Raw genomic sequence first — 123378 nt, 5'->3', positions numbered from 1 at the left:
CAATTCGAGTAGTGTGATTATACGCTAATTATGGGCATTGTTTTTTGACTTGTAATTTTTAATTTTTTCTTGTTTGATTGTGAATATTTTCAAACCTCCTACAAATGCCCATATTAAGAGAAAATTTGAGCCCTTAATCTTGTTAAATATGTAAATATGTGTGTTTTCTTCCAAACTAAATTTGATTTTTGCTAAAAATGGTCATAAAATCTAGAAAACACTTCCAAGTGCGAGTAAGTAAATTTTCATAAATTTCATGAGTCAACTTTGTGGTTTTCTTATTGATCATCAAATATTTTTCTTGTTTTCTTCAATAAAAGTTTAATAAATAAATAAGCAATAATGCCAAAATAAAATATGACTTCAAACACCAAATATCCAAACTCAATGGAATGGATGACAAAAGTTCGGATTGATTTTGAGAACATTTTCAAATGGCCTATTTGGCCTCAATCCGGAGATACAAAAAAAGACCTACCTGTCAGAATCCAATTTTTTAATATCTAAGGGTATGTTACATGAGCTAATGAAGCTATTGGTGGGTAAGTTAGTATCCGGGGGCATACGAAAGTACAAGGTACCAATAGAGCCATTTTTATGAGCTTTTATGCATGACACATTGCTTTTTACTCACTCATGAGGGTTGAATGGGCAACAAACCAACACTAAGTCAAATTGGAGGCTTCGAGCACTTAGGAAGCACACTAGGAATCATGGGAAGAAACCAAGACAATAAATAAAGTTTAATAGGCTAAGGGAACTATGTGTGGCAGGAAGGGGACAAAAATATTATTTTTTGACAAGTTTACTATTAGGCGTGCTTCATATGACAGTCTACATTTTTTGCACAAAAAGCTTCTCACATTACTTGTACATGCTTTTTCACTTGTATTATGCTCATTGCCCACACAACACCTTCATTGACAGTCACAAACATACCAAAGATAGCCAAAACCCCTCTAAAGAGCCAAAAAGGTGTACACAGTGACCCTAACCAATCACATGGGGGTTATCTTACATGAGAGACCATGCTAGAACCTCAAGGAATCATAGCCACTAGATGGAACCAAAAAGTTCAAGATTTGGCATACCTAGTTGTTAGGTGCACCTAATAGCAAGGTAAAATTGGGGATCTTGCATCGCAACTCTTTGTGGCAAGTTTATACATCTTGTTTTGAAAACCCATGGCAAGTTGCAACTTGAATGGCCATGCACACATCAAGTTATTACACAACTAGCCAAATAGCAAAACAAATAGACATGTTTTTGAGCTTAACCTCCACATTTGTGATCCAAACCCAACCAGACTTCACCCGAGCCATCTACAATACCTAAGTAACCATCCTAGATGACAACCACAAGTATTGAGCCAAATTCACACCTTTCACTATGCATGGCTCCTAATAGTCATTTGACAAAATCTTGATTTTTTTGGCTTGATTCCACTGTGGATGCTTTCGTATTAGTTTATTATAAGTTAAATTAACCTGGAATGATGGTGAAAGCTCTTAAAAGCATGACTTGGACGTCCAACTTTGGTCATGATAACATGTGCTATGTCTTCAACTTAGAGCACCCCAAAGAAGAAGTCCCTCAAGGAGAAGCTGACAAACTTACCACCCTACCAATTTGAAGGACAATATCTCAGGGAGGCAAATATTACCTACCTAAGCAAAGAACAGCTAGAAGCCCAGATAGGTTGGTTCTATTCAAGAGTGTAGAAGGTGGAAAAGTGGAAGTACACATGCTTCCGAAGGAGTCTACAAATCTTGCCAAGGAAACCATAGTAAAACCCCTACTAGAGAAGGTTGGATTAAAATAATATATAGAGCTCCAACCATGTGAAGTAGACTACTAGAGAGCCTATGAGTTGGTAGTGCACCCATCAAGGAAGATGGCCTACAAACCATCTTGGATCTAAACAATAATCTAATTGAAGTAAACATTTCAAAGGAAACTATGGCAAAGGCTTGGAAACTCGCAAGGGAGGGCCATATGACAAGGCATTGGGAGATGATAATCACAAAATCCTTCACCAACCCGTCAGCCTCTTTCAGTAATTTGAAGCAAAAGGAGGTAGAGAATGCTCTCCACCTCTACCACCAACACTTTCACTTCATCTCCAAGAAACCTCCTATGTATAAATGCCCGAATCATGCAGTAACCTCTACCTCTACATAAGCATGGAGAAATCAAGGGGCATTTCTAGTTAACCATGCCCAATACATCCATACTATTCTAAACAAGATGAAAAAGCCAGGAATTATCACCTTTTTGGGGCACTAGAGGTGTTGGCATAGAGAGGCATTATCACTCCATCGGGCAAGCGGTTCATCTACCGCCTACTCTAGGATATAATGATCGCCCACTTAAGAAAGAAGAAGATGATGAGCTCCACGAGTACCTCCAATTTCAACATGGATACGGGGAATATTGGTGAGAGTACACCAACTAGAGAAAAAGAAGTGGTTGCTCAACAAGAGGCCACTACAAAACATAGTTCAAGAGCAAATAGACCAAGAGGAGGAGAGAAGGAGTCTAAGGGAAAAGAGAAGGTAATAGAAAGAAGTACCAAAAGATATCCCGCCCCACCACCTATCAGAATCGAGGAACCATCTCAAAGGGTGTCATGCTTAGAAAGCAAAAAAGAAGTCTTTGAGCTTGAAAGAGGAGGTGTGGGGGATTTTGAAGAGTTTTGGCAACTCCAACCCCAAGAAAATTTGCACAAAAAATCCTATGTGCAAGAAGCAAGACGATCCGCTGGTTGGTCTATAACCACTATACAAAGAAGAAGAGAAAGCTTGAATGCAAAAGAAAGGATTTGAAGGAAAAGAAGCTCAAATCAAGGTTAAATACACTAAAAAAAGAGAGTAGGAAGTGGATGAAACATTTGATGAACGTACACCAGAAGAAACTACCCCTCTCAACCAACATTAACACCACTTAAAGCTCAACAATGGCATCTAGAATTTTCTATAGAATATGCTACACTGTCACCAATAAGGGAAGAAGACCAAGAAGATATGCAGCCTAAGGAAAAGGATACACACAAGGATTTCCTGAGCAACAAGAAGAAAAGATAGACGATCAGAAACTAGCAAAGGAGAAGAACACAGCCAGGTCGAGGTAGAGGATATAACCAAGCATGAAGAAGACTTCTTGGGAAGCTCCACTAGAAGTTATCGAAGAGTATGCTGAGTACGTACATCGAATTGTAGAGAAGATGAAAGAGGATGTCTATGCCAAGTAGAGCAGGATCCATACTCTCCAACAAACACTCAGGCTCGCTACAACAAGGCTAGATGTAGCCAATGTCTTCAATGAAGATTATAGCTAAGTCGATGAAAAATCTTAGAAGGAGTTCCAAGACTAGAAATAATTCAGCCAAAGCTAACTCTAGGAAATTTCAAGTTTAGTTGAAATTTTGAACCAATTGTTTACACCAAGTGAACAACAAGAGCAACAACTTAAGGAAGTGACTACTGCCTTGCACAACACTAGTGCACATGCTCACAAACTCCAGGTATAGCTTGATGTTTTTAATACACAACTAGCACTAGCAGAGTCAAGAAATGGAGAGCAGTCTCAACTGGTAAACCAACCCCAGATTACCCCGTCGGTGCTCACTCTACAAGGTACATATGAAGCATATAAAGCATTGGAAAAAAAGAGCAAAGACCTTGAAATAGAGTTAAAGTTGGTGCAAATGCAGAGAAAAGATCCATTCATGAGTTTCATGTAGAAGGAAGAGGCATATCAACAAGAGATAGAGAGACTAAAGGAAGATTTGAAGAAAACACAAGAAGCGAACAAGGGCAAGCAACTAGAATCAGAGGACGAATAAGTAGAGAAACTCTTGCGGGCCTCTTAAGCCCTGCAATTTCAACATTGTTTTGAGGAGCCCCTAGGTACATCAACCTCACTACTAGAGATTGCACCACTTGAAGTTGAAGCCGGGACCCTCTAGAGTCTATAACACAAGAAAGAGTGTAGAAGCAACAAAGGAACTCAAATCAAACATCATAAAAGAGACAAAGAAAATGGAATGGGAGGAAAGGATTTTCCATTCTATCAATTTGACCAGTTGATATTGAAAAAGATTCAAGAAGAGCGGCATTAGCAATCATTTCCCTTTCCCTTCATCAGATTTGAGTTGCAGATCCAAAAAAGACTACTAAAGGAACAAGCAGAAGTTCAACACATGCACACATGGCACACCAAAGAATCTGGTTGTTATGGCATCCAAGACACTTAATATTATAAGTGAATGTCCTTGCAAAGATCGAGAAAGATCTACACAGTGCCTGGTACCTAGAGTCAAGAGTTGGTCTAGCCGTCTCTTGCTAAAGCAAAAGCCTCCTACATGGCTTAATTACCCGCCCCTATCACCACCCAAGGATACATGGTAATGAAAGAATACATGGTGTAAACTTCCTTGGTAGAAGCCATGAACATGTTTTGACGCATACCACACATGGTTTGCATTATATTATAAAGATTGCTAGAATGATCCTCACGTGCTTGGAGACCTTCCATAGAGCAGAGCAAACTGACACTGCATGGATGTGATTCTTAGAGGGCAACTAAGGAATCTGCTATGGCTTGTCAGAGCAGCCCACATACGACATTCTATATGGATTTTATGCATGCCTGATGTTCCTACCCTTATTTTACATGCAAACTTTCGAGGAGGCATTCTACACAAGACTTTTCACTCACATGTGAAAGATATTTGGCCTTGTCATTGCAAACCTCCGTGCAAGGTTCGTGGGATACTCAACCATCGAAGACAAAAATCGGATTACATTGCCAATAAAGAGCTTGGAATCAAGTACCACCAAGGCTTGGAGCAATTCTAGAAATGCAATGTTGCATGCCAACCTGCACACTACTTAGCCAATAAGGAGTTGTGTCATGGAGGACACATGTATCTCAGTTATTAATTGAAAATTTTGCCAAACTCCAATGTTGTTATATCAAATCATTTGTTCGAATGTGTAAAATATGTAAATGGGGCCAAGAGCATCTTTTTGTAATAACATTTGATTGGATACAATTATTAGCCCCATTTCACCCACATTTTGAGTCAGGAGCCCTTATTTTGAAACCTTGGATAAGATATGAAAGCCAGTTTTGAAAAAAAAGGGCCTAAGTTTTGGATAATGAAATTAAACGTGTGACTGGTTTGACTATAGAGTCTTCTCTCTTGCATCTCTTGCTTGTATTTCTCTCATATAGTGAGGCATTTAAGCTCTAAGACTTGCCACATATTCTCAAGCGAAAGCTCTTTTGTTTAATGTAAGTTTCTCGCGATAACATCATGGTCTAAGTGTGCCTATCAACAAGTTGTTTATGCTCATATTGCACAAAACACGCACAATCAATTTTTGAGCATAGTAGGGGATAAAGCCTGCTTAGATAGAGGAAGCCATCAAATGCTTCTAGCATTTCTATCGACTTGCTAAAAAAAAGCTATTGCTATTAAGCGCAATTTTATCCTAGTGCCACAACTGATAATTGAAGTCATAAGGACCTCTAGTATGGCATAGCCTATTCATGTAGTAAGTTTGACTACATTCACAGTCCTGTAACTACCCCAAAATATCACTTAAAACTTGCGGTAAAGTAAACTAGCTTTTAGTGTCTGACATGCACTTGACGTTAGCACTTCAAATTAACAAGGTAGACTAGTTTTTTCGAGAGGATAGCAACCTCTTGTAACTTCCATGCACTAGTTGGGTCAGCTACATCTTACATATAGACATATTAGTGTCGTTGGTTTTCACTTTGCTACCACTGATATGGCGAGCCTTGGTAGTCGGCCGACAGAAATTGACGATCAATATGATTTGATGTGGGTGGCCTAAAACTTGGTATGAAGACCTTGGGTAGTGTTTGGTACGAATTGGAAGTGATTGTGGGAAAAATAAGTGGTGTGAACTTTGTAATTAATGGCCTATGATAACGATTTTGATGGGGAGTGCAAATGTTGTGTGTATATTTTTTGCAAGGCATTGAGGACTTGACTTGAACCTCTAGTTATCACAATAATGCTTTAGTCAAAGAAACTTCGATTTAAACATAGAAATCATTGTAGTCTGGATGCAACATATGAATAAACATAGGAAAATATATGATACAAAGGTTCACGACCAACAAATGAGTTGAAAAGTCATTGAGTGTGTGTGTGTGTGTGTGAGAGAGAGAGAGAGAGAGAGAGAGAGAGAGAGAGAGACATCTGTGGTTTCATCAAATCAAGTCCTGTATCTCCCCGTGTGAGTCCCGACTCCCATAGTTCAACAATAGTAGCTGCTTCTATCAATTAGGAGGTCCACATGAGCTACATAGCACAAAGTTGATCGGAAGAATAAGGCACCCACATCGTGGAGAGGCTTCTGGGATAGTCCTTCCGCCAAAATTGAAACCAAGCCACAACTTGGGGTTTCTTGAAGCCTTAGGCTAGCGATGGTGGGTAAGTACGAGATAGGAGGGAGAGCGTACATCAAGGCCATACTGCACTCTGTCAAATACAACACATGCGCCGTAAACGGATTACTTATTGGTAGAATTCAAGGCGATGGAGCTGACGATTTCTGTTTGCAGATCCTCGAATCTGTGCCCCTCTTTCATAACCACCAGGCCCTTTTGCCTATGCTCGAGCTCGCATTACTGCAGGTATCGTTTTTTTCTGTTCTGAAGAGAGGACCTTAATTAGGGTGTTGACTCGAAAGGCTTTCTGGCTCGTCTCTCCCTTTCTGTGTGTAGCCTGTTAGTAACTCAAGCTTTTGTTGGCTTCGACCATAGGCTGTCCTTTGGGAGTCTCGTACATCTAAGCATGATGTGTTACTTCAATCAACAATCAATTTTAGGCTAAGTATTTTGGGGTGCTCTTTTGTGAATCTCCATCTAGTCCATGGCTTGTGCTTCTGACTTTTTTTTTTTCAGCTTGGTTTACATGTTTTAAGCGAAAGTTGATTGTTGTCATTTAAGAGGATCTATTGCTTCATATCGTGTAGTTTTTCTTTGCCCTTTTTGATTCGTAGGTTTAATCCTTTTTATATTGTTTCATGACTATCTTATGGAGGTTTTCATGTCTCATCTTCTATAGTCCTCTTTGGATCTTCAAAGGTAGGGTGCATGATACGATGCGTTGTGCCCTGTGCATGTGTCCGGAAGGTTACATTCTTAGCTAATTCTTTACTTACTATCACGCAATTGTTAGGGATGTTGGAATGTTAACACTAGAATGGTAACAGGACACTTTTGTGTCCTGTTAAGAGACCATTTTGCTTGAATTATTTGAACAGTATGAAAATGAATTTCTAGGTGCTATATATCCACAAAGTTGCCTTATGAGCTGAAAAAAACTTAGCATTTTTTTTGGAGTATCGATCTCACCATTAACCTTACTCTTGCACAACATTTTTGAACCTAAACTGTGTGAAAAAAAGGGGTCTTGTTTTTGGTTTTTTTTCGATTTTTGGCAACTATAGCACTCTAAACTTCATGTGTGAGGTTTAGATGGCTAGAGGTTAGGCCTTCATAGTTCTCAACATGTTTTGATGCTTGTAGGGAGACATGTTTTGATGCTTGTAGAGAGAGCTAAGTGTTAAAATTGAAAGTTATGACCAATTTACAAGAATTCCATAATTTTGTTTTTTTGTCAAAATTAGCACTTTTATGGTTTTTTTGGTGGCTTTCTTGATATCCAAATTCAATTTTGATTGTGTAAGTGTAATGGATAACATAAAGCTAATCTTTCTTGAGTTTTGGGGGACCTAATATGCTATATAGCATAGTATATAATGATGGTTGAGTTTTTTGATTGTTGAAGAATACGATACATTTTAGAGTATCAAGTATAACTTTCTCAATATTGCTAGTTTCTTAGGCCAATTGTGTGTATTTTGTAGGTAGTAACCATATATAATCATACACTACAAACTTGGTTGGATATTGAGTAGTTTCTATGGGTTTCTAGAGGTCATAATGTTAAACCCATTTTTTTCACGTTTGCTGTATTTAACACTTTATCATTGTCCCCAAGGTTCCAATTCTAAGAGATCCATTATCCTTTTGACATGCTCCATGGCTCCTTTTGAATCCAAAGGTCCAAAGGGAACCAAGAAAACATGTATATAGTATCTGTATTGAGCGTGACTATAGAAACTTTGATGATAGGTCCGCAGAATGGCAAAAATGCAACTTTTTTGTACCTATTTTTTTTGCCAAAAAACAAATTAGTGAGGTAAAAGCAACCATATGTTCTGGTCACCAACCAATTGAAGTTAACGGGGCATTTTATCTCATGTCCTACAAAAATGCCCACTCTTATTTATATGGAATTAACCCGTAAGAAATTGCTGTTTTGGGCAAAATGCTCTGGTCCATCAACTTTGGAGGCTTGTAGTGACCAAGTGATGAGAAAAATTACAAGTTTCTCATTTTTTCCATATGTAGTAGTTATTGAACTATAAGCTCATGGAAGGATTTTTCAAAATGAGTGGATCTACTATGGTTTTGGAAAATTTTCCCAAAACTTTGAAAGGACACTTTTATGTCTTGTTAGGTTACCATTCTAGTGTTAAGTTGCGACCATATGTAATGAAGTCGTGGTTTAAAGACTCGGGGATGACTAGCATGAGTGTGCCACTTGCAATTTCATTAAAGTGTCATATACACATTGCTTGGGTTCATATAGGTCTATGTTTAGGTCGTAAGGCAAAGGAGGTGTTACGAGGACGTGGTAGTTATTAACCATGTCACAGAGATGTGGCAACTTTGGTTGTTGGTTTCTTTCCAATGGGGTTTATTTTATTTGTTTTGAGACCCTCTTTTTGAAGTAGCAAACGGTCGGACATTGTATGGCCAATGTGGACGGTAGATTCACCCGCAGACGGGAAGTGGTCGGCACTGGAATTCGTATGGTAAGAGGATGTCTAGGCTCAGAGCAAGATCATATAGGTCCCCCCGTCGCACTTAGCAAGTTGGTGGATGCTAGGAAGTGAACTCAATTAAGGCGTAAAGTCAAGGTGGGACTTCCAACAAAAAGTATCCGACAGTTGGGCCACATTGCACTTTTGGATGCGGTCCCAATGAGGATAGATGGTCAGAAGACCAGTGGGAGCCCAACGAAAGCATCTCCTAAAATTTAGGGAACTGCTATTTTGGGCCGTGAAATGTGTTCGCGTCATTACTTCCGGTATGACTAGGGGAACATTTTATAACTCTGCCACGAAGTCAACTGGGCAACCGGTCAGGATATTTTTAAGCGGCAAACCCGAAACGGGAAAATGCTTGAAAATGCGCCAAGTGTCACATTTTGGTGAACTTTCCTCTTGCAGAAAAATGGGCGCTGATTTTTAAGCTGGGAGAAGCCTCATTTGCAACCTATCACAGATTAAGAGCTATGGAGTGCTTTCTTTCCCTCTCATGTACAGTGTGGTGCTAGGAGTGATGCCCTGCACACTACACACTGCTCTCTCTCTCCCCTACGTGCAGTTATGTGATGCCCCACAAGAGGGCTACTCATTTGACTAATGTACAGTTGTGTGGGTTCATGCTTTTGTGCTGAGGCAAGAGCCTCCTTGAGCAGGAACAGGGGTAGCTAACTGCTGCTCCAAAGCAGGCACCGGTGAGGGTCATAACCTCACCGTACAGGTGCAAAATCAGCGCTGTGTATGGCTGTAAATTCACTGTTTTTCAGCCATACGGACGCCAGGATCATTGGGAATCGTGCCCCACTGGCAAAGGACAGTTAGGGGACTGTTTGGGGCTGAAAACAGGGCAAAAACCAGTAAATACAGCGTGCTGAATTTACTGTTTTTCGACAGGAATCAGAGGGTATACGACAGTACAAGCGAGTTCCAGCAGGGGAATTGGTTTCGCGCAAGTTTTGGGGCTGTTATGCTGCCGAAATTTGGCCAAATCAAATGGTATCTAGGTGGATACACGTGAAGGATTCCCAGGACCTTACCTTGTAATTTACCCTCCTAAAGAATAAAGAAATACCGAAAGGGGCGCCAATTTTGGGGCCTACAGGTTGTCGGCGTCTGCTCGGAGCATTCTAGCTTCCGAGCTGTGTGTGTGATTAAGTGTTAATTCCCATTACAGGTTCTTTTTGCAAAGTGCTATGTGTGTGTGTATAAAGTAAAGAATTTCGGGTGAAAGCCAACGCCTACCGCCCTACGGGCCGGTTACATGGTTCCATTGCCGGGATATCAATCACTTTTTCCTCAAAGAGTGAGCCTGGATTGTTCAGGGTAAAGACACACAGTGCAAGAACGCGGGGATTACACTATGGCCGACAAGGGGAAGGGAATTATGGAAGAGGGTTCCTCTCCAAAGGACAGGCAGGAGATTCCTATGGTTTTTGAGATTGGCGAGAGCTCACGGCCACGTCAGTCTGTACCTCCTGTCAACGTGAATGTCCCTCCAGTAGTACAGGGCTTTATGACAGGGCAACTGGAGGATGATGCGTTTAAGACTCAGTTAGTTGCCGCGGTGAATGTCTTTTCGCAGCTGGTGCAGAATCCGAGGTTTATGGAATTCTTGCAAGTGCCACCAGTGCAACATCAAAATAGGCAACCTACGCCGCGTACAGAGCTTGTTGAAGCTCAAGCCCAGGTACTTCATGAGGCGCAGGAGGAAAGGGAACACTCGCATGTTGCGGAGTCGGGGGCTCCAAAGCAGGTTCCTCCCGTGCTTGAACAGGTGGCTGGAACGCCTATTCCACAGGTTATGCCAGTTCAGCCCGCCACCTTTCAGAGCCAGCATGCTGTCTTGAATGGACAGGGAGCTGGATACCAGGCTATGCACTCAGTTTTTCCACCACCCACGGTACATCCTGGGTATTTCGGGGGTGGATCAGTGTTCCAAAGTATGGCTGGTTATGCGTCTGGAAGTCAGCCGTACATGCCAGGAACAGTGTTCGGGGGTATGCAAGGCATCATGCCAAACCCCATGTATGGTACTATCGGCATGCAGCAAGGTTTCCACGGCAACCAGGGCCAGTTTGGGGTGCCACAGGGTCATTTTGGCATGGCTGGTTTTTCTGGACAGCAGCCAGATATCGCACCTCTTACGCAAAATGTGAATGGCCAAGGCGTGCTGATCATGCCTAGTACAGTGCCCATGTTGCAAACCATTCAGTATGACAACTTGGGGGCACTAGAGAAGCCGAAGGCTTACAAAGAAGGTGGTGCAGCGGTAAAGTTCAGTACCTTCAGTGGTTTCGAGGACAAGACCAAGGCACTCACTTTCCTCCAGCAGTTTGATACAGCTTATGCGGGAGGGAATTTTACAGAGGCCTCGAAGGTCAGGAAAGCTGCCACTTTCTTAAAGGACAATGCGCTTACATGGTGGACGACATTGTTAATGCAAGGACAGGCACCCGCCACTTGGGTTTACTTCAAGCAAATGTTTGCATCTGCTTGGCTATCAAATGAATTTGAAGCCGATGTCCTGACAGATTGGCACCAGCTTACGGCAGCTTCGTGCAAGAGCTTGCTGGAGTACAATAGGAGGTTTTGTAAAGCATTACTCTCAGTGACCTCCTACAGATTTGTGCCATTGACAGAGCAGATAGAGAAGTATTGTTGTGGGCTGCCTAAAGGGCTTCGCGATTACTGTACAAAGAATAGAGTGGCTACCCTTACTCAGCTTATGGAAGTTGCGAACATTGGTCTTGCCTTGTTGAAAGGAGAGGACAGTGGATTTCCGAGCAGTGATAAAGGAGGGCAGCAAAAGATAAATTCAGCGAAGAAGCCCTTTGTGAAAACGACTCCTGATGCGTCACAGGGGTCAGAACAGGCCACCAAAGATAAGGATTCAGCTGGGACTTCTGGAGCGCAGGCAAAGAAACAGAAAAGGAAGCCTTTTGTGCACAAGTCGCTCGAGGAAAAGAAGGTCCTAATGGCTGAGAACAAATGCTTTATATGCGGCCTGGTCATATTTCTATCAATTGTCCACAAAGGAAAAGGCCAGCTGACTCAGAGGATAAAGAAGACCAGAAAGGCAAGAAGCCTAAACCCACGGCAGGTTTAGTGCCAGACATGGTGGGTGACAGGCCCAACACAGATGCCAGTGAGTTATGCAGGGCATGGGGTAAAGTTAGAGATCAGACGGCACTCATCTTCTTTGATCCAGGTGCCAAAGCCAACTTTATCTCACCAGAGTTAGCTATGAAGCTCGGCATCAAAGCTGAAGAAATGGGGTACACAGCAGAGGCAGGGTTGGCATGTCCTTGCCACTTAGAGTGTGTTACTCCCATCATTGGAAAACTGCGTCTGCATATTCAGTCGTATGTGGGCACTGAAGAGTTTTACATCATGCCGCTGGAAGGTTGTGACGCCTTGTTGGGGATCCCGTGGATGTTCCGAGTGCATGGAGTCTTGGATGCCTACAACAAAAAGATCACTGTACAGCATAGGGGCAAAACTCACATCTTGGATGTAAAGCTTAAAGGAGAGTCAGTCCCTATTGTATCTGCTTCTGCTATCACTTCTGTAATAAAGAATCATCTTTCTGTGTACTTGATTTTTGCACGTGATGTCTCAGATAGTGATCAGTCAAATTTATCTGTGTTAGATAAAGAAAGGTCAGCATTTTTGCAAAAGTTTAGTGACTGTTTTTCTGATTCATTACCGTCGCAATTGCCGCCAGAGAGACCTGAGGACCATCGGATAGATTTGGTGCCAGGGTGTAGCCCACCAAATAGACCTCCCTACAGGGTTAGTGCGGCACAGCAGAAAGAGATTATGGGCCAGGTTGAGGAGTTATTAGAGAAGGGGCTGATTCAGCCTAGTTCTTCACCCTTTTGCTCCCCAGTGCTCCTAGTGCAGAAGAAGGATGGCTCATGGCGCATGTGTATTGATTACCGTGCGTTGAATAAGAATATCATCAAGAATAGGTTTCCTATTCCTCGCATTGATGATATTCTCGATCGTTTAGAGGGTGCTGCAATTTTCAGCAGGATAGACCTGAAGAGTGGGTACCATCAGATTCGTATAAGCCCAGAGGATGTGCACAAGACTGCGTTTAGAACGACATTTGGTCTTTATGAGTTTCTAGTGATGCCGTTTGGGCTAACAAATGCTCCAGCCACGTTCAACAGAATGATGGACCGGATTTTCCGCTCGCATCAACAGTTTGTTGAAACATTCTTCGATGACATGATTGTGTATTTGAAGAATGAAGAGGAGCATAGGCGTCACTTGACCATTGTGTTCGAAGAGCTGCGCAGTCACAGGTTACTTGTCAATCCTAAGAAAAGTGAGTTCTTCCTCGAAGAGATCCACTTTCTGGGCCACATAGTCTCAAAGGATGGTGTTAGAATGGATCCCGCAAAGGTCGAAGCTATCAAGACATGGCCAGACTTGAAGGCTGTGCAAGCAGAGATAGCATCGCCTCTTCACGCATTGCAAAAGAAAGAGGTCACTTTCAGATGGACCCAAAAAGAGATTTCAGCTTTTAGTCTCTTAAAGGAAAAGTTGACTTCAGATCCAGTTATTGTTTTGCCAGATCTCAGGAAGTCATTTGTGGTCCAGTGTGACGCGTGTGGCAGTAGCATCGGAGCAGTGCTAATGCAAGATAGACGGGTAGTAGCCTATGAAAGCCGAATTTTGCAAGGGCCAGAGAGGACTATGCAAGTCTATGAGAAAGAGCTCTTGGCTGTGATTCATGCGCTTTCTAGCTGGAAGCACTACCTCTTAGGTGCTGATTTTGTTGTCCAAACAGATCATCAGACCTTGCGATACTTCTTGACACAGTCAAAGTTATCCGAAAAGCATATGCGATGGGCAAACATTCTTTCCATGTTCCACTTCCAGATTATGCATGTGGAAGGCAAGAAGAATGTTGTGGCTGATGCGTTATCAAGAAAGCCACAAATTTCAGCTGTGTCAATTCCTTATCATCATGAGTTAGATGACATGAAGGAACAGTATACTGCTGATGAAGATTTTGCAAGGATCTTTGAACAATTACAAGAGGGGCAACATCACGAGCACTACCTCCTCAGAGATGGTTTTATGATGATGCATGGCAGACTTTGTGTCACTAGGCCATTGCGACATAAGGTCATGGAAGAGAGTCATGTCCCACCGTATGCAGGGCATCGTGGCATTGATGCAACAGTTAAAGCGGTAGAGACGTTCTTCTATTGGCCTACCTTGAGGAGAGATGTGGATGCCTTTGTGCGAGCATGCATAGTTTGCCAAAAGGTCAAGTTTGACAGGCAAAAGGCACCAGGGTTGTTACAACCACTGCCGATTCCGGATAAGCCATGGGAAAGCATTGCTATGGACTTTATCTTTGATCTTCTAAGGACGCCAACAGGGAATGATGGTATATGGACCATTATCTGCAGGTTCAGCAAGCAGGCCCATTTTATCCCTGTCAGGAAGAAGATAAAATCTGATCAGATGGCACGCTTGTTCATGTACAATGTGTTTAAGTACCATGGTATGCCACAATCGATTATCAGTGATCGTGATCCTCGCATGACCAGTTTGTTCTGGAGAGGATTGTTTGAGAACATGGGTACTACGCTCAAGTTCTCGTCTTCGTTTCATCCACAAACTGATGGACAGTCAGAAGAGGCCAATTCTACTGTCTTAGATTTGCTGAAATGCTATGTGTCAGATAATAAGGGCAAGTGGGAACAGTATTTGCCTATGCGTACAATAATACGGTGCATTCATCTACTGGCAAAGCACCTTTTGAGATTGTTGAAGGCGGCAAAAAGGTTCCTCCCATTTTGCACACCAAGGACAGGATCTTTGAGGCAGATCGATATGTTGAGAACATGGATGAGATGTATAAGAAGATTAAAGTTGCCTTGGAGAAAACTCAGGCAAAACAGAAAAAGGCTGCTGATCGTCACCGTCGTGAATTGTTACTATCACCTGGTGATTGGGTTCTCTTAAGGTTCGAAAAGGCAAGGTTAAAGAAGATGAAGGGCAAGGAACGGCTGTTTCCTAAGCTCAGCATGCGTTACTATGGGCCTTTTCAAGTGCTTGACAAGATCAGCGATGTGGCTTACAGGCTGAAATTGCCTGATGCGTGGAAGATTCATAATGCGTTTCACGTGAGTCTTCTAAGACCCTTCGTGGGTGATGTGCCAGAAGATATGCCAGTTGAGGATCAGCCAGAAGTTGAGGAACTTGATGAGATCCTGGTACCTGAGCAAGTTTTGGCACATAAGGACAGAAAAGTTAAGGGACAAGTTGCAAGACGCTATTTGGTGAAGTTCAAGAACTATCCGCCTATGGATGCAAAGTGGATGGAAGAGCATGAACTGTCAGAGTCACCAAATGTATTGCAACTTTAGCTTGAAGCCTTTGGGTTACAGCCTACTTATGCCCCAACCCAACGTGTGCAAAGGAGGGGTAATGATAGAGCTAGTACATCAAATGTACATATAAATTCAGTGCCATAGATGGAAATGGCAAAAGTATGAAGGCCTCATTAAGTCATTTGTATCTATGTATGTTACGACCTTTCTTGCGGATACATGCGATGATAAAAGAGTGTTAATAGCACAAGATCATCAGTGGCGTGTATTTATGGTATGCAATCGAGGACGTTTGCGATTTCAAGAGGGGGGTATGTCACGAGGACGTGGCAGTTATTAACCATGTCACAGAGATGTGGCAACTTTGGTTGTTGGTTTCTTTCCAATGGGGTTTATTTTATTTGTTTTGAGACCCTCTTTTTGAAGTAGCAAACGGTCGGACATTGTATGGCCAATGTGAACGGTAGATTCACCCGCAGACGGGAAGTGGTCGGCACTGGAATTCGTATGGTAAGAGGATGTCTAGGCTCAGAGCAAGATCATATAGGTCCCCCCGTCGCACTTAGCAAGTTGGTGGATGCTAGGAAGTGAACTCAATTAAGGCGTAAAGTCAAGGTGGGATTTCCAACAAAAAGTATCCGACAGTTGGGCCACATTGCACTTTTGGATGCGGTCCCAATGAGGATAGATGGTCAGAAGACCAGTGGGAGCCCAACGAAAGCATCTCCTAAAATTTAGGGAACTGCTATTTTGGGCCGTGAAATGTGTTCGCGTCATTACTTCCGGTATGACTAGGGGAACATTTTATAACTCTGCCACGAAGTCAACTGGGCAACCGGTCAGGATATTTTTAAGCGGCAAACCCGAAACGGGAAAATGCTTGAAAATGCGCCAAGTGTCACATTTTGGTGAACTTTCCTCTTGCAGAAAAATGGGCGCTGATTTTTAGGCTGGGAGAAGCCTCATTTGCAACCTGTCACAGGTTAAGAGCTATGGAGTGCTTTCTTTCCCTCTCATGTACAGTGTGGTGCTAGGAGTGATGCCTTGCACACTACACACTGCTCTCTCTCTCCCCTACGTGCAGTTATGTGATGCCCCACAAGAGGGCTACTCATTTGACTAATGTACAGTTGTGTGGGTTCATGCTTTTGTGCTGAGGCAAGAGCCCCCTTGAGCAGGAACAGGGGTAGCTAACTGCTGCTCCAAAGCAGGCACCGGTGAGGGTCATAACCTCACCGTACAGGTGAAAAATCAGCGCTGTGTATGCGCTGTAAATTCACTGTTTTTCAGCCATACGGACGCCAGGATCATTGGGAATCGTGCTCCACTGGCAAAGGACAGTTAGGGGACTGTTTGGGGCTGAAAACAGGGCAAAAACCAGTAAATACATCGTGCTGAATTTACTGTTTTTGGACAGGAATCAGAGGGTATACGACAGTACAAGCGAGTTCCAGCAGGGGAATTGGATTCGCGCAAGTTTTGGGGCTGTTATGCTGCCGAAATTTGGCCAAATCAAATGGTATCTAGGTGGATACACGTGAAGGATTCCCAGGACCTTACCTTGTAATTTACCCTCCTAAAGAATAAAGAAATACCGAAAGGGGCGCCAATTTTGGGGCCTACAGGTTGTCGGCGTCTGCTCGGAGCATTCTAGCTTCCGAGCTGTGTGTGTGATTAAGTGTTAATTCCCATTACAGGTTCTTTTTGCAAAGTGCTCTGTGTGTGTGTATAAAGTAAAGAATTTCGGGTGAAAGCCAACGCCTACCGCCCTACGGGCTGGTTACAAGAGGTCTTGTTTCCAAACTATTATTACATAAAGCAAAAGCCAAAGATGATTACTTTTGATTAAGTCAATACATGAGACATGAAACTTGAGAAAGGATGACGATAGTATGTGAAAGAGGTACATCTTACCGGCTTCCTTATCAAGCACGGTGATCCCTTTGATATGCTCCATAACCTCTAGTAGCTCCCTCCATGCCTTTGATTTGATTTTATAATGTCATTTTTAAGAAACTCTTCAATTACTTGTCACATCAACAAAAGATACAGACAGTGGTGACCATGAACCCCGGCCAACCTCAAACACTGGAGGAAGTTAGGAATAGCCTATCTGTCCTATGAAGAGGAACCCTCTTTCCTGGTGTCATTCGTCTTGTCAGCCATACAAGTTCTTATACTTTGTATCTTCGCCAAAAACCAACTAAGGCTGAAACTGGCCCGTAGGGTAGTAGACTTTGGCTTTCACCCGAAACTTTACTTTAAACTTTAGGACACAGAGAAACTTTGCAAATAAAAACCTGTAACGGGAATTGGCACTTCAAACACCCACGACTCGGAAGCTTGAGCGCTCCGAGTAGACGCCGACACCCAGTATGTCCCAAAGATTGGCGCCCCTTGTAGTATTTCTTTATTGTATTCAAAGAGGGAATAAAACCTGCGATTTCCTAAGAGCTGTCCTACATAATCCAAACTGAAAATGACATGTTTTTGCCTGATTTCGGCATCATAACTATATTAGGACGCTTCACAGACAGTGTCCCTACGCAATAAGTGACTTTCCCTGCGCATACGGACACCTTGCAAAACCTGGCGAGAATCTGCAGCACGCTGAATTCTCTGTTTTCTGCCTTGAAATTGTGCCAGATCACCCGTACAATGATCCTCTCGCGTCCCCGGACTTCTTGGGGGTATTAGGGACCGTTTAGGGGCCAAAACCCTAAACCTGTAAAAATACACAGCATTTCCCTATTTCGGGCTCCGTTTCGCGAGCTGGTCGCATTCGTAGCAAGTCCTCGAGCTCTCGCATATGTAGGGCTACTTGCTTTGTGAATCAGACTAGATTTCTCACTTGAAATCTCTCCGAATTCACCTGTATCTGTGGGGGATTAGCAACTAGCTAATCCAATACCTGTGCAAGAGGCTCTTGCCTCGGCAATCGTGCATGAACCCACACAACGATACATATAGATGAAAAGACCTCAAGTGGGGCATCACGTTTCTGTATTCAAAAGGGGAGAGAGATACACGAGAGCAGGATCATCGCGCTACATAGTGCAAGGGAGAAGGTAATTTTCCATTAAAGCTTCAATATCTGCACCAACTACTCACACACACACACACACTGTAAGTCACAGTGAGAAGAAGAGAGTTTTAACGCCGTAGGAAACTATCCCAAGAGAGAGAGAGGCAACCCCAAATTGCCTTTTGCGCCAATTCTTGGCTGAGGTGGCTGAGTTTGACTCTCTGAAGCCTTTGGTGAAACTCTTGGCCATTGGCTGTTTCACACTGGCCACGCAATGTCCGGCCATTTGTGACTTCAACAAGAGGGTCCCAAAAATTAAATGAAATCATCGGAAAGAAACCAACAACTAAGGTTAGCAATTGTCACGTCCTCGTGACAATAATTAGCAATTGCCACGTTCTCGTGACATACCCCCCTCTTGAAATCCCAAACGTCCTCGATTGCATGCCATATATACATGCCATTGATGATCTTGTGTTATTAGCACGCTTTTATCATCGCATGTACCCGCAAGAAAGATCATAACACATAGATACAAACGACTTAATGAAACCTTCATACTTTTGTCATTTCCATCTATGATAGAAGTGAGCATAATACCTTTAACACAATGATGCACACTTCTATTGCAGTGAATCCATATGTACATTTGATGTGGTAGCTCCATCATTACCCCTCCTTTACACACGTTGGATTGGGGCATATGTAGGCTGTAACCCAAAGGCCTCAAAGTAAAGCTGCAATACATTTGGTGACTCTGACAGTTCATGCTCTTCCATCCACTCTGCATCCATAGGTGGATAGTTTTTGAACTTCACCAAATAGCGTTTTGCAACTCGTCTCTTTACTTTTCTTTCTTTATGTGCCAAAATCTGCTCAAGTATCAAGATCTCATCAAGTTCATTATCTTCTGGCTGATCTTCGTGTGGCATATCTACTGGCCCATCACCACCCACAAAGAGTCTTAGAAGACTCACGTGTAACGCATTATGAATCTTCCAAGTGTCAGGCAATTTCAGCCTATAAGCAGCATCGTTATCTTATCAAGCACTTGAAAAGGCCCATAGTAACTCATGCTGAGCTTCGAACAACCTTTCCTTGCCCTTGATCTTCTTTAACCTTGTCTTTTCAAGTATCCAATCACCAAGTGAAATCAATAATTCATGAAGGTGACGATCAACAACCCTTTTCTGCTTTGCTTTAGCCTTCTCCAAGGCAAACTTAATCTTCTTATACATTTCATCCATGTTCTCAACATATCGATCTGTCTCAAAAAACTTGTCCTTTGTATGCAAAATGGGAGGAACCTTTTTGCCACCTTCAACAATCTTGAAAGGTGCCGTGCCTGTGGACGAATGCACCGTATTGTTGTACGCATACTCAAGCATAGGCAAATACTGTTCCCACTTGCTCTTATTATCTGACACATAACATTCAACAGATCCAAGACAATAGAATTAGCCTCTTTTGATTGTCCGTTAGTTTGTGGATGAAATGAGGATGAAAACTTGAGTGTAGTGCCCATGTTTTCAAACAAGCCTCTCCAAAACAGGCTCGTCATACAATGATCTCGATCACTGACAATTGATTGTGGCATACCGTGGTACTTAAACACATTGTACATGAACAATTGTGCCATCTGATCAGATTTTAAACTTCTTCCTGACAGGAATGAAATGGCCCTGTTTGCTGAACCTGCAAATAATGGTCCATATACCATCATTCCCTGTCGGCGTTCCTGGAAGATCAAAGATAAAGTCCATAGCAATGCTTTCCATGGCTTATCCGGAATGGGCAGTGGTTGTAATAACCTTAGTGCCTTTTGCCTGTCAAACTTTTGACCTTTTGGCAAATTACGCATGCTCGCACAAAGGCATCCACATCTCTTCTCAAAGAACGTCTCTAGCGCTTTCACTGCTACATCAATTCCATGATCCCCTGCATACGGTGGGACATGACTTTCTACCATGACCTTATGTTGCAATGGCCTAGTGACACAAAGTCTGCCATGCATCATCATAAAACTGTCCCTGAGGAGGTAGTGCTCATGATGTCGCCCATCTTGCAACTATTCATAGATCCTTGCAAAATCTTCATTAGTAGCATACTGTTCCTTCATGTCATCAAGCTCATGATGATAAGGAATTGACACAGCTGAAATTTGTGGTGTTCTTGATAACGCATTAGCCACAACATTCTTCTTGCCTTCCACATGCATAATCTGGAAGTGGAACATAGAAAGAATGTTTGTCCATCGCGTATGCGTTTTGGATAGCTTTGACCTTGTCAAGAAGTATCGCAAGGTCTAATGATTTGACTGGACAACAAAATCAGCGTCACAAAATGGTGACGTGGCATAACCACCGGTGGGTAGAAACTGTACGGGCATGTGTTGATGTGGCAGTACGGATAGCAGTACGGATCTCCGTATATCTCGCCGACATGTTGACGTGGTTGTTGTACGGATTTTCGCAAATTGCACTGATGCTTTTTTTGGGCAGATTTTTGGGATCAATTACTTTTAATACAAATTCCTTTAGGGACTATTTGCTTTTGAGTTTAATTGCTTTTGGGGCTCTGCTCTTGGCATCCCTTGTAAGAATAAAAGAGTCCTAAGTGCCTCACTCATCAGAGCATCTAGACGTAGAGTCTGAGATCGAAAGACCCTACGGGAGTTGTACTTTGCTCAAAGAGTAATATAAAAGAAATACCGAAAGGGACGCCAGTCTTTGGGGCCAATCTCTCTAGGCACGGAACTATGCCGGGCCGTGTTGACCAAATTGAACTGTGATATTAAAGTTGTGAAGTATTTTAAGTGATCCTCTCTCGTATCGCGAGGCGACGGAACCTAGACTTGGGGTGTCCAAGTTTGTTGCAATGGTATTAGAGCACGACCGATTTCTCTTCTACCGGAAAATCCGATCTTTTTCTCGCGACACTTATGGATTCCAACAAAGATCAGTCGACTTCTTTTGCCTTTGCCAATGCGGGAGGAGATCACGAAGAAGATTCTCATGAGCAAATAGAGGAAGAGTACGGCCCACCTTGGCCTACTTAGTTCGAGATTGAAGGGATGGAACGTCGACAACTCGTTGAGGAGGCAACGAAGCAGATGATTAAATTTGCTAAGTATCCCCAATTTACAAAATTTTTGACCCAACAGGCGATGAGTGAATTGCATACTCAGTGGGAGAAAACCACCAAGCCGCCAATCAAACTGGCGATCAAGAATCCTCCTACTTCGAGAATGTTTACTGAAGAAGAACTCCATGATGCGGTCCAAGCCCAAATCAATCAGCTTCTCACAAAGCCGATTGAAAAGCAACTGAAGCAACGTAACAAGGGAACTAATTCCCCATGTAACTTGGGTCAAAAATCCACTTTTGAAAATGCTAGAAAGCAGAAGAAGCGTGTACGCTTCGAAGGATTGCCTAGTTCGTCCTCATCTTCTGATAGCTTGGACACCTCATCTTCTTTTGATTCAAGTGATGACGATAGGAAGGGCAAGAAACGACGGAAAGATCCACATGTTTTATGCAAAAAGAAAGCATTTTTACAGAGACAATCAATATGATTTCCTCGACAATAAGGGCAAAAAGCCCAAAGAATTGAAAGAGGGAGGACAAGCAGTAAAGTTTGAGCACTTTTTAGGGTTTCGAGATGCTCCCAAGGCTTAGCCTTTGTTCAACAGTTTGAGACAGCATTTTCTGGAGGCCTCTATACAGAGGACTCCAAGATCAGACGGGCGGTATCCTTTCTGAAAGGCAATGCACGGACATGGTGGTCCACTCTGTTGTTAAGGAGACAAGCGCCGACAAAGGGGTTGAGATTTAAGAAACTCTTTATTTCTTCATGGCTCACACAAGAATATAATCGAGACTTCATTACTGACTGGAACCATGTCGGATATCCGGTCAAGACAGAATCTTTGGATTCTTATTGTGAAAGTTTGGGAAATTTTTCTACCTGTTTCATCCTTTAAGAAGATCAAATTTAAGAAGCAGATTGAACGGTTTTGTTGTGGGCTTCCCAAAGAAATTCGAGACTATTGTCTCGAAAGGAAGTCCGAGTCTATACAACAGTTGATGGGACACGCGAAGCGGGGATTTGCTATACATTTGGGTAAATTGACTTACCCATCATATGAACCTTCAACAAGTCATAGCAGAAACAATCGGCGAAGAGATAGACGACCTTCTCTCACAGAAGACCAAAGAGATGAATATTTTAAAGCAAGAAAGTGTTTTGAATATGGAGAACAAGGACATATCGCTACACGGTGCCCCAAAAGGACACACGAATCAGAATGACTTGCAGGTTGAAAGAATAACAGGACGAGGCGATACTCGAACAGATTTTTGAATTAGCAATATTTTGCTTTATGAATTTATGAAAGAAGATTTTTTGGAAGATGATTTTAATTTTTGAATAAAACTAATCTTTTATGAAAGAATCTGTTAGTTCTGGAAAAAGAATAGAATTAAGAATGAGATGGAGTAGTGATAGCTCCTGAATGAACGTGATAACAAATCATGAATCACGATTGATTCAATGGAATGAATGACTGGACCACTCTATTCAGTTTGAACTTAGTGATAAACTAGGATCCCTAGAGATGATTCTCGCACACGACAGTGCTTGAGGCGACAGATTCTCGCACATGACAGTGCTTGAGGTGAAAGATTTCTCGCACACGACAGTGCTTGAGGCGAATGACTACTTGCACGCGATAGTGCTTGAGTCGAAAAATAAAAAATAAAAAAAATCTCTATAAACATGATCGCAGTATGGGATTAGTTAACCCGACATCAATGAAGTGCGAAATGGATCTAGAGGTGGTTACTAAATACGTTGCTCGCAGTCATTGTCTTAGATTTGGAAAGAATGTTTCTGTGATTGATTGTCATGTGATCTCCTGTGATGTCACGTGCAGTGATGTGACTGTCGTCTTTGTACATGTGCTAGATGTGTCGTGTCTAGTGCGTCGGTACTAAGAGTCAGTGTCTACTAAGAAAGTTTATGGCCTCTGTCTGTTTTGTTCAACAAGTCATAGAGAAACAAGCGACGAAGAGATAGACGACCTTCTCTCACAGAAGACCAAAGAGATGAATATTTCAAAGCAGGAAAGTGTTTTGAATGTGGCGAACAAGGACATATCGCTACACGGTGCCCCAAAAGGGCACAAGAATCAGAATGACTTGCAGATTGAAAGAATAACAGGACGAGGCGATACTCGAACAGATTTTTGAATTAGCATTATTTTGCTTTATGAATTTATGAAACAAGACTTTTTGGAAGATGATTTTAATTTTTGAATAAAACTAATGTTTTATGAAAGAATCTATTAATTCTGGAAAAAGAACAGAATTAAGAATGAGATGGAGCAGTGACAACTCCCGAATGAACCTGATAACAAATCATGAATCACGATTGATTCAATGGAATGAATGACTGGACCACTCTATTCAGTATGAACTTAGTGATAAACTGGGATCCCTGGAGATGATTCTCGCACGCGACAGTGCTTGAGGCGACAGATTCTCGCACACGATAGTGCTTGAGGTAAAAGATTTCTCGCACACGACAGTGCTTGAGGTGAATGACTACTTGCACGCGATAGTGCTTGAGTCGAAAAACAAAAAATAAGAAAAATCTCTATAGACATATCGCAATATGGGATTAGTTAACCCGACATCAATGAAGTCGGAATGGATCTAGATGTGGTTACTAATTACGTTGCTGGCAGTCATTGTCTGAGATTTGGAAAGAATGTTCCTGTGATTGATTGTCATGTGATCTTTTGTGATGTCACGTGCAGTGATGTGACTGTCGTCTTTATACATGTGCTAGATGTGTTGTGTCTAGTGCGTCGGTACTAAGAGTCAGTGTCTACTAAGAAAGTTTATGGCTTTTGTCTGTTTTGCAAGCGTAATCAAGGGCGATTACAATTTTTCAAGGGGAGGGTATGTCACAAAATGGTGACGTGGCATAACCACCCGTGGGTAGAAACTGTATGGGCAAGTGCTGACATGGCAGTACGAACAGGTGTTGACGTGGCAATACAAACAAGTGCTGACGTGGCAGTATGGACAGTAATACGAATCTCTGCATATTGCAGTGACATGCTGACGTGGCTATTGTACGGATTTTCGCAAATTGCGTTGATGCTTTTTCTGGGTAGATTTTTGGGATCAATTGCTTTTGGTACAAATTGCTTTAGGAACTATTTGCTTTTGAGTTTAATTGCTTTTGGGGCTCTGCTTTTGGCATCCCTTGTAAGAATAAAAGAGCCCTAAGGGCCTCACTCTTGAGAGCATTTGGACGCAGAGTCTGAGAGCGGAGGACCCTGCGGGAGTTGTACTTTGCTCAAAGATTAATATAAAAGAAATACCGCAAGGGGCGCCAGTCTCTGGGGCCAATCTCTCTCTGCATGGAACTACACCGGGCGGTGTCGACCAAATTGAACTGTGATATTAAAGTTGTGAAGTATTTTAAGTGATTCTCTTGTGTCGTGACAGAGCCTAGACTTGGGGTGCCCAAGTTTGTTACAATCAACACCTAATAGGTAGTGCTTCCAGCTAGGGAGCGCATGAATGACGGCAGTAGCTCTTTCTCATAGATTTGCATAGTCTTTTCTGGCCCTTGCAAGATTGCTCTCGTAAGCTACTACTCGACCATCTTGCATTAGCACTGCTTCGATCAGTGCTAATGATGCTATTGCCAATTTGCCACACGCGTCACACTGGACCGCAAATGACTTCCTAAGATCTTGTAAAACAATCACGAGATCTGAATCAACTTTTTCTTTAAGAGACTAAAAGCTGAAATCTCCTTTTGGGTCCATCTGAAAGTGACCTCTTTCTTTTGCAAAGCGTGAAGAGGTGAAGCTAGCTCTGCAAAATTCTTGATAAACCTTCTATAGTATGAGCACATTTCGAAGAAGCTTTGGATCGTGCACAGTCTTCAAGTCTGGCCATGTATTAATAGCTTCAACCTTTGTGGGATCCATTTGGACACCATCCGTTGATACTATGTGGCCAAGAAAGTGGATCTCTTCCAAGAAGAATTCACTTTTCTTAGAATTGACAAGTAACCCGTGTTTGCGCAGCTCTTCGAACACAATGGTCAAGTGACGTCTATGCTCTTCTTCGTTCTTCGACTAGACTATCATGTCATCAGAGAATGTGCCAACAAATTTTTGATGCGAGCGGAAAATCCGGTCCTCATCCTATCGAACGTATCAGGAGCATTTGCAAGACCAAATGGCATCATAAAAAACTCATAGAGACCAAATGTCGTCCTAAACGCAGTCTTGTGCACTCCTCTGTAACCAGCTTGTTTAATCCAAAAAGGGCGGTAGACCTTAGACCTAAACCTTATTTGCTTTCACCCATTTAATTTGTCGCCCACTTTACCTGTACTTTCAAGACACAACAAAGGGGAAAGGGATACAGGTTGCTAGATTGCACCTGTATGAGAAGACCGACACCAGATTGGCCCCTAACTTAGGCGCCCCTTTCGGTATTTCTTTATTGTTTAAAAGAGGGAATAAACGCTGTGGTTCCCTACAAGCTGCCCCGCACAAGCTTGGCTGAATTTCAATTGTTCTGGCCTGATTTCGGCAGCATATGTCACAAACGGGAGCGCATAACAATATAAAATATACTCAGATAAATAGAATTTATCTCTTATTATTGAAGCCAAAGGATATAGAGAGAAATAGATAGAGAGAGAGAGAGAGAGAGAGTGAGAAGATCGACACAGTTCTGGGGACCAAAAGATGGGCTGGTCCCCCTCTTAAAGAGAATTCTTTATTAGGGAGAATCTTTTTACAAGCACAAGAACCGGAGAAAACCCCTCCGTTCTAAATCTCTGACTCGATGGTCGTTCCTTCTTGTAAGGGAAATCTGAGAGACAAGCTCTCAATCCTTTTTCCGTCTGTACTTGGAGTTGAGACTTCGCATACAATTTCTGAATTCTGTTTCCGGAATTCCCAAGCGTAGGCCTTCTCGCTTCTCCTTCGCGATGAAGTACCTGCAAACACACATGCAAACACACGACAACAATCGTATGGCGAATCCACAATAGGTACCTGTCGCTCTTGCGCGAGAAAAGCGACTTCCGTGCTTCGTAGTCTCGCGATCTCTCGCGTCTTCTGGCGGCAGAGTCTTCTCTTGCTGGCGTTGGCAACCTCCCTTCAGTGAGGGCATGTGGTGCTTTTATAGCTCCTTCACCACGGCATGAATAGCTGCTCGCGGAGAGATCGCGGCCGTTTTTTTTTTTTCCCCCCTGTTCTACCCGAAATAGGGAGAGAGAATTCGCTGGCTGGTTTTGTTGCTTTATTTTTCTAAGTGGTTGCCTACTTGTTAAGTGGACGGCCGGCATATTTTTAAAATTGGTATGAACCTGCCCAAAAACTCAATAAAACCTTATAAGTTAAAATCAATGCTTTCACAGCACTTCCCAGGCGTCCCTGCATGCAACCACATGCACGAATGCAATGCAAACATAGATTCCTCGCGGGAAAGCGTTTGCTCTTCCCGGAAAACTCGTTCAAATTTCCGCTTTTTAAGAAAAGCTTCTCAGAACCCATCTTTATTCTTGTGCTTGCGTCTTTACTCGTATTCCTCTTTTCCAGTTTGGATTTCCTCTAGACTATGGATATCCCCTTTTCGATGCACCCGTCACCCACCTTGTGACGCATCAAGAATACCCATCACCTAGTCCTTTCCTACCGAACTTACGGTACAATCCCCTTCACGATGCTCTATGTCACCCATCCTATGACGCATCAGAGATGTCCGTTCCCGGATGGTCGGATACTTCTTCCCGATGCTCCCTGTCACCCATCCGATGTGACACATCAGAAGTACCCGTCCTTGGTGGCCTTACACATATTCCCGTTCACAGTGCTCCCGTCATTACTCTGAATGACGCACTAGGAATATTCTGTACTCGGATGTCTCCAGTGAGAAAAACCCTCTCACTTAAAATTCCAATAATTCATTTAGAATTATTTTTCCTTGGTGTTCCAAGCGAGAAAACCTTCTCACTTATAAATCCAATAATTCATTTAGAATTATTTTTCTGTTAGATAAAGCCAATTTAGCAACAGCATAACTGTACTAGGACCCTTCACAGTCAGTATTCCCACGCATTGAATGGCTTTCCCGACGCATACGAGCACTTTGCAAAACCTGGCGAGAATCTGCAGCACGCTGAATTCTTTGTTTCCAGCCCCGAAAATGCGCCAGATCACCTGTACAACGGTCCCCTCGCGTCCCCGAACCTCCTGGGGGTATTAGGGTCCGTTTAGGGCCAAAACCCTAAACCTGCAAATATACACAGCAGGCTGTAATTCACTGTTTCGGACTCCTTTTCGCGTGCCGGTCGCATCTGTAGCAAGTCCTTGAGCTCCCGCACCTGTAGGGCTACTTGCCATTTGAATCGGACGAGATTTCGCACGTGAAACCTCTCCGAACTTACATGTACCTGCGGGGGATTAGCTGCTAGCTAATCCAGTACCTGTGCAAGAGGCTCTTGCCTTGACAATCGCGCATGAACCCACATAACTGTACATTGGTCAAATGAAAAGCCCACTAGAGGGGCATAACATACTGCCATAGGGGAGAGAGAGGGCAGTGCGTAGCGTGCAGGGCATCACTCTTGGCACCGCACTGTACACTGCAGCCACATCAAAAACTAAAATGTAGCCTATGTAGCAAAGGATTCTACCCTGGCTAGTCAATGACCCCACTTTGGCTAACCATAGTCCTTGTCCAACCTTAGTGCTCTCTTGCCCTTAGGCCCGGACTCCCTCTGGACAGTTTCACACTAGCTATGCAATGCACGGCAATTAGATTTCCCGAGGGGTGTTTCCAAAAAGTGAAAGTAAATAAATAATAAGAAAGAAATCAAATAAAAGGATAGATAGTAGTCACACGCTGGTGACAAACCCCCCTCTTGAAATCTCAAACGTCCTCGTTTGCATCTATGTCGTACATGCTCACAGTCAACAGTGATGTATTCAACACCTGTCGACACATGTACGACACATACATGCTCATTGTCAACCGTGGTGTGTTCAACACCTTGTCGACACATGTATTGCTTGCGTGTGAATCCTGTCTAAATGACATAGTGGTAGCTTCGCACTGTGCCATTGCTTTGAGTCAGTAACTTTCCAATGACAAAATGGTAGCTACATATTTTGCCACTGTCTTATAGTACACGTTGGGCCCAGTAACACTTTCGATCATACCCAAACCGACAGTTTAAGAATGCAGGTACACATGTACCCTTTAATAGAAGCAATTACTGTATCCTTGACAAACTGACAAGAAATACTCACTTCTATAGCACTAACCAAACTTTTGGACATTCCATAGGAGCAATTGCCAAACTGACAATCTGTACGACTCTTAACATTCATGTCACATGTACTTGATTTGAGCTCACTATAAATACCATGTACATCATTTGTTTCAGAAGCCATTGTTACACTGACAATCCATGTAGCTTTGAAACTCAACGGGTCAAGGTAGGTTGCAAATCGAAGGCTTCAAGGTAAAGTGATAACACAGTTGGTGACTCTGCAAGTTCATCTTCTTCCATCCACTTAGCATCTATTGGTGGATAGTTTCTGAACTTTACCAACTAACGCCTAGCAACCTTGCCTTCACTTATCTTTCTTTATGTGCCAAAATCTGTTCCGAGATCCAGATCTCGTTAAGTTCCTCGACTTCCGGCTGATCTGCAGCTGGCATATCTTCTGGCACATCACCCACAAAGGGTCTGAGAAGACTCACATGAAACGCATTGTGAATCTTCCAACTCTCAGGTAATTTCAGCCTCTATGTAACATCATTGATTATGTCGCATACTTGAAAAGGCCCATAGTAACGCATGCTGAGCTTTGGAAACAGTCTTTCCTTGGCCTTCATCTTCTTTAACCTTGCCTTTTCAAAGCGTAGCAGCACCCAATCACCATGTGAAAATTCCACTTCATGACGGTGACGATCAGCTGCTTTCTTTTGCTTTGCTTGAGTCTTTTCCAAGGCCACTTTGACCTTCTTGTACATTTCATCCATGTCCTGAACATACTTATCTGCTTCAAACATCTTGTCCTTTGTATGCAGTATGGGAGGAACTTTCTTGCCATCTTCAACTATGTCAAAAGGTGCCTTGCCAGTTGATGAATGCACTGTATTATTGTATGCATACTCCACCAATGGCAAATACTGCTCCCACTTTCCTTTATGCTTAGACACATAGCACTTCAGCACATCTAGGACAATAGAATTTGCCTCTTCTGACTGCCCATCTGTTTGAAGATGAAATGACGAAGAGAATTTGAGCGTGGTGCCCATATTCTCAAACAAGCCTCTCCAGAACAAACTTGTAATACGTGGATCACGGTCGCTAACAATCGACTGTGGCATGCCATGATACTTGAAAATATTGCTCATAAACAAGCCTGCCATTTGATCTGGCTTTATCATCTTCTTGACAGGAATAAAATGAGCCTGCTTGCTGAATCTGCAAATGATGGTCCAAATACCATCGTTTCCTGTCTGCGTTCTCGGAAGATCAAAGATAAAATCCATAGCAATACTTTCCCATGGTTTATCTGGAATAGGTAGTGGTTGCAATAACCTTGGTGCCTTGTGCCTGTCAAACTTGACCTTATGGCATATTAGGCATTTTCGCACAAAGGCATCCACATCTCTTCTCAATGTAGGCCAGTAGAAGAATGTCTTAACCGCTTTAATTGTAGCATCGATACCACGATGCCCTGCATACTGTGGGACATGACTCTCTTCCCTAACTTTGCGTCGCAATGGCTTTGTGACACACAATCTGCCATGCATCATCATGAACCCATCTTTGAGAAGATAGTGTTCATGACGTTGTCCATCTATTAGTTGCTCGAAGACTCTTGCAAAATCTTCATCATTTGCAACCCGTTCCCTTATATGATCAAGTTTATGATGATAAGGAATTGACACAGCTGAAATTTGTGGCTTCCTTGACAAGGCATCAGCCACAACGTTCTTCTTGCCTTCCACATGCACAATCTGAAAGTGGAACATGGACAAGATATTTGCCCATCGCATATGCTTCTCAGATAACTTTGCCTGTGTCAAGAAGTATTGCAAGGTCTGATGGTCCGTTTGGACAACAAAGTCTGCACCTAGCAGGTAGTGTTTCCAACTTAAGAGCGCTTTTTCATAGACTTGCATAGTCTTTTCTGGCCCTTGCAAGATTCTACTCTCATAGGCTACTACCCTGCCATCTTGCATTAGCACTGCACCAATGGTACTACCGCAGGCGTCGCACTGGACCACAAATGACTTTCTAAGATCTGGCAACACAATGACTGGATCTGAAGTCATCTTTTCCTCTAAGAGATTAAAAGCTGAAATCTCTTTCGGTGTCCATCTAAAGGTGACTGCCTTCTTTTGAAGAGCATGTAAAGGTGAAGCAATCCCAACGAAATTTCGGATAAACCTTCTGTAATAGGAGCATAGTCCCAAGAAACTTCGGACATCGTGCACCGTCTTCAAATCTGGCCATGACTTGATCGCTTCAACTTTAGCAGGATCCATTCTGACACCATCCTTTGAGACAATGTGTTCCAGTAAGTGAATCTCTTCCAGAAAAAATTCACTTTTCTTTGCATTGATGAGAAAGCTATGGCTGCGTAGCTCTTTGAACACAATGGCCAAGTGATGCCTATGCTCCTCTTCATTCTTTGAGTAGACTATCATGTCAAAGAATGTACCAACAAACTGCTGGTGTGGAAGGAAAATTCTGTCCATGAACGTAGCAGGAGCATTTGTGAGACCAAAGGGCATTACTAAAAATTCGTAAAGGCCAAACGTTGTTCTAAAAGCAGTCTTGTGCACATCCTCTGATCTAATGCGGATCTGATGGTATCCACTCTTTAGATCTATCCTGCTAAACATAGCTGCTGCTCCTAATTTGTCCAGAATATCATCAATTCTAGGTATAGGGAACCTATTCTTGATGGTATTCTTGTTCAGTTCACGGTAGTCGACGCACATACGCCATGAGCCATCCTTTTTCTGCACCAACAACACTGGAGAACAGAATGGAGATGAACTGGACTGAATCAGTCTCTTTTCTAACAGCTCCTGTACTTGGCTCATTATCTCTTTCTGCTGAGCCGCACTAACCCTGTACGGAGGCTTATTTGGTGGGCTACTGCCTGGCACCAAATCTATCGCATGGTCCTCGGGTCTCTCTGGCGGTAATTGAGACGGTAATGAATCGGAAAAACAGTCACTATACTGTTGTAAAAACATTGAGCTTTCTTTATCTAACACAGATAAATTTGATTCATCACAATCTGACACTTCACGTGCAAAAACCAAGTACGCAGAAAGATGCTTTTTCATTACAGAAGTAATAGCAGAAGCTGATACAGTGGGAATAGACTCCCCTTTAAGCTTTACATCCAGAATTTGAGTCTTTCCCTTGCTCTGGACAGTGATCTTTTTGTTGTAGGCATCCATGATTCCCTGTACACGAAACAACAACCAAGGAATACCTAGCAACACATCACATCCGTCCACTGGTATGATATAAAATTCTTCAGCATCTACATAGGACTGGATATGTAGGCGCAACTTTCCAAAGATGGGTGTCACAGCCTCTGTATGGCCAGGACATGCCAAACTTGCCTCTGCTGTATACCCCATCTCTTCAGGTCTAATTCCCAACTTTGAAGCCAATTCTGGGGAAATGAAGTTGGCTTTGGCACCTGGATCAAAGAAGATAAGCACTGTTTGATCCCTGACCTTTCCCCATGCTCTGCAAAGCTCACTTGCATTTGAATTTGGCTTGTCGCCCACCATATGTGGCACTAGACCAGCCATGGGCTTCTTTCCTTTCATGTTCTTCTTGTCTTCAGAATCAACTGGCCTTTTCTTTGTAGGACAATTGTAAGCAACATGGCCAGGCTGCTCACAGATGAAGCATTTGTTCTCTAACCTCAGGACCTTCTTTTGCTCTTCCGACTTGCGAGGAAAACGTCTTTTCCATTTCTTTGCTGGTCCCTTTTCTGATTCAACCGTAGCTTTGTCTTTCCCTGCGTTGGCTGGCTCCCGAGTCCCTTTAGGAACCTCATTGGGAATGTGCTTCTTCACTGAATTTTTCTTGGCTGATCCTTCCTTGACGCCAGTATTGAATTCACAATCTTCTCCCTTGAGCAAACCATTGCCAGTGTTTGCTACCTCAATGAGCTGCGTCAGAGTAGTGACTTTGGTCTTCGTGCAGTACTTTCTCAATCCTTTGGGTAGGCCACAACAGTATTTTTCAATCTGTTCTGTCAATGACACAAACCTATAGGAAGTTACTGGAAGTAGAGCTTTCCAAAACTTCCGGTTGTAGTCATCCAGATTCTTGCAAGTGGAAACATTAAGCTGGTGCCATTCTGTCATGACATCTGCTTCAAAGTCATCAGATAACCATGCTGCTGCAAAAATCTGCTTGAAGTAAATCCATGTGGACGGAGCTTGCCCTTGAAGCAATAAAGTTGTCCACCATTGTCCTGCATTCCCTGTCAAGAAAGTGGCTGTCTAGTGGACATTTGAAGCCTCTGTAAAGTTTCCCCCTGCATAGGCCTTGTCAAACTGTTGGAGGAATGAGAGAGCCTTCTTCCTATCAACAAACCCTGTAAAGGTCGTGAATGTCACACCTTTGCCACCTTCTTTGTACGGAGTTGGCCTCTCTAGCGGCGTTAAGTTGTCATATGGAAGTGACTGAAACATGGGAACACTGTTAGGGTTCATTTGTGTTCCCTGACCGCAATTAAGTTGACCTGGAAATGCCATATTTGGCTGTTGATTTGTAATTCCAGCCATACCAAAATTTGCTGGTGGCATCGCAAATTGGTCCTGAGTGCTTTGAAACCCTGGTAGATGCCCGTGACACCATACATGGGGTTAGGCATCATCGTTTGAGCACCCCCGAACACTGTTCCTGGCGTGTAAAACTGATTTCCAGGTGCCTGACCAGCCATGCTCTGGAATACTGCTCCACCTACAAAATAGCCAGGGTGTACTGAAGGTGGTGGGAAGACTTGTTGCATAGCTTGTAGGTTACTTCCCTGCCCATTAGAACCAGCTATAGGCTGCTGAAAAGTGGCTGGCTGAACTGGTACAGCTTGAAAGACTTGCATCTCAGTCACCTGTTCTTGCACCTTAGGCACAGGTTGTGGAGACTGCATGTTCTCCGTCAAGTGTACAGGTGTTTCCATTGACTGTGCAGTATGAATCACCTGTGCTCGAGCCTTAACAGGCTTTTGAATATGATCCAGTGACCCAACTTGCTGAGACGGAACAGGAGGTTGCAGAAAGGCTAAAAACCTCGGGTTCTGCATTACTTGTGTGAACATAGCCACAGCAGTAGCCAACTGGGTCCTGAATATATCATCATCCGTCTGTGGTGGTCTTGAAGACTCACCCACTTCATGTGTCTATTGACCCTGTGAAGAGGAAACCTCTTCAGTCACATCATCTTGTCTGTCAGCCATAACTGCTATTTCCTGTGTCTGGTCTATGATCCCCTATGTCTTCAATCCCAATCTGACCAAGGCTCACTGGCCTGTTTAATCCAAAAAGGGCGGTAGACCTTAGACCTAAACCTTATTTGCTTTCACCCATTTAATTTGTCGCCACATTTACCTGTACTTTCAAGACACAACAAAGGGGAAAGGGATACACGTTGCTAGATTGCACCTGTATGAGAAGACCGACACCAGATTGGCCCCTAACTTAGGCGCCCCTTTCGGTATTTCTTTATTGTTTAAAAGAGGGAATAAACGCTGTGGTTCCCTACAAGCTGCCCCGCACAAGCTTGGCTGAATTTCAACTGTTGCGGCCCGATTTCGGCAGCATAACTGTACTAGGACCCTTCACAGTGAGTATTCCCACGCATTGAATGACTTGCCCGACGCATACAAGCACTTTGCAAAACCTGGCGAGAATTTGCAGCACGCTGAATTCTCTGTTTTCAGCCCCGAAAATGCGCCAGATCACCTGTACAACGGTCCCCTTGCGTCCCTGAACCTGCTGGGGGTATTAGGGTCCGTTTAGGGCCAAAACCCTAAACCTGCAAAAATACACAGCAGGCTGTAATTCACTGTTTCGGGCTCTGTTTCGCGTGCCGGTCGCATCCATAGAAAGTCCTCGAGCTCTTGCACCTGTAGGGCTACTTGCCCTTTGAATCGGACGAGATTTCGCACGTGAAACCTCTCCGAATTTACCTGTACTTGCTGGGGATTAGCCGCTAGCTAATCCAGTAGCTGTGCAAGAGGCTCTTGCCTCGGCAATCGCGCATGAACCCACAGAACTGTACATTGGTCAAATGAAAAGCCCACTAGAGGGGCATAACATACTGCCATAGGGGAGAGAGAGGGCAGTGCGTAGCGTGCAGGGCATCACTCCTGGCACCGCACTGTACATAAGAGAGAAAGGAAGCACTCCATAGCTCTTAACCTGTGAACAGAAGCTCCAAATGAGCCCTCTTCCCTTCAAATTCAGCGCCACTTCTTCCGTGAGGAGGCAAGTGCACAGAAATGTGCCACTTGGCGCATTTACAAGCATTTTCCCGTTTCGGGTTGGCCGCATAAAAATATCCTGACCGGTTGTCCAGTTGACTTGGCGGCAGGGTAATAAAATGTTCCCCTTGTCATTCCGGAGGTAATGACGCGAATACATTTTCAGGTCCCACAATAGCAATTCCCTAAATTTTAGGAGATGCTGCCATTGTATCTTTCATGGTCATCCGACCCTCTTTGTACACTGCAGCCACATCAAAAACTGAAATGTAGCCTATGTAGCAAAGGATTCTACTTTGGCTAGTCAATGACCCCACTTTGGCTAACCATAGTCCTTGTCCAACCTTAGTGCTCTCTTGTCCTCAGGCCTGGACTCCCTCCGGACAGTTCCACACTAGCTATGCAATGCAGGGCAGTTAGATTTCCCGAGGGGTGTTTCCAAAAAGTGAAAGTAAATAAATAATAAGAAAGAAATCAACAAAAAGGATATATAGTAGTCACATGCTGGTGACATCCTCTGGCTTTATACAAATCTGATGGTACTCGCTTTTGAGTTCTATCCCGCGGAAAATTGCAGCGACCTCTAAACGGTCAAGAATATCCTTAATCCTAGGAATAGGAAACCTGTTCTTGATGATATTCTCATTTAACACACGGTAGTCAATACACACGCGTCAAGAGCCATCCGCTCTTAAGGTCTATCCTGCTGAGAATTGCAGCGACTTCTAAACGGTCAAGAATATCATCAATCCTTGGAATAGGAAACCTGTTCTTGTTGATATTCTTATTCAACACACGGTAGTCAATACACATGCACCAAGAGCCATCCTTCTTCTGCACTAGGAGCACTGGGGAGCAAAAAGGTGAAGAACTAGGCCGAATCAACCTCTTCTCTAAAAGCTCCTCAACGTGGCCCATAATCTCTCTTTGCTAAGCTGCACTAACCCTGTAGGGGGGGTTCTGTTTAGTGGGCTACACCCTGCCACCAAATCAACACATGGTCCTCGGGTAACTCTGGCGGCAATTGTGATGGTAATGAATTAGAAAAACAGTCATTAAACTCTCGCAAAAATGATTACCTTTCTTTATTTAACACAGATAAGTTTGATTGACAATTATCTGAAACATCACGTGCAAGAATCAAGTACACAGAGAGATGATCCTTAATTACAGAAGTGATAACCGAAGCCGATACAATAGGGATAGACTCCCCTATGAGCTTTAGATCCAAAACATGAGTATTGACCCTATGCTGAAGGGTGATCATTTTGTCACAGACATCGAGCACCCCACGCCGCGGCGTAGATACTACCTTGAAGGGTGTTGAGCGTTACTTTTACTGGACGAGTTTTCGCAGTTGCTTAGTATGCCAAGAGGTCAAGTTTGACAGGCATCCCGTCCTTGGGAAAGCATTGCTATGGATTTCATTTTTGATATTTCCAAGACTCCAAATGGGCATGATGACAAGTGGACAGTCATTGACAGATTTAGCAAGCATACCCACTTCATCCGATAAAGAAGACCGTTAAACCTGATCATTTGGCGAGATTGTTTGTTTTCCAGATTTTTCGCTTACATGGCATGTCTGAGTCCTTCGTCTCGGACAGAGACCCGCGATTCAGGAGTTTGTTTTGGAGGGCAATTTGGGAGAACATTGTTACGCAGTTGTAGTTTTCATCCTCATTCCACCCACAGATAGACTTATTAGTGGTTCTGAAATAGCAAATTTAGTGGTTCTGGATTTATTGAAGTCTTACATTTCTGATCAGAAGACTCAATGGGAAAAGTACTTGCCCTTGGTGGAATTTGCCTACAACAACACAATTCATTCATCGACGGGGAAGGCACCATTTGGAGTAATCGAGGGCGCTAAGAAGGTTTCTCTATTTCTTTTTTTTCTAAGAAAAAGATCCTTCTTTTAGTTAATGAAATTGCCCATAGGGCTACAACCACCTCTACTAGAGAGGGCTACAACAATCATAAGGGGAGATTCTCCCAATGAAAAAACAACATATGTAGAATGAGGGCTAAATCAATAGATCGGAGGTGGGAAAAGCCACACAGGTGGACGGTAGTGCCATCTGAGCACACACCTCGGACCATGGTGAAGAAAGGCCCAAGGTGCCAGAGTCGAAGGAACGCTTCTCTACGCTGGTCGGAGTTGCCTTGAAGTCTCTTGAATTGTCCCCTGAGAGTATGGATCAGCTCGAGCCACAAATCTCGAATAGTCTCTGCTCGTGGCACAAGGCGAGCCTCAGAGATGCGGAAGCAAGGGGCCCGCCGGATGAACCAGAGTGTCAGGCCACATACGAGCTACCAACACTCCTCTCTCGCACTGCACCTCTCATGTGGAGTAAGCTCTGTATCAGGCTGGAGTATACGTCGACTTTCCTGCATCACTATCATCCTACTAGTGGAGGATAGCTCAAACTGTAGTGCAGGGCCCGTGAGAGTGGACCAAGCAGCTGCCCCCCAAGTGTACTGCCGTGCTTTGGAAAGAGCTGGCAATGGGCCTCAGCCGAAGGACCCGAAGTCAAACCTGCTGTGCCATAGGGCAGTCCCACAGACAGTGACACTGACTCTCCAAAGGATGGTCACAAGCTGCACATGCTGCCGAAAGGCCACTATACATTGCACTAGCCAGCTCCCAATTGCTGTAGCTCTATGTGCAACCAGCCACTGGAACAACGTGACTCGCCGCCACTGTCTGGCGTCCCACAACCTCGCCCAAAAAACTGACAAGAACTCAGTTGTGAGACCCTCCTCCTGCCAATGAGGTGCTGCAGCAGGGCGAGCCTTTCTTTGTGCTGCCAGTATGTGATGTCCCAGTCGAACGGTGTACTGGAAGAAAGGGACCCCGGGATGGTCGGTTGAGGCGAAAGGGTCCCTCCAAAACCACTCTCCAGGATCCCATTGCACTTGTGCCAGTGGACAGCTCTCCCAAGCCCAAAGCCTCCAACGGTGTAAGGTGCAGCGGAAGTGAATGTTGAACTTTGCTCAAGATGAGTGCTCCGAACTGTGCTCAAGGTTCCTTTTACTTACGAAAGGCAGAGCCTTCCGTTCCTTTAGTGAGAGAGTGCAATGGACACAAACAAAGTGCTGAACACTGTGAATGAAGGTGCTGAGACTGAGAGATAGAGAGAGAAGAATACGACATGAGAAAGTTGCCAAACCCTCCTCCAAGGGCCCCACTCTCTATGGTGAGAGCGGTCTACTATTGATTGCACAAATCTCTACAATGCTTTGGACTTGCCGACGATATCGACGACGACGAGACTGGCTGAAATCTGAAAATCCTAAGGGCTGAAATCTGCAAATCTTTATCTGCTGAATTCTGACTCTATGTCGGTGACGATGTCGATGACGACGGTACGACGACGACGCGCTGAAAACGCAGATGCTGAAATCTGCGTTTTCTGGGCTGAAACTGCAAACTTCGATGGATCTGACCGTGCGGCGAGGATCTACTGCGGGAAGGTGAGAACTGCGAGGTTCCAAACTTCTTCTACGGTATCTGACTGCTGAAAACATTGAAGCTTCTAACTGTTCCGTCGCGAAGGATCTGCAAAACGCTAGGTTGGTATGCTGATCCAAGAACGCTAGGCTGAAAATGAGTCGTGCTGCAAAAACGTTGTGAATCTGCTGGTGCAAACCACTAACGCTAGGGCTGATTCGTCGTCTGTTGCTGCCGGCTGATCTGCAATGCAAAAATGCTAGGCTATTGGTCTTGTCCAAAAACGCTAGCTTTGCAGAAGACTGAAAACGCTAGGCCTTGGGGGTCCTGTTGAGAAGGTGCCCGATGAACCGAAGCTCCTGCTGCCTCTTCTGCCAGAAAGTGCTAGCGCTAGGTTTCTTATATACAAACTTATGAAATTTGCCCTACCTAGTTCCCAACAAAAGTCACTTAAAAATAATAAGTGAAAAATGTCAAAAATAGGGAAAATAGGTTTATGCACTGTGAAAATGCTCCTGATGGGTTCTGATGGAAATTTGATGGTCATGCTGTGTGCAACCAGAGGTTATGCATCTAATCTAAGTGTCTGGACATGCACGGTCTGCGAATAGACTCACAAAAGTGCCAGATCACTTCCGACTCTAGATTGACTTGATTGAACTGAACCCTGGTCATGCTGTAGCTTGTCCACGGACACATAGGGTTGGATGTGTCATGTGACATCCCCTCCTTTTCAAAGTGAGGTACTGGTACCGAACTGTATGGCGTCGAGGGAGATCGTCAACAGCATCCGGAATCTTGGAAAGGACTGTTCGTCGGCCCACTCTGATGTGTGGGTCATGCGATACTTGAACTTCACAAGGGTTTGCAACACTTGCTTCTTTGGGCCGCGCTGAAAGCGACACAGTTTCTGTGGCTCCTTCAATGCTTCAACTTCGTCTAGAGTCATGCATCTATCTTCTTCAAGAATCTCCGAGGCTGAAAATTCCTGACACCACTTTCAACACAAAAACATGAATATACCCATTCCATGTAAAGTGACTGGAAAAAGACTATTCCTTCGAAAAAACTGTGCATGCAATACAGATGAACAAAGTGACGGAGTGCCAAACCGTTTATCAAACACACACAAACAATGGGGTTGAATCTTGAGTTTTTGATCTAAATCAATCAATTGAGGCAAATCACAATCGAAATGCTGATGCTAGATGCTCAATCTTTCTTGTGCTCCTTCAGATGCTATGTCAGGCCAAGGAAGAGACATGGAATGTGACTTCCTTGAATGAATACTTTTCAGCTTTTCATGAGAAATACGCATACATCCGTACTCATTCATGAGTGAATCGTGCTCAACGTACAATATTTCATGTCTATGAAAAGGGATCACATAAAGACGATGACTAAAATACAGGAAACGATCACGAATGAAACACTCGAACAATGCGTGCTGATTAATCACTCGAACACATAATACTTCCTGTGAGGGTTCTTGGGACCTAGGCTCGAGAGCGAAGATCGGTTCTCCGGGATCTATCGAATCTTCTTGTGGGGGATCTGTGGACCTCGACTCGAAAGCCAAGATCGGTTCTTCGTGATTGATCGAATCTGCAATGAGGTTAGCTTCACTAGAACAGGTATCAACTAAACCATCATCCTTGTGAACAAATCACATCATTATCTTGCAAATCATCATGCTCGTGAATAATCACACCTTGATTATGCAAATCATCATGCTTGTGAATAATCACATCTGGATTATGCAAATCATCATGCTTATCCTTATCATGCAATTCATCATGCTTGTCATTATCATTCAAATCATCATGCTTATCATGGGCATTCAAATCATCATGCTTATCATAATCATGCAAATCATGTGTCATGCTTTGGAGAAGAAGAGACTGAGAGAGTCTTCTTTCCCCGAACCTCTTGCATCTATGCGTGCACTTGAGAAAAGAATCGGATCAAGGCGGCTTTCCTTTCGTTGTGCTCATGCTCTATGGTTGCCATTCTTTCTTCGTGTTCACGTTGTATTTCTGCTTTTCTTTCTGTGGTCTCCAAGCGTGCGTGCTCGCGCTCACTCTCAAACTTGGCCTTTCTTTCTGCTTTCGTGCTTCACGTTCTAAGCTCTTGTCCACAAACATTTGTTCCAAAGCTTCCATAGGAGTTAGTGCAATCCTTGGCGTAGATGGGGAAGAGGGAGGGTCGGAAAAACCTCCTGGTGGGGACAATGAAACCGGCCTGTTCAATCCAAAAAGGGCGGTAGACTTCACTTCAAACCTTGATTTAGCTTTCACCCATTATTAGTCGTCTATTATACTTGTGCTATAGTGACACAAGAGAGGGGAATGGGATACACATGCTAGAATGCACCTGTATGAGAAGACCGACACCAGATTGGCCCCTAACTTAGGCGCCCCTTTCGGTATTTCTTTATTGTTTAAAAGAGGGAATAAACGCTGTGGTTCTTTCCAAGCTGCCCCGCACAACCTTGGCTGAATTTTGACTGTTCTGGCTTGATTTCGGCAACATAACTGTACTAGAACCCTTCACGGTCAGTATTCCCACGCATTAAATGACTTTCCCGATGCATACGGGCACTTTGCAAAACCTGGCGAGAATCTGCAGCACGCTGAATTCTCTGTTTTCAGCCCTGAAAATGCGCCAGATCTCCTGTATAGCGGTCCCCTTGCGTCCCTGAACCTCCTGGGGGTATATAGGTCCGTTTAGGGCCAAAACCCTAAACTTGCAAAACTACACAGCAGGCTGTAATTTACTGTTTCGGGCTCCGTTTCGCGTAAAGTCGCATCCTTAGCAAGTCCTCGAACTCCCGCACTTGTAGGGCTATTTGCCCTTTGAATCGGACGAGATTTCTGGCGTGAAACCTCTCCGAATTCACCTGTACCTGCGAGGGGATTAGCCGCTAGCTAATCCAGTACCTATGCAAGAGGCTCTTGCCTCGGCAATCGCGCATGAACCCACACAACTGTACATTGGTCAAATGAAGAGCCCACTAGTGGGGCATAACATACTGCCAAAGGGGAGAGAGAGGGCAGTGCGTAGCGTGCAAGGCATCACTCTTGGCACCGCACTGTGCATAAGAGGGAAAGCAAGCACTCCATAGCTCTTAACCTGTGACAAAACTGAAAATCAGCCTCCTCTCTCATTTTAGGCGCCCCCTCCTCTGGCCAAGAGTAGCAGAAGGCTCACAGAGTGACACCTCGCCCAGTTTCTGATTTTGGCCAACTGGGCTAAAAATATCTCAACTGGTGCGTCAGTTGACTTGACAGCAGAGTAATAAAATGTTCCTCTTGTCATTCCGGAGCTAATGACGCAAACACATTTTCAGGTCCCAAAATAGCAGTTCCCTAAATTTTAGGAGATGTTGCCATTGTATCTTTCTAGGTCATCCGACCCCCTTTGTACACTGCAGCCACACCCAAAACTGAAATGTAGCCTCTGTAGCAAAGGATTCCACTTTGGCTAGTCAATGACCCCACTTGGCTAACCATAGTCCTTGTCCAACCTTAGTGCTCTCTTGCCCTCAGGCCTAGACTCCCTCTGGACAGCTCCACACTAGCTATGCAATGCAGGGCAGTTAGATTTCCCGAGGGGTGTTTCCAAAAAGTGAAAGTAAATAGATAATAAGAAAGAAATCAACAAAAAGGATAGATAGTAGTCACACGCTGGTGACATACCCCCCTCTTGAAATCTCAAACGTCCTCGTTTGCATCTATGTCGTACAGGCTCCTAGTCAACACTGATGTATTCAACACCTGTCGACACATGTACGACACATACATGCTCATTGTCAACCCTGGTGTATTCAACACCTTGTCGACACATGTATTGCCTGTGTGTGAACCGTGTCCCAATGACATAGTGGTAGCTTCGCACTCTGCCATTGCTTTGAGTCACTAAGTTTCCAATGACAAAATGGTAGCTGCACATTTTGCCACTGTCTTATAGGACACGTTGGATCCCGTAACACTTTCGAGCATACCCAAACCGACAGTCTAAGAATGCAGTTACACATGTACTCTTTAATAGAAGCAATTACTGTATCCTTGACAAACTGACAAGAAATACGCACTTTTATAGCACTAACCAAACTTTTGGACATTCCATAAGAGCAATTGCTAAACTGACAATCTGTACAGCTCTAACATTCATGTAACAGGTATTTCATTTGAGCTCACTTTAAATACCATGTACATCATTTGTTTCAAAAGCCATTGTCACACTGACAATCCATGTAGCTCTGAAACTCAAGGGGTCAAGGTACGTTGCAAACCGAAGGCTTCAAGGTAAAGTGATAACACAGTTGGTGACTCTGCAAGTTCACCTTCTTCCATCCACTTAGCATCCATTGGTGGATAGTTTCTGCACTTTACCAAGTAACGCCTAGCAACCTTGCCTTTCACTTTCCTTTCTTTGTGTGCCAAAATCTGTTCGGGGACCAAGATCTCGTGAAGTTCCTCGACTTCCGGCTGATCTTCAGCTGGCATATCTTTTGGCACATCACCCACATAGGGTCTGAGAAGACTCACATGAAACGCATTGTGAATCTTCCAACTGTCAGGCAATTTCAGCCTATATGCAACATCACTGATTATGTCGCACACTTGAAAAGGCCCATAGTAACGCATGCTGAGCTTTGGAAACAGTCTTTCCTTGCCCTTCATCTTCTTTAACCTTGCCTTTTCAAAGCGCAAAAGCACCCAATCACCAAGTGAATATACCACTTCACGACGGTGACGATCACCTGCTTTCTTTTGCTTTGCCTGAGTCTTTTCTAAGGCCACTTTGACCTTCTTGTACATTTCATCCATGTCCTGAACATACTTATCTGCTTCAAATATCTTGTCCTTTGTATGCAGTATGGGAGGAACTTTCTTGCCACCTTCAACTATCTCAAAAGGTGCCTTGCCAGTTGATGAATGCACCGTATTATTGTATGCATACTCCGCCAATGGCAAATACTGCTCCCACTTGCCTTTATGCTCTGACACATAACACTTTAGCAGATCTAGGACAATAGAATTTGCCTCTTCTGACTGCCCATCTGTTTGAGGATGAAATGCCGAAGAGAATTTGAGCGTGGTGCCCATATTCTCAAACAAGCCTCTCCAGAATAAACTTGTCTTGCGTGGATCACGGTCGCTAACAATTGACTGTGGCATGCCATGATACTTGAAAATATTGCTCATAAACAAGCGTGCCATCTGATCTGGTTTTATCTTCTTCCTGACAAGAATAAAATGAGTCTGTTTGCTAAATCTGCAAATAATGGTCCAAATACCATCGTTTCCTGTCTGCGTTCTCGGAAGATCAAAGATAAAATCCATAGCAATAGTTTCCCATGGTTTATCTGGAATAGGTAGTGGTTGCAATAACCCTGGTCCCTTTTGCCTGTCAAACTTGACCTTTTGGTATATTATGCATTCTCGCACAAAGGCATCCACATCTCTTCTCAATGTAGGCCAATAGAAGAATGTCTCAACCGCTTTAACTGTAGCATCGATACCACGATGCCCTGCATACGGTGGGACATGGCTCTCTTCCCTAACTTTGCGTCGCAATGGCTTTGTGACACAGAATCTGCCATGCATCATCATGAACCCATCCGTGAGAAGATAGTGTTCATGACGTTGTCCATCTATTAGCTGCTCGAAGACTCTTGCAAAATCTTCATCATTTGCGTACTCTTCCCATATACGATCAAGTTTATGATGATAAGGAATTGACACATCTGAAATTTGTGGCTTCCTTGACAAGGCATCAGCCACAATGTTCTTCTTGCCTTCCACATGCCCAATCTGAAAGTGGAACATGGACAAGATATTTGCCCATCGCATATGCTTCTCAGGTAACTTTGTCTGTGTCAAGAAGTATCGCAAGGTCTGATGGTCTGTTTGGAGAACGAAATCTGCACCTAGTAGGTAGTGTTTCCAACTTAAGAGCGCATGAATCATAGCCAGTAACTCTTTCTCATAGACCTGCATGGTCATCTTTGGCCCTTGCAAAATTCTGCTCTCATAGGCTACTACCCTGCCATCTTGCATTAGCACTGCACCAATGCTACTACCGCAGGCATCACATTGGACCACAAATGACTTCCTAAGATCTGGCAACACAATGACTGGATCTGAAGTCATCTTTTCCTTTAAGAGATTAAAAGCTGAAATCTCTTTATGTCTCCATCTAAAGGTGACTGCCTTCTTTTGAAGAGCATGTAAAGGTGAAGCAATCTCAAAGAAATTTCGGATAAACCTTCTGTAATAGGAGTATAGTCCCAAGAAGCTTCGGACATCATGCACCGTCTTCAAATCTGGCCATGACTTGATCGCTTCAACTTTTGCAGGATCCATTTTGACACCATCCTTTGAGACAATGTGTCCCAGAAAGTGGATCTCTTCCAAAAAAAATTCACTTTTCTTTGCATTGATGAGCAAAATATGACTTCGTAGCTCTTCGAACACAATGGCCAAGTGATGCCTATACTTCTCTTCATTCTTTGAGTAGACTATCATGTCGTCAAAGAATGTACCAACAAATTGCTGGTGTGGACGGAAAATTCTGTCCATCATCCTATTGAACGTAGCAGGAGCATTTGTGAGACCAAAGGGCCCATTCCATGTAAAGTGATTGGAAAAAGACTATTCCTTCGAAAAAACTGTGCATGCAATACAGATGAACAAAGTGACAGAGTGCCAAACCGTTTATCAAACACATGCAAACAATGGGGTTGAATCTTGACTTTTTGATCTAAATCAATCAACTGTGGCAAATCACAATGGAAATGCCGATGCTTGATGCTCAATCTTTCTTGTGCTCTTTCAGATGCAGTGTCAGGCGAAGGAAGAGACATGGAATGTGATTTCCTTGAATGCATACTTTTCAGCTTTTCATGAGAAATCCGCATACATCCGTGCTGATTCATGAGGGAATCGTGCTCAACGTACAATATGTCATGCCTATGAAAAGGGACCACATAAAGACGTTGCCTAAAATACAAGAAGCAATCCTCCGACAATAAACTTCCCAAGCAGGGCTCTACTCTGTTGTGTTGGGCCAGTGATCCCGAAACCCCCCCATGAGAACAAGGTAGAGTGATCATCTGCCATGCTACTTTGGCTTCGGCTATATGAGTGTCGGACCCTGACCAAAGAAAATTTCTGATCAGCCTCTCCACCTTGCTGATGCAGGGGCTCGAAAAGATCCAACAAGATGTAATGTACCCCATAGTAGCCAACAACACCTGGTTGGCCACTACAACGCTGCCTGCCAAAGAGAGTCATGCCGAACTCCAATGTAGGACTTGATGGACAAGAGGAGGGGAGCAATCTCCTGCTTAGGGGACAAGTCCAGGCAAACCTGACAGCCAAGTAGCGAACTGCAGTTTCATGGGGAATCCATCTAAAACCCTAACTTGGTAGCCAATCAGGCGGAGGAGCACTGCCAACACAGAAAGCTAGTGTCTTCCTCCAGTTGATCAGTGCGCCTAATGCACAACAAAACGTCTCTAGAGCCTGCTCACACCTGTGCAGGTTGGCCTCTTGGCCCTCCAAGTATAAATCTGAGTCATTTGCAAACTCAGCATCCAATAGCTCATCGTCCCGAATAGGGAGCTCTAAGCTACGTAAACCAACCTAGTGTGAAACCAAGAATTTGCTCATCGCGTCAGCATAGAACAGAAAGAGGAAGGGGGCTAGAGGGCAGCCCTGTCTGACCGAGCTTGTGAGCATGAAACGGTCTCCTCAACCATCTCCCAAAAGCACCTAACTGTGTGCACTTCTGTAGAGAGCTGACAGACCTCTAATCCAAGCAATTAAGAAGCCCATCGTACGTAAAATACCCTCCAAGAAGTCCCAGTCCACTCTGTCATAGGCCTTCTCAAAATCGAGAAGAAGTATCACCATATCCTCACCTCGGAGGCGAGCGAGGGCCAACGCCTCCCAAAAAGTGAAGATGCTGTCAAGGATACTGCGCTCCTTGACAAAACCTGTCTTGGTCCCATGTATAATGCTCTCTAGAAGTGGCTGAATCCTCAACCTTAGAGCCTTGGCTAGAATTTTGTAGGCTGAGTTGAGGATGGTGATGGGTCGCTCGCTGCCGAATCTCATCCAAGGAGCCTCTCTCCTTGGGAATGAGGTAGATCGGGCATCTCTCGTGTGTGCAAGATGTATTGAAAAGCGTTGCAAAGGTCTGTGCCCAGCAAGTCCCAGTACATTAAGGAAAAATTGGGAGTCAAACCATCCTCCTCGGGACAACTACCATGGGGAAGTGCTCTGAGGGCCACATGGAGCATTTCTAGCTGGAGAGGCAGCTCAAGTCTCTGACGCATCTCCTCAATCACAAGACAAGGCATCTGTGCCCAAACTTGCTCTCTGCATGTATCCCGACCCTTTGACTGAGACTCTACTGATAGCAAGTCACGGTAAAAGTAAGTAGCAACTGCACTCATATCCTCTGGCTCTGAAGCAACTGACTCGTGAGGTCTCCTTAACCGGCTGACACTAGTGTGCGCATGACTGGGTCCCACTACCTCAAAGAACGACCCTGTCACTCTGTCACCCACCTGGGTCCACTGAGATGCGTGTCGATGAAAAGCAAACTCGCGATGCCTCTCCTGTATGTTGGCAAGCTCCTGGCGAGCCTGCTGCAACTGGTCCTCCAACCAAGTCTGTGTGGGTGCTGCACCTACATTCTTGAAGGAAGCAACGCCTCGACGAAGACGCTACTGCTCCTCCCTCGTTGTAGGTAGGTGGGCCGTAGACTCCTGGAGAAAGAAATGACTAGCTGAGCAAGTCTAGATGTCACAAACTGCTACGTGTCAAAGCCTAAAGAATGGAGCCAACTTGCAGATGTTGGCCGAGAGGCCTAAACCCTAAGAAGAACAAGTAACATAAGAAGTCCTATCAACTTATGGGGATCCCGTCCGATGGGGCCCCAATGACAAAGGGATTAAAATAAAGCAGGACTCACACATACTCACACAAAGCTGATGATGTGGCAACTGTACGACAGATTTTCGAAAATTGCGTTGGTTGATGACGTGGCAGACTGTACGGATTTCTACGGATTTCTGTAAATTACGTTGGCAGCTTTTGGCTTTGCTTTTTGGACCAGAAGCTTTTGAGTTTTGAAGGCTTTTCACTATAACTATTTTTCAAGCCAAGGGTCTTTAAATATGAGGTTAGGGCTCATTCTCTGGCATGCTTCTTAGAGAAGGTGCATAGTCGGGAGTACCGGCTTGTACTGTGTTGATGCAATATAAAGAAATACCGAAAGGGGCGCCAAGGTTTGGGGCCAATACTCTCTGGGGTGGAATTCCGCCACTTCGTGTCGCGTGTCGTCTCTCTCTTTCAGTTCAATTGTTATTGAAGTATTAAAAGTCTGTTTAGTTTGTTCTTTTCTATTGGCACATGGTGCTCGTCTTGTGACAGTGGTATTAGAGCACCAGACGTGTGCTTTTCTGAAAGCATATCAGTCCCCGCCACTCCCACCCTTACTTCATCGCGCATCGCGCGCGCTCCCATCTTCATCGCTGTGTCTTACAGGGCATAAGCCATAAAGAACCCAAGACTTGGAATTCATGGATTCAACAGAATATTTGCAGTTTCTGCTCAACGAGCTTCACGACATTCTTTTGCGGCATCCTCAGCAGAATCTTCCGATGCTGCAAAGTTTTCAACGTTTTTTGAGCTACATGTTACCCCCTCTGATGCCCCAGGTGGTACCTCCTCCTCTGGCACTAGAAAGTACGAGAGCTTCCAACCGGCAAGCTCTCAGCCGTCTGTTCCGATTGGGGGAGTCTTCAGGAATATGGTGCAGCCATCTGACACTGATCCAGTGCAACCGCCTTTGCCACCGCCATTGCCCCCACCTCCACCACCACCGCCACCAGGCTACAATGGTTGGAGCCCATATGGATACCCTTATTATCCATACCCGGGATATGCGCCTAACCATCCCAAAGATTTCAAAGATGGTGGTACGACAGTCAAATTTTTCACTTTTTCCAGGGTGAAAGATCGCAAGAAAGCATTGCAGTTCCTACAGCAATTCGCAACATCTATGCTTTGGGGAACTATACAGAAGAATCCAAGATTTCTCAAGCAGCGGGATTTCTTAAAGATAATGCTATGCAATGGTGGAGTTCAATCGCGACACAACCGCATGCTCCAAGGACTTGGCAAGCTTTCAAGACAGTTTTTGCACGTAGTTACATGACTTCGATGTTTGAAGTTCGAATTTTGGCAGTGGGGCAACTTGAAAATGCTTGCCACGGAAACCATGGACGACTATAACCAAAGGTTTCTCGACGTGTACCTTCCGATGTCCTTCTTTAAGTTCATTCCCTTGGAGGACCAGTGTGTGCGCTACACCATTGGACTACCATCACCATTGCAGGAATATTGTCTCTCCAAGCAAGTCTCTTGTAACGGACTTGGACATTCCAAGTCAAGAATCAATCACGATAGCACCAAATAACCACTTCAAAACAATTCACAGTTTACAATAGATTTGCACTGGCCCGGCGGAGTTCCGTGCCTAGAGATATTGGTCCAAAAACTGGCCCCCCTTTCAGTATTTCTTTATGTATTAATCAGTTCAAAGTACAAGAGAGTGGTTAGGGTTTCACTCTGAGACTCTGCGTCCAGATGCTCTGCAGAGTGTGAGCCCTCACCACGTATTTAAATTACAAGGGATGCCAAAAGCAAAGCCCCAAAAGCTTCCAATCAAAAGCAAAGTTTTCTCTCTATCTCACACAAGCTCTCTTGAGCTTTAGTAAATAAAAAGCAAGGGAATTCTCTCTCTCTCTCCTTGCTATTGCGTAGAAAAAAAGCAGCTGCTGCAGCCCTAAATCAGCGCCGCAATTCACGGAATTTTGGCCATGTCATTATCAGCGCTTTTTCATTGCTGCCCTTTTTAGGGTTAGAGTTAGGGTTTGTGCAGTTTTTAGGGTTTTGGGCAGATTTTAGGGTTTGCAGGTTTTAGGGTTAGGGTTTCCAGAAATTAAGGTTTCAGCAGCAGTCAAGGTTAGGGTTTCCGGCATGCTCTCAGGCAGACACGTCATCACTTTGTGACATACCCCCCTCTTGAAAGCATTGTAATTGCTTCGATTATGCCTGCAAAACAGAGAGAGGCCATAAACCGTCTTAGCAGACACTGATTGTTAGTACATACGTACTAGGAATACACATCTAGCACATGTACCAATCAACAGTCACATCACACGACATCACAGGACATCACTAGACATCACAGGACATCACATGACATTCAACATTCATTCGGATGTTAGATCATGATTTATCGGCAATGTAGCTAGCAATCACATCTAGATCCAATCGGGACCTCATCGATGTCCGATTGACTAACCCCTATTGCAACCATGTCTATTCGAGATCAATCAGACCAAAATGCTGTAGTCATTTTGTCAATCAGTTCTTGCACTTAAAAGAAGTCAAGAACAAATCAGTATCATAATCAGGAATTCCATTTCATAAAGTCATACTGCAGAATACTGTCAGCTTTCAGTATCCCTGAAGCTCAAAGAGACATCAGTGACTCTACGATCTGAAGCAAGGCATCTGTTGACAAAGGAGCGGAGTGACTCCCCTCTTGTGCATCCCACTACACCAGATCTCCGGCCAAGCTGAATTCCGGGTTCCATTTGGAGTAGACTATGCTAAACCAAAAGCATCGAGGTAAAGTTTCAGAATCTGAGGAGTATTTGTTAGGTCCTCCTCCTCCATCCACTTCGCATCCAATGCAGGATAGTTCTTGAACTTAACCAAGAACCACCTTCGGACTTTATCTTTATTTTTCGTATCCTTATGTGCCAAAATCTGTTCAGGAACAAAGGATCTCCTCGTTTTCTTCCACTTCGGGTTGCTCATCAGGCTCCCCATCATTAGGCACATCACCTTTAAAAGGTTTCAAGAGATTCACATGAAATGCATTGTGAATCCTCCAAGTATCAAGTAGTTTCAGTCGGAAGGAGACATCATTTATCTTTTCAGTGATATGGAAAGGTCCGTAGTATCGCATACTAAGCTTTGGAAATTCTGTCAATAACAGTCCAGATACCATCGTGACCACTCTGTGTTCTCGAGAGATCAAAAATGAAATCCTTCGCAAAACTGAGCATCATCTTTGTTGCATCGCCTATCAATTCGAGGCTTCATCTCTCGTTGCTCCGCTTGAGTAGGTCGAGGCGGGCGATACTCTTTGCCGGAATCTTCGATGTGATCCCTGCCCGCATTTCCGGATGCAGAGGGAGTCGACTGATCCTTGCGTGAAGCCATAAGTGCCGTGGAAAAAAAATTTGGGGATCGGATTTCCCGTAGAAGAGAAATCGACCGTGCTCTGATACCACTGTAACGGACTTGGACACTCCAAGTCAAGAATCAATCACGACAGCACCAAATAACCACTTCAAAACAATTCACAGTTCACAATAGATTTGCACTGGCCTTCCGTGCCTAGAGATATTGGCCCCAAAGACTTGCGTCCCTTTCGGTATTTCTTAATGTATTAATCAGTACAAGAGAGTGGTTCGGGTTTCACTCTCAGACTTTGCGTCCAGATGCTCTGCAGAGTGTGAGCCCTCACCACGTATTTAAATTATAAGGGATGCCAAAAGCAGAGCCCCAAAAGCTTTCAATCAAAGGCAAAGTTTTCTCTCTCTATCTCACACAAGCTCTCTTGAGCTTTAGTAAATAAAAAGCAAGGGAATTCTCTCTCTGTAATGGACTTGGACACTCCAAGTCAAGAATCAATCACGACAACACCAAATAACCACTTCAAAACAATTCACAGTTCACAATAGATTTGCACTGGCCCGGCGGAGTTCCGTGCCTAGAGATATTGGCCCCAAAGACTGGCGTTTGTCTTGGTATTTCTTTATGTATTAATTAGTTCAAAGTACAAGAGAGTGGTTAGGGTTTCACTCTCAGACTTTGCGTCCAGATGCTCTGCAGAGTGTGAGCCCTCGCCACGTATTTAAATTACAAGGGATTCCAAAAGCAGAGCCCCAAAAGCTTCCAATCAAAAGCAAAGTTTTCTCTCTTATCTCACACAAGCTCTCTTGAGCTTTAGTAAATAAAAAGCAAGGGAATTCTCTCTCTCTCTCTCTCTCTCTCTCTCTCTCTCTCTCTCTCTCTGCTATTGTGTAGAGAAAAAGCAGCTACCGTAGCCCTAAATCAGTGCCGCAATTCACGAAATCTTGGCCAGGTCATCATCAACGCTTTTTCACTGCTGCCCTTTTCAGGGTTAGGGTTAGGGTTAGGGTTTGTGCAGTTTTTAGGGTTTTTGATAGATTTTAGGATTTGCAGGTTGTAGGGTTAGGGTTTCCAAAAATTAGGGTTTCAGGAGTAGTCAAGGTTAGGGTTTCCCGCATGCTCTTAGGCAGACACGTCATCACTTGGTGACATCTCTACCATGCAGGAGCTTATGGACCATGCCGCGATCGTCTACAAGCTCATGAAAGGAAAGTTGGAGTTTACCACAAAAGAACCTCCGGCTACTAACCAAAACTTCCGGCAACAATGAACAAATTCTCGGGAATCCCGTGAAAACCAACCTCAACGGCTCGTCTGACACAACGTCAACGAGACACCATGTTACAAGAAGGCCGATGTTTTGAATGTTTCCAAACAAGGCATACGTTCAATACATGTCCTGAGCGAGCCTCGACGTCCTCAGTGCAACCTTCTGCTCCCACGACAGACAGATCCCAGGGGCCACCTTCGGCCAAGAAGGCTAGACTTGCTATTGGACTAGTACCCGATATTTATGGTATACACCTCGAGAGTTATAATGAATTATGCAGAGCTTATGGAAAAGTCAACGGCTTGGAAGCCCTTATTTTCTTTGACCGCGGAGCTATGGAGAACTTCATCCATCCATAATTCTTAAGGCATATCCACTTTGATTATGATGCAGAGGGTGGAGAAATTGAAGCTGAGCTAGCCACGGGGCAAACTCAGAAAGTGGTACCGCTCATTGGTGCACTTCCAATGACTATACAAGATTATCATGGAAAAGTAGATTTCCACATTATGAAGTTGGGCAATTGCGACGTTCTCTTTGGCATGCCCTGGCACGACAAGAATGATGCAACTCTCCGGGTCCGGAACCGAACCATCACCGTGATGCAGAAGGGCAAGCCCCTTGTCCTCAAAGTTTGGTTGTCCGAACAAAACCCTGAATGACCTCTCTACTTGTTTTCTAGTTAGATACTTTTGAACATTGTTTGAGAAAGTATTGTTTGAAATTTGTTTGAAATGGATGCTATCTGTTTTAAACCTGTCTTGGTGCCGATTTGAATTGTTTGACTCTCGTCTTAATATTGGATTCAATAATTGGTGATTTTACTCCCGGGTAGAGAAGTGAGAAATAACTTTTTGGTATTGTTTGAACCTCGGAACGACGCAGACCCATCCTTGGGGAGCGTTCCGTTGTATGCTAGAAAACCTCCGAACGACGCATGCCGATGCCTGGGGAGCGTTTGGTTGTATGCTTGAACCTCCAAGCGACGCAGACTGCGGTCTGGGGAGCGTTTGGTTGTACAGCCCTCTGAGCTCATGGCCCGGACCTTTTTAGGTTATTTGCGGGGGGAGTGACGAGGTAGTTGTTGAGTAGCGCTTCATACCGCAGACCGTTTGTCTTGGGGGAGTGCTCAACGGCGCTGTTTGTTGTGTCTTGTAACATGCATATGTAAGCATTTGTGTTGCATTGTGATGTGCCAATTACTGAATATTCCTAATTGGATGAGATTGCCTGGGTATGTAATTTTAGTGCATCAAGACACCCGTGGAAGATCAGTACGGTCTTGGGTGTGATGGCTAATTCTACTGCGCAGAAATATCAAGAGTTTCGATCTGGACGAAAGGAGAAGCTAACTCCTTGATCAAAAGAGCCGAAAGGAGAAGCTAACTCCTTAACAAAAAGAGCAAGCTGATTGTCCCTCGGAAATTGTTGAGCTAATTTGAGTTGTTTTGCAGATATGCTGTAATCGCGGACGATTACTCTCTTTCAAGAAGGGGAGATGTCACAAATTGTTGACGTGTCAAAGCCTAAAGAATGGAGCCAACTTGCAGATGCTGGCCGAGGGGCCTAAACCCTACGAAGAACAAGTAACAGAAGAAATCCTATCAACTTGCGGGGACCCCGTCCGATGGGGCCCCAGTGACAAAGGGATTAAAATAATGCAGGACTCACACACACTCACGCAAAGCTGATGACGTGGCAATTGTACGGCAGATTTTCGAAAATTGTGTTGGCTAATGACGTGGCAGGCTGTACGGATTTTCGTAAATTACACTGGCAACTTTTGGCTTTGCTTTTTGGACCAGAAGCTCTTGAGTTTTGAAGGCTTTTCACTGTAACTGCTTTTCAGGCCAAGGGCCTTTACATATGAGTTTAGGGCTTATTCTTTGGCATGCTTCCTGGAGAAGGTGCAGAGTCTGGAGTATCGGCTTGTACTGTGTTGATGCAATATAAAGAAATACCGAAAGGGGCACCAAGGTTTGGGGCCAATACTCTCTGGGGTGGAATTCCTCCACTCCGTGTCGCGTGTCGTCTCTCTCTTTCTGTTCAGTTGTTATTGAAGTGTTAAAAGTCTGTTTAGTCTGTTCTTTTCTGTTGGCACATGGTGCCCGTCTTGTGACACCAGAGGCCACTCTTTCAACAGGAGAGTCTTGCACTCGCTCTCTGAGCTATGAGTCCAACAAGGTCTTCTCAGGGATGCGTAGCATCATGCTCCCTCCTCTGTCTATTTGTCACCGTAAGGATCACTGGTGCATGGTCCTAAAAGATGTCCCAGCCAAGATGCAAACTCTCCCAAGGCTCCGATGTGGTCGCTAGCGTAGAAGCGATCTATCCGAGATAGATTCACTCCTCCCACTTTGTGGTCCAAACAAGAGAAGGCCAAGCTGTTTGGGTTCCTCACAAAGCGAGAGTGCAGCCAAACATCTGAAACCCTCAAGTCATACATAGCCTCTGCCAGGTTGCCAACTCAGCTCCGTGCACAGTAGCATGGCTACCACCAATCTTGTCTGAGGCTTTGCAAAGGCCCTGTGACGGGAATTAACACTTAAGTACACACATGGCTTGGAAGCTAGAATGCCCCGAGCAGACGCCGACAACCTGTAGGCCCCAAACTTGGCGCCCCTTTCGGTATTACAAAGTAGAGTCGTAGGAATTCTTTACCTGTATCCATCTAAATACCACTTATTTTGGCCAAATTTCAGCAGCATAACAGCCCCAAAACTTGCGCGAAACCTATTCCCCTACTGGAACTCACTCCCACTGGCATAAACCCTCTGATTTCTGCCCAAAAACAGTAAATTCAGCTCGCTGTATTTACTGGTTTTTGCCCTGTTTTCAGCCCTAAACAGTCCCCGAACTGTCCTTTGTAAGTGGGGCATTGTTCCGAATGGTTTTGGTGTTCATTTGGCTGAAAAATAGTCGAAATACAGCGCATAACCAGCGTTGAAATTGCACGTGTACGGTGAGGTTATCACCCTCACCGGTGCCTGCTTTTTGAGTAGCAATTAGGTACTCTTGTTCCTGCTCAAGGAGGCTCTTGCCTCAGCACAAAAGCATGAAACCACTCAACTGTACATCAGTCAAATTAAGAGCCCTCTTGTGGGGCATCACATAACTGCACGTAGGGGGGACAAAGAGCAGTGTGTAGTTTGCAGGTCATCACTCCTAGCACCACACTGTACATAGAGTGGAAAGGAAGCACTCCATAGCTCTTAACCTGTGACAGTTTGTAAAATAAAGCCTCCCAGCTACTAAAATCAGTGCCCATTTTTCTGCAAGAGGAAAGTGCACTTGGATCGATTACAAGCATTTTCCCGTTTTAGGGTTGCCGCCTAAAAATCTCCCGTCTGGTTGTCCAGTTGACTTTGCGGCAGAATTGTAAATTGTTCCCCTTGTCATTCCGAAGGTAATGACGTGAACATGTTTCATGGCCGAAAATAGCAGCTCTCTAATTTTTAGGAGATGCTTCCGTTGGGCTCCCATTGGTCTTCTGACCATCTATCCCCATTGGGACCGCATCAAAAAATGCAATGTGGCCCAACTGTCATGTATTTTTCTTTGGTGATCCCACCTTGAATTTGTGCCTTTATTGAGTTCACTTCCTAGTATCCACCAACTTGCTAAGTGCAACGGGGGGACCTACATGATCTTGATTGAGCCTAGACACCCTCTTACTATATGAATTCCAATGCGGACCAACTTCCCGTCTGCGGGTGAAACTAACGTTCACATTGGCCATACAATGTTTGACCATTTGCAACTTCAAAAAGAGGGTCTCGAAAATAAAACAAAAATCATTGGAAAGAAACCAACAACTAAGGTTAGCAGTTGCCACGTCGTTATGACATAGTTGACAGCTGCCACGTCCTCGTGACACTTCCCTTCTCCCTTGTCTCATGTAGTGCGACTATCTGTTTTTGGCGCATCTCTCTCCCCCCTAAGGTCCCCTTTGCACATATGGTAATGCACCAGTAGTTGGGCTTCTTAGTTGACCAGGTACAGTTCTGGGGGTTTTATGTGCGCTTGCCAAGGCAAGAGCCTTCTGTACATGAACCAAATTAGCTAATTGCTAATCCCCCATAGGTAAGCACAATTCCATCCTGAAATTGGGTCAAAAACCTACAATTACAACCATTGACAGGTTTGGACAGCTTTGTGAGAGTTAGGTGAAAGTGTTCATGTCGTTTATTTGCAATAAGAATAAAGAAATAGCGAAAGGGGTGCCCGTCTTTGGGGCCTTCAAGGTGTCGATGTCTGCTTGGAAGCACTCTAGCTACCAAGCCGTGTTTTGTTTTGAAGTGTTGAATTCCAGTCACATGCGTATTCGTGAAGTTTTTCTGTGTCATAAAGTTTAAAAGAGTAAAGATTTGGGTGAAAGCTAAAGTCTACCGCTCTATGGGCCGGTTTCATGGTTTCGTCGCCTAAGGTGTGAGCTTTGTCCTAGAGTCACTTGAGTATGACTTAAGGAGAGAAAAGGAGGAATTATCCCACATGTAGTGGTGCAAGGCTGTAGAGCTACTTAAAGCTCATTTCATAAATAAACAAACTCATTTCATGTTTGCATTACATCTCTCTTGTTTATGGTGAGCATGTGATGGGTTAGCAAACTACTCAAGATCATGTTTATGTTCAAGTTAATCTATCTTGGAACCTAATTTGCTTGAGTAACAATCTAGCCTACACACATTCACTTGTGTTTATTATATTTGTTGACCATCCACCCTATATATGATCCCATTCCCATCAAGTGGTATCAGAGCTATGGTGTGCTAGCTAGGAAGCCCTTGATCTCTGGAGTCATGACAGAAACTCAGCATGTTGGACTTTGTGTTGATGTATGCTCATGTGTGTGTGCGTGTGGTGTTTGGGAGCATATGTTAGTACCTAGTTCTACACCCACTATTGGGCAGTGAGGACGTGAGCATAGTTGCCACGGAGTTTCGAAACATTTCGTTTGAAACGAGTTTCGGAAGTTTCGAAACGGTTTCGTCCGAGAAAGAAATGCCAAAACAGAAGTTTCATGCAAACTAAAGAAATGTACGTAAGTTTAAGTGGTGTAAGCTGAGATCTTAGACATGAAAAAGAGGGAGAATAGGACTAAATTTCATCATTAGAAGCAAGACAGAAGCTACATTCATGACATTGAGGATTTCATGACATAAAAAAATCAACGTTGCACCCTAACGTGCGAAAACTTACGAGCCTTGACTTAACCTTTGAAATGTCCAAACTCATACAGAAACGTTTCCGAAACGTCTCGTAGGTTTCATGAGTGAAGAAACGCGTTTCTTGGCAACACTGGACGTGAGTGGGGATGTTGTGGTATTTAGTCATTACTATGCATGATGAAGATGATTGTATATATTGTCTTGTGGGGTGACTACCATGGGTCTATACCTTGCACTTTCCTTTAAGGGTGAATCTGGGCTGATCCTGGATTTATCTGGGTATATTATTGTTGTGCATTTGTGTGTCTTTAAGGTTTATTAGCGTGATTAGCATCTCCTTATCATCATTGGGATCCTTGGTGTATCTCTTCTTCTCTCCCCATTGCATATCTCATGCCTAATTAGTATTCCATTGGCTAGCATGAGCATGTTCTTGAGTTATAAGACTCTTGGGCCACTACTCACTGGCTAATTGGATGCTCAATTAGTACATGGGTTCGTTAATTAGTGCTTAGGTATTTGTACTTGCATTTAGTAGCATTAATAAAATGATTTTGGGCTACCTTGGAGTCACAATTACGTTCTGATCAAACCCACACTTCAAGCACCACTTGTGTGTGGCGATAGCCTCCGACAAGAGCTTTTATTCAAGCCCTGGCAGATTTTAGCACTATCTATTGATCTCACAAGTTTTATCTTTTGCTCTCTGATTTTCTGCAAGAGAAGCTTGAGAGTATCCATCCTTTTTCGATGTGTGTGGCTTTTGGGAGCATTAAGTGCTTCAACAGTTTTTTTTGGTGTTGAAGGATATTTTCAGTAAAGCAAACCGTGTGGAGCACCCCCTATTTTGGGTCCCCTTTGCATCGCCAAAAGGCCACCTGGGCGCCCATGCACACAAGGAGCCAAGGCGGAACTGAAGCCAGGCGGTGAGGCGGAATCTTTGCAACCAAATACCATAGTTAATCTTTCTTGGAACCTAGTTCGCTTGAGTAACAATCTAGCCTACACACACTCACTTGTGTTCATTATGTTTGTTGTCCATCCACCCTAGCTAGCACGATCCTATTTCCATCACGTCGCTGGGACAAAATCACTTTTTCCTTAGAGACTGAGCCTTGGTTGGTTTGTGGCAAAGACACAGAGCAGAGGAACTTATAATTACACTATGGCTGATAGGACAAACGATGCAAGGGAAGAGGGTTCCTCTTCACTGGACAAAAAGGCTATTACTCCTCTAGTGTTCGAGCGTGGCCATTCATATATCTTTTGTTGATTTAAATGCTCCACACGGTCAAGGGTACATGACTGGGCAACTAGAGGAGGATGCGTTCATGACACAGTTGGGTGCCGCCGTGAATGTGTTTTCTCGGTTGGTGCATAATCCTAGGTTTATGGAATTTTTGCAAGCGCCACAAGTGTCACATCAGACAAGGCAAGTGTCTCATGCAGTAGAGCTTGTTGAGGCTCAAGCCCATGTCCCTTGTGCGTCTTAGTAGGGTAAAGAGCACTCTCATGTTGCGGAGTCAGTTGGGGCTCCAAGGCAACTTCCTTCTGTCCATGAACATGTGGTTAGGATGCCTATTCCACAGGCTTTGCCAATTCAGCCAGCCACCTTTCAAAGTCCAAATGTTGCATTAAATGGACAGGGAACTAGTTTCTAAGCTATGCAACAGGTTTTTCCACCGCCCACGAAACATGCTGGGTATTTCGGGGTTGGATCTGTCTTTTAGAGCATGGCTGGTTGTGCGCATAGAAACTAATAATATATGTCAGGAACAATGTTTGGGGGTATGGAAGGCATGATGCCAAACCCCATGCATGGTAATATTGGCATGCAGCAAGGGTTTCAGTGCAACCAGGGCTAGTTTTGGGTGCCACATGGCAATTTTGGCATGGCTGGTTTTTTTGACCAGCAGGCACATATGGCACCAGTGACGTAAAATGTCAATGGCCAAGGGGCACTGATGATCCCTATTACAGTGCCCATGTTGCAGACAATTCCCTATGACAATTTGGGAGCACTGGAAAAGCCAAAATCCTACAAAGAAAGTGGTGCAGCTATCAAGTTTGAAACTTTTAGCGGCTTTGAGGATAAGGCAAAGGCTCTTACTTTCCTCCAACAATTTGATACAACTTATGCACATGGGAATTTTACAGAGGCTTCCAAGGTTAGGAAAGCTGCCACCTTGAAAGGCAATGCCCTTACATGGTGGACGACACTGTTGATGCAAGGGAGACACCCACCACTTGGGTATGTTTCAAGAAAATGTTTATATCTGCATAGCTGTCGAATGAATTTGAAGTCGATGTCATGACGGATTGGCACCAACTCACTGCGGCTACTTGCAAGAGCCTACAAGAGTACAATCGGAGGTTTTGCAACTCACTGCGGCTACTTGCAAGAGCCTACAAGAGTACAATCGGAGGTTTCGTACAGTCTGCCACGTCATCTCAGCAAGGGCGATATGCGAAAAATCGTATGGACAGCCACGTCAATAGTGCATTGTGTTTTGCGGATTTTTTTGCAGCCAACCTTTCAATTATTTTCCTTTATTCCTAGGTGTTCCGAGGGCCATGTCGGCAGGTGCCCATAAGTTGGGACAACCTATAGCATGCCACATTATAAGTTTGGGACATACCCCCCTCTTGAAAGAGTTGTAATCGCCCTCGATTACACATGCAAAACAGACACAGGCCATGAACCAGTTCAGTAGACACTGATGCTAAGTATCAACGCACTAGACCAACACAAATCTAGCACTTGCAGAAAGACGACCCAACGGTGCACATTCACATCAATCATATTCCAGATCTAAGACTATGATTCCTGGCAACGTATTTACCAATGGCATCTAGATCCATTTCGGACCTCAATGATGTCGGATTATCTAATCCTTATTTCGATCATATCTACATGAGAGAGTACACATCAATCAGGTTCAAGTTCGGGAATCCCCGTTTTCAATATTCATAAGTCATACAGTAGAATTCTGTCAGCACATTAGTGTCCCTGAAATCGAAAGGGAAATCAGTGACTCTATTTCTTCCAGGTAATCTGTGACAGAGGAGCGGAATGACTCCCCTCTTGTGCTGTCCCGTCTGCACCACATTAAACCGTGCTGATCCGCGGGATCTTTTGGAATAGACGTAGCTAATCCAAAAGCCTCAAGGTAAAGTTCCAAAATTTGAGGAGTATTTGCTAGGTCCTCCTCCAATGCAAGATAGTTCTTAAATTTCACTAAGAACCGCCGAATCACTTTACCTTTCACTTTTTTTTTCCTTATGTGTCAGAATCTATTCTGGAGCGAGTATCTCCTCGCTCACTTCCACTTCGGGTTGCTCATCCATCAACTGGCACTTCACCCTCGAAGGGTTTCACAAGACTTACATAAAACGCATTGTGAATCTTGCAAGTGTCTGGCAACTTGAGTCTTAAGGATACATCATTTATCTTTTCTTGAATTTGGAAAGGGCCATAATACCTTATGCTAAGCTTAGGAAAAAGCCGTTCCTTTCCTTTTCGTTTCTGTAGGCGCGCTTTTCTCAAAACGTAAGAGCACCCAATCATCTTCCTTCAACTTCTAGTCGCGTCTATGTCGATCTGCTGCCTTCTTGTGCGGTGCTCGAGACTTCTTTAGAGCCTTGCGAACCTTGGCAAAAGCAGTGTCCAAATGCCTTGTGTACTGATCCGCTTCAAAAATCTTGTCCTTGGTGCTTAGAAAAGAAGGGACCTTCTTAGCACTTTCGATTACCTCAAATGGCGCCTTTCTTGTCAAAGAGTGAACCATGTTATTGTAGGCAAATTCCACCAAAGGCAAATATTGTTCGCATTGAGTCTTTTTATCCGAGATGTAAGACTTCAATAAATCCAAAACCATTGAATTGGCTATCTCAGATTGCCCATCTGTCTTTGGGTGGAATGATGATGAGAACTGCAACTGCGTGCCTATGTTCTCCCAAATTGCCCTCTCAAGACAAACTGATCTCTGTCGGAGACTAAATGCCATGTAACCGAACAATCTGAGTAATGTACTATCTCGCTAAATGATCAGGTTTGATTGTTTTTTTACTGGAATGAAGTGAGCTTGCTTGCTAAATCTGTCAATGACAGTCCAAATGCCATCGTGCCCACTTTTGAGTCTTTAGGAGATGAAAGATGAAATCCATAGCAATGCTTTCCCAGGGATGGGTGGGAATGGGTAAACGCTGTAGTAGTCCCTGTGCCTTATGCCTGTCAAACTTGACTTTTTTGCATACTAAACAACTGGGAACAAAGTCGTCCACATCCTTTTTGAATCTTGGCCAATAGAAGTAACGCTCCACACCCTTCAAGGTGGTATCTATGCCGCGTTGACCTGCAAAAGGTGGACAATGGCACCCTGTCAAGACTTTTGCCCTCAATGGTTGTGTGACACACAACATCGTTTTCCGCAACAAATAGCCATCCTGTATGGAATATAACCTGAAACTGTCTCCCCATTCTATATCCGAGTAAAAATGTCTGCAAAGTCAGGATTTGTGGCGTACTGATCAACCATATCCTCGAAGCTTCTGTGATGAATCGCGGAAATAGCCAGAACAGAGGGCTTTTGAGACAATGCATCTGCCACTAACTTCTTCTTTCCCTGAACATGGACAATGTGGAAGTTAAACTGTGACAAGATGTTAGCCCATTGCATCTGCTTTTTGGAAAGCTGCTTCTGTGACAAGTAGTAGCGTAAACTTTGGTGATTTGTAAAGATTGTGAAATTGGCTCTGAGTAAAAAGTGTTGCCACTGTGTAAGAGCATGTATCACTGCCAATAGCTCTTTCTCATATATCTATGCTACCAATTCTGGCTGTGAAAACATCCTACTTTCATAAGCAATCACATGGCCTTCTTGCATCAACATTGCTCCCAGACTACGACCACAAGCATTGCAATAAACTCGAATGGCTTTTGCAAGTCCGGCAAAGCCAACACTAGTCCGGTAGTCAATTTTTCTTTGAGCGTCTGAAAAGCATTCACCTGTGTCGGTCCCCATGTAAAAGAGACTCCTTTTTGAGTGAGTAAAGGCAATGTTGAAGCTATTTGTGCAAACTTCCGAATGAACCACCGCCGATAATAAGAGCACAAGTCCAAAAAGCTTCAAACTTCGTGAACATCCTTTAGGTTAGGCCGATCGCAGATAGTCTCGATTTTGGCTGGGTCCATGTGTACTCCTGCTGCTGAAACAAAGTGTTTCAAGAAATGTATCTCCGATAAGAAAAACTCATTTTTTGTGGCATTGATAACCAATCTATGCGTCCGCAATGCCTGAAAGACCTGTAGCAGATGATGTCTGTGCTTTGCTTCATTCTTGGAGAAAACTATAATGTCGTCAAAGAAAGTGCCAACAAAAGATCGATACTCTCGAAAAATCCTACGCTACATTCGATTAAAAGTTGATGTAGGAGTCCAAAAGGCATCACCAAATATTCATATAGATCAAAAGTTGTCCGAAAGGCTGTCTTGTAGACATTTCTCAGAGCAATTTGGATATGGTATCCACTTTCCAAATCAATTGTGCTGAAACAAGAGGATCCGTGAAGTCCCTTGAGAATATCATCGATCCTTGGAATAGGGAATTTGTTCTTGATGGTGATTTTATTGAGAGCTCTATAATCAATGTACATTCTCGAAGATCCGTCTTTCTTTAATACTAGCAAAACCGGATAAGAGTAGGGTGGTGTGCTAGGTTGGATGAGACCCTTTTCTAGAAGTTCTTTCACTTGATTCATTATTTCTTCATTTTGGGCTCGACTAACTCGATATGGGGGCCGATTCGGTGGTGTACTTCCAAGAAGCAAATCAATCGTGTGGTCCTTTGGACGAGGTGGATGTAACTCGCCTGGTAGGCCTTCAGAGAAGCAATCAGCATGTGTTTGCATAAATTCTTGTCGTTCTTTATCCAATTCAGACATATTTGTTCTTTGTTCATCATTCAGTTCCTAAAGTAGATGAAGTAAACAAAAAGATTGGATTTTATTAATTTCAAAATGGCTGAAGCCGAAACAATAGGGATGGACTTGCCCTTCAATTTTACATCAAGCACAATTTTCCTGCCCTTCTCATTCATCAAAGTCGCTTTTTGGCCCAATAGTCAACAACGGCGTTGTTCTTGTGGTACCAAGGGGTTCCTAGGAGGACGTCACACCTTTCCAAGGGCATGATGTAAAAGTCCTCGTGCCCTGACAGGTATAATGGCAACATCCCGTTCGAATGCCGCTAGAAGTGCCTCCGCCTGTGGCCCCATTGTGTCGGGAGTAGGTCCAACTCGAGCCACCAATTCAGGTGAAATGAAGTTGGCCTTGGCTCCTCCGTCAAAGAAGATGAGGGCTTCTTGATCTCTTAGCGTCATATGTGGCAAAGTTTTGTGCTTTTGTCATTTGATTCGGGTCGGTCCCCATACAATCTGGTACCAGTCCTGCTTTCATCTTTCCTTTTGTGCCACGTTCTCCCGCTCCTCTTGAGCTTTCTGACCAATCTTTTGATTGTCCTCGCTGTGCCTTATTAGGGCACCTTGCAAAGATGTGTCCTTGTTCTTTGCAGTCAAAACACTTCCGCTCTTTGAGATCATCTGTTCTCTGTTCCTTGGTCAATCGAGGTCGTGCATCCTTCTTTTGAAGAAACTTACTCTTTCTTCTATTGTCATTTGTTGAGTTCTGTCCGGTCCTTGGGGTTGAAACTTGATTAGTGGGGTAAGTCAAGTTACGTGAATGCATTGCAAATCCCCCTTAAGCATGTCCCATCAATTATTGTATGGACTCGGACTTCTGCTCAAGGCAGTCATCGTAGATCTCTATGGGAAGTCCACAACAAAACTACTTAATTTTATGCTTAAAAGTGATCTTCTTGAAGAAGAGGCCGGTAGAAAAGAATCCCAAAACCTCTCACAATAAGCATCCAAAGTGTCAGCCTTGGTCATCCAAAGATGATTCCAAGCGGTCATCACATTGCGTTCGTACTCCTGAGTCAACCAAGAAGAAATAAAAAGCCATTTGAACTTTAACCACTTGGTAAGGGCTTTTTTTTGTAAAAGAAAAGTGGACCATCACGTTCGTGCATTTTCTTTCAAAAATGATGTTGCCCTCCTGATCTTGGAGTGCTCTGAGCGCCCTCCTGAGAATGTTATATCAAAATGCTGAATAAATGCTAAAGCCTTGGGAGCATCTCGAAATCCTGAAAAGGATTCAAACTTTATTGACTGTCCATGTTCCATTAATTCCTTGGTCTTTTTGCCCTTGTCCTCGAGAAAATCATATTGATTGGCTCTGTAAAAATGTTTCTTCTTTGCATAGAACATGTGATCATCTGAGTGGAAACTCCCAGAGGAGGATGAATCCTCCTTCAGTAGTATTGTCAGAAACGGGTCGAAATGTGCTCTTCTTTGCCTTCTTATTGTTTTTTCCAAAACTTTGATTCTTGCTTCGCTTCTTGCCCTTTTTGTCCTCTTCGCTCGAATTGGACGAGGAAGAGCTATCCAAACTGTCAGAAGAGGAAGACTGAGTAGTCCTTTGAAGCGTACATGCTCCTTTAGTTTTGGTGCACTTGCAAAAGAAGATTGACGGCCCAAATGACCGGGGTAGTTAGTCCCCTTGTTGCTCTTCTTCGATTGTTTCTTCATTTGCTTGCTATAAGAGATTTTGAGATGTTTTTCTACTTGCTTCATCCTTTACGAAGATCAACTTTAAACAGCAAATCGAGCGGTTTTTTTGTGGACTTCCCAAAGAGATCCGAGATTACTGCCATGAGCAGCTAAGTAGAAGGCAGAGTCCATTAAAAAATGGACGGGACATGCTAAGAGGGGATTTGCTTTGCATTCGGGAAACTTAACTTGTCCACCAAATGAACTTTCAACAAGTCATAAGAGAAGCAGACGACAGAGAGATAAACGATCTCGACTGACAAAAAAATAGAAAGACAAATATTTCAAAGCGGGAAAGTGTTTTGAATGTGGAGAACAAGGACATATTTGTGTACGGTGCCCCAAAAAGGCACAAGAATGAGGATGACTCACATATTGAAAATAGAATTGAGCGAGGAGATACCTGTTCCATAATAGATATTAGATAGAAAATTATGGATGAATTGGCACTTTTGTTTGGCTTTGTGTATCTATGAATGAATAATTTTGAAGTAGGACTTTTTAAAGATGATATTGATTTACTTATGAAACTAATGTTTTGTGGAAGATCTTGCTATTTGTCAACAGATGGCATGACCGAGAATGAGATGATGGTGAATTTAGAGCAATGACAGCTTCATAGTAAACCCGATAATGATGAGAATCATGAATTTTGATTCATTGAATAGAACTCTCGTGAGCGCATCAAGAGTTCCCACGGGATGAGATGGCGACACAACTAGAACTGAAATATTGAAACACTCTGTTCAGTATAAACTCAGTGTCTGATTGATGGATTTGAATTCCCGGTTACTCGCACATGACTATGCTTGAGTGCAAATGGAATGAGTGACGAAATGAGTGCAACATTTTTGTCTCGAGAAATCTATGGACATGATCGCAATATGGGATTAGTTAATCTGACATCGATGAGGTCTGGTGTGGATCTTGATGCGATTGTTGAATACGTTGCCAGGAATCATGATCCTAGATCAGAATGGATTCTATGTGATATGATATGAATGTGATGTGACCGTCGTCTTTGCACAAGTGCTTGATTTTGTGTTGAATAGTGCGTCGGTACTTAGAGTCAGCGTCTACTGAACTGGTTTATGGCTTATATTTGTTTTGCAGGCGTAATCGAGGGGGATTACAATTCTTTCAAGAGGGGGTATGTCACAAAATGATGACGTGGCAGTATTACCCGGACAGAGGGAGTTGACGTGGCAACAAACAGTACGGATTTTTGGAATATGCGTTGATAGGCTGACTTAGCAACAGACATTATGGATTTCCAGAATATGTGCTGACAGTCTGACGTGGCAGACAATACAGATTTTTGTGATCTGCGCTGATAGTTGCTGAGGTGGCCAACTGTACGGAATTCCGAAATTTGCGTTGATTGCTTTTCTGGCAGTTTTTGGGACCAAATGCTTTTTGGACCGATTGCTTTTGAGTTAGTTGCTTTTGGGGCATCTCTTGTAAGAATAAATAGACCCAAGGGGCCTCACTCTTCAGAGCATCTGGACGTAGAGTCTGAGAGCGGAGGACCCCTCGGGTGTTGTACTTTGCTCAAGCATAATATAAAAATAAATAACGAAAGGGGCACCAAGTTTTGGGACCAATACCTCTGGGCGTGGAACTACGCCGGGCCATGTCGACTCGAATTTTAAAGTTCTGAAGTATTTTAAGGGATTGTCTCATGTGTTGTGTCGGATTTCTACTTGGGTTGTCCAAGTTTGTGACATAAGTATTAAGAAGATCAAGCTTGCCTTGGAGAAGACTTAGACAAAGCAGAAAAGGGTTGCTCATTGTCACCGACGTGATTTGTTTTTTTTCACTTGGTGATTGAATACTTTTATGGTTTGAAAAGGCAAGGTTAAAGAAGATGAAGGGCAACTTCTGGCTGATCCTCATTTGGCATATCTTCTGGCACATCACCCAGGAAGGGTCTTAGAAGACTCATGTGAAATGCATTGTGAATTTTCCAAGTATCACACAATTTCAGCCTATAGGTAACATTGTTGATCTTCTCGAGTATTTGAAAAGGCATGTCGAGCTTCGGAAACAACCTTTCCTTGGAGGAACTTGATGAGATCTTGGTACCTCAGCAAGTTTTGGCACATAAGGAAAGAAAAGTTAAGGGAAAAGTTGTATGACGGTATTTGGTGAAGTTCAAGAACCATGCATCTACGGATGCAAAGTGGATGGAAGAGTGTGAACTGTTAGAGTCACCCAATGTATTGCAGCTTTACCTTCAGGTCTTTGGGTTACAACCTATGTATGGGCGCCCCAACCCAACGTGTTCGAAAGAGGTGTAATGATGGAGCTAGCACATCCAATGCACTTACGGAGTGGACACTGCTCTACAAATGCTAAAGGTATTATGCTCACTGCTATCGTAGATGAAATGACTAAGTATAAGGATTTCATTAAGTCATTTGTATCTATGTTTCTTGTGATGATCAAAGGTGCTAATCACACTAAATCATCTATGGCATGTATATTGGGCATGCAATCGAGGATGTTTGCGATTTCAAGAGGGGGGTATGTCACGAGGCTGTGGCAACCACTAACCTTAGTTGTTGGTTTCTTTCCCTTGATTTTTCTTTGTGTGGCCAGTGTGAAACGATCGATGGTCGAGAGTTTTAGCCGGAACTGGGAAGGGCAGGTCACCACAAGATGGTTGGGCTAGTTGGCATTGGAATTTGAGCACTAAAAGGGTGTCTAGGCTCAGATCAAAAGTCATTTAGGCCCCTCGCTACACTTTATAAGTCAATGGGTACTAGGAATCAACTCAAAAGAGGCAAACTTAATAGTTGGCGGCTCGTGGAGATTTTTCCAGTTATGTATCAAGAGGAGGCTGTTTTTTGGTCATTAAGTGACTATAGTGTGTGTGTGAGTAGTGGCTGCAGGTGATCACAGCTTTAATGAAAAAGTTGCCTTCTCCCTTGTCTCATGTACCGTGACGATTTGCTTTCACGCACTCTCTCCCCCCTAAGGTCCTTTTTGCACATATGGTAATGCCCCACTAGTTGGGCTTCTTAGTTGACCATGTCCAGTCCTAGGGTTTTTATGCGCGTTTGCCAAGGCAAGAGCCTTCTGTACATGAACCGGATTAGCTAATTGCTAATTCCCCACAGTTATGCATAATTCCATCGCGAAGGTTTGCGAAACCAGAGAGTTTTCTTGCGTGAAAACTCGTCCAATTCAAAGGGGAACTGTCCCATTGCGTGCGGGAGCACCTGCGACACTTGTAGATGTGTTCGCTCTGCCCAAAACGATCCAAAACAGAAAATTACAGCCTGCTGTGTTTTTCTGCAGGTTTAGGGTTTCGCTCCTAAACTGCAAGACATCGCCAAGGGAGCCTCGAGAAAGCCTCGGGATACTTAAATAGGGCTTTGGGCACTTGAGAGTGACAAAACAGGGAATTACAGCATGCTGAAATTCACCTGCAGCTCACTGGAAAGCTCGAAGAATGCCAGGGAAAGCGTCCTTGTGTACTTTTGACCTACATGGGTTTTTGCGCCGTCATGTTGGCGAATATGGGTCAAAAACCTGCAATTACAGCCATGGACAAGTTTGGACAGCTTTGTGAGAGTTAGGTGAAAGCGCTCGGATCGTTTATTTGCAGTAAGAATAAAGAAATAGCGAAAGGGCGCCAGTCTTTGGGGCCTACATGGTGTCGTCGTCTACATGGAAGCACTTTAGCTACCAAGCCGTGTTTTGTTTTGAAGTGTTGAATTCTAGTCATAGGCTTATTCGTGAAGCTCTTTTGTGTCATATGTGGGGGAGCAGGAGAGAGAGCCCACTTGCTGTCCTATGCAATGAGAGTGAAGGAGAAGAGGAGAGAGGCGTTGTAGAAGCACACGCAGAGAAGAACGTGAGAGAGAGAGAGAGAGCTCGTTGAAAACTGGGAAAAAAGCCACGCTATGCATTTTGGGCTTCATATTTGAGTATATGAGTAAGTGACTAGGGGGCCATTCACACTTGGGCCCCCTCACTTATAAGTCTTTTTAACTTATAAGTTATAAGTACAAGGCACTTAGGCCTTTATTCCCTAACAACCTCCCACCTAAAGGCAATGTACCTTGGGAGATCAAAGAATCAGCTAACTATGATACAACAGCTGATCATGCACTTACTCATCCAACACCCATCATCTGTCGGCAATATGCAAACCGCTTTGCTGGAAGACTCTTGGTCAAAAGATCTGCAGGGTTGTCATCTGTGTGCACCTTGACAAGTGTAATGCTCTTGTCATCAAGCACACTCCTGATAAAATGATACTTCACCTCTATGTGCTTTGTCTTGGCATGAAAAACAGGATTCCTTGCAAGCATAATAGCACTCTGACTATCACAGTGTAGCACAGGAACCGGTGACTTAATGCCAAGCTCTTCTACCAAACGCATGAGCCACAAAGCTTCTTTGCATGCCTCAGTGGCAGCCACATACTCAGCCTCAGTGGTAGACAAAGCAACACATTTTTGCAGTCTAGAAATCCAAGAAACTGCACCTCCTGTGAATGTAAACACATATCCAGAGGTAGACTTCCTGCAATCTGGATGTCCAGCAAAATCTGCATCTGTAAAGCCATGCACAGATGTCTCACTCTTCCCAAAACAAATGCACAAGTCTTTAGTGCCTTTCAAGTATCTCAAGATACACTTCACTGCTTCCCAATGCTTTTTGCCAGGATTGCTCATGTACCTGCTTACCACTCCCACCGCAAATGCAATGTCCGGACGTGTAGCAACCATAGCATACATCAAACTGCCAACGGCTGATGCATAAGGAATCTTGGCCATTTCAGCCCGCATATCATCTGTGTTTGGGCAGTCATGTGCAATTAGTTTTACATATGGAGGCAGCGGAGTACCAAGTGCCTTTCCCCCATCCATATGAAAACGATGTAGCACCTTATTGACATAATCTCGTTGAGATAGATACAGACGCCTGTTGATCCTATCTCGAGAGATACGCATGCCCAAAATATGATTAGCATTACCAAGATCCTTCATGTCAAAGCGATTCTTTAAGCTTTGCTGTAGTGCATCCAACTCCGTGACATTGTTACCCGCAATAAGCATGTCATCAACATACAAAATCAGCAATAGAAGAGATCCATCACTTGCCGTTTTGATATACAAACAGTGATCAGAATTACTTCTTTTGTATCCTTGAGACCTCATGAATGTATCAAACTTGTGATACCATGCACGGGGAGACTGTTTCAAACCATACAAGCTCTTCAAGAGTCTACATACTTTCTTCTCTTGCCCCTTTGACACAAAACCTTCTGGCTGCATCATATAGATCATCTCAAGCAAATCGCCATGCAAAAACGTTGTTTTGACATCCATTTGCTTTAACTCCATATCTTTAGAAGCAACCAGGCCTAGAACAAGACGTAATGTGGCAAGCTTTACAACAGGAGAAAAAATCTCATCAAAATCAACACCATGCTTTTGCTTGTACCCTTTAGCAACCAAACATGCCTTGTACTTAGAAGAAGCATCAGATGTGACCTTGGTCTTGTAAACCCATTTACATGGCAGAGCCTTATGCCCTTTAGGCAAATCAACCAAGTTCCATGTATGGTTTTTCTCCAAAGACTGCATTTCCGAAACCATTGCTTTGAACCATTTCTTACTGTCTTCCCGTTGCATAGCCTCTTTATAGCAAGACGGCTCACCACAATCAGTAAGCATGACATAGTCCAAAGACGGTTCATATCTATCGGGGGGCCTTGTCACCCGAGTAGACCTACGCACCCAATGATCCATAACAGGTGGATTTTCAGCTTGTAAACCATCAAAAACAGCAGGCTGTTCAGCCGGTTGCATCGCAACAACGGGCGGTCTAGGAGCATCAACCTGTTCCCCTACCTGTGGTGCATCAATGGCAACTTGTTGGGGCTGATTTTCAGCAGCTAATGGCTGATTTTCAGCACCATTTTCAGCATGTAAAGGCTGCTGAACATTGGGCCTTCTTGGCTGTCCATATGTAACATCTTCACGAAAAACAACCCGACGCACTTCCTCGACCTTTGTGGGCTGTTTGTGCATGCAATTCTCATTGAAGATGATATCATTGCTGCGTATGATTTTCCGTAATGCGGGATCCCATAATCTATACCCCATTTCACCATCCTCACCATATCCTAGGAAAATGCATTTATGAGACTTTGGTTCTAGTTTGGTGCGCAGTTCACTCCGGATGTGAACATAGGCCTCACAACCAAACACTCTTAAATGTGCATATGAGGGTGGCTTGCCAGACCACACCTCCTCAGGCACCTTTCCACCCAAAGCCTTGCTAGGTGAGCGATTAATCAAGTGAATAGTTGTTTGTACAGCTTCTGCCCAAAAACCATGAGGTAATGCAGCATGTGACAGCATACTCCGAACTTTCTCTTGGATAGTCCGGTTCAACCTCTCTGCAACTCCATTCTGAGAGGGATTAAAAGGAGCCGTGAGCTCCCTTTTAATACCTTTAGTAGCACAAAAGTCAATAAATGCTTTTGATACATACTCCCCCCCATTGTCTGAGCGCAAAGACCTAAGCTTCTTGTCAGTTTGATTCTCAACAAACGCAAGAAACTTCTTGAAAGTATCCAAAACATCGCTTTTAGCACGTATTGGATACACCCACACCTTACGTGTAGCATCATCGATAAACGAGACAAAATATTTCTTTCCCCCTAAGGACAACTGTGGCATTTCACATACATCGGAATGCACTAAGTCTAACCTGTCAGACTTCAAAGAAATAGACCTTTTGTGCGGTGTTTGACTGTGCTTACCATAAATACAGTGCTCACAATGAGAAAAATCAGCATACCTCAAACACGACAAATAACCACAACGAGACAGAGTTTGCATTCCTCTTTTACTCATGTGTCCCAACCGGCCATGCCACAAAGAAACACTTGGCTGCTCGGTTACGACGACAACATGGTCACGCACACTAGATACATGCAAAGGATACAAAGTGTCCGATTTACAACCCTTGGCTACAATCCGGGCCCCTTTACAAATTTTCCACTTGCTATCACCAAAAGTGGTGTGATAGCCTGCATCATCTAGCTGTCCTGTACTAATCAAACTCTTCTTGAGTTGTGGCACATGACGCACTTTGTGCAAAACAAAAGTCATACCATCAACAAAGGAAAACTGGACACTGCCAATACCTGCAATGTCACATGCATAGTTGTCTCCCAAATAAACAGTGCCCTGCACCTCACCTGAGTACTGTGTAAACCAATCCCTATGAGGTGTTACATGAAAGGAGGCACCTGAATCAAGAATCCAAGTATGCATGTCCACATTAGAACCCATAGCAAGGGTATGTGCATCCACAAAAGAGGCATTGAGTACATCAGTGCTGCTGTCACTGTCACAACTACTAGCAACATTGATTTCCTCAATCAACACAGTGCTCTTCTTGGCATTTCCCTTGTCCTTTGCATCAGTTTCAGCACCCTTGTTCTTCTCTTTCTTCCACTCATAGCATTCCCGTTTATAATGCCCTTTCTTTCCACAATGATGACACACAACATCTTTCCTACGAGATTTGCTGCGTGCCCTGTCCTTACTGTCAGATTTCTCCCTCTGTTGAGACCTGCCTCTCAAGTGCAATGCATTAGAAGACCCACCTGTGGTGTTCTTCCTGTTCATCTCTTCCATCAGGAGAGAACTCTCTACATCTGCATACTTAAGTGACGCACTTGAGTTACTAAGAGCTGTCCGGAATACATCCCAACTCTCGGGCAATGTGAATAGCAGAAAAGTAGCTTTGAACTCCTCATCAATCGTGAATTTCAGCTCTGTCAGTTGGCTGAAAATAGAATTGAATTCATTGAGGTGCACCGACATGTGCGTGCCCTCCTTCATGCGGAGATCCATAAGCTTCTTGAGCCAATACACTTTACTGGCAGCACTCTGCTGTGCATACAACTCGTCTAAACGCTTCCACATGCCCCATGCTGTCTGCTCATTCTCTACATTGAAGAGTAAATTGTCAGACACCGAAAGCATGCTCGTGGAGCGAGCCAACTCGTCCACTTCTTCCCATTCTTCAACCTCCATATCAACCGGTTTCACACCCTGTAACTTAATAGGTTTCGCCTGTTTCTTCTGCAACATCACATTATAACATTGCTTCTTCCATATAGCAAAGTTATGGACACCTTCAAGCTTGCGAATGTGCAACAAATTGCCACTTTCACTGCTAGAAGCCATTCTGAGTGATTGCAAACACTGAAACCCTGTTTTGCCGACCTAAACACGCCCAAATGTGCGCAATCGGGCAAAAAACAGCTTGCTGTTACAGAAAAACAGCGAGCAAATTTCACGCGAAATCACCCCAAAACAGCGTACATTCACTGCCAAACCCTTACCAAAGGTTTCCACAAGGTGTATACATCATTTGCTTGCTGAAATTCCCTGTTTTAGGGCAAAAATCAGACCTGTAAACACCTGTTTTGCTGAATTTTCAGAACCTCGTTGGTGGAAACACCTGTAAGATTGACCTGTGAGACTTGCCCTAATGAAATTGCATCAAATTGACCCCGAAATTGGTCAATTTCAGCAGAAATAGCCTGCTGTTCGCCAGTTTTTGAAACCCTAATTTTGGGGAAACTGTCACCGGAGGTCGATTCTACACGGTGAGAGGATCCCTTCGCGACAGAGTTGATCGAAAACGGTTGTATATCCTTCCCGCAGCGAGCAAAAATAGAATTCTGATCTGTGTTGCGAAGATGGCTCTCTTGGAAACCCTAAAGCTCTGATACCATGTGTGGGGGAGCAGGAGAGAGAGCCCACTTGCTGTCCTATGCAATGAGAGTGAAGGAGAAGAGGAGAGAGGCGCTGTAGAAGCACACGCAGAGAAGAACGTGAGAGAGAGAGAGAGCTCGTTGAAAACTGGGAAAAAAGCCGCGCTATGCATTTTGGGCTTCATATTTGAGTATATGAGTAAGTGACTAGGGGGCCATTCACACTTGGGCCCCCTCACTTATAAGTCTTTTTAACTTATAAGTTATAAGTACAAGGCACTTAGGCCTTTATTCCCTAACATCATAAAGCAACAACTCGGACATTGCGGAATTTTTAGCGAGTCCTTATGCTATGCATTACTAGGGTTTAGGTCCCTTGGCCATAATCTTCAAGTTGGCAGGGGTTAGAGTTTTTAACTCTAACCCAATGGTCCTCTTGGCCACACTTTTGGGTTAGGTCTTTTGGTTTGGAGTATTTAAACTCTAAACCCTTGTTGTCTTGAGCAGTCCCTCCAGTTGGGTATGCCATGTCACCAACCTGTGACATTCCTCCTTTTGAAAGAACTGTAATCGCCTTTGAGGCGGTTAAGCATCCATGGCGGTTAAGCCCAGATCGTTTTAGAATTCTCTTGTACCTGAAGGTTCAATCACATTCCCTTTTGAAGATCACGAGTATTTCTTGAATGTTGCGCAAAGGAAGCGGCCACGGATTGCCTCTTAACTCTCGTTAGTCCAGTAGCAATCGGTGGTTTTGGTTTATAACCGTACACAAGCATAAATGGGCTATAACTTGCAAGTGAGTGCTTAGTACAGTTTTAAGTAAACTGAATGTGTGGGAGATAATGTTCCTAATCAAATCGAGAACAAGAGGCATGCACAAAGCATGTCCTCCATTGTCTGGTTAGTGCAGTCGATCTATCCATCGGTTCAGGATGATCCAAGGATGACATAGCTAAGCAAGTTGTCACCAGGAGGTGTATTTTTCCTGTTGCCTTCCGTAAATAAGTATTAGATATATTTATTTTATTTTTACTTGTTTGTCCCAAAACCCTTGAAAAGGTGCAAGTGGACATTGCCTAGCCAGTGTGAAACGGCTGTAGCCAAATGGGTTTCTCACATCGGGGATCTAGGTCGGTCAGACAGGGACTGCCCGGGCCAGTTAGCATTGAATTCTGATGAGTATGGAAGCTCGTGTGCGCCAAACTGGAATTTGGGCCACTCGTCAAGTCACTACAACTTTATAAGTTGAAAGGGGCCAGTAAATTAACCCACATTGTAGATGTTGGTCAAATGGTAGTCTTCAATGATTGTCAGGAGACCGATAGGGACGCCATGGAAGCATCTCCTAAAATTTAGGGAACTGCTATTTTTGACCGGAAAATGTGTTCGCGTCATTAGCTCTGGAATGACAAGGGGAACATTTTATTGCTCTCCTGTCAAGTCAACTGACGCACCAGTTGAGATATTTTTAGCAGGGAAAGCCCAAACTCGGAAACTGGGCGACGTGTCAGCCTGTGAGCGATTCTGCCACTCTGGGAGGCAAAAACGAGCTGCATATTAACAAAGGGGGCGCCATTTTCAGCCTCAGGTGGATTGTAGCAGGTACAGAAGCTATGGAATGCTTGCCGTGCCCTCTGTGCACAGTATGGTGACGGGAGTGATGCCCCGCACGCTACATACTGCTCTCTTTCTCCCCTACGTACAATATGTTATACCCCACTAGTGGGCTTCTCATTTGACCTATGTACAGTTTTGGGGGTTTATGCGCGTTTGCCAAGGCAAGAGCCTTCTGAACAGGAACCGGATTAGCTAGTTGCTAATCCCCCACAGGTACGCACAATTCCATCACGAAAGATTGCGAGTTTGGAGAGTTTCCTCGCGTGAAAACTCGTCCAATTCACAGGGGAACTGTCCCATTGCGTGCGGGAGCCCTTGGGACACGCGTAGGCGTGTTCGCTCCGCTAAAAACAATCCGAAACAGCGAATTACAGCCTGCTGTGTTTTTCTGCAGGTTTAGGGTTTCGCACCTAAACTGCAAGGGAACACCGGGGGAGTCTCGTGAGAGCCTTGGGATGCGTGTACAGGCTTTTGGGCACCCAACAGTGAAAAACAGGGAATTACAGCCTGCTGAAATTCTGTGACAGCTCACCAGAAAGCTTCCAGATAGCGAGGGAATCCGTTCTAGACAGGTGTTTTTGACCTACAGGGGTTTTTGCGTCGTTATGCTGCCAAAATCAGGTCGAAAACCTGCGTTTTCAGCCCTCGCCAGGTTTGGACAGCTTTGTGAAAGCTTGTGCGAAGTGGTCGGATCGTCTACCTTAATTTGAATAAAGAAATACCGAAAGGGGCGCCAGTCTTTGGGGCCTACAGGGTGTCGGTCTCGTGTGCGCAGTGACATTCTAGTCGTTGGACGCAACTGTGTTCTCTTCCCTTCTCAGTGCTCTGTGTAAAGTTAACAGGTAATTGAAATAGTACCGCCCTCTAGGTTGTATTGGCCGATTATATGGTTCCATCGTTGGGATAGTCACTTTTTCTTCAAAAAGTGCAGCGTGGATTGTTGTGGGTGAAAGCAACACAGAGCTTGTCGATATGGCAGAGAAGAGAGACCAAGTACCTGAAGAGGGATCTTCCTCACATGGCAGAGAGAAAATTCCTTCAACTCTTCAAGAAGAGGACAAGTTGTTTAGAACTCAACTGCGTTGTTGCATGGACATGTTTCAACAGTTGGCTAACAACCCAAGGATGCAGGAATTCTTACAGGCTCCGACACAGGGTTTTCAGCCTCCTACACAGGGCATGACTGAGCCGTTGCAGGAAAAGGAGATTTCCAATGCGCAGAGGACTCATGATGCTCGAGGGAAAGCCCATGTGGTTGAGCAACTAGCGGTGTCCAATGATCCAAAGCAACTTGCTTTAGCTGGACAGGAACCGTTTGTGAATGGTCAAGGGAGCAATGAACAGGCTATGCGTCAGACCCTTCCATTACCTAATACTTATCCTCGTTATTTTGGAGGTGGTTCAGTGTTTCAAGCTATGGCTGGACCTTCCATAGGTTATATGCCAGGGAATGTGTTCGGGACAATGCAAACAGGCATGGGTAACCCTATGTACGCGAACATGGGTGTCCAACCTGGTTTTCAGGGTGCCTATGGCCAGTTTCGAGTGCCTGGAACACAATTTGGTATGGCTGGTTTCTCGCAGCCATACGTACAAAATACAGATATGACAGGGAAAATAGTTGATGCGAGTGCTGGAATGAACACTCATGGAGCACCACTGCTACAGGCACCTGTTTATGATAATGTGGCTCCTTTGAGTCAGCCTATAAGGATTACAAGGAAGGTGGGCAGGGAGTAAAGTTTGAAACTTTCAGAGGAACTGAGGACCAATTAAAGGCTTTGACCTTTATACAGCAGTTCGATGCAGCTTATGCTGGAGGCAACTTCACGGAATCTTCAAAGATACGCAAGGCTGCCACTTTCTTGAAAGGGAATGCGCTCCAATGGTGGACCGCATTGTTGAACCAGGGTCAATCCCCAACAACGTGGGTACCTTCTTTGATGACATGATTGTCTACTCAAAGTCTGAAGAGGAGCATAGGGATCACTTGACCGCAGTTTTCAATGAGCTACGCAAGAATAGGCTACTCATTAATGCGAAGAAAAGTGAATTCTTTTTGCAAGAGATTCACTTCCTTGGGCACATTGTTTCAAAGGATGGGGTACGCATGGATCCTGCTAAAGTGGAAGCAATTAGGTCATGGCTAGACTTGAAGTCCGTAGATGACATTCGAAGCTTTCTAGGCTTATGTTCCTATTACAGGAGGTTCATCCGAAATTTTGCTGAGATTGCTTCTCCACTCCATGCACTGCAAGGAAAAGGAGTTACTTTCAAGTGGACAGCCAAGGAAATTTTAGCGTTCAAACACTTGAAAGAGAAGCTGACTTGAGATCCGGTAATTATTTTGCCAGATCTTTCTAAACCTTTTGTGGTTCAGTGTGATACGTGTGGCCATAGTCTTGGTGCAGTTCTAATGCAGAATGGCCGAGTAGTCGCATATGAGAGCAGAATTCTTTTGAAGACTGAAAGGAACTTGCAAGTCTATGAGAAAGAATTGCTGGCAGTAATTCATGCTCTCACTAGTTGGAATCACTATTTGCTAGGGGGTGATTTTGTTGTCCAAACGGATCATCAAACCTGGGGATATTTTCTTACACAGACGAAGTTGTCTGAGAAGCACATGCGATGGGCAAACATCTTGTCAATGTTCCATTTTCAGATTGTGCATGTGCAAGGGAAAAAGAACGTGGTGGCTGATGCGTTGTCACGAAAGCCCCAAATTTCAGTAGTGTCAATTCCGTACCATTGTGAACTAGACGAAATGAAAACACAATATGCTGAAGATTTAGATTTTGCAAGGATCTATGACCAGCTTGTTGATGGGCAACATCATGAGCACTATATGCTTAAGAATGACTTTCTCATGATGCATGGAAAGTTATGCGTTACTAAACAGTTACGGCCAAAGATTTTGATGGAAAGTCATGCTCCACCTTATGCTGGGCATCGTGGAATTGATGCGATAGTGAAAGGGGTTGAGGCATTCTTCTATTGGCCAGCTTTGCGTCAAGATGTTGACACATTTGTAAGATCATGCTTAGTATGCCAAAAAGTCAAATTTGACAGACAAAAGCAACCGGGATTGTTGCAGCCATTGCCGATCCCTGATAGGCCATGGGAAAGTATAGCAATGGACTTCATCTTTGATCTTCCAAGGACGCAAACAGGAAATGATGGGATTTGGACTATCATTTGTAGGTTCAGTAAGCAGGCCCATTTCATTCCTGTTAGGAAGAAGATAAAGCGAGAACACATGGTCAAGATATTCATGAGCAATATCTTTAAATATCATGGGATGCCTCAGTCAATTGTCAGTGATAGGGATCCACGTATGACGAGTCTTTTCTGGAAGGCATTGTTTGAGAACATGGGCACTACGCTCAAGTTCTCTTCTTCGTTTCATCCGCAAACTGATGGACAGTCAGAAGAGGCAAATTCTACTGTCTTGGACCCACTCAAATGTTATGTCTCAGAGCACAAGGCAAGTTGGGAACACCATCTCCCATTGGTTGAATATGCTTACAATAACACTGTGCATACATCAACAGGTAAGACACCATTTGAGATAGTGGAAGGAGGAAAGAAAGTCCCACCCATTTTGCAGACTAAGGACAAGATATATGAGGCAGACAAGTATGTGCAAGATATGGATGAAACATATAGGAAGATAAAGATTGCTCTTGAGAAGACTCAGGCTAAGGAAAAGAAAGCTGCTGATCGTCACCGTCGTGAACTTGTATTTTCACTTGGTGATTGGGTACTTTTGCGCTTTGAAAAGGCGAGGTTAAGGAAAAGGAAAGGCAAGGAACGCTTGTTTCCTAAGCTTAGTATGCGATATTATGGTCCTTTTCAGATTTCAGAAAAGATCAGCGATGTAGCTTACAGTTTAAAGCTACCAGAAGGCTGGAAAATACATAATGCTTTTCATGTCAGCCTACTAAGGCCCTTTGTTGGTGATGTGCCAGAGAATATGCTTGATGAGGAACAACCCGAAGTGGAAGAATTGGATGAAATCCTTGTTCCTGAACAGATATTGGCACATAAAGAAAGAAAGGTTAGAGGAAAGGTTGCAAGACGCTATTTGGTAAAGTTCAAGAACTATCCATCATTAGATGCCAAATGGATGGAAGAAGCTGAATTGCTTGATTCACCTCAGCTATTGCAATTGTATCTTGAAGCCTTTCAAATGGAATCCACAGTGACTTGATGCAACCTTTTTGGAGCAAGGCAAGAGCATGGTTCATGATGCTCAAGAGAGTAGTTAAGCAATTGTATCTACTCTTTCCATACAGAATTTAGCTAGAGAAGTTTGTGCTCAAGAGTACACTAGAAGACTTCTATGCTTGATATATGTGTCGTAGCCAGGTTGGTGGGATTGTTTAATCGTCCAACGCTACATTTCCGGAAGCATGTATATCTTGGATTCCCATCATAGAATATATGTGATATCAGGAGATATCTGCATGTATTATTGGCATGCAAGCGAGGTCGCTTGCAGTATTTCACGGAGCGGTGTGTCACCAGGAGGTGTATTTTTCCTGTTGCCTTCCGTAAATAAGTATTAGATATATTTATTTTATTTTTACTTGTTTGTCCCAAAACCCTTGAAAAGGTGCAAGTGGACATTGCATGGCCAGTGTGAAACGGCTGTAGCCAAATGGGTTTCTCACATCGGGGATCTAGGTCGGTCAGACAGGGACTGCCCGGGCTAGTTAGCATTGAATTCTGATGAGTATGGAAGCTCGTGTGCGCCAAACTGGAATTTGGGCCACTCGTCAAGTCACTACAACTTTATAAGTTGAAAGGGGCCAGTAAATTAACCCACATTGTAGATGTTGGTCAAATGGTAGTCTTCAATGATTGTCAGGAGACCGATAGGGACGCCATGGAAGCATCTCCTAAAATTTAGGGAACTGCTATTTTTGACCGGAAAATGTGTTCGCGTCATTAGCTCTGGAATGACAAGGGGATTATTTTATTGCTCTGCTGTCAAGTCAACTGACGCACCAGTTGAGATATTTTTAGCAGGGAAAGCCCAAACTCGGAAACTGGGCGACGTGTCAGCCTGTGAGCGATTCTGCCACTCTGGGAGGCAAAAACGAGCTGCATATTAACAAAGGGGGCGCCATTTTCAGCCTCAGGTGGATTGTAGCAGGTACAGAAGCTATGGAATGCTTGCCGTGCCCTCTGTGCACAGTATGGTGACGGGAGTGATGCCCCGCACGCTACATACTGCTCTCTTTCTCCCCTACGTACAGTATGTTATGCCCCACTAGTGGGCTTCTCATTTGACCTATGTACAGTTTTGGGGGTTTATGCGCGTTTGCCAAGGCAAGAGCCTTCTGAACAGGAACCGGATTAGCTAGTTGCTAATCCCCCACAGGTACGCACAATTCCATCATGAAAGATTGCGAGTTTGGAGAGTTTCCTCGCGTGAAAACTCGTCCAATTCACAGGGGAACTGTCCCATTGCGTGCGGGAGCCCTTGGGACACGCGTAGGCGTGTTCGCTCCGCTAAAAACGATCCGAAACAGCGAATTACAGCCTGCTGTGTTTTTCTGCAGCTTTACGGTTTCGCACCTAAACTGCAAGGGAACACCGGGGGAGTCTCGTGAGAGCCTTGGGATGCGTGTACAGGCTTTTGGGCACCCGGCAATGAAAAACAGGGAATTACAGCCTGCTGAAATTCTGTGACAGCTCACCAGAAAGCTTCCAGATAGCGAGGGAATCCGTTCTAGACAGGTGTTTTTGACCTACAGGGGTTTTTGCGTCGTTATGCTGCCAAAATCAGGTCGAAAACCTGCGTTTTCATCCCTCGCCAGGTTTGGACAGCTTTGTGAAAGCTTGTGCGAAGTGGTCGGATCGTCTACCTTAATTTGAATAAAGAAATACCGAAAGGGGCGCCAGTCTTTGGGGCCTACAGGGTGTCGGTCTCGTGTGCGCAATGACATTCTAGTCGTTGGACGCAACTGTGTTCTCTTCCCTTCTCAGTGCTCTGTGTAAAGTTAACAGGTAATTGAAATAGTACCGCCCTCTACGTTGTACGGGCCGGTTATACAAGTCTCCAGTTTCTGGAAAAGTATGTGCCAGAGATTGCTAGTAAAGTTGGGAGGATCTCACGGAAAAATTTCTAGGGCAAGCCAGAACTTATATAAGGGCTCGACAAAGAGTTGAGCTAACTCATGGCTCTTTATTGTGATGCTAGTAGGAATAAAATGTGCCGTTTTCATGAGTTGGTCGACGACAACCAAGATGGCGTCATGTCCACGTTTGGTCCGAGGGAATCGAACTACAAAATCCATAGAAATGCTAGTCCATTTTTGATCAAGAATCTGTAGAGGATGCAAGAGCCCAATACACTTTTGACGGTCAGCTTTATTCAGTTGACTGTTTGCGCATTCTCTCACATACCTTTCGATGAAGGCTTTCATGTGCGACCAATAGAAATACCGACTCACTAAGGTCAAAGTATTGTGTATGCTAGTGCGTCGGTGCTTGGAGCATCGTGACAAACAGAATCTTCTTGCGGATATCCCCATCAATGGGTGCACACACTTTTCCTTGCTGAAAAGTAATCCATCACGAATGGAATACTTTTCCGCTACCTTTCTTTGCGTAGCCAGCCTAAGGGCGTCCAGACCACGATTGCTTTCCCGGCTCTTGGACTTGTCACCAAAGTGAAAATCTGCTCGGCAACACCCTTTGAGAGAAAGATACAAGTCAGTTGAGATATCAGTGATTGAAAGAATATGGATCTTTGAGAACCTACTAAGGGTGTTGGCCACTGTCTTGGTAGTGCCCTTACGGTAGCATATCGCAAAGTTGAACTCCTGCATGAGCTCGGCCCAACTTGCCTCGAGAGCGAAGGTCAAGTTGATCGCAGAGAGATGTCAGTGAATGGTGGTCAGTCCATACCATGAAGCAGGCACCAGAGAGGTAACGACACCAAATCGTTCAAAGCATGGATGACTTCCAACAATTTCTTCTCTTGTGTGGGGTAACATGTCTCTGTGGCCATGAGCTTGCGACTTTCAAATGCTAGAGGTAGGCCGTCTGGATAGAGAATAGCACCCATGGCATAATCGTTGGCATCCGTTTCCACCACAAAGGGTTTGTTTGGATCCACTATCTGCAACATTGGTGTAGATGTAACAAGTTGCTGTAATCTTTGAAAACATCGATCGAGCTCATCGGACCATGTGAAAGATCGACTAACACTACGCTTTTTGATTTTACACCCTTTAGCAAACGTAAAAAGGGTTCAATAATCTGTGCGTAGTCTTTGGTTAGTTTCTTGAAAAATCAAGTTAAACCTAGGAAAGATTTCAGTTGCCGTATGGTTCGTAAAACGGGCCACTCGTACCGTTTTGAGACCAATGCGGATGCCATCTAACCGAGATGATATGGTTGAGATACAACAACTCCGTGTAGAAAAATTCGCACTTAGATTGTTTCGCATACAACTTCTCTTGTCGTAAACTATGCATAACGAGGCAAAGATGTTGCAAATGCTCCTCGAGTGTGCGACTATAAATAAATATGTCGTCGAGGAACACAACAATCCACTTTCTCAGATATAGACACAAGAGGTCATTCAATATCTGTTGGAAATATGCGGGAGGGTTGGTCAATCCAAAAGGTAAGACCAAAAATTGGTAATGTCCATACCGTGTACGAAACATGGTTTTTCGGACATCACGTGAGTGTATCCGTATCTAATGGTAACTGGGCCGAAGGTCGATCTTGGTGAAATATCTCGCACCCAAGAGTCAATCCATGAGGTCATCTGTCACGAGGATGTCGCAACTGTTAACTATGTCACGAGGACGTGGCAATTGCTAACCTTAGTTGTTGGTTTCTTTCCAATGATTTTTGTTTGATTTTTGAGACCCTCTTTTTGAAGTTGCAAATGGTCGGACATTGTATGGCCAATGTGAACGGTAGTTTCACCCGCAGACGAGAAGTTGGTCGGCACTGAAATTCGTATAGTAAGAGGATGTCTAGGCTCAGTGCAAGGTCATGTAGGTCCCCGCCGCCGCACTTAGCAAGTTGGTGGATACTAGGAAGTGAACTCAATAAAGGCATAAAGTCAAGGTGGGATCACCAATAGAAAGTATCCGACAGTTGGGCCACATTGCACTTTTGGATGAGGTCCCAATGAGGATAGATGGTCAAATGACCAGTGGGAGCCCAACGGATGCATTTACTAAAAATTAGGGAACTGCTATTTTGGGCCATGAAATGTGTTCGTGGCATTACCTTCGGAATAACAAGGGGAACATTTTACAACTTTGCCGCGAAGTCAACTGGGCAACCTGCCGCGAGATTTTTAGGCGGCAACCCCGAAATGAGAAATTGCTTGTAATCGTGCCAAGTGGCGCATTTCAGTGTATTTTCCATATGCAATGAAGAGGTAGCGCTGAAGATTAAGCTGGGGGGCCTCATTTTTCATACTGTCACAGGTTAAGAGCTATGGAGTGCTTGCTTTCCACTCAATGTACAGTGTGGTGGTAGGAGTGATGATCTGCACACTACACACTGCTCTCTCTCTCCCCTACATGCAGATGCCCCACAATAGGGCTCTTCATTTGATTGATGTACAATTGTGTGGGTTCATGCATGATTGCCGAGGCAAGAGCCTCTTGCACAGGTACTGGATTAGCTAGTTGCTAATCCCCTGCCGGTACATGTGAATTCGAAGAGGTTTCACGTGAGAAATCTCGTCCGATTCAAAGGGCAAGTAGCCTTGCAGGTGCGGGAGCTCGAGAACTTGCTACGGATGCGACCAGAATGCGAAACAGAGCCCAAAACAGGGAATTACAGCCTGCTGTGTATTTTTGCAGGTTTAGGGTTTCGGCCCTAAACGGTCCCTAATACCCCCAGGAGGTCCTGAGACGCAAGGGGACCGCTTAGAGGTGATCTGGCGCATTTTCGGGGCAGAAAACAGAGAATTCAGCGTGCTGCAGATTCTCGCCAGGTTTTGCAAAGTGTCCGTATGCGTCAGGAAAGTCATCTATTGCGTGGGGATACTTTCTGTGAAGCGTCCTAGTATAGTTATGTTGCCGAAGCCTAGAACAGGTGGATTTTAGCACGGATTATGCGGGACAGCTCGTAGGAAATCACAGGTTTTATTCCCTCTGTTTAAGTATAAAGAAATACCGAAAGGGGCACCAATTTTGGGGCCTACAGGTTGTCGGTGTTTGCTCGGAGCACTCTAGCTTCCGAGCAGTGTGTTCTTAAGTGTTAATTCCCGTCGCAAGTTTCCTTTGCTCGTTCTCTCTGTTTGTGTCTAAAGTAAAGGCTTTCGGGTGAAAGCCAAAGTCCATCGCCCTACGGGCCGGTTTCATCATCCATCCAAGGTAACGAATAGTGGCTTGCAAGATAAGCTTAGAGGTGCGTAGCCATTGTCTCGGCTTGTATTGAGCAAACCATAAGGTCGCCGAGAACCGTGATGGCTATTGAGCGAAAGCACCAAGAGCGGACTTCACAAAATAGTGGAAACCTGCTAATGGAAACATAACAAGTATGGTGGTCATGCAAGAAAGGAATTTCTTGACTACAAGATAGTGTTACTGTCAGGGTGCGAGCAAAGCACAACCTTAGTCCATCAATCTGAGTCTTGATGTTCTTTCAAAGGGACCACCTAAGGGTGATTGGGAGGCGCATGTGGAGTTTAAAATGACATGCCATAGGAGAAGAAATTGGATTATGAATAGAGCCACTGGCAAGTAATACCTGTTACAATGTGGCCATGCAAGCCAAACATGGTATTACGTATGCGACCACTCGGGCATCTACTTGAAAAATATATGAATCAAAAGGAAAAAAGTATGCGGAGGATTAGAACATACCATTGTCTTTTGCGTGACCCAATCCTTGAGCGTTGCGCAAGTGGTCGGTGTGTTTGAAAACTATTTGAAAACTGCTTCCGCTACTGTTTTGTTGACTGACTTGTGGTTGTTGATGAAGCGAAGCGTTTAAACTTTGACGAAGAGGTGGCGCAGTAAGAGGTCTCCCCCACTACCGGGCCACTCCTTGACATGGCCAAAGTATTGTCGTAATTCTTCGCAAACTTGTAGATGTTCTCCAATAATGCAGCGAGATTGTGCAATACTTCATTTTGGTATGCGGACGGCAATCCAAATAGATACAGCATCTGCAAAATGACTTTTGGGCCTTCCAAGGCCTTCGTCTTATGGAGGAGGTCTTTGAATTCTTGTTAGTAAGCATCCAAAGTTTTCTTTCCCATCTCCAACATAAACAATTTCTTGTTGCATTCGATCTTGTCCACTTGCAGGAAGGGAAGCAAGCGCAAAAGATCGATTGAAAATCTATCCAAGTCATTCGTTGAGGGCGTAACCTTGCCCACCATGTGTAGACTTGCCTTGCAATTTTGTATCTAAACGATGCGCAAGACAACGGCAAAATGGTTCAAATCAAAGTAGGCAGTCCATTTTGCCAATCAAAGAGGCAATGGCGGTCTCTTTGCACTCCTTCCGCTCCCTGATGGGGGCCGGATGGAATTGAAGAGGCAAAGGGCTCATGGCCCCGAGCGAAAATTGGACTGGCATGGCGGGAATGTCCAAGAGTTGCTTCTGCATCTCCTCCGGCTCGCGTTGGAGCACAGCTATGAGAGAGGCGTCGGAAGCAATGGGAGACGGAGAAGGAGAGCTTGTAGGACGATGCCCGTGTGTATGTGTGGAGTCAAGGGGAGAAAGTAGCACTTCCTCAATGATTTGAAGCGTGCTAGCGGAGTAATAGAATTGGACACTCCAAGCCGAAGATCTAGTGCGACACACATGGGAAAACTGATGACATGGCACGACGAAGTTCCACGTCCAGAGAGATTGGCTCCGAAGACCTGCGCCCCTTCTTGATATTTCTTTATTATTAAACTTCACAGAGTACAATGTCTGAGGGTGGTTTCTTCCTTTGCTCTTCCTCAATAAATGTGATGTTGATGATAGTGGTTGGAGAGGGGGTTTTATGTTTACCTTTTTTGGCCACCTGGATCCCGTGGTCCGCTTCCTCCCTCCCTCATATGTGAGCATGAGGGGAGGGAGGGTGTCACAAACAGCTGACGTGTCAAGCCATTGAAGACCAGGGCTGACTTGCAGATCCCGGCCAAGGGGCCTAAAGGCTAAGAGAAGAAGCAACATAAGAAGTTTTACCAACTTACAAAGTCTTGCTGAGTGGCTTAATTTTTAATGAAGTTCCCACCAACTTATGGGACCTCGTCCGATGGGATCCCTATCGAAAGGGGTGCCAAGGTTTGGGACCAATGCTCTTCGGGGGTGAAACTCTGCCACTCCGCGTCTCGTGTGTCGTGCATCTCTTTCAGTTCAATCGTTATTTGAAGTGCCTAAAGTTGTTCAGTTTGTTCTTTTCCGTTGGAATGTGGTGCCCTCCCATTACAGGTGTACGGATTTCCATAATTTGTGCTGGCAGCTTTTCAGCGCCAGCTTTTGGATTAGAGGCTTTTGAGTTTGAAGCTTTTCGTGTAAATTGCTTCTCATGGGCCTAGGGCATTTAAATATGTGCCATGGGTTCATTCTCTTGCATGTCTCTGCGTGGAGGTGCTGTGCATGGGAGTTGAAGCAAGAGAAAGAAATACTGAAAAGGGAGCCAAGGTTTGTCATTATTTGAAGTGCTTAAAGTTGTTCAGTTTGTTTCTTTCAATCAGCACATGGTGTACTCCTATTACCCCGGGGGGGGGGGGGGGGGGAGTTGTATTAGAGTTCAAGCATCTCTCTTGGTTCATCCAATCGATCCGAGTTTCTCCCAGGGACAGGTGTTAGGGAGTGAGGGCAGTTTTGTGGCTGTATCAGGCCAGTGTGAGGTAGGTTTCTCATGTCGGGTTGTGTCTAGCCATGTTTAGCCTTGGGTTTTGGCTTTGTTCCGTGGCCATTAGGCTCCTGTAGGGTGGGAGTATTTTTCCCATCCCTGCCGGTATTTTTCCTTGGGTATTTGCTGCATTTTCTCCATATTTCCCATATTACCAGGTCGTGGAGAGCTGGCCGACCTGGTCCTTTTGCGCTGTATAGGCAGGGCAAGAGCATTAGGGGAGATCAGTTGTGCACATCTCTGTGATGTAGGGCGCCCCTAGTGGGCTGCCCTAGGGTTGCAGACAGGGGCTGAGGAGGGCATCTTGCCTAGCATTTTTACCTCAGCCTAGCGTTCTCTTCCTTCCCCAGCGAGAGGGCAGCATTCAGCCCTAGCGTTTTTGGTGGGTAGCAAGTGCAGAATTTGGTCATCCTTTACGGTGCAGCGGTACCTCATGGCGGCCTTGTGATCATGCAGTGGCAGGGATTCTCATCTGAGATCCACATTCTTATCTAGATCTTGCTAGAGGAGGTGATACCCATGTCTAGACCGTGTCAGTGGTTTCGTGTGCAGAAGCAGTTGGTAGTGTCAGTAGAAGTTGTTGTTGTGTGTGAAAGCGCGAAGCAGAGGGTATTGGTAGGTGCACGTCGCGATGTAGTGGAGGATTAGGGCAAGAAGCAGGAGGCATAGTGCAACAAAGAAGAAGCACTAGCAATCGAAAGCAGAGAGAGAGAGAGAGAGAGAGAGAGAGAGAGAGAGAGAGAGAGAGCTTGTATGATTTGGGGAAACCTCAATAATGAGTTTTTGGGCTTTCCCACTTTTATGATAAGTGACTTTAAAAAATGTGTCTAGGTTCTTGGACAAAGTATAAAAATGTACAGTAAGAGGTCATTTAGGGCCTTTAACCCAACAACCTCCCACTTAAAGGCATAAATGACGCCTTTAAGTTAACCAACTCCCATCAGTTGTATGCAATGCTCATATTGAGCCTTAGCAAGACTCTTGGTGAGAACATATGCAGGGTTATCTTGTGTATGGATCTTAGTCAAGGTGACTAGACCATCCTCCAATACCTGTCGTATGAAGTGGTACCACACATCTATGTGTTTGGTACGTGCATGAAACATGGCATTTTTGGCTAAGTAGGCAGCACTCTGGCTATCACAACCCAACACGGGTGTATGAGCAGGCATGCCAAGTTCTTTTGCAAGTCTGCCCAACCAAATGGCTTCCTTTGAAGCCTCTGTGGCTGAAATATATTCAGCCTCAGTAGTAATCAATGCCACAATTTTCTGCAACTGTAACAGATTGGACACTCCAAGTCAAAAATCAATCGCGACAGCACCAAATAACCACTTCAAAACAATTCATAGATCACAATATATTTGCACTGGCCGGGCGGAGTTCCGCGCCTAGAGATATTGGCCCCAAAGACTGGTGCCCCTTTCGGTATTTCTTTTTATATTAATCAGATCAAAGTACAAGAGAGTGGCTAGGGTTTCACTCTCAGACTCTGCGTCCAGATACTCTGAGAAGTGAAGCCCTCACCACTTATTTAAAGATACAAGGGATGCCCAAAAGCAGAATCCCAAAAGCTTTTAAAATAAAAAGCAAAATTCGCGTCGCTCATCATTTAAAATATATATATATATATATATATATATATATATATATATATATATATATATATATATATATATATATATATATATATATATATATTTATATTTATAAAAAGCCTCCGCAATTTCCGGAAATTAGGGTTTTTTGGCAGAAATTAGGGTTTGCAGGAATTTTAGGGTTTCTGTTGTCTGCCACGTCATCACTTTGTGACATACCCCCCTCTTGAAAGCATTGTAATCGACCGCGATTACGCCTGCAAAACCGACAAAAGCCATAAACCGTCTTAGCAGACACTGACTGTTAGTACCTACGTACTAGGAACACACATCTAGCACATGTACAAAATCGACAATCACATCACACGACACCACATCACATGACATTCAACATTCATTCAGATCTTAGACCATGATTTATCAGCAATGTAGCTAGCAATCACATCTAGGTCCAATCGGGACCTCATCGATGTCCGATTGACTAACCCCTATTGCAACCATGTCTATTTGAGATCAATCAGACCAAAATGCTGCAGTCATTTCGGCTTTCAGTTCCTGCACTCACAAGAAGTCAAGAACACATCAGTATCATTATCAAGAAGTCCATTTCATAAAGTCATCCAGCAGAATACTGTCAGCTCTCAGTATCCCTGAAGCTCAAAGAGACATCAGTGACTTTAGTATCAAAATTAAGGCATCTGTTGACAAAGGAGCGGAGTGACTCCCCTCTTGTGCATCCCACTGCACCAGATCTCTGGCCAAGCTGAATTCTGGGTTCTGGTTGGAGTAGACTATGCTAAACCAAAACATCGAGGTAAAGTTTCACAATCCGAGGAGTATCTGCTAGGTCCTCCTCCTCCATTCACTTCGCATCAAATGCAGGAAAGTTCTTGAACTTAACCAAGAACCGCCTTCGGACTTTACCTTTCTTCGTATCGTTATGTGCCAAAGTCTGTTCATGAACAAGGATCTCCTCGTTTTCTTCCACTTCGGGTTGCTCATCAGGCTCCCCATCATTAGGCACATCACCCTTAACAGGTTTCAAGAGACTCACATGCAATGCATTGTGAATCCTCCAAGTATCTCGCAGTTTCAATCGGAAGGAGACATCATTTATCTTGTCAGTGATCTGGAAAGGTCCGTAGTATCACATACTAAACTTTGGAAAAAGCCTCTCCTTTCCCTTTTTCTTTCGTAGACGTGCCTTCTCAAAAGTAAGAGCACCCAATCATCCTCCTTCAGTTTCAAGTGGTGACGATGGCGATCCGTTGCCTTTTTCTGTCGTTCTTGAGACTCCTGCAAAGTCTCGGGAAGCTTGGCAAAAGCCGTATCCAAATCTCGCGAATATTTATCCGCTTCAAATATCTAATCTTGCGTGCTCAGGAAGGATGGAACCTTCGCAGCACTTTCAACAATCTTGCATGGCGTCTTCTCCGTCGAAGAGTGTATCGTGTTATTCTAGGCAAATTCCACCAAAAGTTCTTTTCCCATTGAGTCTTCTGATCCGAGATACAAGACTTCAATAAATCTAAAATCACTGAATTGGCAACTCAAATTGCCCGTCAGTCTGCAAGTGGAACGATGACGAGAACTGCAACTGCGTGCCAATGTTCTCCCAAATTGCCTTCCAAAACAAACTCATAAATCTGGGGTCTCTGGCGGAGACAATCGTTTCAGACGTGCCGTGTAATCGGAAAATCATCGTGATCATTCTGTGTTCTCGGGAGATCAAAAATGAAATTCATCGCTATACTTTCCCAGGGGCGGGTGGGTATGGGTAAAGGCTGTAACAATCCCTGTGCTTTATGCTTGTCAAACTTGACCTTCTGGCATACCAAGCAACTGCGCACAAACTCTTCCACATCTTTCTTGAGTCTCGGCCAAAAGAAATATCTCTCTACCCCTTTCATGGTGGTAGCAATGCCGCGGTGACCCGTAAAAGGTTGACAGTGGCATTCAGTCATAACCTTCTCCCTCAATGGCTGTGTAACGCACAACATAGTCTTTTTCATCAAGTAGCCTTCCCGAAGGGAGTATCCAGCTACTATCTCCCCATCCCGTATCCGTGTGAAAATATCTGCAAAATCTGTATCTGTGGCATATTGATCGACCATATCCTCGAAGCTCCTATGATGTATCGTGAAAACTGCCAGAACTAACGGTTTCCGAGACAAAGCATCTGCCACCACATTCTTCTGTCCCTGCACATGGACAATCTGGAAGTGGAACTGTGACAAGATGTTCGCCCACCGCATCTGCTTTTCCGAAAGCTGCTTCTGTGACAAGAAGTAGCGCAAACTCTGATGGTCTGTAAAGACAGTAAAATCCGCTCCGAGTAGGTAATGCCGCCACTGAGCAAAAGCATGGATAACCGCCAAAAGCTCTTTCTCATAGATCTGTGCTGTCATCTCCGGCCTAGAGAACAAACGGCTCTCGTAAGCTATGACATGGCCTTCTTGCATCAAGACCGCACCCAAACTACGACCACAAGCATCACAATATACTTCAAATGACTTCTGCAAGTCCCGCAAAGTCAAAATAGGTCCCGTAGTCAATTTCTCTTTCAATGTCTGAAAGGCAATCACCTTTGTGGGTCCCCACGAAAAAGGTACTCCTTTCTGTGTCAAGGTATGCAAAGGGGAAGCAACCTTTACAGACATTCGTATGAACCGCTTGTAGTACGAACACAGTCCCAAGAAGCTTCTAACTTCATGGACATTCCTCAAATCGGGCCAATCACAGATAGTCTCTATCTTGGCCGGGTCCATTTGCACTCATGCTGCTGACACAATGTGTCCCAAAAAGTGTATCTTTGGTAGGAAAAATTCACTTTTCTTTGCATTAATCACTAACGTGTGATCTCGTAATGCCTGAAAGACTTGAAGTAGATGATCTCTATGTTCTGCCTCATTCTTGGAGAAAACAATGAATTCGTCAAAGAAAGTGCCAACACATAGCTTGTACTTTGAAAAAATCGTGTCCATCATCCGGTTAAATGTCGCAGGAGCATTGATTAAGCCAAAAGGCATCACCAAAAACTCAAATAACCCAAAAGTCGTCCGAAAAGCTGTCTTGTAGACATCTCCGGGCGCTATTGTCACCAGCGTGTGACTACTATCTATCCTTTTTGTTGATTTCTTTCTTATTATTTATTTACTTTAACTTTTTGGAAACACCCCTCGGGAAATCTAACTGCCCTGCATTGCATAGCTAGTGTGGAACTGTCCAGAGGGAGTCCAGGCCTGAGGGCAAGAGAGCACTAAGGCTGGACAAGGACTATGGTTAGCTAAGTGGGGTCATTGACTAGCCATACTGGAATCCTTTGTTACAGAGGCTACATTTCAGTTCTGGGTGTGGCTGCAGTGTACAAAGAGGGTCGGATGACCTAGAAAGATACAATGGCAACATCTCCTAAAATTTAGGGAACTGCTATTTTGGGACCTGAAAATGTGTTTGCGTCATTACCTCCGGAATGACAAGGGGAACATTTTCTTACTCTGCCGTGAAGTCAACTGGGCCCGGTTGGGAGATTTTTAGGCGGCAACCCCGAAACGGGAAAATGCTTATAAATGTGCCAAGTGGCACCTTCTGGTGCACTTTCCTCATGCAAGAGAAGGGGGCGCTGAATTTTAAGCTGGGAGAGGCTCATTTTCCGATTTTGTCACAGGTTAAGAGCTATGGAGTGCTTGCTTTCCCTCCTATGTACAGTGCGGTGCCAGGAGTGATGCCCTGCATGCTACGCACTCCCCTCTCTCTCCCCTTTGGCAGTATGTTATGCCCCACTAGTGGGCTCTTCATTTGACCAATGTACAGTTGTGTGGGTTCATGCGCGATTGCCGAGGCAAGAGCCTCTTGCACAGGTACTGGATTAGCTAGCGGCTAATCCCCCGCAGGTACAGGTGATTCGGAGAGGTTTCACGCTCGAAATCTTGTCCGATTCAAAGGGCAAGTAGCCCTACAGGTCCGGGAGCTCGAGGACTTGCTACGGATGCGACCGGCACGCGAAACGGAGCCCGAAACAGGAAATTACAGCCTGCTGTGTATTTTTGCAGGTTTAGGGTTTTGGCCCTAAACGGACCCTAATACCCCCAGGAGGTTCGGGGACGCAAGGGGACCGCTGTATAGGCGATCTGGCGCATTTTCGGGGCAGAAAACAGAGAATTCAGCGTGCTGCAGATTCTCGCCAGGTTTGGCAAAGTGCCCGTATGCGTCGGGAAAGTCAGTCAATGCGTGGGAATAGTGACTGTGAAGGGTCTTAGTATAGTTATGCTGTCGAAATCGGGCTGGAACAGTTGAAATTCAGCCAAGTGTGCGCGGGGCAGCTTGTAGGGATCCACAGCGTTTATTCCCTCTTTTGAACAATAAAGAAATACCGAAAGGGGCGCCTAAGTTAGGGGCCAATCTGGTGTCGGTCTACTCATACAGGTGCAATCTAGCAGCCTGTATCCCTCTCCCCTTTGTTGTGTCTTGAAAGTACAGGTAAAGTGGACGACAAATTAAATGGGTGAAAGTTAAACCAAGGTTTAAAGTAAAGTCTACCGCCCTTTTTGGATTGAACAGGCCGGCTACAGCTATCCTGATCTGATGATATCCACTCTTCAAGTCAATCTTCCTAAAGCACGAGGATCCCTGTAACTTGTCAAGTATATCATCGATCCGTCTTTCTTTGAAGCCAACAACACTGGAGAGCAATATGGTGAAGTACTAGGCTGGACAAGACCTTTTTCCAAGAGGTCTTTCACTGGGTTCATAATCTTTTTATTCTGTACTCGGCTCACATGATATGGTGGCCGATTCGGTGGCGTGCTTTCAGGTATCAGATCAATGTTTTGATCTTCAGGCCCTCTGAAAAGCAATCGGCATGAGTGTGGAGAAAAATCTTGGCGTTCTTTTGATCAGGTCAAAACATATTCAACCTTTATCCAACGTTCAGTTCTCTCCCAAAAGAATGAGTAAGAAACTGAAGTTCATCAAGTACAATCTCTAAGCCCTTCATTTATCAAAGTCGCTTTCTCGGCCCGGTAGTCAACCACGGCGTAGTTCTTGTGGTACCAAGGGATCCTGAGTAGAACGTCACTCGCGTGCCCTGAACACCCCTGTCATTGCAAACAAAGTTTGCCAATGCTCGGTGTAATGGCAACATCCTATCCGGGTGCCAGTCGAACTACGTCTGCCTGTGGCGTCAGTTTGTCGGGCGTAATTCCAAATCGAGCCGCTAATTCCAAGTGAAAAGAAGTTGGCCTTGGCTCCTTCAAAAGAGCTTCCTGATCCTTCACTTTGCCCCAAAAGCGGCAAAGTTTGTACTTTCATTCATTAGATTCAGTGCAGGTCCCACGCCATGTGGTACCAGTTCTGCTTTTCTATCTGCCTTTTCTGCCATATTCCTCAGCTGCTCTCGAACTCTCAGACCTGTCGTCGTCTTTATCATTCTGTTCTTTCTGTGCCTTATTAGGGCACTTCACGGAGATATGTCCCTGTTCCCCGCATCCAAAGCACTTCCCCTCTCTGATGAAGCGAGCTCTCTCCTCAGGAGTAAGCTTGGGTTGTGCATCATTTTTCTCTGGGTTGCTCTTTTTCTTTCTACTTTCATTCCTAGAAGTCTGTTCGGCTCGTTGTGTCATGGCCTCATCTGTGGGGTAGGTCAGACTGCCAGAGTGAATGGCAAAGCCCCGCTTCGCATGACTCATCAACTCCTGAATAGAAGCTGACTTTTGTTCCAAGCAGTGATCTCGGGTCTTTGTAGGTAGACCCAAGGTAAACCGCTCAATCTGTTCTTTGAACGAGATCTTCTTGAATGAAGAGGCGGGTAGAAAAGAGCTCCAGAATCTTTCACAATAAGCATTGATTGTATCTTTCTTGGTCATCCAAAGATGGTTCCAAGCAGCTTGTACATCTCGTTGATATTCTTGCGTCAACCAAGAAGAAATAAAAAGCTTCTTAAATTTCAGCCATTTAACTGGCGCAGTCTTGTTTAAAAGAAGCGTGGACCACCAAGTACGAGCATTCCTCTTAAAATAAGAGGCAGCTCTTCGAATCTTGGAGTGCTCTGAATAGCGTTCTCCCGCGAAAGCGATGTCAAACTGCTGTATAAAGACAAAGCCTTCGAAGCATCTGAGTATCCTGAAAAAGTATCAAACTTGATCGAGTGGCCACCTTCCTTAAACTCTCGGACTTTCTTAGTTTTATCTTCGAGAAAGTCATACTGGTTGGCTTTGTAAAAATTCTTCTTGTTCGCATAAAACTTTCTGTCATCGGAATCTGAGCTGTCTGTAGACGAGTCCTCAATAGAACTGTTAGTCTTTGGGCGAGATGTAGCCTTCTTTGCCTTTTTCTTGCCCTTTCCGAAGCTTTGTTTCTTGCTTCGCTTTTTACCTTTTCTGTCTTCTTCGCTCGAATCCGAGGAGCTAGAAGAACTATCAGAATAAGAAGAAGAAGAAGAAGAAGTGGGTACTCTTTCAAATCGAACACGCTTCTTTTGTTTCTTTGCCTTGTCAAAAGTCGACTGACGACCCAAATAACTTGGAAAGTCAATGCTTTTCTTCTGCTTTTTGCCGTGCTTTTTGGCTTTCTTTTGCGCGTCAAAAAGCTGAGCAATCCGTGCATCAACCACGTTCTCCAGTTCCTTCTCCGTATATTTTCTTGGAGGCAGAAGGTTTCTTGAGAGCGGGTTTCGGGAGTGGTGTTGTGGTTCTCTGCCACTCCGTTTGTAGCTCTTCCAAAGAGGTCTGGTTCATATATTTTGCCATCTTCGGGTCCTTGGCAAAATTGAGCATCATCTTTGTTGCATCGCCGATCAACTGGCGACGTTCCATCTCTCGCCGCTCCACGTGAGTAGGCCAAGGCGGGCCATACTCTCTTGCCGGAATCTTCGTTGTGATCCCTGCCCGCATCTCAGATGCAGAGGGAGTCGACTGATCCTTGTGTGAAGCCATAGGTGCCGCGGAAAAAAAAATTTGGGGATCGGATTTCCCGTAGAAGAGAAATCGGCCTTGCTCTGATACCACTGTAACAGACTTGGACACTCCAAGTCAAAAATCAATCGCGACAGCACCAAATAACCACTTCAAAACTATTCACAGATCACAATAGATTTGCACTGGCCCGGCGGAGTTCCGTGCCTAGAGATATTGGCCCCAAAGACTGGCGCCCCTCTTGGTATTTCTTTATGTATTAATTAGTTTAAAGTACAAGAGAGTGGCTAGGGTTTCACTCTCAGACTCTGCGTCCAGATGCTTTGAGAAGTGAAGCCCTCACCACTTATTTAAAGATACAAGGGATGCCCAAAAGCAGAGCCCCAAAAGCTTTTAAAATAAAAAGCATCAGTTCTCTCTGTCTCTTAGAGAGTCTTTTCTCTTTTTTTAATAAAAAAAAAGCAAAATTCGCGTCACTAATCATTTTCAAAAAAAATAAAAAATAAAATTTTTTTTTAAGCCTCCGTGATTTCCGGAAATTAGGGTTTCTGGCAGAAATTAGGGTTTTTGTTGTCCGCCACGTCATCACTTTGTGACAGCAACCTAAAAAACCAAGAGACACTACCACCAGCAATGGCAAATACATATCCACCGGTAGATTTCATGGTATCCATGTCACCTGCCATGTCTACATCACAATATCCCTGCAACTTTAAGTCACTTTTACCATAACAAATACACTTTGATTGTGTACCTTTCAAATATCTCAGAATGCATTTGACAGCTTCCCAATGCACTTTGCTAGGATTTGACATGTATCGACTAACAACTCCCATTGCATAAGCAATGTCGGGACGAGTGGCAACCATAGGATACATAAGAGAACCATAAGCTGATGCATAAGGGATTCCCTTCATTGCTTTCAATGCCTCCTCATCCTTTGGGCAATCTGCTTTGCTAAGCTTAGTGTATGGAGGTAAAGGTACTCCAAAAGGCTTAGCATCAGCCATATTAAATCTGTCAACTACTTTTGCAATGTACCTTTCTTGAGATAAAAACAACAATTTCAGCTTTCTATCTCTTTTAATACGCATGCCTAAAATATGCTCTGCATCACCCAAATCCTTCATAGCAAATGTTGAATTTAGCTTACGTTTCCCGGCAAGCAGCATGTCATCAACATAGAGAACAAGTATGATGGGACTACCATCTTCGCCCCTTTTCGTATACAAACAATGATCTGCATGGCTGCGTTTAAAGCCTTGAGACAACATAAAAGTGTCAAACTTCTTATACCACTACCGTGACGTTTGTCTCAAACCATGCAGAGCCCTTTTCAGTTTGCATACAAGTTCCTCGTGTGTAGGAACTACAAAACCTTCAGGTTGTTTCATGTATATGTCCTCTTCAATGTCACCATGCAAAAACGCTGTCTTTACATCCATTTGATTCAATTCCAAATCAAGCACCGCAACGAGTGCAGAAAGGACACGTAACATTGTAAGCTTTACAACAGGGGAAAAGATTTCTTGAAAATCAATTCCTTCTTTCTGTGCATATCCTTTTGCAACCAATCTTGCCTTGTACTTGGGTTTTTCATCCACAATCTTAATCTTGTATACCCATTTGTTAGGAAGAGCCTTTCCCCCTTTAGGCAATGGCACAAGATCCCAAGTATCATTTGCATAGAAGGATTTCATTTCCTCTTGCATTGCAAGCTCTCAATTACTGCTTGATTTACATGATTTGGCCTCTTTATATGTAAGAGGTTCACCGTCATCTGTCAACATTACATGATCCAAAGAGGGGTTAAATCTCTGTGGTTGCCTTCTCAAACGAGTTGACCTGCGTACCCAATGGTCTACATTCTCAGGCAACGGTTCTACATCATAAGGCAAGTCAATTTCAGCTCTATCATACTGCTGGAAATAATTTTCAGCCAATTCAGATGGATGTCCATCCTCATTAGGAGCATCGATATCATGTCCTCCCTCTTGGCTCAAGGTTAACCGGCTGATTATCAATTTCAGCTTGCAGTAATGCATCATGAGGCTCTTTTTCAACATCAATGGGTGGTATGGAAAGCTGAAATCTGATCGTTTTCTCAATTTTAGCTCTATCATGCTGCTGGAAATAATTTTCAGCCAATTCAGATGGATGTCCATCCTCATTAGGAGCATCGATATCATGCCCTATCTCTTGGCTCAAGGTAAACCGGCTGATTATCAATTTCAGCTTGCAGTAATGCATCATGAGGCTCTTATTCAACATCAATGGGTGGTATGGAAAGCTGAAATCTGATTGTTTTCTTGTCAGCATACTTAAGCAATTTTGCCTCATTGAACACTACATCTCGGCTGCGTATTATCTTTCTACACTGTGGTAACCACACTCTATAGCCCATTTCACCTTCTTCCCCATAACCGAGGAAGGCTCCCTTAATGGACTTCATATCAAGCTTTGTTCTCAAGTCATTGCATACATGAACAAAAGCTTCGCAGCCAAATACTCTCAAATGATCATAAGAGGCAGGTTTGCTAGACCAAACCTTCTCTGGAATGTCATTTTTCAACGTACTATTAGGAGAGCAATTGCAAATATGAACTGCAGTTTTCAATGCCTCCCTCCAAAACTCTTAAGAAAGATTAGCGGTGGACAACATACAAGGCACTCTCTCACATAAAGTACGATTGTACCTCTCAGCCACACCATTAGAAGACAGATTATAAGGGGCTGTCAACTCCCTTTTAATCCCATTTTCATCACAAAAACGTTGAAATTCAGCAGATATATACTCTCCTCCATTATCAGTTCTGAGACATTTAAGCTTAGTACTCTTTTGCGTAGTGACAAAAACATGAAACTTCTTAAAAGCATTAAAACTCACTTTTACTTTTCAATAAATGAACCCATCCTTTCCTAGTACAGTCATCAATGAAGGTAACAAAATACAATGCACCACCAGAAGACTTAACAGGCATAGTGCATACATCGGAGTGAATAAGATAAAGAGGATTAGCTTTGCGAGAGACACCAGAGTAATAAGAAGATTTTTTTTGCTTTCCATAAAGACAATCGTTACAAAAATCCAAGTTTTTGCCTTTTATATCGACCCTCTTCAGAGAGGTAAGCACATCAATACCCTTTTGGCTCATATGGCCAAGTCTCTTATGCCACAATTCCGTGTGTGAAGCAACTTCAGCAACAACAAGAAACTTGCCAGGCAAAGCTTTGCATCGATGATAGTACAAAGTACCTCTTTTAGACCCTTTTGCAACAAGCATAGAGCCCTTAAGAAAGTTCCATGAACCCCCTGCAAAGATGGTAGTATAACCATGTGCATCTAACTAGCCAACAGATAGCAAACTTTTCTTAATGCCTAGTACAAACCTGACATCGTTCAACATAAGCTCTTGACCATTGTTAAGAGCCAAATGCATAGTACCCATTCCCTCAATATTGCAAGCAAAATTACCACCAAGATACACCTTGTCATAATTGCCTGCACCATATGTAGCAAAACACTCCAAAGATGGAGTCACATGGAATGAAGCACCAGAATCCACTATCCATGATTGGGATAGGCCATCATTAGCTCTAAGCAATGCATCAATGACATCTTTCTTCGAGATAAGCATGTCTTCTGCATTAGCCATCACCAAATCTTAGGGTCATGAAGCCGTAACCAAAATTTCCTCATCGTGTGACAACTCCTCAATGACCACACTAGAGGATACATTTGCATTCTCAGCATCCCTGGAGGAATTTTCCCCTTTCTTCTCATCTTTCTTCTTCTTATCTTGCGTTTCCTTCTTCCTTTTCTGCTCTTTCTTGAAATACTTGCAATCGGGTTTCTTGTGACCCTTTCTGCCACTTTTGATAACGAGTGATATCCTTATCCTTTGTCTTGCTCTTACTTCTATTTTGAGTCCTGTTGCCTGCATCACACTTTTGATTTCTACTCTTGCATTGTAGGCAGAACTGCCACCTTCCCCACTAGACTTGCATCTAATCTCTTCATCGAGAATAGACCCTCTCACACCGTCATACGTGAGGGTGGGACTATTGCTCAAGGAGACAACCAAGGTTTCCCAAGTATTTGGCAATGTCATAAGCAAGAAAATAGCTTTGAGCTTATCATCGAATTGCTGAGCCCACTGTCCTGCAACAACTGACTCAACATACCTGTAAAAGCACTCAAATGCTCAAAAGTTGACGTCGAGTCATCAAGTTGCATATTCACCAACTTCCGTATCAAATGCACCTCGTTCACAGGTGTGGTGTTCTCTTAATTGGACTTTAGCTTTTGCCATATAGCATAAGCAGTGTCCAGACGCTTGATGTCCGTCAAGATGTCATCATTGATAGCCATTTTGATGTAGGCCATGGCCTTTTTATTCAACCTGTCCACTCTAAAAGAGACAAACCTTGCGGTTTATTCTTTTCCAATGCATCTTCACAATCCTTTAAGAAAAGGATACCTTGCATGTGTTCTTGCCAAAGATTGAAACCTTGACTATCCAACCATTTGATTTCCATCAAACTTTTAGTGTCAAATTCGGAAGAGGTAGTAGCCATCTTAACTCAACCACAAGTGTGTATACAAGATAGATGCAATAGGCTGAAAATTTCAGCATATAGGAGCAACCACAAGACATTGCATACAAAGAGCCACACTTTCTTTACATGAAACAGTCCAAATCTGAAATTTCAGCTGAAATGTGCAATTTCAAGCACATGTACTCAGCTTTTCACTCAATTTGTCGCGACAAACATCAATACATGTGATCCCACAACTTTGGCACACCTGCATATTGCTGTTTTGACCTGTAATAATCTCGAAATCACCTGTTTTAACTTAAAAACAGGCTGTTTTGGGCTGTTTTGGCAGATTTGGTGACCTTTTCGACCCTAGAAGCAAGGGGTTTTGCGAAGGAAGCGAAATTGATCGCGGGAGAGTAAATTTAACTTGTTGTCCGGCAGACTGTGCAGTGCTGTTTTGAAACCCTAGGGCTCTGATACCAGTTGAAAGCGCGAAGCAGAGGGTACCGGTAGGTGCGCGTCGCGATGTAGTGCAAGATTGGGGCAAGTAGCAGGAGGCACAGTGCAGCAGAGAAGAAGCGCTAGATTGAAAGGAGAGAGAGAGAGAGAGAGAGAGAGAGTACGATTTGGAGAAAACTCAATAATGAGTTTTTGGGCTTTCCTACTTTTATTATAAGTGACTTTAAAAATCTGGGCAGGTTTAATGTGAACCTGGCCAAAGTATAAAAATATACAATAAGAGGTCATTTAGGGCCTTTAACCCTACAATGTGCACCTCGGGTCTATCCGTTGGGCATGTTAGTTCTATGTCGGGCCACCCTTGGTCACTTGTATGAGCAGATTGTTATCAACATAGAGAGCCTTTCCCAAATCTCTCTCTCCAGGTGTAGCGGATAGGATTGACAGTCTAGTTGGTGGCTTTCGATAGCACCTTGTTCTTCTCTTGCATACCTTGCCGTATTAGCTGCAGTCTCAATATTGACGTGTATTCCTTTTCTGCTGGATGTTTATTCTCGATTCACTCTAAGAGGTGAAATACTCTCGGGTGGTGTTCCAAACAATTGAAGATCAATTACAGTCTCACTCCTAGTTACGATGAAGTTCCATCAGGTATAGTTTGTAGTTCATCATTTTATATGGCGGTTGGTGCAGTTCTCTGGTTCTTCGTGGTTAGACATATAATTCCTTAGTAGCCTTGGTTGTCCCATTCCTTGGACTTCCCGTAGTAGCTTGGAGATTGTGGCATGTGGTATATGAGCGGAGGTGCAGATTTCCGACTCTTTCCTTGAGGGTGGAGTACTGTTGGGTTGGGAAATGATCCAGATACCCGTAGGTTATGCCTTTACCCTGAGTGTTGATGCATTCTCTTGGAGCGGTCATCATTAGTACTTTTTGCAGATGCTGGTTGTGCGACTTGTGAGTCGGTTGGCTTGAGGATATTCTTGATAGAGCCGGTTTTACCTTCAGCGGACAACATTTTACGTCTCGGACGTCTCTCGGGGGTAGTAGTTGGATTGTATTTTGCAGGATACTTTTCCACTGCGGAGTTTGTAGCAGATATCCTTGTCCACGAAACCCTCTTTTTACAGTTAGAGATTGCTTACTCCAGCTTCTTGGCCCAACCTCCTTTCCAAGAGCTGCGAGGGGGTGTTAAGAAGTTAGCCATCTCTCTTGGTTCATTCAGTCGGTCCGAGTTTCTCCCAGGGATGTGTGTTAGGGAGTGAGGGCTGTTTTGTGGCTGTGCCCAGCCGGTGTGAGGTAGGTTTCTCGTGCCGGGTTGTGTCTAGCCATGTTTAGCCTTGGGTTTTGGCTTTGTTTTATGGCCATCAGGCTCCTGCAGGGTCGGAGTACATAGAGACGGAGTGACAACCCGTTCATCAAACACATGCAAACAATGAGATCGAATCCTATCATTCTTTGGATCTAGAGCAGTCAACTGTGGCAATTCACATCGGAAATGCCCATGCTTGGTGCTCATACTTTCATGTGCTCGTTCGGAAATTGTGTCATGCCAAGGAAGAGACATGGAATGTGATTGCCTTGAATGCATACTTTTTAGCTTTTCATGAACAATCCGCATACATTCGTGCTCATTCATGAGAGAAACGTGTTCAACATACAATATGTCATGCGTAGGAAAAGGGATCACATAACGATGCTGACTAAAATACAGGAAACGATCACGAATGAAACATTCGAGTTGAAACCTTTGGCCACTAAACAAGCTTTGTAATTGTCAATCTTGTTCTTGTAAACCCATTTACAAGGCAATGCTTTCCTACCTTTTGGCAATGGAACAAGTTCCCAAATTTTGTTCTTTGCAATACTGGACATCTCCCTCTTCATAGCATGAACCTTATCATTGGCTAACGTAGCCTCTTTGTAACAAGAAGGCTCACCACTATCTATCAGCAAAACAAAATCCACGCCGGGAACAAAATGTTCTGGCGGATGTGAGACTCTTTGAGATCTTTGCGGCTGATCAGAACTCGTACTAGCCAGTGTAGTAAGTGGCTTGGGAGCTGTCTGCACAGGAGGTGCTACATCGGAAAATGTCACCATTTTACTAGTAGAAGCTGATGCACATTTGGCCACAAGCAGCTCATGCTCTCCTTGTGCTGGTTGGCACTGTGGATGTCTCACTAGATTTCAGATTGTATAGCAGATCTTACTCTATTCTAGAACTTGGCATCGTCTTTGTAGCCTGCTGTGCTTGAGGAGGGTCTGAGGGTCTAACAGTGTCTTAACAAATTGTGAATGCAGGTTGATGAACATCTTTCTGCAGAGAATGGAGGATTACAAATTGTAGGTTACTATCATGCCAATGAAAGGTTTGATGATTTTGAACTGAGTCCAGTTGCTAGAAAGATTGGTGATCACATTGCACGATACTGCCAAAAGGCAGTCATTCTTTTGGTAAGGGTTTGGCTTTGTTTTGCATGAAGCCTGCTCTTGTACTCTAATGTTCGATAACATGTGTAATCACAGCTAGACAGTAATCAACTTGCCGTGCTGCCAAAGAGTAACAGCTCAAAGCCAGCGATGCAAGTATGCCTTTGCATTATTCTTTCTTCATTGTCGTACTGGATTACGTTAGAATTGAATGACTTTATCATTTGGAAGTGATTTTCAGCTGTATTTACGTGATACTAATCGAGTTTGGAAGCACGCTGGTCAAGGTGGGACAGTTGCCGAATTAGTTTCACAAGAAAGATCATCCAATAGTTTACTCAAAGCCTACATGGAAGAGGGTAGGCATCAATCAATAGTTGACTTCGACGAGCACTTGGATGACATTAGCAAGTGAGTGTACAATTACTTGATGTAATGCTCAGTTAATGACTGCTTAAAACGTGAAGGTTGCTTAGTGACTGCTGTGTTATTTCTGTTGTGCGAATGGGTTGACAGAGGGTTCTTTGAAATTTGATCTACAGGGATTGGATGAATCAATCACTTTTTGACTAGAGGAGATGATTATTAGTGAGCATCTCTCTTCTGTTGCTTTCTTGAACTCCAAGTGATTGGCATACATTTCAGGCAGGGTCTGCAAGAAGTTGGTTTCTCTTGGCATGTTATCGTTATTGGTCTCTATCGATCACTTCAGTTTTGGATTTCTTTTACAAGCTTGATGCGAGCTATGTAAACAAATGCCCTTAGTGTGGCCCAATGCACGAGCTAATTGAGTTTTCTTATGAGTTTTTGTTTAGGACAAGTCTTGTGCGTTCTAAAATAAATTCTCACGGGTGTGATGACCTGTACGGTTCGATTATCGTGTGAAACACTTGATTATGCATTATCGAATGAGATTACAAAGGGCTTCTTGCGTAAGTATAGTAGACACATGGTTCTCACCACTCCTTTACACTCTCCATGCTTCCATAATGGGTCAGATGGACTCGCATGATACTCATCTTAAGCTACAAGAGGCTTATACATCTCATGGGGTAAACTCATAGAGGGTCATATGCTTATCATAGGGAAATTATCTCATCGGGTGATCATTTTATGGAGGGTCCTAGGCTTAAGCTCATTCCCAACAAACCTTTCCTTGGGTGTTTAGACTATGATAGTGTACCGATATATCAGAAACGCTCATCTTAGAGGTGCCATGTCGAAGATGGCTCGTATTGCCTAATTGGCCCATAAATATGGGTGTCATAATGGCATACTCATAAGACCCCCCCCCCTCCCCCCCCCCTCAGACTATGGACCATGTCCGCGATCAATCTCTCCTATGCGATCTCTAAAATGGTTCAATGAGTGAGGTAGAAAGAAGCCATAATGTGCTATTTACAAGCCGTCAAAGTCATAATCAAATGAAGAACGTTATTGCTTTTCTTCTTTCCGCATGAAGTTAATTAAAGTACATGCCTTTTGAAAATCTCTAATGAAGCTTGTCTAATGAGGATGCAAATGCAAACACGCTAATGACTGGAAAGCAAAGGGAGGGGATTATGAAGAGTGCCAAATGCAAGGCAACCGCTTTATTGACAAATGATTAATCTTAATTACTCCAATCAAGTAGGAGAGTAGTGGTTGAAAAGTTTTGCTGATGAACATGCTCTCACAAGTCAATAGAGTTCTCATTAAGCAATACACTAACTAATGAGAAAAAAAATATAGGAGAGATTAAGGATTCTAATTGTGATTTGGAAGTGCTAATCACCCGAAGGCTCCGAAGCGACTTGTTCGGGTTGCACTCTAATGAAACTCTTGCTCATGCATTAAGAAATGATGTTACAAAGGGTTTTTTTTTACAGGCATAGACACATGGTTCTTGCCTCTTCGTTGCACAGTTTCCATGCTTCCACAATGAGGTGTTCACATGATGTTCATGCTTCCTAGGCTAGAGGAGGTTCATACATATATCAAGTAAATAAGCTCATGGGTTAATCATATCAAAGAGGAGGGTCAGAATAAATCCCACTCCTAACCCGGATGTGGTAGGAAACACTTGTAAACAAAACAAGTGTGTATGGTGCATTAATGGGAGTGAAATCATGAGTGAGGTATGGAGGGAATAAATCATTATTTGAACCAAGTCATGAAAGATGGAAGCAGAGGGTGCTGGACTCTAGAGACAAGTAGAATTTAAGATCCAAATGAAGTTTGTAAGAACATTTTGAGGAAGAAAAAATCACTTGAGTTCTTTCCGTCTCACACAGAATATATATCAAACTTTTCTCTTTTGATATGTCTCGTCTCTTCTCTCTATAAAAAACTAAGGAGGGAGATCCTTGATACTCGTCACAACCTGAGTGTAGGGTTTACTTGGTTTTTCTCCTCTCACAAAACAGAATGTAGATTGCATTAATTGCAGGGTTGATGGCCATGATGGAAACAACCCTCGCTCTATTTTTGATCTCTGTGTGCCTTTACTTCAGCTCTCGTCCCTATATCCTCTTTGAGAATCTCTTGTTAGTGGCCCATATTTGCACATGCATGAGCAAGCGTCTCAACGCCTCTTCAACAATTGAGTTTTTGCAGTACCCAACAATGTATTTTTCTCTATTGCCACTCTTAAGGATCCGATAGCTCTCATAGATTTCGTCAACACTTCCATGTTAGGGTGGCATTGTTGTGCAAAAGATTCTTGGTATAGATTGGCAGAAGATAGTAGTCAACTATGTTTGCCTCCTCAAAGGCATTACACTAAGCGATATTATTTTTAAGGGAGCCTTTTGTGGCTTCAATACATTAATTACCCTCTTGTTAGTCTTAGGTGTGAGAAGAAGTATACTGTCAACTTGCGGTGTCTATATATTCAATTGGCCTTCAAGGTCAATATAGGTGTAGATATCTTTAGTCACTCCACATTTCCTTCCTAAATGGCACGTCCTAGATTTCCGTACCACAGAAGGTTGGCTGTATGTATGTCCTCAGACACTGTAGCACAAAAAGTTGGATAAGCCATGAGTAATTTGTTGATGAGGTTGCCAAGAAGGTGTTGATGGAACGTAGTTTAAGGCTACAGAAGATGCTCCATTACGAATAGTATGAACCCTCTAGGGCCCTTTCGAGATCAAGGTTAATTAGAGGCCAGCCAATAGGAAGAAAATGGTGGAGACACTTTGTGCCCCCAAAATAGTAGGGGGATAAAGTAGTCTTACACTTCTTAATGTTCTCTTATCTAGTGAAAAAGGGGAGTGCGGGGGGGACACAACTTGGAACCTCCAATTTTTCCTCCTTTTTTGCACGGTTTTTTTTTTAAAATTCATTTTTTTGAAATTCTCAAATTTCAAATTTTATTTTCGTAAAACCCCAAACCTAAATTATGGTAAAACAATCAATGTTTGACCTTCAAACGCAAAAAAACATGCACCAAAAAACCAAAAAGTTGATTTTTTTTCAAAATAATTTTAAAACATCGTTTTCTACTCTCCAAAGTCTCCCCAAATCTATCCCATTTTTGAAAACTAAGTTTCTCTCTTTAGAACCCGTTTCCCAAGTTCGCCTTTGCTTCAATCATCACACTCACCTTCTACTCTTAACACTCTCTCTTTACTACTACCTCCATTGCAACACTAAGAAAGCTCCTCTCTCTTCTCTTCCCTTCCTACTTCCCATTGCCACACCACGCAAGGGTCATTCACCTTCTCTTATCTCTATTGCAATACCAACCAAGCTCCTCCCCCTTCTCTCCCCGCCCCACCTCGCATTGGTATACTAAGCAAGCTCATTCCCCTTCTTCCACCTGCATTGTAGGAACAAGCAAGGTCCTCCTCCTCCTCCCACTTTTCTTAACTAACACATAGCAAGCTCTAATCCGCAAAGGCGGCCAAAGTCTGAGGTCATTGGACTTGTATGCCACAACACAAGAGGTGTAGATGTTGAGTGGGTGTCACAAGAGTTAACCAAAGGTGCTTGGGTATACATGCAATTATTTGCTAATGGCCTTCATCGTGCTCAAAACCGTGGAAACTTGGACCATTATTGGAAAAGAAAGCTCCTTGGCTTCAAGAATTGCAAGGACAAGGGGAACGTAGCCATTGTGCAACATGTTTTTTCAATGTCAGGCATGCAATTGCACCAACAACCAGCTTGATTGTCACCGCATCATGAGTACTTGGTTTGAGAATCCGGGGTTGGACATGAAGTCACATTGAAAGTTTTTTTTGGCTACATACTTGTGTGTGTGCTTGCTTTTGCAGTCATATTTCCATCTACATTGTGAAGGGACAACTTCATAGCCTCTTTGGCACATTCAAAGCTATACACACGCATATTGGAGCAACAATTTTTGCACACTTTTGTTCAACCGAGTTGGTTCAATGTAGAATTTTCTTCCATTCACACTCTTGTATTGTCCCTACTACTATGCAAGGTTATGGGAAGCTTGAACCCATCGAATTTTCTTCTTTTTTTAGTATGGAGTGGCCATTGCCAGACTTATAGTTGGTAGCTTTTAAGAGAAAGATAGTATCAGATGTCTAAAAATCCTTGAAAGATACTGAAGCTTCTAGGTATGTGGGCTTGAGTTAGTGTTTGCCTACTCATTGTTTTGTGCATATCTTTAAAGAGTTTGCATTTGTGAAACAATTACAATGTTTGTATGCACTATGAGGATTTGTGGAGGCTTTTAGAAAAGAAATGGGTTTTGTGGAAAGCATGCACATCGTTTAGGGTTGGAGCATTAGGTATTTGGTTGCACTAATTAAAATCCTGCACCTCCTTGTACGTACAATTTTACTATAATCGTTGGATGTGCAAGCTTGGAGTAGACATTCCCTTTCAGTGTGTTGAGGGAGCTATTGCAAGCTTTGAAATTATAGTGAGGATGCCCAATGATGCTTTGGAAGTTGTCTAAGTGAACAAGCATTGGACTCTCGCCAATGTGCGAAAACATTTAGCCATTATGGGCTTTGATGATCTTCAGAAATCTCAAATTCATCTCCACGATCACAAGGTGAGGATATTTTCACCAAAGCTTTTGGTCTATCAAAGTCTTATGTTTGTTGCTTCACTTTATGTTGATTGTTTGCAGATTGGAAAGAGAATGGAGCAAAATGTAGACCTAGGCAGATTAGAGTGTGGATAGAACTATGCTATCGCTATTATATGTTTGAAAAAATTCCCCCTTGCAACGGATATGCCTACCTTTGTCACATTCTAAAAGTCGAATATAATTTTTCATTCAACAATAGCTGTCTTGGGTACTTTTGTTTCATTTTTGTGTATTTTATCAGAATCTTGGCATCATAATGAGGCTTCAACCTTGTGTATGAGAAAGTTCATTATACTAGTGTGATTTGGCTGCCCAATTAAAATCACATTTTGAGTTGTTTTTAGCAAAATTGTCTTTTTAAAAAAAAGCAATCTACTATAAAAGGGGGAGCTTAATAACTCATTTTCACTATTCACTTTCACAACCCTTGAGCTCTTCCATGTCAACACTCCAAACCAAACATGGATGCATCCACAACCTCTGCAAGTGCCTCTGTACCCACACCCACTCCTTTGTCACACTTCAACCTCTTCCTTGAGGACACCAATCGCAAAGGAAAGCTAGAACTTTACAAATTTCTCACTCCTCTCTCTTTGATCGTTCCACCAAAATTACCCTCCAATCGATGCATTTGTGGAGGTTTCGGTATTCATGAAGGAGCACATAATCAAAATATGTTGTAGCCATCCCCCATATGCAAGAATCTAGGTGCTTTTCAACCTCAATTGGCGACATCCACAAAGGAGATCACCCATTCTCAAAGCGATTGAGATGATTTTAAAAAATTGATGCTAATGCAGTTCATCACTTGGACGAGTAGGCTCCAAGGGGGGGTGGCACTAAAGAAGCACAAATTGGGGATGGAGTACCTTTCTCTCATTGCTACCATCATCTTCCTTGTTAGCAAAGAATCCGATTCAGAGGAGGTGCGATTGCCACAAGTGAAGATTGGCGCCATCATCAAGGATGCGAAGGAGCTGTAGTGTGTCCCCATGAAATCTGCCACCGAGGCCATGCACTTGTGCTTTACATTAGGAGAAAGTTGGACTCACTTTTGAGCCTTGTAAGAAGTGCCACGTCGGCTTAGAGAGAGAAAATGAAAATGTTACATTGTGCATTTTATGTGATACTTTTTTGCGCAACAAAAAGCCAAAATGACATTCTTTGGTAGGTAGCCGCCGTCTTTATCATTCATATCCTTCGTTCTCTTGTCAGGAATCCAACTAACCGTATGACTAATGATTTGAAATGCCAACTTACAAGCGTTCCCTCCAGAAACATAAGCCACATGAACTCTATTAACTCTAAACTTGAGAATATGGTCTTCCCTCCCAAAACCTGAGATATTTCATGAGTTCGAGTGTCCTTCTTTTTCTCTATCAACTCTAGGAATGGAGAATGCTTCCTTTTTCTGATGAAAACACCAATTTGAACTAGCAATCCTCAGCCCCTTCATCTTTAACACTTACCCAAAGAAAGAACACAAATCTTCATGTTGATGTATTGCAAGAGTACGCACCGTTGAAGAAACATAGGAGGGAGTCTTTCTTATCTCAATGGGAGAAAGAACTTAGAAGGACAAACAAGGAACATCATTTGAATTTGTGGACCGATGGGTCTATTTATCCAAAGGATCCTACGACAAATGTGCCACCTCCCTTTGCTAATATCACTAACCTCTTACATTTCACAAGCGATGGCAAGGATGGGCTATTGGGATACACCAAACATTTGGAAATGAGAGGATTGAATGCGGAAAGGCAAAGAAACTTCCTGGCGATGGAGAACATGCAGCTGAAGAAACTTAATGAAGCATGCTCTCAAAAGATTTCATCAAACAAAGAGACAATCCAAGGCCTTGAGAAGAAGATCACAAGTTTGCGAGAGAAAGAAAACCGTGCTTGGTAGTCGGAAAAGAAAACGAGATCTGTGCAACATTGAGAACATGAAGATTGGTAGTGGTGGCCTGAAAAAACGAATACGAACTTTAAGGTAACTCGAAGTTTGTTTCTGCTTTTGTATCTTCAATGTGCTTCACTAAGAAATGGATACACTTTCCTATACATGATCATAACGCATGGTGCTTTTTTGGCAGGTCTTTATTGCATCCAAACTCCAACGGTGCAGGCTTCAAATCCGGAGTGCATTACAGCCGTCTAGTTCCAAAAGAAGTAGTTGAAGAGATGATAACTTATAAAAAATTTTGTAAGTTGAAAGGGAGGCTTCTTACCTCCTTCATGAACGAGAATCAGCTGGAACCAATGAAAGTGCAAGCAATACTTGATGAGAGTGGCATCTCGCAGATGGGATACAGGACACTCTTCAAAGCATTAGCTAAAAAGCCTCAAAATAAACTACAGAGAGGATCATTGCTACCAAAGCCATCACATGTAAAGGCTGCTCGCCGAAACGTAAACAATGAGGTCTTTGAGAAACTTGGGTCACCATTCCATATTGAAGCAACGTTCTTAGGCAAGGGCGGCAGAGAGGTACAATTTAACGAGCACAACAACCTCTTTGTTGATCTTGAAGCATTGCAAAGGTATGCAATTCACTTCTTTGACATCAGTCGAGAGGAGTGATATCAAAGAAGCTTGACGAGTGCGAGGTCCTGAAGAACAAGAAGCTGGAGAGAGTCACCATCACCCTCATGAACAGAGCTCTGGATCCATCAATAACGAAAGAGGATCCACGATACTTCAGCGTGAAATCCAAAACAACATTCTAAATCTAGGATCATTTCAGGTATACTTCGTTCACTCTATGATAACAAAAACATTGATTATTTGGTTGTTGATTTTGTGTTTTTGTTTTTCACTGCACGTTGATAAGGAAAATTTTGAAATCCTTGATTGGGTTTTTAGTCAAACCCAAATTCCTTCTATCAAAGAAACGGAGCCGTTCTTTCAGTGGAATGACACATGGCAGGTGACTTAAAGACTCTTAAGTGTATGTACAACATAACACACAAAGCAGTTGTGGCAAATCCATGCTTATATTGCATGGCTGATGCACAATCTCTTGAGAGTGCAATGGAATAGACCTCGCAATATACATCTTCAAGAAAGACTTTTAGACCATTGCTTGATAATCCTTTGAGTAGAGTTCACGTTTGTACACTTCATGCACTCTGTCGAATAATTGAAAAGGTGGTTCATTTGTACATATGTATTGCATGGACATTAAAGCCAGAGAGTGAGTCGAAAAGAGTGATCAAAGCATTAGAGGGAGTGCTATCAGACATTGGTTTGCATGGAGGCAATGTCAAAATCAAAGAGGACCCTAAGATGTCTCAAAGTCGTTACAAGGTACCTAGGAAAGCATCGATAGGCGACGTGAAGGCAAGAAGGTTTCTTGGGTTTAGCTTCAAAGATTCAGATAGAGAAGAAAGGAGAAACCCGTTCAACAAATGGAAACAATTATATAAAGTGGTTAAAGACAATGATGGTGGTGGGGCAATCCAGAATCACAAGGCTAACGTGTGGAAATCATTAGATAAAATTTTCCACTACGTTGAGCAGTATTCTTGGGACCAAAGTAAGCTCACATCATTTCAAGCAGCCTTGCTGGATTGGAAGAAGGCTTACCTTAGGGTGGGGTGGACAACTTATCACACATTACATGGTGGGTTAGCATTCTACGTATACAAAACAAAATTTTAAATTGTACTCTACTGACCATTTTGTTTTATTTCAATGCAGCACATATTGTTCAACCATGGTCTATATTTTGCCAAGACATACGGCTCACTATCAATATGGTCCACACAAGGCATGGAAAAAACCCACTACATGGCAAGAACATGTTATTTTAAGCACACTAGACATGGGGGAGGAAAGGATAAGGCCAATAGCCTTTTAGAGTTACACCAATGGACTTATAGACGACTAATTCATAGAGCAAGGCAGAAGGAACTTCTTAAGAGTTCTGAAATTACACGGTCTTTACAACACATCCGTAAAGAGAAGAAACCGATGGCTTGGGGAGCTTCAAATGCGGGGGAGCACCATGCGAGGTGGTGACGGTCACGATTCAGGAGTGGGAGAAGATGGACCTGAGCCCGTCGTTTTTATCCTCTTCGATGCACCTCCTTCTTCCTCACTTTGTACCTCTTTGATGTGTAAGCTCTGTAGGACGAGCTCGTTCCTCTGTTGATGGCAGCATCCCCACGAGCATCAGGCGTCTTTTCCCTCAGAAACAGACACTTGTTGTATGGATCTAAGCTCTCCGGGTCTTCAACCCTTGCAGCCAGAGCCTGAGCGGTGTAGGATATGAAATAGGGGGCTCTGAATGCTTGCATTAGGAAAGAAATGGACTCATTTTCGGGCCTTTCAACTCTAGTGAGAGAATGCTCCTTAGCCAATAGGAAGAAGGCTAACGTTACGTTGAAAAACATTTTTCCTAATTTTGAAAATGTCCATGAAAACCATTTTGGTGAAATTGTCACTATCATCAGAAAAGTAAGGCGCTTGATAATGACATCTGGCACAAGCGCCGAACGCCTTTTTATGACCCGTTGTTGCTATCATATAAAGTGAAGTACTTGTACTTGTGCATCTCGCACAATTATCAATCACCTTTTTATGAAGTACTCGTAATTTAAATTCGAACAGATTGTACTTGATAGTGATTGATAGGTACTATTTAAGACTATGAAGGAGTCAGAACCAAGCGAATAGAGGCGCTTGAGGGGTCTCTAGGACCTCTATTCGCTTGATTCTGACCTTATGAGGCCCTAGGATTAAGATATAACACTTTTTAAGCCCACGGATGCATCCGGAACGTCCAAAAAACATAGGATAGCTCTTTAAAACACTGAAATCTGATGTCTCTAGCTCAAGATATAGCATTTTTAAGCCTAGGGCCTCATGAGGTTAGTACCAAGCGAATACAGGCCCTAACATAGGATAGCTCTTTAAAACACTGAAATCTGATGTCTCTAGCTCAAGATATAGCATTTTTAAGCCTAGGGCCTCATGAGGTTAGTACCAAGCGAATACAGGCCCTTGAGATCCCTCAAGGGCCTCTATTCGCTTGGTACTGACCTCATGAGGCCCTAGGCTTAAAAATATAGCATTTCTAGCTCAAGATATAGCATTTTTAAGCGTAGGGCCTCATGAGGTCAGTACCAAGCGAATAGAGGCCCTTGAGATCCAAGGGCCTCTATTCGCTTGGTACTGACCTCATGAGGCCCTACGCTTAAAAATGCTATATCTTGAGCTAGAGACGTCAGATTTCAGTGTTTTAAAGAGCTATCCTATTGTTTTTGGACGTTTCGGATGCATCTGTGGGCTTAAAAAGTGCTATATCTTAATCCTAGGGCCTCATAAGGTCAGAACCAAGCAAATAGATGTCCCAGAGACCCCTCAAGCGCCTCTATTCGCTTGGTTCTGACTCCTTCATAGTCTTAAATAGTACCTATCAATCACTATCAAGTACAATCTGTTCGAATTTAAATTACGAGTACTTCATAAAAAGGTGATTGATACTTGTGCCTCTATTCCGTGGCATTATTTTTGTATTTTGAAAACAACTCTTATGTGTTTTCTCTCATTGCACATCACATCACTCATTAAGATTCACAGACATGGAATTTTGTGTACACTTAAGTTGGGCTCTCGAAAAGCATTTTGTACGAGCATGCATTTAAGTGATTGAGCAAACTTTTACGTATGTACTATGAGAAATAGAATTCCAAAAAAAAACTTTTGCATTTTTCATAATTACCTCTCTCTATGCTGAGTTGGCGTTTCTTACAGGGCCCAAAATTGAGTCCAAGTTTCTCCTAATGGCACCCATACCCAATGCCAAATACGCATAGAGCAAATTGTTTCTCAATCACAATTAGTCTTTTTGCATTTAGTGGGAGGGGGTGCCCACCACACAATCTTGTAATAACTTTCATTGCAAACAGTGGGAACTTTACATTGTCCTCGGAGTATTCCTTGGTGTATATTATGATCTACATAAAAATTGTAATGAATTTATGGGCCGTAAGTGAGATGAGTACAATTGCAAAGTACTTGAATTGTTTCTACAAACCTTTTTGTGGTTGAAACGCCCGATGTAGAGAGAGAACGCCGCATCCTTGCCTTGGACTCTAGTGACAAGCCCTTGTTGTGAGCCTCCCGCTCTTCTAGGGAAACTATCGTCATACACTAGCACCTGTCAACAAAAAAATTGATCATGATATTTTAGCACTGGGCCATCTCCAATACCATCTGAATGCACGACAAAAATTACCATATGATTCTCGTCCATTTCCAGCATCGACCTCCCCCACAAGTGAATAGACTGACTATTCATTACCTGAGGTTTGGGTGCCACGGGTCTACCCATGTTTTCCAAGCCGAGTTGTTTTGTTGTCGATTCAAACTGCTCATCTGTTGGCAAATTGGCCTCTCTGGACTTCGCTTCATTGAATGTATCTTTGATCAGTTGCCAGCCTGAAGTGAACTGTGAGTCGCGGACATCTGTGTCAGCAATAAGATGTTGGCCCACTCCATCATCATCCACAAACCCCATGTCAGCCTCACAAAAATTTGCAATTGCAGTTAGATAGTAGTCCTCCCGTATATTCAGCTCATGCATGATATCTGTGAGCAGAACATAGTGGGTGTCACTCGCCATAGCAAAGCTGCAAGCGCAATTCAGAGACAAAGTCACTTCCTTACTTGGGCTTTCTTGCTTGCACCCTATTGCTGCATCCGCAAGAGAAGTAAGAGCTAAGCCCGCATCAAATGTTTCCTTTAATACCTCTACTCGCTCTTCTTCTGGGTCAAACTGCACCTCCACATCCTCTACCTCTTCCTCCGGTGCCAATGGACAACTACCGAAAGTTGTTGACTGGGAAGTCTCTGACTCACCATCCGTCTGCAAGTATAAGTAACAGACAAACCTGTGGTAGAATTCCACTAAGAGACACTTTTTGAAGTGCTTCATACACCTGTCTTGTACAAGCAATGCTTTGGAGGGACACTTTTCTAGACAGCGATGTAGTCTCCTTGAAGTACTCTTGTCAGGGTCAAGGTCGGCTGGATGCACATATCTCATGCTATCAACTGTCATGGAATTGTCACAAGTGACTGCCTCATACTATTGCAAATGGGTTTGTAGGTACTCAAATAAGCAATCTATAATCCTCTGTATAGAACACTCTGCATTAAATATTCCTGATAGTTCTGGTGCACGGTGATGAGCACGGGCATTGTATAAGAACGGGAATAGTTTTTCTTCACATGTATTCTCGCCCACAACGTCTGTCTCCAGGACTATGATCCCCATGACTAAAAGAAAAAGCAAGCCAAAACTACTATTTAAAATTGGTTTGTATTTGGTGTCATAACCAAGTGAATATTGAGCCTCGAGTACCCCTCAAGGTCTCTATTCGCTTGGTTCTGTCCCGTGTGCTAATGTCATAAAAGGTGAAGTCACTTGAGTCAGAACCAAGCAAATAGGGGCCCCAAGAATCTCCGAAGGACCCTATTCTCTTGGTTCTGACCCAAGCATTCGGAACAAATGGATAAGAACAGAGCATTTAATGTTATCAATGATAGATATATAGGCCTACTCACTCACTATGCCCAAACTCAGGCACGGTCACATAAGGAGTAATTATTTCAACCATGCAAAGCGAGACTTATAATCTTATTGTAACGACCACTCTTTGGCCCTTGGAGTGTTGTTCCCATTGTGCTCTAACCCCGTAACCCAGTGGCTTCGGTGCGCACACAGTTAACAGCACACAGGAAGGGGAGAGAGGCAGGGAGAAAGAACCTGTCTCTGCAATATCCAATGGCGCTAAGTTGGATGGTGATGTCGCAGGCCGTTGACAGCAAGAACTAGAAGGTGGTGATGGCGATGGCAACGCGGCAGCAAAGGACTCAACCCAATGGAGGTCGCTCAACGCACGATCACGAGAGGTGGCCAAGGGGAAGAGCGCAGAAAAGACAAAGGCAACGGTGATCTATTTGTTCTACTTGGAGATGGAGATGGCGACTGCAAGGGTGATCGACATCTGACTCTAAATGCAAGATCACGAGAGCTGGCCAAGGGGAAGAGCGCAAAAAAGGCAAAGGCAATGGCGATCTGTTTGTTCCACTTGGAGATGGAGATGGCGACTGCAAGGGTGATTGGCGTCTGACTTTAAACGGTCACTCAAAAAAGGCACGTGGGCTATGCTCACAAGGACAACCATTAATAAATGGGCTCAGATTCCCATGCAGTACGATTTACCAACCACAATCTCAGGTGTAATCATGCGCATAAGTGAAGTTGTCACCCTCGTCGAGGTAAGCATTCTAATTTTAGAGGCAGTACCCCCGCCAAACATTTTAACTATACACTCGTCCCAGATGAGCACTCTTCTGCCTCTTTTCGCGTCCTCTATTGCTCATCATTTTAATTAACTCTACCCCCATCGACGCTACGCGGTAAGCAAACCATCCCAACCCTTTTTGCGCATCTCCTCTTACTCTCTAGTGCTCCTCCTTTTTGCGCATCCTTGTCTTACTCCTGTTCTGCAGTGCTTTAGTGACGCAGAACTCTACACACAGTGAAGAGGTATGCTACTACACGTTTGTGCACTTGAATTTTGTGTAGTCAGTACCAAGCGAATAACGGAAGGTAAACCCTGTTTGTTGCACCTGTTTGCTTGGTATTGACCATCGTCTTTATTAAGGATGTTTGCTATTACACTTTTCTGAGGTTAGTACCAAGCGAATAAGGGAAGGCAAACTTTGTTCGATGCACCTGTTCGCTTGGTACTGACCTCGGAAAATATAAACGATGTTTGCTATTACACTTTTTTGAGGTCAGTACTAAGCAAATAAGGGGAAGGTAAACCCTGTTTGTTGCGAGTTTAGGGTTTTTTTTTACCAAATACGTGTTTTGAATTGATAAGGGAGAAGCAAAATTATAACTTAACACCCATGTAGGGGGGTTTTGAGTTAGAAAACTAGGCGCAAAGGACAAGTTTCAGACTTTAAAAAAAGTGGCCTACTAATTTTCGGGGGATACAACTGGCAATAACCAGTTAGAAGTTAATCCTTTTTCTTCACAACTAGACTATCTCTTCCTGAAGCTTGTTGGCAAAGTTCAAGGCTTCCTCATATTTACTGGCTAGCTCAAGCACTTCATCCTTCATCTCCTGTAGGCAATTATAGATAGCATCTAGAGAGCCATTCTCGGCGAGCAATCCCTGCAGGTCTTCAGGCCTTCTTGCTTCCAGAGAGTCTTTGAGGATTGAGACTCTGTGCCTATAGATCCTCATTTGTTCCAGCTTGAGGCTAGCATCCTGCACAGAGCATTTAGCAAATAAGATCTTCAAACTAGGAGCTTGGAAATTGGGAACAAAAAGGAAAGAATTTCTAAGCTTCCAAGGGTTGGTAGCTCCCGTGTTGGTTTGGCAGTTGAGGAAGGTAGAATTATCAACGGCTTACCTCGAGGATTGACTCCCGTGTTGACAGCAGCCACTCCCGTGTTGACAGCAGCCACTCCCGGGTTGTGTCGATCGAGAACACTAAGGGTACCATCGGGGGAGGGCCAAGGGGGACCTCATGAGGAGGGCCCCGATGCAGTCCTACTGGTGCTGCGAGAGTGTCCCTTGGAAAGGCATCACCACTATCCTAAGCTTCCTGTAGTTGCTTTGTGAAACCTTGAAGGAGGTTCTGAAAAAACTAATGGTTAAATAGACTAGATGGACATGCCTGAAAAATAGGGCCTGGGTTCTGGCTGATGAGTGGTCTGTGAGGCGGTGGTACCGCCATGCGTTTTCATGAGAGGTAGACATGGGAGGGAGAAGCAATGGTACCGCCCCCCCTAGATTAGGGGAGGTAATGGGAGGGCGTGCACGACATGACAATTAGGACAGCATGGACTTAAACGTCTCCTTCACATTGGTATTTTGTTGCAGGGGATGCAAACCTGTTTGCTTGCTATTACACTTTTTTGAGGTCAGTACCAAGCGAATAAGGGAAGGTAAACTCTATTTGATGCACCTGCTCACTTGGTACTGACCTCAGAAAATATAAGTGATGTTTGCTATTACACTTTTCTGAGGTCAGTACCAAGTGAATAAGGGAAGGAAAACTTTGTTCGATGTACCTACACGCTTGGTACTGACCTCAGAAAATATAAGTGATGTGTGCTATTACACTTTTCTGAGGTCAGTACCAAGCGAATAAGGGAAGGCAAACTCCATCCGATGCACGTGTTCGCTTGGTACTGACCTTTTCTCAAATCTTAAGTCCCTTGTGCTGACAAATGAAATGTCATTTTTTGTTATGCTATTTGTAGAGATGCCTCGTGCAGTGAATATTTGAATGCTCAAGCAAGAAGACGCCGATATGAGGCGCATAGAGGTGTATTGCAAGAGTTGCGAAGGATCAAATGACACGTTCAACCGGCTATTCCACGTCTTCCTTTCCAGTGAGTAGTGCGAGAGATTTGCGAGCAGTGGAGAGTCGGCATGCGATGGGCCAGCAGTGCACTTCCCTGCCTTCAAGAAATTGCAGAAGACAAACTCGTTGAATGCGGGTCAAGAGAAACGACACAGATGGGCAGGCTGAGATAGCCGCAGAGTCCCGGGCATGAGCAAGCCAGGGTGGACCTCGAGGCAGTCATGGAAGAAACAGAGACAATTATGGAGTAGCCAACTAGACACCAAAATGAGCAAGTCATGGAGGATCCGGAGCCAGTAAGGGCTAATAAGGGGCAAGAGCAAGCCAGGGTGGACCCTGAAGCATTTATGGAGGAACCAATATTGAAGGAAAATGATCCAGAGCCTGTGCTTGTTAGGGAGGACCCTACGGCTATTAGGGAGGAGCCTGAGGCAGCCAGGGATAAAGCTCAAGAAAGGCAAGGGCAAGGCTCTGCATCACAAGGGCCATCCAACGAGGAGCCTTTATCAGATGAGTCAATTATTTTAGAACAAATCAACAAAGAGAACGAAGAGGAGTTGCAAGTTCTACTCAGTGCAGCGCCTCTGCATGCACAGATACTACTGCCTGGAAGGTCATAGGAGACCTGCATTTTCAACCTCGATGAACAAGACTTCCTGTGGATGCGCAGTTTCACCAACTCCAACGCAACGGATGGGGTCGTCAACATTGCTTTGTGGTAATTCTCACGCTCTTTAAAAGTCACGGTTGGTTTATTAAATGGCTCTCTACCAAGACATAGGTCAATACCAAGAGAGTCAGTGGCTTATGGAATTGGATAGTGATACTATTCGCTCGGTATTGACCCATGTCTTCGTGATAGTCGTCAAGTTTTTCTTTATAAGTCACGCTTGATTCATTAGATGGCTCACTACCGTTAAGACATGGGTCAATACCAAGCGAGTCAGTGGCTTATGGAATTTGATAGCTACCCCACTCGCTCGATATTGACTCATGGGTTTGTGGCAGTGACAGCCCGCTGAAATATCTTAAGTCTAATCTCTGCCATTGATTCATGTTAGGCACGCTGTCTCGCTTCTGCCCCCTAAGGTTCAAAACAAAGTATACATAATAGATCCGCTGATATCACCTATGCTGCAGAACAACGAAGTTTCCTTTTTGGCTCTGATGGGATGGTTTAACAAAGTCAATTTTGATCTAGCGCGCTTTCTGGTCACTACATACAATCAATCGTGAGTTTTTTCTTGCCTTGTAAAAACCATGTTGCATTTAGAATCTTTCTTCTCATCTTTGATGGTTTTGGTGTAGTGATCATTGGAGTCTGTTGTTATTTGACATTGAAGCTAAGATTGTTTACTACACAAACTCTGGGCAAAGCAGGGCGTTTCACGGTTGTGTAAAAAGGTAAGGCCCATTTGGGTACATTTGGAAGTAGTGTCTCTTTGTAATGTGTTGCTGACTCAAGTGGTCATGTATGTAGTGCCGCGAAAAAACTTGTATGCTGTGTAGAGCTTGTTTTGTTAGAACATGATCTAGGAAATACCATCCGGCACGAACGACTAACCATGCCCACGCAGATTGATGACTATAGATGTGGCTGGCGAACTTGTTTGAATGCCTTGTTGCTCCTCAGTCAAATTTTGGATACACTGAAGGTAAGTAATCGTGTTGTTTTATTGTTTTCTGCAACGTTTGTATGAAGCAACATATTTACTTACTTTCCTATTATCATGCTTCTATAGGAATTTCAATTACATAACTACACTCCCAATGATGTGCGACATTTTTCTGTAATGGCTATCCAGCATATTATAATCTCGGTAAACAGACGCACAAGAGAGGAAGGGGCGAGAGCTGAGGAGTTCGAACAGGCTCGCATTAACGAAATGACGCAGCGCTACAATCAGACTCAAGAAGACATTCGAAATATGCAAGAAGCAATAAATCAATATTATGCGGACGCCGCAGAAGTAGAGGAATGGGCTACACGTTGATGGCAAGAGCAAGAATAGAGGGAAGCTTCACAGGTGCAAGATGCATGCGAAGCCATGGAAGAGGCCCATGATTTCGAGCGACACGAAAGGATGCCCGAGACCAGCGTCCCTAGAGGTAGAAGTAGCATCAACCGGAGCAGAGGGTAGGGGAGCGGTGGCAGCAACCGGGGGAGAGGGCAAGGGACCAGTGGCAGCAACCAGGGGAGAGGACAGGGGACCAGTGGCACAAACAGGGGGAGAGGACATTAGCAGGGAAAGGGAGCAATAAATTGTATAAATCTTGATAGAAACAACACAATATGTAAAGTTTTGAAACAATGAAAATGTAAATTTTTAAAACATTGTTGGACCGCCACAAAATGTCTCTGCATTAGTCATTTTGAAGAGTACATCATGGTTTGCATGGCATCAAAGCTCTTTGCGTGCACAAGGTATGTGACCCAGCTTCCGATGGAAGCAATTAAGTGAAGTGTATTTGTGAGTGACTCCTTGCACAATGTTGTTTTCTCCTTGCATCTTGGAATCTGAAAAGAAGAAAAAGTTATATTCTGTCTTAATGTATTAAGACAATCAAAATTCATCCATTTAGTAAGCACCTTTCTATTGTTGAGACTGAATGCATACAATTCCGGCAAAAGTGGAAGTTCTTCACATGTAAGATCTACCCTGAGCTGTGCAAGAGTTGTGCTTGACATTGTCTCCATCATAGTAAGTAGGCTATCTCGAAAGTAGAGCTCCATTGATAAAGGTTCGTTCTCGAGGCTAGACTCTGTATCTTGGTCGAGTGGAATAAGGTGCCCACTAAGAAGATGATATCTGATATAGTAAAACGATACTATGAAATTTTGAGAGCTTATAATGAACTTACAAATTATGGGCTTCCTTTGCAAAATATAGATTTTGCTCTGTGATTGTTTCCTATCCCAATTATCATCTAAAAAGTCCAAATAGCTCTCAGACTTGCAAATGAACATTGTTACGGTAGTTCTTATTTGATCATTGAAAAAAAAATCTACAAACACTTCAAGAGGCATAAATAGTGTGAGCCAAACTATTTTTGTGGCAATTGAATACTTGAGGGACTTTTGTATATCCTGAAACAACTTATTCCTAAAGCTTTCACTAGTTTGCGAAGATGGCAAAGACCAATCCTTACTGTCAAAGGATGGAAGTGACAAAGGAGCTACACGACCCCAACCAATGGATGTTCTCGGTTCCACATATGACATATCATAAAAGAATATTCCATTATCTGCAAGTTCCTTGTGTTGTCTTCCTCGGTACATTTGCTCACCAATAAATGCATGGAAAGAATAAAAAATCCCAACTATGCTCTCAACTAGTTGCCAATCTATTGTATTCGATGGATAAATATATGAAACATACCAAAGATGATATCCACCACTTAACCTTCGAATATAATCATGCTCTAAGTAACTTACAATTGGATCGATGCCTTGGAAAACTTGGAGGAGATGTTTGCAACCTTTAGTCTGCATGCTGGGAAGCATGTTGTATGAGGACCTTTTTCACCTGCTTTCTTTGTGCACACACTTTAAACTCTTTAAATTGTCCCTTGAAAGCTTCCACGAAATCAATGCATTGCCTCGTCTTCCTCCTCCTAGTTTGCAGTAGAACCGAGATTTCGATAGTTATTCGAGATGGTATCCATGCTTGATCATCTGTAGTATAACTGTTAAAAATGCTAATAGAGTCAATGGTAGTGTTAGGCCTTCGAGAAGTAGTCATGGTGTGCACTAGAATACACAGAAAGGTTAGCACAAATATAAAAAAGGAAAGAAGTTTTGAGAGGGAAGTAGAGCTACTCAAAGTCATATTTGGCGGGAACAAAGATACTAGATAGAGTCTTCAATGAAAGTTCTGAAATTCCTCGGTACAGAGTTAGTATGACTTATGGCATTTATGCCTTGAAAGCGTGAAATTGTGCAATTTGATGAACAAAAATAATATTTTCTCCCTTTTTTCTAAAAGAGCTTGGCTCCAAAATCTCAAATCTCAAATCTCAATGTAACGTTAGCCTCTTCCTCATTGGTCGAGCGCCACTCTCTCTCTAGAACTGAAAGGCCCAAAAGTGAGTCCAACTTTCTCCTAATGCCCTAGGGGGCTTGAGGAGGTGGTGAAAAAACCCATTGATGTGGCTAGCACTAGTGTCACTCCAGAGGATCCTTCTTTGGCAGATAAGGCCATCCCAGAAGTAGAGATCATCCCTTATCATCAATGGTAGTGGATGGGGAGGAGTTTCTTTTTTTTTGTATGACTTGAAAAAAGCCTTTGGCCTACGCACAGATGAGTTGCCTGAGTGTGCTATGCACCAAAACCCACTTTTCCCTAAACTCCATTGCAAATTCCCTTGAGACCAAGGTCCTACCTTTCGATGAATCTGTCCTCAAGAATCAAGGGGCCTTGAGACATTATCGCACGTGTGTGATGAAGAGGTTCTGGCAGTAGAGCAATTGCATGTGGTACAGGAAGATTTGCAAGACACACAAGCCAAGTTTGTGGCTGCAAGGATGCCTTCTCAAATGCATCGATTGTGGATGCGGTCAAGTCATGCATTGACTTGGATGCCAAGGGTAATAGAGAGGATGAGGACAATGAGCGAGCGGTAAATCTATCCTATTTTTTTTGCCTATTTGTTCATAGCTAAATTTTTATTTTCGTACCCTTGACTGATTTGTGACAAAATTTCTTGGAGTTTGACGAGTTTGGCATTTGGGACCAACTTTCGATAGGGATGTGGAGTCTAATTATTTGGAAGAGATGCTCAATTGGTTCTTTCACATGACATTTTCCCGTAATCTCACCATGGAGTGTGCCCAACAATCCAAGATTGCCAAGGAAGTAAGAAAATTGTGTCCTCAAGAATCAAGCAGCATGGCGAATGTCTCAAGTCCCCGCCAACCATGCAACATGATGCCAAAAACAAAGCGTGGCAAGGGTCAAGGTGGACTAAGCTCCATTGCCTCCTCTATGTATGTAGATTTCCTT

General features: G+C 43.7%; 1 protein-coding gene across 1 annotated transcript; it reads left to right on the top strand.

The window, feature by feature from the left end:
* Window positions 1–6334: 6334 nt before the first annotated feature.
* LOC147418679 (ER membrane protein complex subunit 8/9 homolog) lies at window positions 6335–103736 on the top strand. The gene is made up of 5 exons (XM_086505425.1): window positions 6335–6675; window positions 102794–102946; window positions 103019–103078; window positions 103164–103333; window positions 103465–103736. The coding sequence occupies exons 1-5, from the start codon at window positions 6466–6468 to the stop codon at window positions 103493–103495; spliced, it is 624 nt and encodes a 207-aa protein (XP_086361551.1). The 5' UTR covers window positions 6335–6465; the 3' UTR covers window positions 103496–103736.
* Window positions 103737–123378: the final 19642 nt, after the last annotated feature.

The sequence above is a fragment of the Adiantum capillus-veneris genome, chromosome 29 (genome assembly GCF_014529385.1).
Source record: "Adiantum capillus-veneris isolate H3 chromosome 29, ASM1452938v2, whole genome shotgun sequence".
Lineage (NCBI taxonomy): Eukaryota > Viridiplantae > Streptophyta > Polypodiopsida > Polypodiales > Pteridaceae > Adiantum > Adiantum capillus-veneris.
Note: the sequence above shows the minus strand (reverse complement) of the source record. Positions and strands in the feature narration are given on the sequence as shown.

Excerpts from the sequence above, each read along its gene's own strand:
- LOC147418679 (XM_086505425.1), top strand. The coding sequence starts at position 6,466 with ATGGTGGGTAAGTACGAGATAGGAGGGAGAGCGTACATCAAGGCCATA. Across the intron at positions 103,079-103,163 it reads GCTCAAAGCCAGCGATGCAA|CTGTATTTACGTGATACTAA; the intron begins GTATGCCTTTGC and ends AGTGATTTTCAG. Across the intron at positions 103,334-103,464 it reads CACTTGGATGACATTAGCAA|GGATTGGATGAATCAATCAC; the intron begins GTGAGTGTACAA and ends TTTGATCTACAG.